The 144179-nt window shown below is 44.3% G+C and overlaps 1 protein-coding gene across 1 annotated transcript; it reads right to left on the bottom strand.

Annotated features, from left to right (window-relative positions):
• Positions 1-41912: 41912 nt before the first annotated feature.
• On the bottom strand, positions 41913-101899 carry LOC132887606 (long-chain fatty acid transport protein 2-like). Its single transcript, XM_060923073.1, has 11 exons — positions 101669-101899; positions 101039-101288; positions 63196-63405; positions 62964-63122; positions 62715-62839; positions 55463-55657; positions 53992-54082; positions 53218-53416; positions 52814-52911; positions 52582-52712; positions 41913-42089 (listed from the first exon to the last, which is right to left on the bottom strand). The coding sequence occupies exons 1-11, from the start codon at positions 101894-101896 to the stop codon at positions 41913-41915; spliced, it is 1863 nt and encodes a 620-aa protein (XP_060779056.1). The 5' UTR covers positions 101897-101899.
• Between the last annotated feature and the right edge of the window lie 42280 nt (positions 101900-144179).

Here is a 144179-nt window from a genome sequence, read left to right as displayed (position 1 = left end):
CAAAACATTAACTTTACCATGCTAACCACTACACCAACGTGCCACCCTATATGTTTTGCACTGAGTGCAAGCAGAGACTCTTTGTTTGATCCATTGTTGGTTCACAAACTTTCAAGCACCACTGTATGTCCCAGGGCTCCCTCATGCCTGTGTTACCTTCTGTCGCTCCCCTTTTAGTTATGCTGTCATAGTTTTGCCAGAGTCTCTGCTTGCACTAGCACAAAATATATTGGGCGGCACGGTGGTGTAGTGGTTAACGCTGTCACCTCACAGCAAGAAAGTTCGGCGTTCGAACCCAGCAGCCGGCGAGGGCTTTTCTGTGTGGAGTTTGCATGTTCTTCCTGTGTCTATGTGGGTTTCCTCTGGGTGCTCCGGTTTCCCCCACACTCCAAATGCAGGTTAGATTAATATGGGATGGCCTTGGGCTGAGGCCCCCTTGGGCAGGGTGCCTAGTTCCCGGCTGCTCCCCAGGTGCTGTTAGCATTGCTGCCCACTGCTCTGGGTGTGTGTGTGTGTGCTCATTGCTTGTGTGTGTGTTCACTGCTTCAGATGGGTTAAATGCAGAGAGGAAATTTCACAAGTGTGTGATGAATAAAGTTGTGATTTCTTTCTTTCTTTTTCTGCTTTCTTTATTCGTCTTTAACCATTCTTTGGTAGAACGACTTGTGTGTTTAGGGTCATTGTCTTCTTTCATGACCCACCTTCTCTTGAGATTCAGTTCATGGACAGATGTCCTGACATTTTCCTTTAGAATTCACTGGCATAATTCAGAATTTATTGTTCCATCAATGATGGCAAGCTGTCCTGGCCCAAAAACAGCAAAACAGGCCCAAATCATGATACTACCACCACCATGTTTCACAGATGGGATAAGGTTCTTATGCTGGAATGCAGTGTTTTCCTTTCTCCAAACATAACGCTTTTCATTGAAACCAGAAAGTTCCATTTTGGTCTCATCCATCCACAAAATTTTTTCCAATAGCCTTCTGGCTTGTCCATGTCATCTTTAGCAAACTGCAGATGAGCAGCAATGTTCTTTTTGGAGAGCACTGGCTTTCTCCTTGCAACCCTGCCATGCACACCAGTGTTGTTCAGTGTTCTCCTGATGATGGACTCATGAACATTAACATTAGCCAATGTGGGAGAGGCCTTCAGTTGCTTAGAAGTTACCCTGGGGTCCTTTGTGATCTCGCTGACTATTACATGCCTTCCTCTTGGAGTGATCTTTGTTGGTCGACCACTCCTGGGGAGAGTCTCCATTTGTACACAATCTGTCTGACTGTGAATTGGTGGAGTCCAAACTCTTTAGAGATGGTTTTGTAACCTTTTCCAGACTGATGAGCATCAGCAACATTTTTTCTGAGGTCCTCAGAAATCTCCTTTGTTTCTGCCATGAATAACTTCCAAAAACATGTGCTGTGAAGATCAGACTTTGATAGATCCCTGTTCTTTAAATAAAACAGGGTGCCCACTCACACCTGATTGTCCTCCCATTGATTGAAAACACCTGACTCTAATTTCACCTTCAAATTAACTGCTAATCCTAGATGTTCACATACTTTTGCCACTCACAGATATGTGATATTGGATCATTTTCCTCAATAAATAAATGCCCAAGTATAATATTTTTGTCTCATTTGTTCAACTGGGTTCTCTTTATCTACTTTTAGGACTTGTGTGAAAATCTGATGATGTTTAGGTCATATTTATGCAAAAATATAGAAATTTCGAAAGGGTTCAATAACTTTCAAGCACCACTGTAAAGCAGCCAGTCACTACATTGTCAACAAATTCGAGTAAGCAAGCGAGTGGGGACTGACAGCATCCATACATCCCAGTTTATCAAAACACTCTATGTCTGAGGACCCTCCAGATCTACACCTTTACCTCATAAAATTAACAAAAGGCTTGACTAAACAGATATGTTTTCAGCCTAGACTTAAACACTAAGACTGTGTATGAGTCCCAAACACTACTTGGAAGGCTGTTCCATAACTGTGGGGCTTTGTAAGAAAAGACTCCACCCCCTGATGTAGCCTTCACTATATGAGGTACCAGCAGATAGCCTGCACCTTTTGACTTAAGTAGGCGTGGCAGGTCTTAAAATACCAGAAGCTCCTTCAGGTGCTGTGGTGTGAGACCTTTCAGTGCTTTAAAGATCAATAATAGTATTTAAAAACAATATGAAATTTGATTGGGAGCCAATGCAGTGTGGATAAGACAGGTGTGATGTGGTCATATTTTCTAGTTCTAGTAAGGACTCTTGCTGCTGCATTTTGAACTAACTGGAGCTTGTTTATGCACTTATTGGAACATCCAGACAGTAATGCATTACAATAATCCAACCTGGAGGTAACAAAAGCATGAACTAGTTTTTCTGTGTCATGTAGTGACATTAAATTTCTTATCATAGCAATATTTCTAAGATGAAAGAAAGCTATCTGGGTAATGTTATCGATATGACTTCAAATGAAAGACTGGGGTTAATGATCACCCCAAGGTCTTTTACTGCTGCACATGAAGAAACAGAAAGGCCATCCAGAGTTACTGTGGAATCGGAAAACCTACTTCTAGCTGCATGTGATCCGAGTACAAGTACTTCAGTCTTGTCAGAGTTCAGTAGAAGGAAGTTCATAAGCATGCAGTGTCTAATGTCCTTTACACATTCCTCAATTCTATTAAGCTGGTGTCTCTCATCTGGTTTTGCAGAAACATAGAGTGGTGCTTGAAAGTTTGTGAACCCTTTAGAATTTTCTATATTTCTGCATAAATATGACCTAAAACATCATCAGATTTTCACACAATTCCTAAAAGTAGATAAAGAGAACCCAGTTAAACAAATGAGACAAAAAATATTATACTTGGTCACTTATTTATTGAAGAAAATGATCCAACATTACATATATGTGAGTGGCAAAAGTATGTGAACCTCTAGGATTAGCAGTTAATTTGAAGGTGAAATTAGAGTCAGGTGTTTTCAATCAATGGGATGACAATCAGGTGTGAGTGGGCACCCTGTTTTATTTAAAGAACAGGGATCTTTCAAAGTCTGATCTTCACAGCACATGTTTGTGGAAGTGTACAGTGCCTTGCAAAAGTATTCATACCCCTTGAACTTTTTCACATTTTTCCACCTTACAACCACAAACTTAAAAGTTTTTTTATTGAGATTTTATATGATAGACCAACACAGAGTAGCACATAATTATGAAGTGAAACAAAAACGATAACTCTCATCTCATTATCTCTAGCCGCTTTATCCTCTTCTACAGGGTCGCAGGCAAGCTGGAGCCTATCCCAGCTGACTACGGGCAAAAGGCAGGGTACACCCTGGACAAGTCGCCAGGTCATCACAGGGCTGACACATAGACACAGACAACCATTCACACCTACGGTCAATTTAGAGTCACCAGTTAACCTAACCTGCATGTCTTTGGGGGAAACTGGAGCACCCAGAGGAAACCCACACGGACACAGGGAGAACATGCAAACTCCACACAGAAAGGCCCTCGCCAGCCCCGGGGCTCGAACCCAGGACCTTCTTGCTGTGAGGTGACAGCGCTAACCACTACACCACCATGCCGCCCCGAAAATGATAAATGGTCTTCAAAATTTTAAACAAATAAAAATCTGAAAAATGTGGTGTGCATTAGTATTCAGCCCCCTGTACTCTGATACCTCTAAATACAATCCAGTGCAATCAATTGCCTTCATCTCATCTCATTATCTCTAGCCGCTTTATCCTTCTACAGGGTCGCAGGCAAGCTGGAGCCTATCTCAGCTGACTACGGGCGAAAGGCGGGCTACACCCTGGACAAGTCGCCAGGTCATCACAGGGCTGACACATAGACACAGACAACCATTCACACTCACACCTACGGTCAATTTAGAGTCACCAGTTAACCTAACCTGCATGTCTTTGGACTGTGGGGGAAACCGGAGCACCCGGAGGAAACCCACGCGGACACAGGGAGAACATGCAAACTCCGCACAGAAAGGCCCTCGCTGGCCACAGGGCTCGAACTGGCCTTCTCCCCAGTTGGCTGCTTTGGGTATGTTGTATGTCACTCTGGATAACAGCGTCTGCTAAATGCCTGTACTATAATTACCTCGCCCGGGACAGAGTCCACCAGGGGGTGAGGTATTGTTTCTTTGTTGGACATTCAGCTGGACCATTCTGCATGAAACTTTCAGGATATATTGGTCATTGGGCATTGGTCTCAAATAGAAGCTCCAAAATTTTGGGGGTAATCCAGCCAAAGTCAAGGTCACGGTGACCAAAATGGTAAATAAAAAAAAAAGCTCTGAGCTCAGACTGCAGGAGTGCTGCCTCGGAAAGACTCTGTCCACAAACACGCTGATTGGATTACTACCTGACTCACTTGCATACACTGCTGTCATTGGATGGTTTTGGTTAATTTGCGTATGCAAATGAGTTTTGACCATGCCCACTTTTAAACCCCATTGATAAAAACTTGATTTCATTTCATTATCTCTAGCCGCTTTATCCTGTTCTACAGGGTCGCAGGCAAGCTGGAGCCTATCCCAGCTGACTACGGGTGAAAGGCGGGGTACACCCTGGACAAGTCGCCAGGTCATCACAGGGCTGACACATAGACACAGACAACCATTCACACTCACATTCACGGTCAATTTAGAGTCACCAGTTAACCTACCCTGCATGTCTTTGGACTGTGGGGGAAACCGAAGCACCTGGAGGAAACCCACGTGGACACAGGGAGAACATGCAAACTCCGCACAGAAAGGCCCTCGCCGGCCCCGGGGCTCGAACCCAGGACCTTCTTGCTGTGAGGCGACAGCGCTAACCACTACACCACCGTGCCGCCCCTCAATTGCCTTCAGAAGTCATCTAATTAGGTAATAGAGTCCTACTGTGTGCAATTTACTCTCAGCATAAATACACTTGTTCTGTGAAGGCCTCAGAGCTAGAGCCAGGAACCAGACCAGAGCCAGAGCTAGGACCAACACAAGAGTTTGTGCCATAACCAGCATCAGAGTCAGAGCCAATGCATAAGTCAGTGCCAGCACCAGAGTCAGTGCCAGCTCCAGCTCCAGAGCAAGAGACAGTGCCAGAACCAGCGCCAGAGTGAGTACCAGAGCCAATGCCAGCTCCAGTACAAGAGCCAGTGCCAGAACCAATGTTAGAGCCAAATGCCAGAGTTGGAGCCAGTGCCAGCTCCAGTGCCAGTTCCAGACCTGGTGCCAGAGGACAACGGAACGGCTTCTGCCTCAGCCAGCTATGAAGACATTGTCGTCCCGCTGCTGCCTAGCTATGAAGATGTCGTCGTTCCACCACAGCCCGGCTATGAAGACGTCGTCATCCTACCACCACCCAGCTAAAAAGATGTCATCATCCTGCTGCCAGGCTATGAAGATGTCATCGTTCCACCTTTGTCTGGCCATGAAGATGTCATTGTCTCACTGCTGGGTCCTAACCAGGACCAGAACAATGCACAGACAGAACTTGAGCCCATGCCTGAGTCTAGTCCAGAGTCCAAGTCAAGTCCAGAGCTTGAGCCTGTATCCAGTGCAGAGTCCAACTCAAGTTCAGCGCTCGAGCCCACATCCAGCCCACAGACCAAGTCCTGTCCTGAACCCAAGCCCCCATCTGAGCCAAGTATCCAATGCTCCATCGACTCAGAGCAACATGCTGGTGGCATGGCATCCAGCATCAGGCCCTCATCCCCAGGGTCAGGAAGGATGGATTGAGCTCTTTGGGGGGGCGTGTCAGGCCTGCGCGCTTTGGCACATGCACCAGAAGGACTCTTGGGCGTGCTCCAGACTGTGTACATGCCATTAACAAGGCCCACCTGCACAGGATCAAGATGCATCTTCTTCTTCTTCTTCGCTGCCACTCGTAAACGAGTATGGCAGCTTAAAGTTTATATTACGGGATTGTTCAGTTGTTTCATTGTGCGTCTATGATGCCTCATTGCTTCTTCAGCGAGTCTATTCTGTTCAAAATGGTTCATGCTGTTCCTTATAACTTTCTTCCAAATATGGCGATCAGATGCAAGGTTAGTCCATTCAGACGAATTAATGTTGGACTTAACAAGCGAGTATTTTAGTAGGTCTTTATGTCTTTTCTTCGGAGCACCAACATGACGAGTACCCTGGGCAAGTTGACAGAAATAAAGTTGTTTAGGCAGGCGGTAATTCGACATTCTGCAGATGTGTCCAACCCATCTAAGTCTGTGATAAAGCATGATAGACTCCAGACTAGTTGTAGAAGCTTTCTTAAGTACATCTGCATTTGTGACCTTGTCTTGCCACTTGATGTTGAGGATTCTTCTTAAACAGTGTTGATGGTAAGTTTCTAGTTGTTTCATCTGCTTTCAGTAGATGACCTAAGTCTCACAGCCATATATTAGAGGAGGAATTATGATGGCGTTATATACTGACAACTTTGTACTGATTTTGAAATCTTTGTGACAGAAGATTCTTTTACCCAGTTTTTGATAGGCAGCTGCAGCGGTGCTTATACGATTCTGGAGTTCTGCGTCAAGTGAGACGTTATCAGAGATGGTGCTTCCAAGGTATTTAAAGTTGCTACTAACTGTCTTAAGCTGTACACTGTCGATCTTGATGGAGAGTTTGGGGGAAAGCAGTGATGGGTAACCTTGCTTGTGCTGAAATAAGATTTCGGTTTTAGTGGTGTTTAGAGTGAAGCCAAGTCTACTGTATGCAAAAGCGAATGCATCCACAGTTCTTTGCATATCAGCTTCAGAGCAAGCACAAATAGCTGAATCATCAGTGTATTGGAGCTCAATTGTCACTGTTGAGGATACTTTTGTTCTTGCTTGAAAGCGCCTGAGGTTGAAGAAATCGCCATCAAAGCGGTAGTGAATAGACACTCCATCAGTAAGTGAGGGGCCAGCAATCTGTAGAACAGCAGCCATAAACAGGGAAAAGAGAGTAGGAACAATAACACAGCCTTGTTTGACACCAGTGTTAACTGGGAATGGCTCACTTTCAACACCTTCATACAAGACTGATGCAGTCATCTCATCGTGTAGAAGTCGGATTAGGTTAATTTTTTCTGGATAGCTATATTTTAGTAATATTTGCCATAGGGTAGGGCAGTGAATGGAGTCGAAGGCTTTAGTAAGATCAACAAAAGTAATGTAGAGTGGAGATTGTTGCTCACGGCATGGTGCCTATATAAGGACTGTCTCAATGCATATTTAGTGTGAAGTATTGTGCTATGTTTCATACACATCATCATCATCATCACATCGAGCTTGCTCGGATTCTTTTGACAATTTCACACCAAGCATTTCTGTGCATCATCACAATAGGTAATTCATCAAGGTTGAGTCCAGAATCACAGATGAGTTGGTCTATGTAAGTCTTGAAGGCCTTCCAGTACTTCTATGACCATGAGATGGATTCCAGAGAATTAGGTCACTGATCAGCTCATCTTTACTTCAGAAACTATGCCCAGCAAATCTGAGTCTTCTTTCTTGTATAACTTCTGAGATGGGGGCAAGATTGCCATAAAGTTAGGTTTTTGTAGGATGTTCCTTTCATGAGATATTGAGAATGGCTCTGAGCATCCGAGTATAGTTGCTATTTAGTGTGTTCTCCAATTTTTTTTGTGAGGGTCCAGGTTGAGGAACCATAGAGCAAGACAGATTCAACTACAGTTTCCACTGAGTTAATTGGAATACCTGATAATGATTTGATGATTCCGTGACAGTTGATGTTTATATATTCAGTCTTCTTTGTATTTACATACAGTCCTACACTAGATGCTGCTTGCTCAATAAGGCTCGGTACACATTACCGAGCCTTATTACTTCGCCCAGGATGGAGTCCACTGGGGGCGAGGTATTGTTTTTGGTGGGGTTTCTTTGTTTGTTTCTTTTTTTTATTAATTATATTATGGGAAAATGGCTGGACCAATCTTCATGAAACTTTCAGGATAAATGGGCATTGGTCTCAAATAGAACCTCCAACATTTTGAGGGTCCTCTGGTCAAGGTCACTAAAAAGGTCAAAGTTGTTTTTTTGCGATATCTTCCTTCATATTCATTCAGATATGTTCTGATTGGCTGAGAGCAGGACAGTGCGTTCTGATTGACTGAGAGCAGTACGGTGAGCGAATGAGAATCAGAACCATGTTTATTGGCCGAGTATGTTCATACACAAGGTCAAAATCAAGGTCAAGGTCACCAAAAAGGTCAAAATTGTTTTTTTGTGATATCTTCCTTCATATTCATCATAAGTGCTACCGGGTGAGGTTTGTTTTGCCTGGCAATGCTTGATTTCCTGTGTTGATTTCCTGGTTTCCTGTTCCTTGTTTCCATGTTTGTCTGTGCCTTTGATACTCTGTGCCTCGCCTGACCCATTGCTTGTGTAACATTCATGATTCTCTGCTCACTGTATTGGATTGTTGGCCTGTTGTCATTTTTATAATAAAAACACTTCTGCACTTAAATCTGTCTACAGCCCATCCCTGACAAGCAGAACGTGAGCAGAGGATCATTTGTTTCAAAACGCCGTCCTGTACAGAGCTAAACTTCTGCTCCCTGTTCCAATTATTAGAGCGCTTATCTTTGCACGACTGTTTTTGTTTCCCCCAAGAGTAATTCCATTTAACTTTTTTACTTGAACATAAGTCAGTGTAAATGTTTGTCTTGCAACAACAGACAACGAAGATCTTGACACAATCATCCCAAACTTCCAGGAGCAGCATGTGACATCATACACACTGTTACTAAAAGACTACAAAGAAAGTACCTCACTGCGTGAAGGCGTATTGAACATACACAAAAGGTTACAGGTGCAGAAGGCAAAATACTCAAATGTTTACATGACTAATATCCCATCAAAAGGATTATCAGAGGTTTACACTACCACCTCTTTCGATCCAATTAAATTCTCAATCGGAATGGGGAATTGCATTCCAATCAATCTTGAATCTGATTATTAATGGATCATCAGGGTCCATGTAAACATGTAAACAGTGATGCAGTTTGCTACTCTGGTTGTCATTGTATTGTTAGCTCATGCTAACGTGATGCTAGCATGAAGCTGAGCTGTAGGACACACTGCACAGTGAGTGTGACAAGGTTGTGTTAGATTTCACCCCACAGATATTTTAGGTGCTGCACTTTGAACCTCTTGAAGCTCTGCAGATAAAAACAGCTCCACGTCTCATTGAGAGCATGTGCGCACTTCATCAGCACGTTAATTTAGCTAGCAATTGGTAACAGTTAATAATTTAGTCTTAGCTTTTTGTACAACTCTGTGTTATGCTAGTATATCTAGGAAAAAATTGAAAATAGTTTTGGAAATATTCTCATTTTAGTTTTATAATTCATCACTTTCTGGAATAGGATTATATTTTTGATGACTCATTATGAGCATCATGGTGGTGCAGTGCTTATCACTGTCACCTCACAGCAAGAATGTTCTGGGTTCAAATCTTCTTTCGCTGTGGAGTTTGCATGTTCTCTCCTTGTGCCTGTGTGGGTTTCTTCCAGGTGTTCTGGTTTCCTTCTGCATTTCAAAGACATGTGAATGTGATTAACTGGCTCCTCTAAATCCCCCATAGGTGCAAATGATTGATAGTTTCTTTGGCTTCAGTTTCCCCTGTGACCCTGGAGGATAAGCAGTATAGATCATGGATAGCTGGATTGATCTTCCTGCACACTGTTCCATTTTCCAGCTGAGAGAATGTTTAGAGTTTATTCATTTGGAAGGGTCAGGGTTGTGCGACTTTACAGTTTTGTGACATTTACTGACTTGTAGTTGTTTAATCCTGGAATGTTACTACCTCAGACTAATGGCGTATTCCGTGTTTAAACACCGTCTCCATCAGCATGAGTCAGTAATATCATTTTATCTACCACTCCAACATGTCAGCTGCCTCCTGGTGATGACCCTGTAGCTGTCCCTCACCATCAGCACCACCAAAGCTTGACCTCGACTCAAGCACAGATACCGTAACTCCAAACACACAGTCACTACGTTTACATGCACATAGAGAGAATCGAATTTCTGCCGTTGCTCGACTGAAATCGAAGTTCAAAATGCCATGTATACACCTTAATTCGGCTGAAATTGAACCGAACTTGATTTCTCTGAATCGAGCTACACGACCTAGTTTATGCGATTTCTGCCGAGCTACTTTGTGCATGTATACCCTATCGAGCTAGTTGTCGAGCTACTTCCAGAAGTGACGAGTGACGAGACCACAAGCGGGAAACACAACAGCCTCGGTCAGCATGACAACGAATCATGACAACGGCATGAATCTTTTCTTTTTGTGGCATTGTTTGCACTGTTAAAATTTAGCTCACTTACTGTATCACCAAATACATCTGTACAGCTGTTGCATAGCTGTGAATTGTGTACATAAACAAGTCATTGTATTTGTGTGTGTGTGTATATATATATATATATATATATATATATATATATATATATATATATATATGTCCAACATCTGAAGAATGTCAATAAAAACAAAACAATTGAACTTTTTGTGTGTTTATTAAGACATAAGTTAAATTGTAAGCAAAAAAAAAAATTTTTTTTGTAAGCAAAAAATGGACTTTAGAAAAATATTATTGTGCAAAATAAGTTGTCTTACAAAACAGTTGTCTGCGCCGGACAGTTTGTAGCCATAGTCTGTTAGAGCAAGCCTAACAGCTTGAACACGGAACTGCTAGTGTTGCCAGATTGGGGGTTTTAAGTGCATTTTAGCGGATTTGAACATGTTTTGGGCTGGAAAACGTCAGCAGTATCTGGCACCACTATAGCTCTTCTTCATGACGACAACCGGAAGTGTACCAACACGATGGGGCGTATAGCGCCACGTGTGGCTCGGGTGCACAATGCACCTTGCACAATAGCCCGATTTCACTTGTGCATGTAGGGTTGGATTTCTCTGGCACCCCTGCTGGGACCCTTTGCTCGATTACCAACAGCAGCTCGATTTGGACGTGCATGTAAACGTAGTCAGTGTCTCGTCATGTAGGATTTCATTCTGGTTAAAGTGGACAGGTGAAAGTGGTGATGGTGAGAAATACACCACAGCTGAAAAAAGCCTCTCATTATAAAATCTTCACTGTTCTGCTTATTTAGCTCATTCACTAAGATACTGTCAGGTTTGTTTAGATTGGGTGGGGGTGTGACATGACATATCTCTAATGCTATTGGCTGTTGTGTAAATTAGTCAGGCACTTCAACACTTCATCGCTCTGACTTCCTGTTTCAAAAGGAAATACATCAACATACAGAATCAAATCACGGCTCTCAAGCCATGTGTACATTAAAAGAGCTCTAACTCTCAACCGAGTTCACTTGGGGTTAAGGGGACATTATTTCATGCTCTATTTAGTGCACTACATAAGAAATGGAACCCCCCCCCCCTTTTTTTAATCTAGTTAGTGACTTATATAGGAAACATGGAGACATTTTGGACTTTTGGTCATGACACTGGTGCGTGTGTGTTTGTCCATGTCACCAGAGGTGCAGAGTTCACTTGCTTACACACACTCTGTGTTGAATTTATCATCAGCCTTTGGTTTGTTTGCTGGGGGACAATTCAATATTTCCGTCTCTGTGCTGAATCAGCACTAACATGTGCCTACTAACACACACTAAAGCACGTAAATACTGTATGTGCTCATGTTATAATGTTGTGTTATTTTCACACATGATTCCTCCCTCCCCCACTACAGAAATCTGTGTGTGACATGTTATCAAATTAAAGTATCATTGACTTGGCTAATATCATTACATTACATTAACAAGTGTTCTTAGGCAAAACAAACCTTGCCAGGTAGCATTTATTGGAGATAATGAGAATGAGATAAAGGAAGATGTCGCAAAAAAAACCAACAACGATTTTTACCTTTTTGGTGACCTTGACCTTGATTTTGACCTTGTGTGTGAACATACTTGGCCAATAAACATGGTTCTGATTCTGTCTACCCCCTGCAACAGTGTGTGTGTGTGTGTGTGTGTGTGTGTGTGTGTGTGTGTTTGTCAGCCTCGGTTTGGCAGTTTCAGTTTTGAAAACTGAGTAGAATAATATAAAGTATAGACAGTGGAAGCTCAGTGGAACACACTGTTCCTCTGTAATAAGCATAAACACGTCTGAAAGTGATTTCTTTAGTTGAGCCCATTTATTTATAATTTATAATAATAAATCAACAGATTGGGCAGCACAGTGGTGTAGTGGTTAGCGCTGTTGCCTTACAGCAAGAAGGCCCAGGTTCGAGCCCTGTGGCCAGCGAGGGCCTTTCTGTGCGGAGTTTGCATGTTCTCCCTGTGTCCACGTGGGTTTCCTCCAGGTGCTTCGGTTTCCCCCACAGTCCAAAGACATGCAGGGTAGGTTAACTGGTGACTCTAAATTGACCGTAGCTGTGAATGTGAGTGTGAATGGTTGTCTGTGTCTATGTGTCAGCCCTGTGATGACCTGGCGACTTGTCCAGGGTGTACCCCGCCTTTCACCCGTAGTCAGCTGGGATAGGCTCCAGCTTGCCTGCGACCCTGTAGAACAGGATAAAGCGGCTAGAGATAATGAAATGAAATCAAGTTTTTATCAATGGGGTTTAAAAGTGGGCATGGTCAAAACTCATTTGCATACGCAAATTAACCAAAACCATCCAATGACAGCAGTGTATGCAAGTGAGTCAGGTAGTAATCCAATCAGCGTGTTTGTGGACAGAGTCTTTCCGAGGCAGCACTCCTGCAGTCTGAGCTCAGAGCTTTTTTTTTTATTTACCATTTTGGTCACCGTGACCTTGACTTTGGCTGGATTACCCCCCAAATTTTGGAGCTTCTATTTGAGACCAATGCCCAATGACCAATATATCCTGAAAGTTTCATGCAGAATGGTCCAGCTGAATGTCCAACAAAGAAACAATACCTCACCCCCTGGTGGACTCTGTCCCGGGCGAGGTAATTATAGTACAGGCATTTAGCAGACGCTGTTATCCAGAGTGACATACAACATACCCAAAGCAGCCAACTGGGGAGCAGTTGGGGGTTAGGTGCCTTGCTCAAGGGCACTTTAGCCATTCCTGCTGGTCCAGGGAATCAAACCAGCAACCTTTTGGTCCCAAAGCTGCATCTCTAACCATTAGGCCATGGCTTCTAACATCAGCTCACAGTAGTGTTGTAGTCAAGTCACTAAACCTCGACTCCAAGTCCAGTCTTAAGTCCCCAGTGTTCAAGTCCATGTCAAGTCCAAGTCATTAAAGAAAATTTCGTGCTGAGTCCACTGTTGATCCAAGTCAAGTCTGACACAAATGACACACCTGTCACATACACACACTCCCTAAAACACATTGATAGCTTGAAGTTCAAGCTGCAATTGAACACAATTCTTTTGAAGTTTGAGGCACAATTGAAGTTTGAGGTTGTTCCCATCATCTCACATATATGTAAATAAGAAGAAACCTTTATTTGTCACATGCACGCTTCAAGCACAGTGAAATTTATCCTCTGAATTTAACCCATCTGAAGCAGTGAACACACACACACACACACACTCAAAGCAGTGGGCAGCCACACCAGAGTGCCTGGGGAACAGTCAGGGGTCAGGTACTTTGCTCAAGGGCACCTCAGCCTAAGGCCACCCCATGTCAACCTACCGGTAACTGCATGTCTTTGGATTGTGGGGGAAACCAGAGCACCCAGAGGGAACCCACGCAGACAACATGCAAACTCCACACATAAAGGCCCTCCGCAGCCGCTGGGTTCGAACCCGGAACCTTCTTGCTGTGAGGCGACCATGCTAACCACTACACCACCATGCCACCCAGTATTATTAAGGATAGGTTATACCGAGTGATGCAGGACACTCAGACTGGTGAACAGATAATGCAGTTATTAGTCCCAAAGAGCTGTAGGAACTCATATTCCTTGTGGCTCACTTTGATCCCATGGCCGGACACTGAGGGCAGGATAAAACACTAGCCCAAATAATGGCCCAGTTCTATTGGCCAGGGATTTGTGGGGATGTCTGCCAGTGGTGTGCGGCGTGCCGCAAATGGCAATTAGTAAATCCCATGGCCACTCCAAAAGCACCTTTGCGCCCTCTCCCTCTAATGGAGACCCCTTTTGAAAGAATTGGGATGGATCTCGTCGGGCCATTAAATCAGTCATCATGGGGATATTGCTTTATTTTAGTTCTGGTGGACTATGCAACGCGATATCCAGAAGTGGTGCCTCTCCGCAATATGTCAGCATGCAGTATTGCGGAAACACTCTTCCATATTATCTCCTGGGTCGGGATTCCGAAAGAAATCCTGACAGACCAAGGCACTACATTTATGTCATGCACACTGCGTGAACTGTATGGGTTATTGGGAATTCAGCCTATCCACACCATTGTCTATCATCCACAAACAGATGGCTTAGTGGAGCAGTTTAATCAAACACTCAAAAACTTAATTCGGAAATTCGTAAGTGAGGATGCACATAATTGGGATAAATGGCTCGAGCCCCTGTTATTTGCAGTTAGAGAGGTCCCGCAACCCTCCAAGGATTTTTCACCATTTGAGTTATTATATGGACATAAGCTGCGTGGCATTTTGGACATGCTATGTGAAAATTGGGAGGCGGGACCTTCGCATAGTAAGAGTGACATTCAATACGTTCTTGACTTGCGCGCAAACTCCACACCCTCACTTACTTAACTCAGGAGAATTTGCAGCAGGCACAAGAATGTCAAGTCCGACTGTATGACAGGGGCATGCACCTTAAAGAGTTCACACTGGGAGACAAAGTGCTCATATTATTGCCCACGTTAAGCTCCAAATTAATTGCCAAGTGGCAAGGGCCCTTCAAGGGCACACAATGAGTCAGGGATGTCGACTCTGAGGTGAGGCGAATGGACAGGGGTGGGGCATTGCAAATTTACCACCTCAATCTGTTAAAACTTTGGAATGAGGAGACCCCCATGGCATTGGTGTCAGTAGTCCCAGAGAAGGCGGAGCTGGGGCTGGAGGTACAAAAAAAAACCTTACATCTCTAGCCACTCTGGTTCCTTGTGGAGACCACCTCTCACCAGTTCAATTCATGGAGGTGGCCCAGTTGCAGAGGGAATTTTCCAACGTGTTCTCGACCCTGCCCGGCCGCACCCACTTCATAGAACACCACATTGAGATGCCCCTAGGGATAGTGGTGTAGAGCCGCCCTTACCGCCTGCCCAAACACAAAAAAAAGGTGGTCCAGGATGAACTCAAGCCCATGCTCAAAATGGGCATAATCAAGGAGTCCCACAGTGACTGGAGCAGTCCGGTGGTCCTGGTTCCCAAGACCAATGGGTCAGTCCGGTTCTGTGTGGACTATAGAAAGGTCAATGCGGTGTCTAAATTGGACGCATACCCAATGCCTCGCACTGACAAGCTCGATTAGGCACTGCTCATTTTTAATCGACACTGGATTTAACGAAGGGATATTGGCAGATCCCCTTGACTCTTCTATCCCAAGAGAAAATGGCCTTTTCCACACCGTTTTGGTTACACCAATTCATCACGCTTCCTTTTGGGTTATTTGGGGCTCCCACAATGTTCCAGAGGCTCATGGATGGGGTTCTCCGCCCTCAAGCCACCTACACGTCCACGTACCGCAACAATATCATTATCTATAGCAGTGATTGGACGCAGCACCTAGAACACCTTAGGGCCATCCTAAAGTCGCTGAGGCATGCGGGTCTCACAACTAACCCAAAAAAGTGTGCAATTGGGCAGGTGGAAGTACAGTATCTGGGTTTTCACTTGGGTCATGGGCAGGTGCGTCCCCAAATTAACAAGACTGCAGTGATTGAGGCCTGCCCAAGGCCAGGACCAAAAAGGGGGTGAGACAGTTCCTGGGGCTGGCTGGCTATTATTGGAGGTTCATACCTAATTATTTGGATGTCACCAGCCCGCTGACTGATCTCACTAATAAGGGAGCACCAGATCCGGTCCAGTGGACGGAGCAATGCCAACAGGCTTTCTTTAGGGTAAAGGCTGCACTGTGTGGGGGACCACTTTTACACTCCCCTGACTTTTCTTTCCCCTTTTTTTTATTTAGCCTTTATTTAACCAGGAGAAATGGTCCCACTGAGTTACAGTAACTCTTCCACCGGGGAGTCCTGGCCAAGACGGACGGCAAAATAGTTACACATACACAAAAGACAGGACAAACCACAACTACACTACAGATAACATACTACACTCACTACATAACATGCTACACACACTTCATAACATATTACACACACCAGCTCACTAGTAATGACAGACTATGATTAAACAAAGTAACACAGACAGCTAAAAGCAGACAAGAAACCATAGGTTTAAAAACAGTTGCATAGCTCAGTTAAAGCTGATTTCAAACGTTTTTTAAAAATGTTAATAGAGGGAAGAGTTTCAAGATTTAGGATGGCCTACGATTCATTCCAGACATTTGGTGCAAATGATGAAAAAGCTATTTTACCCAGTTCTGTTCTTGTAAAAGGTGTGCGTAGTAATATTTTTTCTGATGACCTAGTCCTGTAAGCACTATTTTGATAAAGTAAACTGGAAATATAATGGGGTAGTTTACCCATACCGTAAGTGCTTTCGCAATAAAAATCAAAGCATGGACTTTTCACCGGAGAGAAAGAGATGACCATTGCACTTACTTTACAGTATGATTGCATTTATTTTACAGACAGATGCATTGGACAGTGGGCTGGGGGCCGTTCTGTCCCAGAAGGTGGAGGGTGAGGAATGTCCTGTGCTGTACATTAGCCATAAGCTGTCGATGCGTGAAAGCAAGTACAGCATGATAGAAAAGGAGTGCCTGGCTCAAGTGGGCAGTCCTCGCCCTCCAGTACTACCTGCTGGGACACCCTTTCACCATCTGTTCAGACCACGTACCCCTCCAGTGGCTCCACTGTATGAAGGATGCCAATGTGCAGATCACCCCTTGGTGTCTCGCCCTCCAGCCGTTCAAATTTGAGGTGGTCCAAAGGCCAGGGGCACAGATGGTGGTGGTGGACTTCCTGTCCCATCAGGGGGGAGTCCACTGCAGGCCGGATGGCTCCCCAGCCTGAGTTGGGCAGTGGGGGTATGTTGCAGCAGGGGGCGTGGCCGAGCATCGGTTTGTGAATGGAGGGCAGAGTCAGGGAGGGTGAGAGGCCAAATTGTTACACCTGTCATCAATTAACGTGTGTTTGTCTGTGTGTGTCTCTTGCAGTGATGATGATGTACTGTATAAAAAGAGTAGGAGAACAGAGGAATGTGGCTGGGACCAGAACACGACTGAATGTGTCTGTGTGTGCGACTATCCCTGCCTTGAACGTACCATGTTTTGCTGAAAAGCAATAATAAACGTGTGTCTGAGTACTAACAACCGCCTGCCGTACTTCTGTACTCCACCCACATCAGAGCAGCTTCCACAGTATGATTTCAATGTCTTCAGACTTAGTACAGTCTAGAACGTAATCGTTTGTGATGTAGTCATCCCATTTAACCTTGAGAAGGGATCTAAGATGTCTTTGCTGGATAGTTCTTAGATTTTGATATGGTGGTGGTATAGAGCCCAAGTCTCGCTTCCATACAACATCACTGGTATAACACGTTGATTATACACTTTAAGTTTAATTTCTGTTGTTATTTCTCTACAGTTAAAGACCCTTTCTCTGAGCCTACCAGTGGCACATGAGGCAGCTTGGATGTGCACAGTGATCTCTTTGTCTAACTTGCAGTCATTGCTGACATAGCTTCCAAGATATTTGAAGTGATCTACTTTGGTCAACTTCTGTCCATTGATGTAAAAATCAGCTTGTTCTCCTACACTCACAGTTTCTGCTTTTGTGGTATTGATCCCAAGAACCATATTCTGTGACAATCTGTTGTAAGCAGACAGAAGGAGTTAAAGTGAAGAGGCATCATTGCAGAAGATTGCGATATCATCAGCATACTGGGCTTCTCTTATATAACTTGAAAGTACTTTGGTTTTGGATTTCAAACACCAAAGGTCAAATATATCACCATCATATCTGAAGCAAACCTTGATGCTGTGTATTGGACTGATGTTCGTGAAAGCAAGGAATAATAGTATAGTGGCATATATTCCAAAGAGGGTGCACTGCAAAAAACTGAAAACTGAATTTGAGGAGAAAATTCCTTAATACTTGTGAAATTATCTTGCTGCATGGACAGATAATTTTACTTGACAAGACATCTTGGAATAAGTTGGTTACAGTCTAGAATGAGTTTTAATAATCTCAGAGTTGGTGTCTTGTATTATTCTACACTGCAAAAATGATAAGTTAGAATATCTTGAATATAGTTAAAATGATCTGGTATTTCCTATTAGAAGAATACAAGAGACCAACTCTGAGATTATTAAAAGTAGTTCTAGATTGTAACCAACTTATTCCAAGATGTCTTGTCAAGTAAAATTATCTGTCCATGCAGCAAGATAATTTCACTAGTATTAAGGAATTTTCTCCTCAAAATCAGTTTTCAGTTTTTTGCAGTGTAGGAGCAAGCTTGCAGCCTTGCTTTACTCCACTGTTGCACTCAATGGGCTCAGTCAGCTCACCATCAGTTATCAATCTTGTGTGTACATCTGTATGTACAACCCCCGATTCCAAAAAAGTTGGGACAAAGTACAAATTGTAAATAAAAACGGAATGCAATGATGTGGAAGTTTCAAAATTCCATATTTTATTCAGAATAGAACATAGATGATATATCAAATGTTTAAACTGAGAAAATGTATCATTTAAAGAGAAAAATTAGGTGATTTTAAATTTCATGACAACAACACATCTCAAAAAAGTTGGGACAAGGCCATGTTTACCACTGTGAGAGATCCCCTTTTCTCTTTACAACAGTCTGTAAACGTCTGGGGACTGAGGAGACAAGTTGCTCAAGTTTAGGGATAGGAATGTTAACCCATTCTTGTCTAATGTAGGATTCTAGTTGCTCAACTGTCTTAGGTCTTTTTTGTCGTATCTTCCGTTTTATGATGCGCCAAATGTTTTCTATGGGTGAAAGATCTGGACTGCAGGCTGGTCAGTTCAGTACCCGGACCCTTCTTCTACGCAGCCATGATGCTGTAATTGATGCAGTATGTGGTTTGGCATTGTCATGTTGGAAAATGCAAGGTCTTCTCTGAAAGAGACGTCGTCTGGATGTGAGCATATGTTGCTCTAGAACCTGGATATACCTTTCAGCATTGATGGTGTCTTTCCAGATGTGTAAGCTGCCCATGCCACACGCACTAATGCAACCCCATACCACACGCACTAATGCAACCCCATACCATCAGAGATGCAGGCTTCTGAACTGAGCGCTGATAACAACTTGGGTCGTCCTTCTCCTCTTTAGTCCGAATGACACGACATCCCAGATTTCCATAAATAACTTCAAATTTTGATTCGTCTGACCACAGAACAGTTTTCCACTTTGCCACAGTCCATTTTAAATGAGCCTTGGCCTAGAGAAGACGTCTGCGCTTCTGGATCGTGTTTAGATACGGCTTCTTCTTTGAACTATAGAGTTTTAGCTGGCAACGGCGGATGGCATGGTGAATTGTGTTCACAGATAATGTTCTCTGGAAATATTCCTGAGCCCATTTTGTGATTTCCAATACAGAAGCATGCCTGTATGTGATGCAGTGCCATCTAAGGGCCCGAAGATCACGGTCACCCAGTATGGTTTTCCAGCCTTGACCCTTACGCACAGAGATTCTTCCAGATTCTCTGAATCTTTTGATGATATTATGCACTGTAGATGATGATATGTTCAAACTCTTTGCAATTTTACACTGTCGAACTCCTTTCTGATATTGCTCCACTATTTGTCAGCGCAGAATTAGGGGGATTGGTGATCCTCTTCCCATCTTTACTTCTGAGAGCCGCTGCCACTCCAAGATGCTCTTTTTATACCCAGTCATGTTAATGACCTATTGCCAATTGATGTAATGAGTTGCAATTTGGTCCTCCAGCTGTTCCTTTTTTGTACCTTTAACTTTTCCAGCCTCTTATTGCCCCTGTCCCAACTTTTTTGAGATATGTGTTGCTGTCATGAAATTTCAAATGAGCCAATATTTGGCATGAAATTTCAAAATGTCTCACTTTTGACATTTGATATGTTGTCTATGTTCTATTGTGAATACAATATCAGTTTTTGAGATTTGTAAATTATTGCATTCCGTTTTTATTTACAATTTGTACTTTGTCCAAACTTTTTTGGAATCGGGGTTGTAGTTTCTTGATGATGAGGACAGACCAACTTTCCCAAAATCTTGAGAAGGAGCTCATGATTTACACAGTCAAAAGTCTTGGTAAATTCAATAAAGACAATGTGTAAATTTTGTTGCTGCTCTCGGCACTTCTCCATTATCTGATGCAAAGTGAAGATGCTGTTGATGGTGCTTCTATTTCTTCTGTACCCTAATTGAGAATCAGAGTAAACCAACTCGGCCAGATGCTGTAGCCACTGGAAGAGGATGTCAACAAAGACTTTTCCTATGACGCTGAGCAGAGAAATACCACAGTAGTCTCCACATTGACTGTGATCACCTTTTTTGAATAGAATACAGATATTGGCATCAACCCAGTCAATCAAAGTGTTCTTGAGGTAATTCTTGAGTTGGAACATCGTTCCCATAATTGAGAGATCAAAGTGAGTGCAGAATTCAAATAGCATTAAACCATTCGAGTTCATCTTGTCTTTTCCGTATTTTCCAATGACTGATGGCCACAACTGCCACTCCTTCCCAACACGAGCACCGTACCTGAGTGAACTTCTGGTCCTTTATGACCCCCCACACCTACTTAGATCAAAAAGTTCAGGCTGTGTGCTGGTTCCTCATATAGTGAAGGTTCCTGCAGGGGGTGGAGCCTTTCCTTACAAAGCCCCACAGTTACCGTATGGAACAGCTTTCACTGCAAAAAATTGAAAACTGAATTTGAGGAGAAAATTACTTAATACTAGTGAAATTATCTTGCTGCATGGACAAATATTTTTACTTGATAAGACATCTTAGAATAAGTTGGTTGCAATCTAGAACTAGGCTTAATAATCTCAGAATTGGTGTCTTGCATTCTTCTAATAGGCAATGCTAGACCGTTCCAACTCTCCAAGATATTTTCACTTGCTAAGATATTTTTTGCAGTGTAGTGTTCAGGACTCAGACACAGGCTCAGTGTTTTAAGTCTTGGCTGAAAACATATTTGTTGAGTCAAGCCTTTTGTTAATAGTTTTATGAGGTAAAGGTGTAGATCTGGAGGGTCCTCAGGCATAGAGTGTTTTGGTAAACTGGGATGTATGGATGCTGTCGATCCCCCACTCTCACTCGGGTTTGTTGACGGTGGAGTGGCTGCTGCTTTATGTCCCGGGGCGCCCTCATGCCTGTGTTACCTTCTGGCTCTCCCCTTTTAGTTATGCTGTCATAGTTAGTCTTGCTGGAGTCCCTGCTTGCACTCAGCGCAAAATGTACACTGTTCTTAATGAATAGGTGACAACGGGCATACCTAACAACCTGCATTTCTCTCTCTTTCTCTCTCTCTCACTCTCTCCCACTGTCTCTTCCCTCTGTCTGTCTCTCTCTGTTGCGTGACGTCGATCCTGAGACACCAGTGGTGCTGGCTTCTTCCGCTTTCATTTTTATTTGCATTTTATAGACTGTACTGATTTTTTCTGAATTGGGGTTGGAAATAATATATGTTACTAATAATAAATGTTACTCAAATCACAGCTCCCTGTTACACATGTGCATAGAAAATAAAGGATTACCTGTTGCTCTGTTTATTTCTCGTGTGAACGTGGGGTTCTGTAACTGACAAGTAGGAAGTGTCCATACTCTCAAACCTTATTTTGAACTAATTTTATTCACACCTTTGAGTTCACATTTTTATTCTAACAATATGCATATAGCTAATTATGTTCTTAGTTATTTTTAGCCTGCTATTACTATGCTAATTAATCTGGCTCGCTCTTATTTATGTTGTTGTTAAGAGATCCACTTACACAATTAAAATTCAGTCACACATCAATTTCAAATATCCTTTTAATATTTTCAAACATCCTTTTAATATTTTTCACATCATGCATCAGGTCTTAAGCCACACACATTTATTTTAATTCTTTTTTCTTATTCACTACTTTTATATTAACCCAGCTCACATTCACACACTTCTCTCACTTCGAAAGGTTCAGAGCAGTTAAAAATGTTCCCCCAAAAACTGAATATAATAATTTTTGGTGAACCCAAAAGAGCAGCGATGCGGTACAGAGTCAGCTCTGCTATTGAAGATGACAACACAGGCAGCAGGAGATCAAACCATCATTCACCTCTTTAGAAATACAGAAATGATGGGAAACAAGCAAGAATAGATGCTGGAAAATAACTAAGAAAAAAATCTGTTTTTAGCAATTTAATGTATACAAGGGGCAGATGGCACTGGGGACGGGGGGACATGTCCCCCCCAGATTTATAGTGACCCCTATCTGTCCCCCCCACCCACTGTCCCTATGTAAGGCGCCAAACATAGGTAGAAAAAGTGAGGATTAATGTTCCATTAGTTAGGCTAATTTACACTGCAGCACAAAGTTGACGTGGCAGCAGCAGTAGCCTTGTCAGTGATCAATCCACATTACACCGATTCAAGAAGGGGAAAGGCTGGAGCAGATCCTTGCAGAGTTGGGAAAGCAAGGTGTTCAATTTTCCACATAATTCTTGGTTAATAACACTGCACAGCTGATCCATTTGATAGCAACGGTGTTTCTGCTACGACTAATGGTGCGTTCAGTTGTACTCGTAAGTTGGAAGTTTGAAGCCATGTTCCATGATGTCCCAGTTTTTAAACTGGGAAGCGCTCAGTTCTGAGGTTATGTTGTTCGGAGCTCCAAGTTCCGACTTCCAATGTAAATGTAACGCACCATCTCGACCCCGGGGTCCTAAGGGGAGCTGGGGACTTTGCCTGTCGCGGTAACCATAGTGATCATAAACAACTGTCTAATGACTGAGCTGGTGATCTTTCTGCCACATTAAGCCAGAGAAGAGGGGAAAAAAAAAATCACAGCGTTTGTTTCAAGAACCAAAAGATGTAAATATCCTCTGCCTGTTGCCTGTTGACTTTCCCAGATGTGACAAATACTTGTTTTGGAATGTTGAGTAGCTAGTCTGATGATAATAAGAAGGAATTTGGCCTTACCTGAAGTAGGCTAAATGTAAAATAACAGCATTCTAGGCTGTCGGTGAATATCTTTTAATGTTGTTATTTTTATGTATAATGTTATTTTAGTAAGCGGCAACTGTTAACTGAAATTATGAGATTTAAGATGTTAACATTCTCCTCCTGGCCTGCAGGCAATCCCTGGTGGGGTCAACAATGAAAAACAAAAAACAATTACAGCGTTTTTTTCAAAAACCAAGCAATGTAAGTATCATATTGCCTGTTAACTTTCCCAGATGTGGCAGATATTCTTTTTATAATGTTGAGTAGCTAGTCTGACAATAATAAGAAGGCATTTGCACTTACCTGAAGTAGGCTAAATGTTAAATAACAAGCTTTTTAGGCTGTTATTCATAGTTCGAATTACGGGGGGTACCAGGGGGTACTATACCCCCCAATGAAGACCCAGTATCCTCCAAAGAGACAAAAATATAAGTTTTGGGGGGGGGTCCGATATTTTTTCTGATATTGTGAAAAGGAATATATAATTCAAACCAACTCCCATTCAACATTCTTATTGTAGGAACGTTTTAATGTAAATCGATTTCAGACATACACCCCTATTGTGGACTGCAGGGCCGTCGACAGGGGGGGACAACCGGGTATTTTGTCCCGGGCCCAGGCATGAGGGGGGGCCCAGAACTGGTCCCTCATGAAGATGCCATTAATCATTCTGTTTCATTTCAAAATGTGTTGATTTGGGGGAGAAAAATGTGCTATATTTGCATTCAATGAATGATTTCTGGTTCTTTTGCCTTTATTGTCTTCGAAAATAGATTCAAGAACCCACGTACCACCCCTAATGCAGAAATGGTTTGGTCTTTGATTAAGGCGCCAAATAACACGGCACTATAGAGATCTTGCAGTCACGTGACCGGAAAGTACACAACCGCCATCTTGTCGGTCAAAAACACCGCTGAATACTGCTGCACTCGTGTACAGAATGGATCAATTTCAACCGACGGGCTACACCGCTCATTTTTCTAATGAACAGATAACTAGATACATGTCTAAAATAAACCATCTACAGATTTGTGACCCTTATGGCTTACCGGACGGAGTTTTCACGACCGGATTTTGAACTGCCAGCGGAATACCCGGACGTGTATAATTACCTCATTAACTTTCCCTCGCTGTTCAGTGGTGAAGCACTGCGTGCTTATAAATCTCTGCACAGTTATCTTTACAGAAATTCAGGATTTGTCAGCGACTCAGATGTGGCATCTTGTAAACAAAATGATCCTCACTGGATGGGTAAGTCACCTTAAGTATTGAGTATAGCACTGACCAGCCGATTATAGAATAGAATAAGGTAATTCCAAATCGTCCGTGTTGTTTACATGGATCTGGCGTTGGAGAGGTAGAGGCTTGGCAGTGGAGGTTTGAGTGGCTGTTTGTATGTGTATATGTATGTGGCAATCATATCCAAATGTTTTAGGCACGCTTGCTGAGCTGCGCTGAGCTGGACTCCGGTTAGCTGAAAGCCCGTGGAACGCTGCCTCTTGTTAATTAAACTTTATTTTGTTGGAAATCATCCCGTGTAGATACGACGGCATGTGAAATTGCGAGCTAGATAGAGTTTAATGTAACGAATGGGCTATAAATGGGGTGTTTTGAGGTTAGTCTGTTGCAAAACATTAAACTTTCGCTTAGACTGGATACTCTTCAAACAATTCCCTTGCTCAAGTGAAAAATGATAGGCCTGTATGAAAAGCGCAATTAATGAAAGTAGCCTAATAAGCCCTAAATGAATAAAACAACCTCTGTTTTATTGTTGTTGCTTACACGTTAAGATTTTGAAATCTTCTCGGTCCAGTTCTATATCCAGGGAACGTTGTAATCCTTTTGGTTTATCCGTAATAAACGTGTCAGCCCCCAGGTCAGATAGGCTAATGTTACGTGGTTGGGAGGGTGTCAATTTTTTTTGTAACATTCTAAATCGAGTACGGAAAGGACGTTTATGAAAAACAAGACAAAAAAATACACTGAAAAACTCACTGTACACATCACTAGTGGTGATGCTTCTATGTTCAGATTTTGGGAAAGCCATAACTCCGTTCTCATTGAGGCCCAGTTCCATCCCGTAAACAATCATTTTGGTTTATCAACTACCTGCGCTCAAACATGTCACAGGAGAGGCTCAATGGGCTGGCTATGCTCTCTATAGAGCGCGAACTTGCAAAGAAGCTGGACTTCAATGACCTTATTGACGACTTTGCCACAGCAAAAGTCCGGCGCATTGCATTTCGCACCTGAATAGTTGCAGACTAAGGAAATGTTCAAACTGTAAATATGTTGAAATGTTGAAATAAAATGGTTGACTGTTATAATGGGCTTGGAATACCTGTTATTTAAGGGTTGGAGTGAATGGAGACTGTGAAAAGAGGGGTTGGGTGTGGGTGGTTGCTGTGTGGCGATGTGCGTGCGCACGTATGTGTGTGGGGGGGCACTCAGATTATTTGGGGGGGGCCCACTCAGATTATTTTGTCCCGGGCCCAGCCAAAGCTGTCAACGGCCCTGGTGGACTGTACCATTTTTAGTCACCGCAGCGCTAGAACGCGCTAGAGCAGGGGTTCTCAAAGTGTGGGAGAGTCCGCCCCTCCACAGAGAGCAAATAAACAACAGCGCCCCCCCCCTTACAATTTTTGTTGTTGCTATACCTAATGTTCCATTCGTATTTTAAAAAATGGGTGTTGTACACATTTTTATTTTTTTCTTTTACACATTTTAAACATCTGTGCTTTTTGAAAGCATTTTTTTTACACATTTAAAACATATGAGCTTTATTAAAGCATCTTGTTTTACACATTTTAAACATCAGAAAATCCAACTCAGAAATTAGTTGCCTTAACTCAAATAACTAATTAACAAAGAAACTTATATGTCATGGAAGTTGCCGTAACTCACAAATGTGTTTTGCATGTCTGTTTTAAGTCAATGTTGAGAAAAATTGAGCTTGAAAGTCTGGAAAAATAAAATATGTACGTAAATTGCAGCAACGTCTTGGCCAAATTGACGCAACTTTTTTGAAATATGACTGCGCATGCTCAGTAGGAGGCAACGTCCAAGAGGTCAGAAGAGCAATGAATCCACCGCAGCGCCATTGCAATCCACACCCCTTGTAAGTTCGTTGGTGAGTGGAAGTGTCTGTTCAAGAATTTTTGCTCTGTTGTCTGATATGGTTGAAGTACTTTAAGTGTCTCTACCCAAGACAATATACCAACGAAAGCAGTTGTTTTTGTAAAGACCAATGGGAGGTTTTGTGAGAAGCAGTCGATTTAATTAAGCTGCACGCTAGCTTCGCCCATGCATTCAACTGTATTTGCTGTGGGCGGTCGAGCACGTTTGCTAGTTTAACCAACTGTTAGCCCTTATATTGTGCGTTCAGCTTTGTCTAACTATTTAGCGCACGTTCGCCAGCTAAAACACGCCACAAAAGTGTTGTCTCTCCACATGTTACCCAATGTTCGCTTGGAGTAACTGGTTTGTCCTTAACATTTTACCGAGAGATTTCAGTGCACATAGGAGGTGATAGAAACACGTGTCACATGTTGGCTGGTTAGTCCAAGAAAGTTACACCAGAGCTAAAACACCATTTTGTCAGTGAGCCCAATTTAAATGTGTTGCATGGATGTGATTTGGACTAATTGCGCCTTTTGCTTTTGTAATACATTTTATACATTGTAAATAGACTTTGTGGTTGCCCTATATGCATGTTAAGTTACGTTCATCAGTTTAGATGTTTCATGGTACCTAACATTACTTGTAATGGGTGAGCACACCAGCTTGCTCTTCTGCTGGTGTCACGTGATAGCCTGCTTTTGCCCGCGAGGTGAATCGAAGTATTAGAAACACATGGCACATGTTGGCTGATTAGTCAAAGAAATTTAAATCAAAACACCAATTTGTCATCGAGCCCGAGTAGTTGTACAGTTTAAATTGAATATGGTCTTGTATGCATGTGATTCAGACTAATTGTGCCTTTTTGCTGTTGTAATACATTTCATAAATTGTAAATAGACTCTGTAGTTCCCCTATACAGTATGCATGCATGTACAGTATGCATGTTTAGTTAAGCTTGTCAGTTTAGAGGTTTATTCATGGTGTTACCCTACATTACTTGTAATGGGTGAGCACAACAGCTTACCCCTCTGCTGGTGTTAGCATGTGATAGGCTGCTTGCTATTTTTTCATGTAGGTTATTCATGGCATTTTCCTTATCAGAAGTGTTTATTCTGTTTATCTCTCTCTTCATCTTAGTGAATGGTGATGCAGTGCAAATTCTGTACATTTTCACACCACAGCACAGAGACTCTTCTGAGACACCACAGGATTCACCACGGTCATGTAGGTGCCCGCTGGTCATGTTTTTTCAATGATTGTGTCTGTTCTTTTAAAACATCTGGTTCATTAAGGTGTCATCTGTCTAACTTCCACTCACAATCACAAACACATGTACAGAACACAACATTTACATGTGAACTATGTGATTTCAAGGATGTGTGTGATGAAAAGCAGATTTTCAGGCCCTGTCCACACGGCAACGGATTCAGGTGACTCCGATACAATTGCTTATCGTTTAGGCCTGGCGTCCACACGGCACCGGCGTTTTGGGTGCCCAAAACGCAATCTTTTTGAGAACGGGTTCCAGAGTGGAAAGATCTGGCAACGTTGCCGTTGTGAAGTCATCTGGATGAGTAGAACGGATTTGTTTACGATGACGTCACAACCACATGTGCTTCACGCCGGGTAGAAGTGTAATGAACTCGATGCGAGTTGTCAACAAATCCTATAACTTGGTTCATGAAACGCGCTTACAAAATATTTTCACTGTGAATATTTGTGTAATGGTGCAAAGTGAGAGAGAGAGAGAGAGAGAGAGAGAGAGTCAATCCCGCCAGCAAAAATAGGGAAAAAAAGGAGTGATCTCACCTCTTCAGATGTTGGTTTAAGTCCGACAATACATTCCTCAAAAAGGGCGTAGAGGAGCAAATTAATCCATCAACGTGTAGCATTCAATTTATTCCGGACCATTAAAGACACCGCCTTCCGCGTAGAATCATACGTCATCCTCGCCGCCATATTGGATAGGTCAAAGCGGAGAATAAAGATTCATGTGCTGCGTTTAACTGTACCAACAGGTTTACTGTCCAAACGAGATCACATGGGATTACCTTTCACAGGTGAGAAACAACAAATTAATCCATCAACGTGTATCATTCAATTTATTCCGGATCATTAAAGATACCGCCTTCCGCGTAGAATCATATGTCATCCTCGCCGCCATATTGGAAAGGTCAAAGCGGAGAATAAAGAGATCAGGCAGGAGATCAAACCATCATTCACCTCTTTAGAAATACAGAAATGATGGGAAACAAGCAAGAATAGATGCTGGAAAATAACTAAGAAAAAAAATCTGTTTTTAGCAATTTAACGTATATAATATATATTTATATTTTGGTCTTGTGAGGATTTGGGTTAGTGCCTGTGATAACCAGCAGGGGGAGACATAGACTCACTTTGATCGTCATCTGGCCCTCACTAACTCGTGTCTCCTCCTGATGACCGCCAGAGTCACTGACTGGAATTTTACAACATCTTATTAAAAAAAAAAAAAAAAAATTCTAAGAAAATTGTGTGTGTAAAGACCGACTACAAAAAAGGGACAAAATTCATATCAGAATTACCTGTTTAAGAAAGGTGTGTTTCTGAATCATAAAAAAGAGGTAGTAACTTTGGCATATATATATATTTTTTAAATTTCCTGGCCATGTTTGTTGTCTTGGTGACACTGTCAATAATGAATTGATAACATGGGGGAAAAGGTTGTGTATTTTCCGGACTATACGTCGCTCCGGAGTTTAAGTCGCATCAGCCAAAAAATGCATTATGAAGACGAAAAAAACATATATACGTCGCACCGGACTACAAGTCGCACTTTTTTGAAGGGTTATTCTATCCATAGAATCTGTGATTGTATCTGATAAGCGGCGCGTGGTTACTGCGCGACTGCATTGTTTATTTAATAAACGAACAGCTGAGCAGTGATAACGCGCCCTTTGCCCTGTAAGTAGCCTAGTCTGATTATTTTAAATATCTACTACTATCTTTAATACTATCACTATCGTTATTACTAATAGCCTATATTATTATTATAACTAATATTAGTAGCCTATTACTGATGCATTAATCAGTTTGCTTTTAGAATATTTTTACCGGTAGGGCTTATTATCGCCCCATGGCTCTTTCATCTGTGTTATTAAAGCTGTAATCATCATCGAGGAGTGTCATTCTTCATTTTTGTCCAATTTTATTTCATCAAATCAGAGGCCAAGTAGGCTATAGGTATATCATCTCCAAAGACAGGTACGGTAGTAAAAACAACCGTCTAGTGAAAAAAAACCCAACAACAACCGCTCAGAGAAAAAAACGGGCAGAAAGTGCGCCTGCCAGTTAACGTCATATCAGATAAAAACATTAAACGTTATTCAGACCACTAACACCATAACATCAGAGACGAAGAATAAAGTTAATCTTGGAAGGAGAGTTATTTTTAAAAATGCAAAACAAAATCATTTATAATAGCCCAGAGAAAAACTGGCTGAATATGTACCGTAACATCAAGTTATTCAATAGCTTATAGGCCTAAAATTATTACATAACTTATTTAAATAACTTTAGGCCTATCATTAATAATAAAACACAGGTCAATCAAGTTTATCAAGCTGACGATTTCACTCCAAATCAGCAAATCCATTGAATTCCTCATCCTCGGTGTCGCTTCTGAACAACTCTGCCAACTCCAGTGGCAGACGAAGTGCCGTTTCCTCTTCTTCTGCGTGGCTGTCGTCAGACTCGGCAAAGTCCCCTGCAAAGTCCGCTATATCCATTGCCTTGGCAATTACCTGAGCATGGAGCCGTAACTGCACAGTTGACAGGCCTCTCCCGGCAGCGTGTTGTTCGAGGACCCATTTGTATACCTCCTTTTCTAAACGTGGCCATCTAGTCTTTAGCCCTCGGTTAGCTTTTTTTGTTTTCTTCATTCCCTTCAAATTATCCTCCACTTTTCTCCAGTCCCTAACAAGTTTTTCACTGCATCCAAACTTTCGTTCAGCTACCCTATTACCATTTTCGGCTGCATATTTAATTACTTGCAGCTTGAATTCAGCAGTATATGATTTTTTTTTTGTGGCATATTTCTGTTCAGTCGTTGTTGTTGTAATGCTAATTTGTTTTGTTGTCAATTGTAACAGTATTTTTTTCTTTCAGTGGTATTAATAGAGTACACGGCACATACTTGCATGCAAAGCTACATAGCGCCCTCTCGCAGTGAAAAAAAAAACCATATATACGTCGCACCGGAGTATAAGTCGCATGGCCAGCCGAACTATGAAAAAAAGTGCGACTTATAGTCCGAAAAATACGGTAATTATTAGCACACTCAGAATTTAGGACCTGACTGCATACAGATTATTAATCGTTATTGCTGTGTGAATGTGAACTCAGTAATAGCTGCATAGTTTTTTGGCAAGTTTAGTGGAAGTATGACTGTAGTGCTCCTCTGTGCCAGATGTCTGTAGTCCAGCAGTGGAAACCTCCGCCCAGGGAGTTAGCGTAACGAACGCTCACCTTAATCATCTTAATACCGTTTAGAAAAAGCACACAAATTTAACCCCTTCAGACATAAGGAAAAATGTTATGGAACTTCATGCTATGGAACTTCATGTGTACAGTTGTACACATTATGTCTGAAGGGGATAAACTAGTACAACATCTACAAATGGCCTCCTTAAAGCTCCCAGTGGTTTACATAAGTATTCACCCCCTTTCCCTTGAACATCTCCACATTTTGTGGAACTGAAATGGCCTTAATCTGGAATTTTACGTTTTGATTTGCACAATGTATCTAACATGTATTATTGTGATGCAAAAGTTGATGAAACAAACATACGTTTGTTGGTTGCACAAGTATTCAACTCTATGGGCTCAATACCTGGTAGTAGCACCTTAATTGCAATGTGCCAACCACAATGGAAATCTCACCTTTCATGGCCGGATCTGGACAGACAAGCACAAGTGTTTCTATGGTCTCAGCTACTCCAACTACATCACCCTTGAACTCAAGTTTCAAGCACAGATAACCATCATATGCATATTGGTCCACACTGAGGTCCCAAATCTCCAGGCACTCAATAGAAGTCAAAGGCAGGTGCTTCAGATACTTGTCACAGAAGGAGCAATAAAGTAGTGTAACTTGGGACCCACTATCAAGTCAAGCTTGGGCACAAACACCTTCAATTTGTACAGAGACAACAGAGTTAGGTCCGACTAAACCCTCTGGTAGATTAACCTCTTTTTCTTTTTGCATGTCACACTTTGTGGAACGTGTTTTCTCCAAAGTGTCAGGCCATTTCTCTTCTGAGCCCCTGGGAAGTTTCCCGCTGGCTGCTTTGTTTTCAGTATGCTTGTTAACTTTTCTGAGATTTACTGGGTTTCCACACTCTTGCTGAAAATGACCATCTTCACCACATCTACAGCAAAAGACATCAGCATGATGCTGTGGTTTCGGAGCTCTTCCCTTTCCATGTGCATATGAATTTCCAGCAGCTTTCTGATTGTGGTTCTGGGCTACTTGCTGCAGCACACTTTCTAGTGCAGCTACAGAGGCAGAAAGCAGGCATGCAACAGCCTTCTTAAGCCCTTGAAATTCTTTCTTGAGACTCTCTATTTCAGGATCATTCTCTACTACAGCAGGTAGTGGTGCAGGCTCTGGCTATACTGACACTGCAGAAGCTGTAGCACACCTAAACATGGCTGAATAAACAACCTTCTTTACACTTTGTCTTTCCAGAATCATTCCCTCCTCTTCTTTTACATCATGAAGCAAGCTCAGTGAATCTTGGAGGAAGCTTGAGTTTGTAAGTCATTCTTTTGCGAAGGGCTACAATGTCATGGGACAGAACGCCTCTTGCACCTTGTTCAGTGTGTGCTCAGTTCATGTCAGCCACTTCAATTCCACCTTTATGATGGACTGCATGTGATTTGCTTGTCTAGCCTGAGTAAGTATGATGACAGCTTCTCACCTTCTTGTTGGAATGTGTTACAGAACCTCACCATGAGATCAGCTGCACTGTCTGTGGTTCTAAAAGCTGTTTCCAGGGCTTTAAGATACTCACTGGCTGTAACATGGGGATTAGTGGCTCTCAAACATTGGACAATTTCTGCTGCTGGCCCTTTAAGACTCTCAGCTATTCTCTGTTTCTTTACAATGTTTGAACACTGCCACTCATCCAGCATGTGGGTGGTCTGTTCTGCCCAGGCATCATACTCCTCCCTGTGCAGTTGGTTTGATATCTAAGAACAAGCAAAGTTTATGATAGCCTAGCCCATCAGCAGGTGTGGCTTGACATTTCTCAAGAAGCGAGGAGATGGCGTTCACACGCTCTGTGTTCAAGTCTGGAGTGGTGGGTGGGGCAGGAGTAGGGCTAATCAAGCCTGTAACATCAGCTAAAGTCTTCCCCTCATTCGCTAGGAATGACAGTAGCTTGGACTGGAAACCTCCCTCTTCACTCGGTACGTGGCAACTTTGGGTCTCACTGACATTAATTACCCAAGGTCCCAACTCATCTCCAGCTACTAACTGTTCAGGTGTGTTAACCTTAGTCATGTCATTTGTGGTTTCAACTAAAACAAATTGGGTTTTACCAGTGGGGTCCAAACACCGTCCTCTTATTTTACAGTGGCCAAATATTTTAGCGCCATCCAGTACTTTATAAATCGTCTCATCAGTAACTTCAAGAGAAACCCCACCGAGTACTATTGCTTTCCTAACATCAGTACCTTTCTCTTCACACTATTTAAGTATCTGTTCTGACTCCATGTTATATTATATTAATATATTATATTATATTAGCTTCACACACATTAAATGACAAAAAAAGCCTTCTTCTTTGTTCACATGATCAGCTGTAAACTTTAGTCGAGCTTGAAGGTGTAGATTTTGGGGCAAGGGCTTCTTTCTTGGACCACAGCCTCTCAGTCCAGGGTGATGTAAAACTCTCTTGCCTATAGACGGTGTTCCAGAAGCTTCCAGTTCATTGCAGGGCTGTGCCTTGGTGGTTCCTGAGATGTTCCTGACCATCCAAACCAACTTCCTCTCAGCTGAGGGGGATAGTTTGGGTCTTCATCCAGCAAAGTGGCTTCACCTCCCAATAACTTTTACTGACATACAAGTGTCTGACCTGATGATCTTAGGATCTTGAGTTGTTTAGAAATGGCTCCAAGAGATGTTCCTGAGTGTAACTGTATGATCCTCTTTCTCAGATCTGCACTTAGCTCCTTGGACTTTCCCATTGTACTGTGTGTTAGTCAATTCAGTGAGTGTCAATCAAACCCTTTTTATGTTGTGCACAGAGAAGCTACCAGCTTTTGTCAATCATCATCACTAACAGGAAGTTAAGAAGCCTTGGACTTGGCAAGTTGAGACATTTTGGAACTTTTAGCACCACTGAACTTATAACCTAAGTGAGTGTATGTATCTTTTTGACCCTGTGTTAAATTCATGTGCGTACATGCAGGCTTTTAAAGCTGAAGCTGGATCTGCATTTGACATCTGCCCTTACAGAATCATGTGATTACACAGAAACTGAGAGCCAATGAGCAGTAAGCTAAATATATCCATCAAGGTTGCAGTCATGGTCAGGTTTAGTCCGCACTAAAATGACTTCAAGTCTCAGGTTTTTTTTTTAAAATATTTATTATAGCAGACATCAGAATCATGAATGCCTAAACAAGCAGATGTGAGTGTTTCAATCTTTAATGTCTCTTGCTGTAGGTACAAGTTCTTGATGTTAGAATAATAAAGACAAAATATTGGGGAAACAAGTTTAAGTTTATAACAATTATCAGTCATAGGAATATATAGCATTATTCTGTTAATATTTGGATTAGTATACATTACACAAACATTGCTCTTTGTGTTACAGTAATCCAATAAATATATTGACACATCCTGTTTTGTATAATGTAACAAATTTAGAGTAATACTGTGAATTGTGCGGCAGAGATGTGTGATTTCTTTTTTTTCCCCACATTTTTGTAGGGTTCCTCTGACAGGCTGAAGTTCCTTCATTCATACTTCAGCCATGTGACCTGTGGAAAACGAACCCCCAGCTCCAGGCTTGATTTGTTCAGTACAACTGTATGGTGAATGTGTTTATTTATAAACTCAGACACTCATTAGAAATCCATCTATAGAGGGCTTTCACTGACGTCACAGATTTTTGTTTATCATGTAGTGTCCACCATATTGCCGGGCAAACAAAAAAACAGCTGTGACCATTAATAATGCAAATCAAGATGACTGTAGTCAGTACAATCTCTCTGAAACTAATAAATTTATTTTATACTAGCAGATTACATTGCATCACATCACATCCAAAAGCTGAAACATGCAGCAATCACAGATCCATATAATTTACCCATTTATTTATTATTTTATTATTTATTCTGCATGCTGCTCTCTCTCTCTCTCTCTCTCTCTCTCTCTCTCTCTTTCTGCGCATGTGCGGTGCGAGTGGGTGGAGTGGAGCGTGTGTGAGTGAGTGCGTGCTGAAAGTTTGGCCGCCATGCCATAAACTTTTGTCCCTTTTCTATCTTTTTTCTATCTTTCTATTTCTTTTTTTTTGTATACGGTTGTTAGTTTATTGTTGTTTGAATTTTGTTAAAAGTGCACGCGCCAGGCGTCTGCTTCCTTTTGGAAGTATGGCGGCGCGAAGTGCACCTGAGCAGCGTTTTGGCTTTCTAACAAGGAAGCATGGTATTAAAATAGATTCACCTCTTTCAGTGGAGGAGATCAGTTTGGCTGTGGGAGCTTTAATTGGTCATGACAATGTTTTGTCTGCGTCTCGCATGAACAGGGCAGTGGTTTTATTCCTTGCTTCTGTTGATTTGGTAAACGAAATGGTGGAAACGGGGGTAGTGGTTGAAGAGGTCTTTCTCCCCGTTTTACCTTTGTCGAGCCCCTCAAGAAAAGTAATGCTTTCTAATGTGCCCCCCTTTATTAGCAACGATGTGCTTACAGAGGTCTTATCTCGTTACGGAAAAGTAGTATCTCCCCCAAAAATGATACTGATGGCAACCAAATCTCCGCTTTTAAAGCATGTTGTCTCGTTTAGAAGGTTTGCTTATATAATTTTGAAAGACAAGGGAGAACTTGAAGTCTCTCTGAATATTAAGGTGGATGATTTTAATTACACGATTTATGTGACCACAAATACGATGAAATGTTTTGGATGTGGACAGCTGGGGCACCTGGCGCGAAATTGTCCAGATAAGGTGAGATCGAATAATGTGAATTTAAAAGAGGGTATCCCCAGTGATGAAAGATCTCAGGAAACACCCAACACTGAGAATGATGAGGCACCTACGGGTGAGGAGGGTGAAGGTGCGGGTGATGGGAATGGTGAAGGAGAGGTAGCCCCTCCGGCTGAGACACCAGAAGATGGTGACTCAATGGATCTCGTTTCGGAATCTGAAATGCCCGCTGCTTCGCAGGGTAGTTACACAGATCTAGTGGAACAAATCGTTAATGAAGTTATTAACGAACATAACCCTCCTATAGAAACTGAAAATGTTTTTAAAATGCCGTCCAAGAAAAGGGGTCATCCAGGCTCTAGAGGCAAAGCAAAGAAGAAGAGTCTGACCGTTGATGTGCCTGATAGTGAGAGCGATTATGCGTCTGACTGTAGTGTTACCTGCAGTCTACGCACAAGCGGCTTTTCTCAACAGAATTACAGTGTTGAAGATATCAAAGCGTTTTTAATCAAAACCAAACATGCAAGGAATGTAAGGATTGATGATCACTTTGCAGATGTTGATCAGTTTATTGCAAAGACCAAACTGTTTGTCAGAAGGGGGATTTACCGATCAAGAGGGCTTCCGTTTAAAAAAGATATTGGGCAAGTTAAATGATAGTGATGTTAAAAATCAATTGTAATTTTTCTTTATGATCATTATGTATCTTAAGTTCTATATTTTATATTTCCTTATGTGTGAATTTCAAATTGCTTTGTTGAATTTAAATGGAGCAAGGGAACGAAATAAGAGAGCTATTGTGTTTGAAACTTTTAAACAAAAGAAGATTGATGTTGCGTTTGTTCAAGAAACTCACACCGATATAAGGAATAGTGATGACTGGGCGAGTGAATTTGCAGGTGTATCAGTTTTGAGTCATAACACCTCAAATAGTGGGGGTGTTGGTATTCTTTTTAGCCACAATTTTATTCCATGCTCCTATGAAATTAATGAAATTATTAAAGGTAGGCTTTTAAAAGTAAGAGCCAAATATGATGGTAAAACCTTTGTTTGTTTGTGTTTATGCACCTACCGATGCGTTAGAGCGCATACTTTTTCTACAAACACTGGATGATGTTCTAAAAACTTGTGATTGTGAAGACATCTTGCTTGTTGGGGGAGATTTTAATTGCACGGAGAATGGCATAGATCGCAATCATATAGAGCCTCACATGCCATCTCGTAAAAAGTTAGTTGAAATTGTGAAGGTTCACAATCTTGTAGATGTTTGGAGAAGTTTCCATTTAAATCAGAGGCAGTATACATGGGTCCACGCATATAACAACATGCTGTCCTTGGCAAGGCTAGATAGATTTTATGGGTTCAAACACCAGTCTAATTTCATTAGGAGTTGTAACATTGTACCAGTTGGGTTTTCTGATCACTGCATGGTAACATGCAACATATTTATTAGTACTTTTAAACCAAAGAGTGCTTACTGGCATTTTAATTCCAGTTTATTGCAAGACAAGCATTTTAGGGATGTTTTTAATTTTTTTTGGGATCAGTGTAAGAGTACAAAGCCTGTTTTTAGGTCAATACAGCAGTGGTGGGATTTTGCTAAGGTCCAGATAAAAATATTGTCCCAACAGTATAGCTTCAATGTCACGAGGGACATCTCCAATCGTATGACTGCCTTAGAGATTGAGATTTTGAATCTTCAAGGGGACACAACGGGCAATGTAACGGAAAAATTGAAAATTAAAAAGAACTTACTGGCCGAGTTATTAGGGGTTAAGGCTCAAGGAGCTCTGGTCAGGTCACGGTTTCAGTCTATTGAACTCATGGATGCGCCTACCAAATTCTTTTTTAATTTGGAAAAGAAAAACGGTCAAAAAAAACTAATGCAATCTTTGTCGTCAGAAGATGGCACTATTCTGTATGCTCACACTGACATTCGTAAAAGAGCACGGGCTTTTTTTGAAAACCTTTACAAGAGTGAGATCTCCTATGAGCAGGCTCCAGAGAATGTCTTTTTGAACAATTTACCCCAGATGTCCAGCTCGGCAAATGCAATCCTCGGAGGGGTGATAACCCTGGAGGAAGTGTTTACAGCCCTCCAAAGTATGGAGAGTGGAAAGGCTCCGGGGATTGATGGTCTACCGGTTGTATTTTACAAAGCTTTCTGGCCTGAAGTAGGCACAGATTTGCTGGAGGTGCTTAGTGACAGTTTAACCAATGGGTGGCTGCCACAAAGTTGCCGAAGAGCTGTGGTGATGCTGTTGCCAAAAAAAGGGGATCTAAATGACATAAGGTCATGGAGGCCTGTCTCTGTCCTATGTGTGGAATATAAAGTGCTCTCAAAGGTTCTGGCCAATAGGCTTAGGAAAGTGGTAGGAGAGGTCATCCATCCTGACCAGACTTACTGTGTGCCTGGAAGGTTGATTTATGACAACATTTGGTTCATTAGGGATATTGTGGATGTTGGAAGGCGTCTAAATTTAGATTTTGGACTTATCTCAATAGACAATCAGAAAGCATTTGATAGAATTGAGCATAACTATTTATGGAATGTCTTGGCCGCATTTGGTTTTAATTCTGATTTTATTAAATATATAAAAGTCTTATATCGTGACATTGAAAGCATACTAAAGGTTAATGGTGACTTGTGTGCTCCTTTTAAAGTGTTTAGAGGTATTAGACAAGGCTGTCCCTTGTCTGGGATGTTATATTCCTTGGCGATAGAGCCACTTTTGATTAAACTGAGAAATGAGGTTGAAGGTGTAATGCTTCCAAATTGCACTTTTAAGTTTAAATTATCAGCTTATGCTGACGATGTGGCTATTCTTGTTAAGAGCCAGAGGGATGTGAATGCCATGTTGGGATTACTTAATAATTTTAAATTGCTATCCTCTACTAAAGTAAATTGGGGAAAGAGTGTGGCTTTGTTGATGGGGGACTGGAAGAATGGTCCACCCAGTTTACCTGAGGACCTACATTGGTGCAGAGAAGGTTTTAAATACCTGGGGGTGTTTATCGGGAATAATGATTTTATGCTGAAAAACTTTGAAGGTGTTTTAGAGAAAGTGAAAGGCCGTCTTGGTAGATGGGACTTTTTAATTAATAAATTGTCTTATAGAGGCAGAACGCTTATAATAAACAACCTGGTTGCTTCATCCCTCTGGCACCGGCTGGCCTGTATAGACCCTCCTGTCATTGTGCTGTCAAAAATTCAATCTGTTTTGGTTAATTTTTTCTGGGACAACCTACACTGGGTGCCACAAAGTGTTTTGTTTTTACCCAGAGAAGAAGGGGGACACGGGTTGGTTCATTTACAGAGCAGGACGGCTGCTTTTCGTCTACAGTTCATACAGAGACTGCTTAGTGGGACTGCGAAGAGCAGCTGGGAAGCTGTGACTTGTGTCATTCTGTGCACTTTTGAGGGGCTGGGGCTCGATAAGACGCTTTTCTGGATGGACCCTAAACGTTTGAACTTGAAGAAATTTCCTATTTTTTATCGGAACCTTTTTAAAGTATGGAGTCTTTTCAAGATTGGGAGGACTATGAGCTCTACATCTCTTTTTTGGTTACTGCAAGAACCTTTGATCAATGGCTCCATATTAGACCCCTCACATGATCAGTCTTTTCCTGCCCTCAATGGAGTTCTCTGTGAGGCTAAAGTTCTCACCCTGAATGACTTGATCAATTTAGCAGGTCCTTTGTTTCAAAATGCGAATCCAGTGGCTAACCAATTAGGAGTAAGGTCATTACGAATGATAAAGCATCTTCTTGGAAAGTGGAAGGGATTCTTTACAGAAGACGAAAATAAGTTGTTGACCGATTTTTCTGTGGGCTTGTTGTCTCCAAATGACTCTGATGTATTTCCTAACTTTACTGTAACTGCAAATTGGGATGACTCCTCAGGTGTTTTACTTAAATACGAGCCCATATTTTTTCTTGGTTGTAACCTTGCCTCTGGTAAGGTATTGTATAAACTATGTGTTCTGGCTATGAACAAAAAACACCTAGATAAAAGATTTGACACTCCGTGGCGTGCTGTTTTACAAATCACTGAGGAGGTTAAACCACAATGGAGGGTCTTTCACAAGTCACCATTACCTAAGAAATGCGGGGACTTACAATGGAGGATTTTACATGGGGCAGTGGCGGTTAATGCTTTTATTTCAATTTTAAATCCTAGTGTAAGTGAACAGTGTCCCTTTTGCACAATGAAGGAAACCATTTTTCATGCTTTCATGCAATGTGTGAGACTGAAACCTCTTTTTACCCTTTTAGAAAGGTTATTTGGTGGTTTTAATGAAAACTTTTTAATGGAAACTTTTATTTTAGGGTTTAAATATTGCCAGAAGCGCAGGTTTAAATGTCAATTATTAAACTTTTTAATTGGACAATCCAAAATGGCTATTTATGTGAGTAGGCAAAATAAAATAGAGTTTGACTCAGGTTACAATATTTTAATGGTTTTTATGATGTTGGTGAAATCAAGAATTTTAATTGATTTTCGTTTTTACAGTGAAATGAATGATCTTGGGGCTTTGGAGAGGATATGGCGCTATAAAGATGCTATGTGTTATCTGGAGGATGATGTGCTTAATTTTAACAGCCTGTTAGAGGACTTGCAGCCTGATTAACTGTGTTAATTTTATCAGAGTTGTGCATTTATTTATTTATTTATTTATTTTAGGCTGCATTTTTACTCTTTTATTTTTTAATGACTTTTAAACACTGGTAAAGACTTTGTTTTAAGGACATGGTATGCATGTATAAGCAATTTGTATTAAATGAAGTTTGAAAGTCAAGTCAAGTCTCTCTCTATGCACATGAGCATGTTCACAGCTTCAGATGGATTAAACGTGGATGAGGAAATTTGCTGTGCTTGAGGGTACATGTGACAAAAATAAAGGCTTCTTCTTCTTAATTTACCCACAATTGTATTTATTCCACTTGAAAAGTGTACAGTGAACCAGCTACCAGATTTAGGACACTACAACATCCTGAACTTGGGCCTTCTAAATACACCAGAGATGCTAAAGGCAGACAAAAGTACAGACATCTACCAATATTTCAAGGCAGGTTTCATGCCGGAATGTTATGGGAAATTCCTGATAAAGAAAAATACTTTATTATGACAAAGGTAAGCTCAAACATGGACTTCTAATAGTAATAAACAAGCCAGGGCTGTGATCTAGCATATTTTATGGTATTTAGCAAAGTCTAAATTATCAGCATATAACTAACATGCTGCTAGTTGAGCCAAGCATTAGGTCAAATATATCACAGCCATGCAACCTATTAAAATCTTTACTATCTAGATCAAAATTCTGTCCATGTTACACCAACCTACAGACCTGTTGAATGTTAACATGAGTATGCCGAGGCTAAATGCAAATTAGATCTATAGGATTTTTATAACTGAATGGACTTGAGCTAGAAAAAGTGTTATGAGAAATAACAGGTGTACAAAGCTTTCACACTAACCTGATATAAAATGTTCCCCACATGCATAGGACTGTTTTTATCATCCAATCTTTCCATTTAACTGCAGCTCACCATTTTTCTTGTCTTTCTGGGTTCACTGGGAAGTGGTGAAGAGTTAAACCAGGCTTATCTCCACGTCTGTTATTACATCCAAAAGCACTACAGGTCTTTGGCATTGATCTTTTTGATGGAATTTTACAAAGATATTTGCTTACAATTGCTCATGTACACTTGTGCCAGTCGTTATCAAACACAAAGCCTGCCCGGTAACATAGCCATGTAAACAAATCTGCAGTTGCAATGATGTCATGTGAAAGTCCTCTATTATAGTTGTGTAAATCCTCACAGCTCCCCCTGCTGGATGATTTATTGTTTGGCTCAAATGTTGTGTCTTTGTGATGTAACAATTTTAGTGACTAAAATATTTTCTCACAGTCACCAAAGTCCATTTCTGCTCCAAGAACATCAATATCATCACCTTCATTATCATTTATACAGAAAACCTGTTTCCATCTTCCTTCTTTACATAATGTTTTATCTGTAGACCAACTTTTCTACCTCGGCCATGAAACACCTTTTTTGTGATGATTTTAAGCATTTGTGAAATCTTGGGCTTTTCCATTCACTTAATTTAATTGATTAATTGGAATCAAAGAGTTGGATGGAAATCAAGAAAGAATGAAAACTGCAATTATTAAAAATTGTATTCATTCTTAATTCATTCAGTTATTAATTATATTTTTTATTAAAAAGCTTCATTTATTTAATTTATTGAATCAATTCCCTTTTTGCAATCTTACACATGTTCTGTCTGGCTCTTATGGCACTGTACATTTTTAGGTGTTTTTCATAACATGCCAAGTGCATCTGAGACCATGAACATGATTTAGGAATTGAGAGAGAGAGAGTGTTCAGATTCTGATCTCCCCTGATATGATAGCGTTGTAGTGCATGTGTGTGAGGGCGACGTAGCTCTTGCTGCTCTCCTGCAGAAAGTAGATGGGCAGACTCATTTTCCCAGGATCAAATCCATCCTTCATTAGAGACATTTTCACCTGTTTAAATGTCCCAGTCAGCTCCATGCTCCTCTGGAACAACAACAACAGTAATAGTAATAATAATACAGCCCTAAATCAGAAAACGTCAGGACGGTGAGGAAAATGCAAATAAAAAAGACAGCAATGATTTGTAAATGTACTTTGATTTATATTTCATTGTAGACAGAATTAACCTGAAATATTTCATGTTTTGTTGGTCAACTTCATTTCATTTGTTAATTGACATCCATTCCTGCATTTCAGTCCTGCAACACATTCCAAAAAAAGTTGGGACGGGGAAATTTAGGGCAAGTAATGAGGTAAAAAACTTAAATAATGATGTGAAACAGGTGATGTCAACAGGTGACTGTAATCATGATTTGGTACAAAATCAGTCTCCAGGAAAGGCCAAGTCTTTGAGGAGCAAAGATGGGCCGAGGATCTCCAGTTTATCAACAAATGCATGAGAAAATTATTGAAGTGTTTAAAAACAATGTTCCTCAGAGAAAGATAGGAAGGGATTTGGATATTTCACCCTCTACGGTGCATAATATCATTAAACCATTCAAGGAATCTGGAGGAATTTCGGTCTGTAAAGGGCACAAGCCTAATCTGACCCCTGTGATCTCCAATCCCTCAGATGGCACTGCCTCAAGAACCATCATTCATCTACAGCTGATAGAACCACATGGGCTCAGGATTACTTTGGAAAACTTTTATCAAGTTACAATACAGAGTTACATCCACAAACACCAGTTAAAACTTTACTGTGCAAAAAGGAAGCCTTATGTTAATTATGTCCAGAAGCGCCATCGACTTCTCTGGGCTCGGAGGCATCTGGGATGGACCATCACACAGTGGGAACATGTATTGTGATCAGAGGAATCAGTATTCCAGGTCTTTTTTGGAAGAAATGGACGCTGTGTGCTCCAGACCAAAGAGGAAAAGGACTATCCAGACTGTTACCAGGAACAAGTCCAAAAGTCAGGGTGTGTCATGGTATGGGGTTGGGTCAGTGCCCTTGGCAAAGGTAACTTGCACTTCTGTGATGGAGCATTAATGCAGAAAAGTACACTGAGATTTTGGAGCAACATCTGCTGCCTTCAAAACGATGTCTTTTCCAGGGAGTTTTCAACAGGACAATGCAAAAGGAATGGAAACATTATAAAGTAGTAAATGCTTTACTGTCTCAACTTTTTTTGAAATGAAATAATAATAATAATATTCAAAGTGTTTATTGTCATATGCACAGTAAGGAACATGTCTTCCTGCACAATGAAGTTCTTAGTTTGTCATCCCCCATGAATGGCAAATTACAACAATAGATAGGTGGAAGAAATAATACAAAGTAAAAGCAATATAGTGCAAAATAAAACACGGTATAATACAAAATAAAATTAATGTAGTATAAAATAAGGGTAATATAGTGCAAAATAGGCAGTATAATACAAAAATAAGAATGATAGAATGTAGCAGTGAAAAAGGGCAGTAGTGTGCAAACAAATGTAAACAGATGTAAACAGTCAAGGACAGTTTACAGGGAGGTAGTCCATGGTTATAGACTCCTGTCAGCTGTTCAGGAGTCTGATGGCGGTGGGAAAGAAAGAGTTCTTTAATCTGACAGTCCTGCATTTCACACTTCTGTACCTCTGGCCTGAGGGCAGAAGTGTGAACCATCCATGCTGGGGGTGGGTGGCGTCTTTGAGGATGGAGGCAACTCTCCCGTGGACTCTGCAGTGGTAGATGCTCTGGAGAGAGGGCAGTTGAGTTCTGGTGATCCTTACAGCAGTCTTCACCACTCTCTGTAGGCATTTGTGGTCCATAGCCATAGTGCTGCCATACCACACAGTGATGCAGCTGGTCAGGATGCTCTCAATCGCACAACTGTAGAAGTTGCTGAGGATCTTGGGTGACATACCAAACTCCCTCAGCCTCCACAGAAAGTACAGCCACTGTTGAGCCTTCCTAACCAGCTGTGTGGTTTTAGGTGTCCACATGAGGTCCTCACTGATGTGAACACCCAGATATTTGGAGCTGCTCACCCTCTCCACCTCAAGCTCCTGGATGAACAGTGGCCGATGAGGTCTCTTCTCCTTCCTCATGTCCATTATCATCTCCTTCGTCTTGTCCATTTTGAGGGTGAGGTGGTTGTCCTCACGCCATGACATCAGACTGGCCACCTCCCGCCTGTAGGCCACTTCATCTCCGCCAGTGATGCGTCCTATCACTGCGGTGTCGTCCACGAACTTCAGGATGATGTTGTCTTTGTGGGAGGTGACACAGTCATGGGTGAACAGGGTGTACAGGATGGGGCTGAGGATGCATCCCTGCGGGGTGCCAATGTTTGTGATAATGCTGGCTGAAGTCTTATTACCAATCCTGACAGTCTGGGGCCTACCAGTCAGGAAGTCGAGGAGCCAGTCATAGAGGGTGGGGTGCAAACCAAGTGTGGACAGTTTATGGGTGAGTTTGTGGGGGATGACCATGTTGACGGCGGAGCTGTAGTCAACAAAAAGCATTCTGATGTAGGAGTCTTTGTTTTCCAAGTGGGACAGGGAATAATGGAGGGCAGCAGCAATAGCGTCTGAGGTGGACCTGTTGGACCTGTAGGCATACTGCAGGGGGTTCAGGGTGTCTGGTATAATGCTCTGGATGTGGGCCAGTACCACTCTCTCGAAGCACTTTGAGATTATTGGAATGAGTGCTATCGGCCTGTAGTCATTCAGGCAGGTAGGTGGGCTCTTCTTGGGAAGGGGGATGATGGCTGTGGTCTTCAAGCAGGAGGGAACGGTGCTCTGGCTGAGGGAAAGGTTGAAGATAGCGGTGAAAACATCAGCCAGCTCATTGGCACATGCACTGTGTGTTAGGACTTGGACTGTTTTGGCCTCTAGAGGCCGCTGTTATTTCCTTTTCGTGTCATGTTTATTTTGGCCTCTAGAGGCCACCACTGTTCCTGTGTTTTGTGTTTTTGTTAATTGCCTGTTTAGTCCTAATTATCTTCACCTGTGTCCTTAATTAGTTTGTGTATTTATACCCCTGAGTTCAGTCCTCTTGTCACGGAGTCTTTATGCTGTTATGTTTATCTCCAGTTTCCTCTGTACCGTGTTCTTTGTTTTGCACTTTGCTTTTCTGGTTTTTTGGCTTTTGTTTTGTACCTTTTGGATATTTTTATTTTTGTGATCTTCTGAGCTTTTGCATTTTTGCCTTTTCCTTTTTGGACTTTGAACTTTTGATATTTTATTTTTCCCTTTGTCTTCCCAGTATTGGATTATACTCTTTGTTTTTGTTTTTTTGTTTTGCCCTGTATATAGTGTATATAGTATAAATAAACCTTTTGATACTTTTTCTACTTCCGCCTCACGCCTCTGCATTTGAGTCATCCCCCTGGTGGCCTAGTGGGGGTTTGCTGGATTATCACACCAACGAACCAGGTTCGAATCCCAGCAAAACCCTAACAGAAAGACTCCGTCATGACCGACTCAGCAGAGGCTGCTTCAACTGTCTACCCGGCCAACCTTCAGGGAATTACGGCAGCTTTGACACGCTTCGGAGCAACCATGGACGCTCATGGACGTACGCTCACCAGCCAACGTGAGGCCCTTGCTCACCACGAGGAACTGCTTCAGCAAATCGGGAAAACCCTGGCACAGCTGACATCTCTGCCTGCATCTCCTGATCCAGCTCCCGCTCCTGTGCCTCCTGCCATGCTGCCTTCTTCACCTTGCGAACGCAGCCTTCCTGCACCACAGAGGTACGACGGCAAGCACAGTGAGTGCCGAGAGTTCCTTACCCAGTGTCAACTCACCTTTGAGCTTCAGCCTACCACCTACACTACGGATCGCCGCAAGATTGCCTTTGTGATCACCTTATTAGCTGGTAAGGCGCGAGCCTGGGCTACTGCTATCTGGCAAAGACAGGGACCTGAGTGCCTTGATTTCCAGCTGTTCTCTGAAGAGATGCTTCGGGTCTTCGATCAGGCGGACATCAGTACCGACGCAGCCCGAAAGCTCATGTCCATCCGGCAAGGAGGAAGCGTCGCAGATTACGCCATCTCGTTCCAAACGCTCGCAGCAGTAAGTGGATGGAACGAGACTGCCCTGGTGTCAGCCTTCCATCATGGTCTGGCCTCTATTGGATGCCCAAGTGACCTTGAAAACCTCATCTCACATGCTATTCGTCTGGACAACAGGATGAGAGAACGCCACCAAGCCTTGAGCCCCCCCAGCCTCCCTACCTCTACCTGGAGACCATCTACCTCCTTCAGTGACTGTCCAGAACCCATGCAAGTGGGTCGTACTTGCCTCTCCGCATCTGAGAGGGAGCGCAGAAGGAGGGACAAGTGCTGCATCTACTGTGGCAAGCCTGGTCACTTCTGAGCATCATGTCCCGAACTCTTGGGAAAAGGACCGCCCCGTCCAGCCGAGGGAGGGTTGTGACGGGGCCTACCCTCTCTCCCGGACTCCCTGGCCAAGGAATCTACATCCCGGTCTCCATCTCCTGGGGTGAGTCTGTCCACTCTTGTCAAGCTTTGTTAGACTCAGGGGCGGCTGGGAACTTTATGGATATTCACTTCGCCCAAAGCATCAATATTCCGACTGCACCTCTTGATGTCCCACTGTCTGTGTCTGCCCTCGATGGCCAAGCGTTAGGTGATGGAAGAGTCACCCAAGTTACTTCTCCAGTCTTCCTCCAGTCTCAAGGTCACAAGGAAGAAATATCCCTGCACCTGATTCCTTCACCTGAGTTCCCAGTTATTCTAGGTCTTCCTTGGCTTACTCGCCATAACCCTCGCATAGACTGGGTAACAAGCCAGGTTGTGGAATGGGGCCCTGCATGCCATGCCTCTTGTCTGCTCTCTAGCTCTCCTGTGTCTCCTGCCGAGCCCCCTGATCTCACCGAGTTATCTCAAGTTCCCACAGAGTACTGGGATCTCAAGGAGGTATTCAGCAAGAGCAGGGCCGCCGTTCTTCCTCCGCACCGGGCTTACGACTGTGCCATCGACTTGCTCCCTGGGACTACCCCTCCTCATGGCAGACTGTTTTCCCTCTCTCAGCCAGAACGCAAGGCCATGGAAGAATACCTCAAAGACGCCCTGGTCTCTGGGTTCATTCGACCCTCCACCTCACCTGCTGGTGCTGGCTTCTTCTTTGTCGGCAAGAAGGATGGGGGGCTCCGACCATGTATTGACTACAGGGGCCTGAACAAGATCACTGTGCGCAACCGATATCCCCTTCCGCTGATGTCCACTGCTTTCGACCTGCTCCAAGGCGCCACCGTCTTCACCAAGTTGGACCTACGGAACGCATACCACCTCATCTGTATCCGACAGGGAGACGAGTGGAAGACTGCCTTTAACACCCCGTCTGGGCACTACGAATACCAGGTGATGCCCTTCGGACTCACCAACGCACCAGGTGTTTTTCAGGCCCTAATCAACGACGTCTTAAGGGACATGATTAACCTGTACGTTTTTGTCTACCTCGACGACATCCTTATCTTCTCCAAGACCGTGCAGGAGCACCGCCACCATGTCCGCCAGGTTCTCCAGAGGCTGCTACAGAACAATCTGTTCGCCAAGGCCCAGAAATGCGAATTTCATGTTCCCGAGGTCTCCTTTCTGGGATTTATTGTACGGACAGGCCAACTCCAAATGGACCCTGCCAAGACCCTGGCCGTCCGGGATTGGCCTACTCCCAAGTCCGTTAAGGAGGTTCAGCGGTTCTTAGGATTCGCTAACTTCTACCGCAAGTTCATCAGGAACTTCAGTTCTGTGGCAGCACCCATGTCAGACCTCACCAAAGGGACAGGTGGATCTTATGGCTGGTCTCCTCAGGCGGAAAAGGCGTTCAGAGACCTCAAGGACCGCTTCTGCACGGCACCCATTCTGGTCCTTCCGGACACCTCCCAACCATTCATCGTGGAGGTGGACGCCTCGGACAGTGGTGTCGGCGCGGTGCTCTCTCAACGTTCGGAAGGAAAGCTGCACCCCTGCGCTTACTTCTCCCACCGCCTGAGTCCTGCGGAGTCCCGGTACGATGTGGGGGATCGAGAACTGCTAGCGGTCAAACTGGCCCTTGAGGAGTGGAGGCACTGGCTGGAGGGAGTGCAACATCCATTCCTGGTTTGGACTGACCACAAGAACCTGTAGTACCTCCAGCAAGCCAAGAGACTTAACCCTCGACAGGCTAGGTGGGCCCTGTTTTTCAGTCGGTTTGACTTCACCCTCTCGTACCACCCCGGCTCCAAGAACACCAAACCTGACGCACTGTCCAGGCTGTTCTCTGCCACTAACAGGGAGAATGAAGTCGGGCCTATTATCCCTGTGTCCCGGATTGTGGCCCCTGTCCGCTGGGGTATTGAGGAGGCTGTCCGACGAGCCCAACGCCAGGACCCCGGTCCTGGGACGGGGCCACCGGGCCTCTTGTACGACCCACATCAAGCCCGGGCCAAGGTTCTCCAGTGGGGTCACTCTTCCCCTCTCACCGCCCACCCGGGAGCTCGGAGGACCCTGGACTTCCTGAAAAGACGCTTCTGGTGGCCTAACATGGAGCAGGAAGTAAGGTCATTTGTCCTGTCCTGTGAGGTTTGCACCAGAACCAAGAACCCACGACAGCGTCCCCAGGGTCTCCTGCATCCTCTGACCATTCCCCGGCGTCCCTGGTCCCACGTGGCAGTCGACTTCATCACGGGTCTCCCTGAGTCACAAGGTAACACGGTCATTTTGGTCATTGTTGACAGATTCTCCAAGGCCTGCCGCTTCATACCACTGTGCAAACTCCCCTCTGCTCTTGAAACAGCGAAACTTTTGTTTAATCATGTCTTCCAAGTCTTTGGTCTTCCACAGGACATCGTCTCAGACCGAGGGCCCCAGTTCTCCTCCCGAGTGTGGCACAGGTTCTGCAAGGTCATCGGAGCCACTGCCAGCCTCTCCTCTGGGTTTCACCCACAGTCCAATTGTCAGACGGAGAGGCTCAACCAGGACCTGGAAACCACCCTGCGAGGCCTGGCTATGGATAACCCGACATCGTGGAGCACCTGGCTGCCATGGGCAGAGTACGCCCACAACACCCTGCAGTCATCGGCCACCAAGCTGTCGCCATTCCAGTGCCAATTCGGGTTCCAGCCACCTCTGTTCCCGGACCAGGAGGAGGACGCGGGGGTGCCCTTGGTCAACCAATATGTGAGACGGTGTCGCAAGACCTGGAGTAAGGTCAGGAAGACCCTCATACAGACCTCCAGAACCAACCAGACTCAGGCCAACCGCCATAGAAGACCTGCACACACTTTCCGCCCTGGGCAGCGGGTTTGGCTGTCCACTAAGGACCTTCCGATGCGGGTGGAGAACCGCAAGCTTGCTCCTCGCTACATTGGCCCCTTCAAGGTGGTGCGCAGGGTGAACCCTGTCTCCTACCGGCTCCAGTTGCCCCGGACTCTGAGGATCAACCCCACTTTCCATGTTTCCCTGTTGCGGCCCGTACTGACGTCTACGTATGCCCCTGCCCCTAGGAACCCCCCACCCCCCTGCATCTTCCAGGGGCAGACTGTGTTCACTGTGCATCGCCTGCTTGACTCCCGCCGGGTCCGCGGCGGCTTGCAATATCTGGTGGACTGGGAGGGCTATGGTCCTGAGGAGCACTGCTGGGTTCCTGCTCGGGATGTCCTTGATAAAGAACTATGTCGGGACTTCCATTCGGCCCATCCGGATCGCCCTGGGAACGTCAGGAGACGCTCCTAGAGGGGGGGGTCCTGTTAGGACTTGGACTGTTTTGGCCTCTAGAGGCCGCTGTTATTTCCTTTTCGTGTCATGTTTATTTTGGCCTCTAGAGGACGCCACTGTTCCTGTGTTTTGTGTTTTTGTTAATTGCCTGTTTAGTCCTAATTATCTTCACCTGTGTCCTTAATTAGTTTGTGTATTTATACCCGAGTTCAGTCCTCTTGTCACGGAGTCTTTATGCTGTTATGTTTATCTCCAGTTTCCTCTGTACCGTGTTCTTTGTTTTGCACTTTGCTTTTCTGGTTTTTTGGCTTTTGTTTTGTACCTTTAGATATTTTTATTTTTGTGATCTTCTGAGCTTTTGCATTTTTGCCTTTTCCTTTTTGGACTTTGAACTTTTGATATTTTATTTTTCCCTTTGTCTTCCCAGTATTGGATTATATTCTTTGTTTTTGTTTTTTTGTTTTGCCCTGTATATAGTGTATATAGTATAAATAAACCTTTTGATACTTTTTCTACTTCCGCCTCACGCCTCTGCATTTGAGTCATCCCCCTGGTGGCCTAGTGGGGGTTTGCTGGATTATCACACCAACGAACCAGGTTCGAATCCCAGCAAAACCCTAACACTGTGGCCCCACCCAGGGATGTTGTCTGGTCCTGCTGCCTTCCTGGGGTTGAGCTTCCTCAGAGCTTTGTGTACCTGGCCTAATGAGACTGTTGGTGGAGGGGAGGGGGGTTGGGTGCTTCAGGTGTGTGTGTGTGCCTCCTCTCTATGTTGTAGCTGGAGGCCTCAAAGTGAGCGTAAAAAGTGTTGTCATCCAGCAGGCTGTCTGTGGAGCTGATGGTGCTAGTGGTGGTCCTGTAGTCTGTGATGTGCTGCAGGCCTTGCCATATCCGCCTGGGGTCAGCAGTAGAATAGAAGCCGTCCAGCTTCTCTCTGTACTGTCTCTTGACCACTGTCATAGCTTTCCTCAGTCCATACTTCGGTGCTTTGTACTCCATCTCATTGCCTGGTCTAAATGCAAGAGAGCGAGCACACAGCATGTGTCATACCTGACTGTGTACCCAGGGCTTTTGGTTGGGGAACTTCCTGATCTGTATGGTGGGCATGATGTTGCAGACACGTGCTGATATACCCAGTCACATACTCAGCATAGTCCTGTCTGCTGACAGAAGAGTCTTCCAAAGTGGCTGCAGCTTTAAACACATCCCAGTCTGTCCAAGCAAAACAGTCCTGCAGGGTGCTCTCAGTCTCTGGACTCCAGAGTTTGACTTGTTTGTTGACAGGGTTTGTTTGTTTTAGTCTTTGTCTGTAGGCCGGTTAGAGGAACAAAGAGATGTGGTCCGAGTGTCCGAAGTGGGGGTGGGGTGCAGCCCTGTATGCACAGTGCATGTTGCTGTAAACATGGTCCAGTGTGTTCTTATCACGGGTGGGGATGTCCACATGTTGATAATATTTAGGGAATACAGTCCATAAATTGCACTGATTAAAGTTGCCGGCGATGATAAAAACGGCGTCAGGATGAGCCGTCTCTAACACGCTGATGTTGTCGTGGAGTTTGCTGAGTGATGCTGTGTAGTTAACTCATGGGGGGATGTAAACAATGGCCAAAAACACAGCAGTGAATTCCCTTGGTAGATAATAGGGACGGCATTTCAGCAGTGACAGCTCCACATCTGGCGAACAGTGCTTATAGACAGACGGTCTGTATATCTCCACACCAAGAGTTGTTAATAAACACACACACACACACCTCCCCCTTTAGCCTTACCAGAGGCTGCAGCCTGGTTTCCTCGGTGTACAGAGTGAGTCTGTAGCTGAATGGCACATTCTGGGACTTTGTCTGAGAGCCAGGTCTCAGTGAAAATTAGAGCACAGCACTCTCTTATTTCCCGCTGTGCTGTGATTCTGGCTCTTAGTTCATCCAGTTTGTTTTCTAGAGACCACATGTTGGCTAGCAGGAGGCTAGGTAGTGGTGGTCAGCTAGCATGAGCTTTTAGCCTAGCATGGAGCCCCACCCTTGCCTTACTTGCGTCGCCATCTCCAGAGCACTCTCCTGGGGTCAGCATGCTCACTCGGGCTTGGTGCTTCAGGGCCTTCCTGGGGCTGGTGGTGGCTGCGGGAGCGAACAAAGAGTTGGAGCTCCGGTGGTATAAAACCAGTAAATTCCAAATGGCTGTGTGTGTTGGCAATATCCAGCAGTGCCTGTCTGTTATATGTTAGCAGTGCATGACATTTGTGCACTGCAGAAAAAACAGAAAATACATAAAGAAGAAAAAGCTGGCATTCGAGAGCGAAGCGAGCAAACACGTCTGCCTCGAGGGGCGCCGTGCTGAAGGCATGCTGAAGTCACTTTTCTGAATTTATGTGCCTGTTATTTATTTATAATTAATTCACTAATGGCTGGATTGTTTCCAGTAAAGCATTAAATCAGTGTCCTGTACTCGCTAATAACAGCTCGCATGCTAGTTCACTAACTAGCCACATTGATGTTGCACGAGTAGACATGAATTGTGCAGTTAGCTTCTTTAAACATCTGGGCCTGATTAAACCTCAGCACTCCTGACTTTGGACATGTTTTTAGCCCTTTGTTAGGACCGGAGAGGACTAAATGTCCTCCTAATGACTGAGTTAGTGTCAAATGGCCTATCAAATTTTAAAATCACAGCATTTGTTGGATTAAAAACAAAAGAGCGAAAGATTTCCTTTTATTTACTGAGGTTAAGGTTGGGGTTCAGTCTGGAATCTTGCATTAATTAGCTACAATGCTCATCATGTCAATAAAAGGTCCTTACAATGATAGAAAATGTTTGTGTGTGTGTGTGTACCAGGATGCGTATGAAGCGTGGCTGGGCGTATGCAGGCAGGAAGTTGGTGACATGATTGAAAGCTTTTTTGCAATCAAACTCTTGCTGCTCCTTTATTGTCAATGCTGCCATGCCGACACGCCCCTCATGACCTTTAATACAAACACACACACTGTTGGAAACACAGTCAACATGGCTGAATATTAACAATAAGATGAAATATGATTTTATGATTGTAATGTTTTTTTTTTACCTGGAACCTCAACACCGTACACAGTCACATCTTCAACAAAATCCAGCACTGAAATAATGTCAGCCACTTCAGTCGTGGCCACGTTCTCTCCTTTCCATCTGCACCATCAACAGTGACACGTCACAACCTCAAAACCCAGAGAGCCCGAGTTCCCTCTCTGATCTTTGTTCTGATGTAATATTGTGGGAGGGGCTTTGGTTATAATATAATATTTTGGGAAGGGCTTTGGATATGATATAATATTTTGAGAATAGTTAATGGATTGGGAGGGGGCTTTGGTTATGATGTAATATTCTGCGAGGGGTTTTGGTTGGGATCTTTGGTCCTAAAGTATGTCTGTTCCTTTTTTTCTATTGAACAGCACCTCAGTTTCACCTCTCTCTCTCTCTCTCTCACACACACACCTGAAAGTGTCTCCAACCCGGTCCTGGAAGTACACAAAGCCATGGTGGTCCATCCTCATCAAGTCTCCACTGTTCAGATAAACGTCCCCATCCTCAAACACGTTACGCAGCTTCTTCTTCTCTGTTTGTTCTGGATTTCCTGCATATCCTGCAAATGGAGTGATCTCAGTGATCTTACAGACCAGGAGCCCTGTTTCACCTGCACGCACGCGCACACACACACACACACACACACACACACATTTTTATTTAAATTGCTGTTGTAACAACAAAACCATGAAAGCTATTAATTATAATTTACAAAATATGTCTCTCCTAGTTTCTCAAATTGTTATGGTCTAGTCTCTCTTGGTTCCCCTAGTTTCTTGGTTCTAGACTCTCCTAGTCCCCTAAATTCTTAAGGTCTGTTAGGTCTGTCCTAATTCCCCTATTATCATAATCTCTCCTAATTCCATTTAAACTGGAGGAAAATTAATTACTCTCAGAGCTCCTTATGTTTGATGTTTTCTACTTTGCTGTTCCACGTTCTCCTGGTTGCCCAAGATTCACACCTGTACGCTGAGTTGCTATAGTTTCTTAACATAGACAATATTGTGAAACTACAGGAGCACCATGTCTCGACTTGCAGTCTCTCCTGCTTCCCCTTGATTCTCTGGACAATAAGAATTACTCATAATCATTCGAGCATATTCTCCTGCTGTCTCTATTTTAAAGCTTATTAATATTCATCACACAGTCATGATTGATGAACAAGGTGTTATCTATCAGTCTCACCTGTAGGGACAGGGACACAGCGCCCTCTGCTGTCCCGCACCGGCCCCTGTACCTCAGGATCATACTGAATCAGTGAATGAGGAGACAATTTCTGCACGGAGACAGTTGGTACAGCATTTACTACAAAGTTATAATCCATGTAGATTGTCCCTGAAACTGAAGACCCTGTTGACCCTTTTATTTATATTAACAGGAAAGGAGGAATTTTATTTAATCATATTATTTCCTATAATCTTATTTCTTATTTTGTTTATTTTGGGGATCAACATTTTTAGCTAGCTACTGCCAATTTCCCATTATCACTCCTTATGAAACATCTTTACAAACAGTTTTATTAATCAGGTGAGTGATTAGCAGGCTAGTTTACAAGGCATCTTTCTTAGAGGTAAGATACAGAAGACCAGGGATCGACATTAACGGCAGTCCGACTGTTGAGGACAACCAAATGTTTGGTCCAGATGAATCAAATCCACATCAGCCTGTTCGAAGGGACGAGCTGAATATTTGCTGAAAATCACCATTTTTATAGTAATTTTTTGAGTTACAGCAGTAAAGTTCCAACAAAACGAGTTCAGTCCCCTAAGTGATCCAGCTGTGTTATTGTTTATGGAATTCTGGGGAAGCCGAGTACAGCAGGTGTGTGTAAAAATAACCATGGCATAATATCTAATTACAGATTATTAGACTTCATCGAAATCAGAGAAATGGTGATCAAATACCTCAATAAAATAAATATCCGTGGTGAATCTTCATTTCATTCAGACATTCATTGTATTCGTCTTTTGTATGGTTCACATTAACCATCACAAATGTGGTAAAATATTTCGGGGGAATTTTACGACACTGCTGAGCTCACTGATGGTTTGTTTTCATTCACAGTATGATTCTGTCCGCCTTGTCATGTCCAACTCGTCTTCTTTAAATTAATTTATACTTCAGGTTTTACTAATCAGGATTAATCAGGATTTAACTTTATTTCCTCCAGAAGCTTTGAATTTGGGTGAGTCTAACTCTTAAAACTGCAGATCAGGTAATGGGTTAGAACACACACACCATAATGGGGCACTGGATAGTTTCTGTTTATTGGTACAGTTAAAGTTTAAGTTTTATTGAAAAGTTATAAATCATTAAAGCATAATGATTATCATAACTATACCTGCTTTTTGATAAACTTTGTTAATCACTTTATTTTCAGTAAACTAGTACACAGGAATAAAAAGGTTATGGTCAGGATGAGTGAAAAATGTTGCTGTTTATCTGACTGGATGAGTGGATTAAAGAGTTAATGTTGAGCTCTGAAGACCAAATTTTTCAAATAATTTTGGCCATTTTTTATGTCCTCCATCAAAGCATTTTGAACCTCACTACTATATGACTTCAAACCCACACTAGAATAGTGTGTCATCGAACTAACCACCATGACACTGAGGCACTTGTGATGGTGTTTGTAAAGATCCATTGGCACACTCACCTTTTGGAGAAAGTTCACTTTGCCCACAGCGCTTACTTTCCCCACGTAGTTAAAGAAGCCCATGTTCCCATCAGACGCAGCGTAGAACTCTTTAATGTTTTTCACACCAAACCTGTGCTGAAATTCTTGCCACACATCAGCACGAAGTCCGTTTCCAATGGCCATTCGCACCTTACGCTGCCAGTCTGTCTCTTTCTGGGGAAACAGACAGTGTTACTCTGTGCAACAGTCGAGAAGAAATAAGTAGATCAGTGATGTCAAAATGAAATTGTCCCTGGGCCACGTCAGCATCTTTTGAGACCCAGAAGAAGCTGTAATCAACATTTGTAATTTTTTTTTTACTTATTTTGTTCCTTTTTAAAAATCTTATTATGTGCTACCAGTAATCTAGTCTCTGAAATTAGAATATGATGTTTCTAGGAAGAAGAGCTAACAGAAACTATTATTACCAGATTCTATAACTGCATTAAAGTGAATGCAGTATTGGGTAATAATATTTATTATACTGATTAGCCTATAAAAATGTTAATAATAATAATAATAATAATAATAAGGCATTCCTTTGTTTTGTCACATTTTATTAGATATCAGCTGCTGTGATGAGAAACCAGATCAGCCTGTTGTAGTGATGCACTTTTTCTGTTTCTGTCTGAAAGCTATGAGCCCGATAGCTGCATTATAAACACAGAGATATCGAGGTGAGAGAGGATGAAGTATTTATTTGAATCTTTGTCAGTGAAACTGCCATAAAGACATTTTATGGCAATGTTATTAATATGGAAAGATTGTTTGGTGATAGATTGTGCCTTAAATGATTAAATAAGAAATGAGCATCATCATTCAGTCATACTGCTGTCTGACATCCAAGTCATGGGCGTGTCACTGTCACCAGTTTAACTGTAGAGATCAAGAAAACAATCATGATTTTGTTGAGTAGCGTACATCACCTCATTCCACTGAAATTATTTCCTGGTTACACCACTGCCAGCACAACACATGATGTGCCTCTGAGTTTGAGTTTTGAGTTTCTTTGAGTTTATTGAGACCCTTTAGTCCCTTAATTATGAGGCTAATCTTCCATGGTTTAAACATAAATACATGTACACAAAACATACCTATACAGACACAACATTTACATTATGTCAATTAAAAGGTATCTGAGGTCAGAATTGTTTAAAATGTCTCATACAATCGATGGATCGATGGACTCTGAATTGTTTTTAGATGTGAGTGTCAAACCAGCTGAGGTAGAAACCAGAATACACGTGTATATGGCTGTTTACGGTAACAACTCTTCGGATGTGCAAAAAAAGGCTGTTGTTCGTCGAGTGTTAGTTCAGTACAGTGAGCTTGTGCATGCTGTATATACTGTATATAACAGTTATTCCATTAAATCGAGTCGTACATGAACTGATAGGCGACGAGGCACATAGCACCAAGTTATCTATAATCCATGTACAATGAGACTGAGTGGAATAACTGTTTTATTCTATTTGACATTTTATTCAAAATGTCCGACAGAATAATTTCTGCTTAGAATGTAAACAAACCAGCAAAATGACAGGAGCAACTTGTGAAAAATGTGATAATAATTCTTGAAAAATAAAAAAGGTACATTCTTACTATCAAATACTTTTTATTCCATATTTTGTTGCTTTTTTTTGTATTTCTGGGAGATTTCTTCTTTTTTAGGTTTTTTTTGGTGGTTGGCAAACCAACTTAAAAGGTGCATTACTGCCACCGACTGGGCTGGAGTGTGGAACAGGAGATATTGGGTGGAACTAGATTATTTTAGCTATTTCTGTTTCTTTTAAATACTTGATCATTTTTGTGATTTTGTTTTTGAGTGAAGTTTTTATTTCATCCCTGGTTGGTTCAGCAACACACACCACCATTTTGTTTTTCTCTACTCACAGTATATGAACTGATAGCCTAGTAGTAGAGTAGCCAATCAGAGCATGTGATTGATCATATCCAGTGAATGTGGATAGTGTGTGTGTAGTAGTAGTAGTAGTAGTAGTAGGCACCCATTCATCTTAGAGGATGATGTCATAGCACTAAGAGCTGTTGCACTTTCTTGAGTGGCTGAATAGGCCAACTCTGCAGTGGCAGTCTCTCGCGCATCTGGCACAAACAAATTTAGATGGAGCTCTTGAGGATGTTGCTCTCACTTTACGATCATCTCTTTTCACTTCAAGATGCTCGTTCCTGTCCCTTTCAGCTTTCTGCAAGCCATTTCTCACACAAGCCCTCCAAGACTCCCGTGAGGCCTCGATGTTTTCCCAGGTGTTAGGATTGATACCTACCAATTTCAGGTCCCTTTTGCACACATCCTTGAAGTGGAGGTGAGGTTTTCCAACAGGATGAGTCCCTTCATGCAATTCCCCATACAAGATATCCTTGGGAATGTGCCCTGAGTCCATATGGTGCACGTGTCCTAGCCACCTGAGATACCTTTGGATCAGCAGAGTGTGGATGCTTGGAATGCCAGCATGTTTGAGGACCTCCATGTTGGTCATGTGCTGCCAAGAGATGTCTTGGATGTGCCTGAGGCAGCGGAGTTGGAAGCTGTTAAGCCGTTTTTCTTTTCTGGCATATGGTGCCCAAGACTTGTTGCCATACAGTAGAGTGGAAAGAACACAGGCTTGGTACATGCGAAGTTTGGTGTTCGAAGATAACTGGCAGTTGGACCAAACTCTGTTGTTCAGTCTTGACGTAACACCTGCAGCTTTACCGATTCTTGCAGCGATTTTGGCATCCAAGGAGAGGGAACTAGTGATTGTTGAACCCAGATTCGTAAAGCTCTCGACTGCCTCTACATAGCTGTCATCAATGACAATGGCTGGAGGGGAGTCAGCACCCTGCGCAAGAATGTTAGTCTTCTTGATGCTAATCATTAGCCTGAACTCTCTACAGGTGTAGGAGAAGCGATCCACTAATTGCTGGAGGCCAGCCACAGTGTGAGACAACAGTGCTGCATTGTCAGCAAACAACAGCTCACGAAAAAAGACCTCTATAACTTTCATCTTAGCATGGAGCCTGGTAAGGTTAATGAGCCTACCATGTGTTCTGGTGTGGAAATAGACACCTTCGTGACAGTCACCAAACGCAAAATTGAGGAGCATGGAGAAGAATATCCTGAAGTGAGTTGGTGCCACAATGCAGCCCTGCTTTACTCCGCTGCTCACTGGGAATTAATCATAAGTTGCTCCACTGATGCAGACTGTGCTTCGCGTGCCATCATGGAAAGATGTAACCATGTGGTAAAGTTTCGGGGGACAGCCAATTTTCTTGAGGATTGCAAAAAGACCACTTCTGACTAGATCAAAGGCCTTCGTAGGGTTGATGAAGGCGATGTAGAGAGGCTGCTGCTGTTCCTGGCACTTCTCCTGAAGCTGGCATAGTGAGAAGATCATATCCGCTGTAGATCTACCACCTCTAAATCCGTAATGTGATTCTGGATAGACACACATAACAAGAGGTTGCAGGCATCCCAAGACGACATGAGCAAATACTTTCCCGATGATGACAAGGAGTGAGGTTCCGTGGAAGTTGTTGCAGTCACTGCAATCACCTTTGTTCTTGAAGAGGCTGACAAGAAGTGAATCACGTATGTCTTATGGGACTCAGCCCTCCTCCCAGCAGAGACATAGCAGCTTGTAGAGGTATGGCAATAGGATTGGCATACCAGAATTCAGTACTTCAGGTGGAATGCCATCGTTCCCTGCAGCCTTCCCGCAAGTGAGATGGTTGATAGCTTTACTGAGCTCATCCATAGTTGGCAGTTGGCCAAGTTCCTCCATGACAGTGAAGTTTGGTAGGGAAGATAGGGCAGTATCAGTGACTATGTTATGTGTGCTGTACAGCTCAAGGTAGAGCTCAACCCAATGTTGAAGTTGTTTGCATGGGTCTTTGATGATGTTCCCTGCTTTAGACTTAAGGGGGATGGTTTTAGTGGGTGTAGGACCCATCGCTGCTTTGATGCCCTCGTACATTCCCCTTGCATTCCTGTTTGCAGCTGCTGTCTCAATTTTACAACACAACCTAAGCCAGTAGTCATTTGCTCAGCAGCGTGCAGTCTGCTGTTCAACACTCCGTGCAGCCCTGAGAGCATCACGTGTGGTGGGGAAGGGGTTTTGTTTGTAGGCCAGCAATGATTTCCTTTTCACTTCACTTACTGGTTGCATAATTTGCCAAGAAGTTGCATACCAGTCTGCATTTCTGTGCTCCTTTTTCCCATATGCTGTAAGAGCTGAGCCATAGATGGTATTATGGAGCTTGGACCACTTAGAATCAACAGCAACATTGCTGACCGTGGTGTTCTCCATAGTTGCATTGAAATAATCGACGAACTTCTGCTTTTTCATGGGATCATCGATGCAGAAGGTGTTGATGTGAGCTAGACCCTTGATTTTGACATGATGGATCTTCTTTGGGGGTGGCACGGTGGTGTAGTGGTTGGCACTGTCGCCTCACAGCAAGAAGGTCCTGGGTTCGAGCCCAGCGGCCGGCGAGGGCCTTTCTGTGTGGAGTTTGCATGTTCTCCCTGTGTCTGTGTGGGTTTCCTCTGGGTGTTCCGGTTTCCCCCACAGTCTAAAGACATGCAGGTTAGGTTAACTGGTGGCTCTAAATTGACCATAGGTGTGAATGTGAGAGTGAATGGTTATTTGTCTCTATGTGTCAGCCCTGCGATGACCTGGCAACTTGTCCAGGGTGTACCCTGTCTCACGCCCATAGTCAGCTGGGATGGGCTCCAGCTTGCCTGCGACCCTGTAGAAGAGGATAAGTGGCTACAGATAACGGATGGATGGATGGATGGATGGATGGATGGATGGATCTTCTTTGGCCTCAACTTCACTTTGTTGGCAACATGGGAATGGTCTGTGTTGCAATCGGTGCTATGATAAGCACAGGTGATGAAGACATTGCATTGGTCTCGCTGCCTAGTGATGACAAGGTCTAGCTGGTGCCAATGGCAGGATCGGGGATGGCACCAGGAAGCCTTGTGGATCTCCTTGTACTTGAAATATGTTTTGGTGACACATAGGCTACAGAAGAAGCACAGTTCGAGTAATCACTGCCCATTTTCATTCATCTTGCCAATTCCATGGACACCTAAGCAAGCAGGCCAAGATTGACTGTCAGCTCCCTCCCAGCCATTGAAGTCGCCTAGGGGAAACAGGCTTTCAGCAGTGGGTATCCTGGATATGGCAGCATCTAGTGCTTCATAAAATTGATCTCTGGCCTCTGGAGTTGAGTAGAGGGTCAGAGCATAAGCAGGGCCTGACGATGTGGACATGTGAAGTGTGAGGATTCTCTCTGTACTGCCGGATGAATTTTCAATAGAGGCAGTAAGTGGGTTCTTCACAGTGAAGCCAACACCATGATGCCTTGGCTGATCAGTGTCTAGTGGTAGACATTGCCAAAAGAAGGAGTAGCTGAACTCTCTGATGGAACTGCAATCAGGGAGGTGGATTTCTTGCAGGCACACGATGTCAATGTTCAGTCATGCCAGCTCCCTGTCGATGACTGCAGTCTTGTGTGCATCGCTTATGTGCTGAAGGTCTTCGGTCAGCTCCTGGGACATAGCATGAACATTACAGCTTGCGAAGCAAAGAGCTGGAGTTTTCTTATATCTTTCATTGTTGCCTGGTGTGGATTTACAGCCTGCTTGTCAAGGGTTGCTCTAAGTAAGCCCCACACACCCAGTGAAGCAGGCAGGCTGTGGCGGAACAGCACCTTACTGGCTGGGGGCTGCCCATCTTGAGGTGGGCAGTAGCTGTTCAATGAGATGCAATGGCCTCTCCCACTGTCGGAAGTGACCCCTGACGCTTCGTTCCTATGCCAATTGGATAGAAGCTTATCACCTGCCACTGCTACATCCTGTGTTTTGCTGATATCTTGTGACATCGATGGAATGTCCTCTCCATGTGTGCTACATTGCCTGGGCAAGGTTATGGTAATCTTGGGCTGCCTACACATCAAAATTCCCCTCTTGGCATTGCTGATATAATCCAAAGGAAAGGGAGAACCAATACAGTTTGCTACCAGCTCGGCTGCAGGAGTTGTCAGAAGGGGATACGTCCAACCACCTTAGGGGCTCCACTCAAGATTTTTTCAGGTTTACTCCTTAGCCTTTACTATGACAAGGCAGCTGGGAGGAGATCACTTTTTGTGTGGTCCCTACCCTTCGACCAATACAGCATGGCTGGCCAAATCAGGAGCATGGAGCTCCAGCCGACATACTATAGCTCTAGGGGTCATTGGGATACGCAAACTGCCCCACCATGTTAAGGTGGTGATCCCAAGCAAGGCAGGGGAGGGGTGTGTGTGTGTGTGCACTAAGTAAAAGTGGGGCAGCACGGTGGTGTATTGGTGAGCACTGTCACCTCACAGCAAGAAGGTCCTGGGTTCAAGCCCAGCAGCGGGTAAGGGCCTTTCTGTGTGGAGTTTGCATGTTCTCCCCGTGTCTGTGTGGGTTTCCTCCAGGTGCTCCGGTTTCCCCCACAGTCCAAAGACATGCAGGATAGGATAACTGGTGGCTCTAAATTGACCATAGTTGTGAATGCAAGTGTGAATGGTTGTTTGTCAATGTGTCAGCCCTGCAATGACCTGGCAACTTGTCCAGAGTGTACCCCACCTCTCGCCCATAGTCAGCTGGTATAGGCTCTGGCTTGCCCACGACCCTGCACAGGAAAAACGGTTGCACATAATGGATGGATAGATGAGTAATAGTGGAGTCCCAATGAGCATAAAATGTGTTCGTAAATAATCCTATGTTATTTCTTAAAAAGCAAATTAAGTGTTGGATTAAAAACTCATCTACCTTATGTCAATAAAGATACAAATGTCATTGTCTGGTGGTCAAGTGTTTATGAGATACATTGCCTTGCACTTATGATCAGGTTCCCTGTGGTGGTACACACTCATTGTTCATACATACGGACGTCATACGGTCGCGAAAGCTGTCAAAAATCAGGCCAATGCTTCACCATATTCTCTTAATATTAGCTTTGCTCCGCTACAATAGTGGTCACTATGCAATCAATCTGCTGTGAATTCTGTATCCGTTTGTGAAAGTTTTGAGCAGTGTTATAGGCCTATAGCTGTTTGCTAAGTGGCTAGAGTGCTAAGCACCTGCTTTGCTAACTAAATTCTTGGCTTGCCAAAAGGCAAATGTGCTAAGTATCTGGTTTGTAACTAGCTAGCATGAGTGTGATTGTGTACATTATGTTGCATTGTGTTGTGTTACCTTGGGTGTGTTACAGAGGTAGCGCATGACCTCGCCAATATACTGGATCACCGTCACATTGTATTTCCTGCAGTCATCCCAGAACTGAGACACAGAGAACTTCCTCTTTAACACCACTGTGATTCCTGTTCTCACGCGCACACACACACACACACACACACAGAGGCAATATTTAGAATGAAATCTACAGAACATTTGGGAAACATCAACAATGTATAAAAGAGGTGTTTGTAAGAGTTGGAGTCTTACCCCTCTCTATTGCCCCGTTCAAGCCAATGATCAGTCCTGAAGCATGGTAAAGGGGGAGGGGTATGTAGATGACATCATCATGCTTGACGCCAAACAGAGACAGGAAGAAAGTGCCAGCCCATATTCGATCGTGAAGTATAACCCCTGCTTTAGGGAGACCTACATACACACACCAACACATGGTTTAGATGTTGCTATGTGTGGTTGTGAATATCAGTGTGTAGTTGTGTACCTGTAGTTCCTGATGTATAGATGTACATGGCAGGACTTCTCATTGTGACATTCGCTCTCAGTGTGTGACTCACGGGCCCGTCATCACTGTTGTCTATCTTGTCTTTCAGAGAATGGAGTCCATCCATGTCACAATTATCGCACAACAGGAAAACACACACACCACGTTCATGCAACTCCGGCAGCACCTCACAAACAGCACTGCGATACTCTGAAACAACACACCAATACACCATAAACCTCAGACATCTTACTACAATAGTCTGAAACAACACGCTGGAACACTGCTTGACAACACCATACGAGACACACTTTCTGCTTTTGGGACAGATGCACAGTATAGCGAGATGTCTGTGATGATTCTCAGTCATCCAGGTCATAGTAAACTGTGGGTGGTAAAAGAGAGCAACTGGACTTGCTTGAAGATTCTTGAAGACGTTTCACCTCTCATCCGAAAGGCTTCTTCAGTTCTGTCTGACTAATAGGGAGTATCAGGTATTTATTCTCTCATGGATGAAAAGCAATCCTAAGGTGTTGTTGAGTCATCCTGTTGGTGTGGGTCACTGGGGGCTGGGTGTGAACAGCCTAGAGAGTCATTGGGGTGATCAATGGATTGTTGGTTCTCTCTGTCCTCCTGTGAGTGTGGGTTTGTGTGCGTGTGTGGGTTTGTGTGTGTGGGTTTCTGGTAAACGTCAATGCTAAGGCTTCTGTTTTGTCTAATGTGTACATCACAAACCAAGAAGGCTAGATTATTCCCACTGACATCCTCCCAGGTGAAACTGATGTTGATATCCACTGCATTGATGTGCTTAGAGAAGGCTTCCACCTCATGGGTTTTGATTTTAACCCAGGTGTCATCCACATATCTGAACCAGTGGCTGGGATCAACTCTTGAAAGTAAGTTGATGTTAATATCCACTCCTGACCTTGCAACACAGGGCTCAGAACATTCCTACAACAATAGAGGGAAAAGAGAAGGAGCAGAATCACATCAAGAAAGCACTTCAGAACTGTGGGTATCCCAACTGGGCTTTCTTCAAGAGCAGAAAAAGGAATATAACAGACAAGGAGGATAACAGGAACAAACACAAGAATGTTGTCATTCCCTACATTTCAGGTCTATCTGAGAAACTCAGGAGGATCTTCTACAAACACAACATTCTGGTACATTTCAGACCCAGTAACACCCTGAAGCAGAAACTGGTCCACCCTAAGGACAGAATAGCCAGACACAAACAGAACAACATAGTGTATGCAATTCAGTGCAGTGAGGAATGCACGGACTCGTATATTGGTGAAACAAAACAACCGCTTCACAGGCACATGGCTCAACACAGGAGAGCCAGTTCCTCAGGCCAGGACTATGCTGTCTATCTTCATCTTAACAACAAAGGACACTCATTTCAGGATTGCAACATATGTATTTTAGCCAGAGAGGATCGTTGGTATGAGCGAGGAGTTAAAGAAGCCATTTTGGTCAACCTGGAACGGCCATCACTGAACAGAGGTGGGGGTCTAAGACATCATTTATCAGCCACCTACAATGCAGTCCTTGGCACACTTCCCAGACAACCGAATGCACACCAAAACCCAGCTGTTTTCAGTGACTCGCAGGAGGACAGAGAGAACCAGCAATCCATTGATCACGCCAATGACTCTCGAGGCCGTTCACACCCAGCCCCCAGTGACCCACACCAACAGGATGACTCAATGACACTTTAGGATTGCTTTTCATCCATGAGAGGATAAATATCTGAAACTCCCTATTAGTCAGACAGAACTGAAGAAGCCTTTCGGATGAGAGGTGAAACGTCTTCAAGAATCTTCAAGCAAGTCCAGTTTCTCTCTTTTACCACCCACAGTATAGAGAGATAAATTTGATGAGTGCTTTAAATCTGATGCAGTAGTCAAATCTTAAGATGACAAGTGACTGACCAAGTGTCCTCCATGGAAAGCAAAACCTGGATCATCATCCTGATGTTGTAAAGAAGAAAGCTGCATGAGCAAATCATGTTAGTAGTGTGATGTAAGAAGGGTAGTTGGTTGTCCAAGATGATACCAATGTTACATGTGTTGTGGTGTGATTTGACAGTGCTTCCGGGAGATCATGACATAAGGTTGAACTGTCTTCCTTGACAAGATGTGCACCAGACATGCTGATATCTGTGGAGAAACATGAGTGTCTGAGTGGATATAGAGAATATGACCTCGCTATGAGAACAGAAGAGGACCCAGCACTGAGCTTTGTGGGATATCTCTGGAGAGTCTGCATAGACAGGTGAAGATCTCCCTGTTATGTGAAATGACTGTCCCTTCAGGTAAGAAAGGGTGAGCCACCACCATGCGAATCACATACTTTGATTGATACTTCTCATGAGGAACGGACAAGATAGTCTTGCACTTGATGATGTTGAACCCTTTATAGAGATCAGTATGAACCAGGACCAATGACTGTATGGCTGCTCTAGCGACATGAAGCTTCTTATCAACATTCACAAGGGCAGTCTCTGTAGAGTGTGCCTCTCTTAAGCTACACAGGTTAGGATCTTGGCGCATGTTCTGGGTAAGAAAGAGAAACCATTTAGCTGTATAGAAGCTGATCAAGAATGTTTGATAGGAAGGAAAGAATTGATATTGATCACAGACACACAGGGACATCCCTACATCCATTATCTCTACCGCTTATCCATCATGGTCGTGGGAGAAAGTGGAACCAATTCCAGCTGACTTTGGGGGAGAGGCAGGGCTCACCCTGTGCAGGTCACCAATCTACATTTATTCAGCCAAATGCCATGCAAAAGTGCACAGTAGTTTGTCCATACTCTAAAGAACCAGTCCAAAAACAGAGAGAAATGACATAAATATGTCAATTGAACCATTGAAAGCAAAATGAGGCCCTGAAATCAAACAGGAGGTAAAGCAAAACAACATTAAGTTTAGAATTGCACAGAGATTGGGCAAGACTTTGGCAGGAACGATGATGATGTTAAGTCGATGGTTCATACATACAGTGTATGTTGGTAAAAGTGAACATCAGAGATTTGGCTCAAAGGAAGGTGTAGACTGGGATGTAACCACTCCCACCTCTGATGGTCAGTGCCTCCAGAAGTACTGTGATGATAAACCAGAGGAATAGCATGAGGAGCGAGTCAATTTCTCAAGCTTCTCAAGGCTGGACCCCTGCCAATCCACCAGGTACTGCAGACAAACCATCCTGAGAGGTTGATAGCCTTCTTGGTGTGAGGAAAAAATATAGATCAAGAAGAAATGGGGTGCCTGTAGTTTACCAGGGCCATCTTAAGTCTTCTGGAAGCTTCTATTTTTCTTCTCAAGATATCAAAATGTTGTTTGCTACAGAGATGTACATGGTCAAATGAAAACCTGACAGAGTGTGTCCTGGATGTCATCCTACACAGAGCATGTGAGAGGAGCATTGTGCCAGAAAGAAGCTCAACAGCTGGTGTCCATATTCTTACTTAAAACCTCCTTCGTGTCAGTATCAGTATAGCATGTTGGGGTGGAGGTTAATTGCTGCACTTTTTAAAGACATTGATGTGGGGTGACACCACTGAAGCCACAAAGCCAATGCTATTTTGAATTGGAGGTTCAAAAGGGGGGATGGTCACAGAAGTAACAAAGAGATGGTTCACAAAGGGTTTTTCAAATTATGCTGCGAAATTTTGCAAGCAATGCTTGATATGTGCACAACATAATGCAGGTCAAGGTATCAAACTAACTCAAGCAGCACACCCAATACCAGACAAACCATTTGATCATCTCCAAATGGACTTCATTGAACTGACACTTAGAGAGGGAAAATGGGTCCCTTAAAAAATAAACTAAGCAAAGCTTGTGCAGAAACAGGGCGAGGATGGACAAAAGGTCCTCCCTGTAGTACTCACACAAATGAGGATGCAAACTAGGCCTAAACATGGGTTAAGCCCATTCAAAATTCTATTTGGACGAGTACCCAACACGGGGATAGGGCCAGCTCAAGGAACACTGCTGGACACCACACTGTGTGATGATGCAATGTTGAATTACTGTGCAGCGTTGTCCTCTGCTTTGAAATCTATCCACAAACAGGTAAAAGAAGCACTTCCCAAACCTGCTGAGGGACCTCTGCACGATCTACAACCAGGGGATTGGATCGTGGTGAAGGACTTCCGACAAACCAAGTGGAACAAGCCACAATGGAATGGCCCATTCCAGGTCTTGTTCATGACCCCAACAGCAGTGAAGGTCACAGGCAGAGTGACATGGATCCACGCTAGCCACTGCAGGAGGGTTCCTGAACTGGCTGAGCAGGAGGAAGAGGAAGGCCTAAGTGACCAGACGCTGACTAAAGCTCGTGAGGAAGAAAGGTATCACTACATGGAACAGTGCGAGTATCACATCAATCATGCACACACCCTCAATAGGGAAGAGTATTTCAGTGTCTAGCCGCTGATAGATAAGTCTTAGGGTTTCGAGTTTCCTCCAAGTCCCGGTGAGGTGGGACGAGGGCTGATAGGGCGTGCCCGCCCTCTGAGCACCAATACATGTCAAGAAGGGCAAGGGTTAACTCAGAGACATAGTTAACATAAAATGAAGGGGGTAAATCATTATAAGCTAGGTCCAGTTGTGGGCCTGAGCATCCTGATCCTGCTGGGGCTCACAGGAGGATCCGTGTGGTGGTTGATACAAGGAACCCAGGCTGACACAGAGTCAAAGACAGTTGGTTTAGTGGATAGAAGACTCTGATTCCATCCACCATACCGGTCCTGGGTTTAGTGATTGTGATGCTATGTTTGCTCCCTGTTTTCTGTCAATGTTGTATGTCTGTGTTTCAGAGGCAGCTGACAAATATTGGTTAACAGATGGGAAAATAGACTCAGACGACTTACCTAACTGGCCTCCAAACCCACATGAAGACTATAACCCACCGTTTGATGACATCAGCACAGTTGACATGAAACTAGTCTTGACTTAAAACACTTTCATTATGATTGTTTCCTGTTCTATTATTCCTGATCTATGTACATGGCTTGCTAGCATTAACTTAAGACCTCTATGTCTTATAAAAAACAGCCTTAGCATTATCCCTGTACACTCAATGACGTGTTAAGTCGAATCTCTCTGAGAACTCTTATCACTGAAACTGTGTACAGTTTTTTTCTTTCTTTAGCAATTATTATCCTGTAGGATAAAAAGGGGGGAGAACATGAGGGAAATTTAGTGGATGAACATTCCTATTCTCTGTGTTTCTGTGTGTTGAGCTCAAGTGGCCTAATATACTGAGAAAGATGTTTTTTCCAATGTTGTAATCACTTTTCTGTGGCCTTGGTGGTAATGAGCAGGGTGCTTGAGTTTGTCCTAACGATGCATCTTCTCATGATGTAACCACCTTTCCTGACTTCAGTGGTGATAAGCAGGGAGCTTGAGCTCTCCCTAACTTGCATCTGCCTGCACGTACCAAAGCATGCCAGGTGCACTCATTAGCAAAACTTCTTAGAAAATCTTGAGCCAATCACATGAAGATGCAAGCAGTAAGCGAATGCCTTTAGAGTATAATACATAACAGCCACTAAAACACAACTCAGAGTGCACGTACTCTCGGCATCACTGAAGTGGTGTCTTCTACTCTTCTTCTATTCTCTTTCCTTTCCTATTTTATATATCTTTATATGATCTACTATAATAAATAACTGAAAAGACAACTGCTAAGTGTTCTGAAGTGTTTATTAGAAATTTTCATTACAATGGGAAAGCCCTGAACATAATGGGTGAAATGATCCATGACCACTAACACATTGCTAATTCCTGCAGAATCTGGCTCCATGGACAGAAAATCGATATATACGAGCTCCATTGGTCCACTGCTTGAAATATGATGTAAAGGCGCTGCCCTATGGCAGGGGCTCTTCCAAGTGACACACTCTCCACAGTTCTTTATGTACTGCTCAACATTGCATGCCAGTTTTGGCCAAAAGAATCTGCTCCTCAACAAGTCTGTAGTTCTTTCAATATCAAGGTGTCCTAGATCATCATGCGTGACCTTCAGCACAACTTCTCTGAACCCACTTGGTAAGACAAGTTGAGTGAGTTCTCCGGAGGGCCGCTTGCTTAAGCGATGGAGTAGCCCAGTATCATTAGTTTCCCCATCTCTTTTTTTAGACGAGAGCGCTCTGGACAGGATCCATTCTCTTCCAGCCATTTGCCATGTTTAATGGCTTCTATGGCAGATCAGATGGCTGCATCATCCTCCTGAGCTTCAATCAGCTCCTGCTTTGACATCTGCCCCAATGATTTCAACTCCAGTTGAGTTGGGAATGCATAAATGGCGGGCACACAATCAGGAGAAGCTCCCAACTGATCCACATACCTCAGTGGACTGCCTGCAGACCCAGGGATGCAGATTTGTTGGCAGCTGGATCTCACACCAGATTGTGGTATGGTCACCCATTTCTCTGAACTCTCACCAGGCATATTCCTTGAGAGCAGGTCAGTGTCTATATTGTGTCTGCCTGGTCGGTACTGGATATCGAAGTCATAGGTGGATAAAGCAGAGAGTCATCTGTGCCCCACAGCACTGAGCTTGGCAGTCGATAGCACATATGTAAGCGGGTTATTGTCCGTACGTATGGTGAATCTGACCCCATACAAATAGTCATGGAATTTATCCACAACTGCCCACTTAAAGGCCAAAAACTCCAGCTGGTGAATGGGGTAGTTCCTCTCAGATGTCTTTAAATTCCTGCTGGTGAAGGCAACTGGTCTCAGACCCTCACTGTGCCCCTGATAGAGGATGGCATCAAGCCCTTTCAAGCTGGCATCCACATGCAGGATGTATGGCTTGTTGGGATCAGCAAAAGCCAACAGAGGTGCATGGGTAAGGCAGTGGATAATCTTGTGGAATGCCTCAGTGCAGGACTGGTCCCATCTCTCACCAAAGGGCTCGGAATCTTTGAGGTAAGTCTTTGTGTTGTCTTTCTCAGGCTTCTTGCCCCTCTGGGTTGGAGTGTAGCCTTTGGTGAGCTCAGATAATGGCCTGACAATGGCTGCATAGTTGGCTATGAAACAGCGGTAATATCTGCAAAATCCCAAGAAAGATTGAAGCGCCTTCAGGTGCGTAGGCTGTGGCCAACTTGTAACTGCCTCTATTTTGGCTGGGTCAGGTGATACTCCATCGGCCGACACAATATGTCCAAGGTATTTTACTTTTGGGAGGCAGAATTGACATTTATCAAATGAGATTTTCAATCCAACCTCTGCTAGATGATCAAGGACGTTAAGAAGTCTCTCTTCTTGCTCTTCTAATGTTCGGCCAAATACAATCAGGTCATCGAGGTAGACAAGGAGTTTGAGCAGGTTCATGTCACCCACAGCCTTCTCCATTAATCTTTGGAAGGTGGCTGGGGCTCCAGTTATCCCCTGTGGCATCCTCTCAAACTGGAAGAACCCCAGTGGGCAGATGAATGCTGTTTTTTCCTTATCTTCCTCGGCCATAGTGATTTGGTAATAACCACTTCGCAGATCAAAAATGGAGAATCACTTGCTTCTGGTCATTGAATCCAACACATCATCAGTACAAGGTGTTGTGTACTGATCTGGGATTGTTCGGCTGTTTAACAATCGGTAGTCAATGCACATTCTCACGGTTCCATTCTTTTTGCGAACAATCACGATTGGGGATGCATAGGGGCTATGAGACTCCTTGATGACCCCTGCATGCAACAGTTCTTGGAGGTGCTTTCTTATGTCTTCCAGGTCAGCTGGAGCCAGGCGATGAGAGTGCTCCCTGAACAGCCGTGGATCTGACATCCGGATCGTGTGCTCTACTCCCTTTGTCAATCCAATGTCCCATTCATGTAGAGAGAACACCTGGGACCTTGTGGATAGCTTTTGACAGAGTCTCTCTTTCCACTCCTCCGAGACAGGTGAGTCTCCAAAGATGATCAGGTTTGCACCGAACTCGGTGGCAGCTGTCTTGGACGGAGAGAGCAGAGTGACTGCATCTGTCATATATGCCCAATTACTGTTCCCACTGGTAAGACTGTCTCTGTTATGGACTCATTCTGGACCTATATTCTGAAATAGCTGACGTTCACTTCTTCGTTGGGCACCACCATGGGCTGAAGTAGTACACCAGCTGGGAGTGGAGCTACAGGAGATGAGTCAACCATCAGGGTTTCTTTGTAGACGTGGAGCTTGTACTCAACTTTGCAGACTGCACTACAGTCACCACCAGGGGACAGAGTCAGTGGGCCAGGGCCTTGCCATAACACATAGCCAATATCATCTTCCTCTTCCAGGGCTGTGGCTGTGTTAGGCAATGTTAGGTTGTTATCTCTAACATACTTGTATCCCCAGTGTCTGGGTGATGTCAATGCCATTGTCCTTACATTGCTGCCCAAGACACAGGATGTGACTGGCATTGGTCCCTACAATAACGGGAGTCTGGTCTGTAGTTCGAGGCTGGGAGCAGATAAGAGCGAGGACTGTCACAGTCTGGTCAATGCCTGCAACCTTCGCTGGATATTCAAAATCGACCACTACATACCCACGGTAGGGGTAACTGATCTCAGATTCACTTAGCCCCCACAGGGCTAAACCAGACACTGGGTGTATTGAAACATCAGATAGGCGAGTTTGATACCAAGACTCAAAGATAATGGTGAGCTGAGATCCATTATCAAACAAGGCATCACAGCAATGTCCATTTATTTTTACAGGTACGATGCTGGGTGGACCAATCAAGCCTTCAGGGATGCCAGCTGACTCAGGTGAGGCAACAGCACTTTTCTTGACCCCACAATTAACTTCACTGGTGGTGGCATCACCAGACTGCTGTTTGTCTTTTGTCACCTTCAAAGCATGAATTAGTTTTCTGATAACCTTGGCTTCATTCTCAGGGTTGCAGCACTTTGTGGCAAAATGTCCGCTCTCACCACACCTATAGCAGAAATTCTCTTCTGACCTTTTTGGTGCTCCTTTGGGAGAGTTGGAGACCTGTTTAGAAACCTCCATTGTCGAAACAGCAACTGTAGCATCTTGCTCAGACATCTTGTTGCTAGTTTTCTGTTTTAGTCTTTTCAGTTGTTTTGTCAAGGCAGCCAGCTCAGCATCTTGCTGATTTTCAGGGTCGGGCGGTGCATTGATGGGTGTAGCTTCCCGGTAACCCTCTGACTTGAGTGGATTTGATTACTACTGATGCAACCATTGACTTCAGTTCTTTTATTTCCACCTTTTAAGCTCTGGATCTCAGCTTGCCTTGTATCCACTTCTGGATTTACATGTACTGAGGCACTGAGCTTCTTCCAAGAAGCTTCGTACTCTTCCTCAGCATGAATCTCCATCAGAAGCTGCAGAAAGTTTGGGGGTGCAGCCTTCCTTTCTCTCAAGTGCAGCTGGATCAGCATCAGGTCTGAAGCGATAGCACCCCTTAGCAGTTGCTCCAGTCGGGCTCGATCCGTGTAGCTAGCAGGGAGGCCACCTCATTGAATCACCTTGGCTAGAGACTGCTCAAGGCGTCTGAGGAAATCTGATAGTTTTTCTCCTTTTTGCTGTTGCATCAATCAAAAAGCAAAGTAGAGATCATCACTGGACTCAGCACTTCCAAAAGCACTTTCAAGGGCTTCCAAGCACTCTTTTGAGCTGGCGTCAAGATTGGCATGCCGCACTGCTTTCACAATTTCTAGTGCTGGCCCCTTTAAACTTCCAATAAGTCTACGTCTCATTTCCCTGTCAGAGCATTCAGTCTCCTCCACCATAAGCCATGCTTGCTCTAGCCAATGGTCAAATGGTTCCTCACCTGGCGGCATTGGTAGGGCTCCCGAGAACATGTGTAGTCAATCATAACTCCCACCAACAGTTGGTTTTGTTGTCTTGTCCAACAAATCTCCGACAGCACAAATGATGGATTCAGTGGAGCTAGTTGGCAGGGATGCACTGGGGAACAATGATTTGAGGTCCTCCATTGTTTTCCATTCAGGCTGCAGCAACCCTTTTAGTTTACTATTAAACTCTTCAGCAGCTGCCTGTGCCTCTCCCATGATGATAACAGGCCATGCCTCTCCACCATCAATAGACAAAACTTCAGGAGGAACATTCTCCTCTTTCACAGTCTCTATACTCTCACACAAAACCATCCATTGGTTTAGTCGTGCACTGAAGTTTCTCCCACGGACACGCACCTGTCCTAAAGACTTATAATAATAATAATAATAATAATAATAATAAGTTCAATTTATATAGGGCCTTTCACAAACCCAAGGACGCTTTACACAGGAGTTACCAAAAAAAACACACTAGGAAGAGTAGTGTGAGGTAAAGAGGAAAGTTTTCAAGTTAGCTTTGAAGGAAGAGAGAGTGGAACAGTCATGATGCGATTGTGGTAATGAGTTCCCAAGTTTAGGAGCAGCAACACTAAATGATCTGCTACCCACAGATGCCAGTTTAAAACGTGGAACAGTCAGAAGTCCACAGACAGAAGATCTGAGGGAGCGGGCGGGACAGTACAAATGAATTAGCTCACAGAGATAGGAAGGGGTGAAACCATGAAGTGCTTTATAGGTTAAAAGCAAGATTTTGTATTTGACCCGAGAAATAATTGGCAACCAATGCAGTTGCTGTAAAACAGGAGTGATGTGAGCAGTGCACTTGGTGAGCATGAGGACTCTTGCTGCTGAGTTTTGGATGTACTGCAGGCGATTGAGCAATGTGGCAGGGAGACCATAAAAGAGAGAATTGCAGTAGTCAAGTCGAGAAAAAATAAACACATTGACCAACATTTTGGCATCAGTTTCCAAGAGAAAAGGGTGGAGACGTGCAATATTGTGGAGGTGAAAGAAAGCATTCTTAGTAATTAGTTTAAGATGAGGTTCAAACGTTAGGGTGGAGTCAAAGAGAACGCCAAGGTTTTTTATAACTTGGGAAGGACTAATAGACACACCATCAACATCAATAGTAAAACTGGAGAAGTTCAGAACCTGTCTTTTGGTATCTACTAATAGAACCTCCGTTTTGCTAGCATTAAGTTTAAGGCAGTTCTTATGCAGCCATTGCTTAAGGTCAGTGATGCAAGTCCTTAGCAGCTGAACAGAGGCTATGGAAGGGGTGATAGTGATGTAGATTTGAATGTCATCAGCATAACAATGAAAGTTAAGGCCATGGTTACAAATAATCTGGCCTATAGGAGAAACATCTCATCTCATCTCATTATCTCTAGCCGCTCCATCCTTCTACAGGGTCGCAGGCAAGCTGGAGCCCATCCCAGCTGACTACGGGCGAAAGGCGAGGCACACCCTGGACAAGTCGCCAGATCATCACAGGGCTGACACATAGACACAGACAACCATTCACACTCACATTCACACCTACGGTCAATTTAGAGTCACCAGTTAACCTAACCTGCATGTCTTTGGACTGTGGGGGAAACCGGAGCACCCGGAGGAAACCCACGCGGACAACGTGCAAACTCCACACAGAAAGGCCCTCGCCGGCCCCGGGGCTCGAACCCAGGACCTTCTTGCTGTGAGGCGACAGCGCTAACCACTACACCACCGTGCCGCCCTAGGAGAAACATATAATATAAAAAGAAGGGGACCAAGGACAGAACCCTGAGGCACACCTTGAGCAACAGTAGCAGTGGATGATTTATGAACACCAATAGAAATAAACTGTTGCCTGTTTGCTAGATATGACTGAAACCAGGCTAAAAACATATCAAGGTACAAACTCTCACAAGCAGAATGCAGTATATTAGCAAAAGGACTCAACTATGCTGTCACACCGAACAACATACCACACAATGAATTAATTCTGGCAACTGAATTAGCATGTGAGAAAATACAGGATCAGGGACAAAAAGCAGCACTAAGAAATGCAATAGCTGGTATATTGAAAACGGCCAAACCACCACCCAGTAACATCACAAAACAGGAATCCAAAGCTATGAAAACATTAGCAAAAAATAAAGACATCACAATCCTCCCAGCAGATAAAGGCAGGACAACAGTTATTATGGACATTGATGAATATGAACGGAAAATGATTGAATTACTCATTGACAACGCATTTGAAATATTAAGAAAAGACCCAACAGAAGACAAGAAAAAGACACTTAAAGCACTACTCAAACCACTACTCGATGAAAATAAAATAGATAAGCAGGCATACAATCATTTAGTACCCACAGCCAACGTCATCCCCAGGATTTACAACACACCAAAAATACACAAACCAGGAACACCATTACGCCCCATAGTAGATAGCATTGGTTCAGTGACATGCAACTTATCAAAAGCACTCACCGAAATAATTAAACCATTACTAGGACTCACAGACCAACACTGCAAAAACTCAAAACAACTGGCAGAAGAACTAAAAAACATCAAAATGCAGCATGATGAAGTTTTCATATCACACGACGTCATATCTCTTTTCACCAGAACACCCACGGAAGCCACCATACAGATAGTACAAGAAAAATTAAAAACAGACAGGACGCTCAAGAAACGCACAAACCTCACTGTACAAGACATCACTCGGCTACTTCAATTCATTGCCACATCCACATATTTTCAGTTCAGGAATACAATTTACAGACAGAAGGAAGGTTTTGCCATGGGAGACCCATTATCAGCCATCATGTGTGGCTTTTTCATGGAAGATCTGGAGCAGAAAGCACTCACTACAATACCAGCAGAATACAGGCCAACACTCTGGAAACGTTACGTGGATGACATACTAGAAAAAGTGAAGAGGGGACACACTCAACAACTCACCGACCATCTCAACACCATAGACAATACCGGTAATATAAAATTCACACATGAAGAAGAAACGGAGCAGTCAATAGCATTTTTGGACTTAAAAATACATCACACAGAAGATGGGGACATCAAAATAAAAGTACACAGAAAACCCCCACACACCGACCAATATTTAAATTGGACTTCCGAACACTCCATAATGCACAAAATATCAGTAGTCAGAACATTACATGAATGCACAGCAATAATTACAGATCCACAGGACAAAGAACAGGAGGAACAACATATACAACACGCACTGAAGGCATGTCAATATCCACAATGGGCAATATCCAAAGGGGTGGAACAGGTTAAGAACAACAAAACACAGAAGAAAGAGAAAAAACAAACCAACAAACAAGAACACAGGGGAGTAGTTACATTACCATACATTAGGGGAATAACTGAACGCATTCAAAGAGCAATGAGGAAACACAACATTAACACACCTGTCAAACCACACACAACACTCCGTCAGATCCTGGTTCATCCCAAAGACAGAATACATCCAGACAACAGATGCAACACCATATATGAGATTCCATGTCAATTATGCAATAAAACTTACATCGGGGAGACAGGAAGGAGTTTCAACACAAGAAAAACTGAACATAAGAAAGAGTGCGAAAAGGAGACAGCTACAAGACAAACCCGAACAATAAAAGAAAAGGCACAACAGGAAAATTATAAGTCAGCCATAACAGATCACTGCAAAAGGGAAAATCATATTATGGACTGGGGGAATGCCAGAGTCATCCGCACAGAAGATAACAAACATCAGCGCTGGATCAGGGAGGCCATGGAGATCCGTAAGCGAAGCCCAAGGACCATCAACCGGAATGAGGGAGCATACATGCTCTCCCATACCTGGAGTGCCATCTTGCAGGGGACGAACAGACAGTAGAAGGCATGACCGACCTGTCAAACCAGACAGGAAGGCCACGCCTTCGGAAATATCAGCTGATAAAAGATGCGTCACCAATAACATCCGGTGACACTCTGAGGAAGACGACAGTCGTATTTCGAAACATGTCAGGTAAACAAACCTAAAAACTAGATGTCTGATAAAAAAGAAAAAAAACCTAATTATATTTAATATAAGACATAATTAACGTAATCGAAAGATTAAGAGAGCATATTCAGTGCTGTGCAGATCGCGAAAGCCTGACTGAAAGGGTTCATAGAGATCATTACGAGCAAGGAAAGTATGAAGCTGAGAGGCTACAACTCTCTCCATTACTTTAGCTAGGAAAGGGAGATTTGAAATGGGTCTGTAATTGGACAGTGAAAAAGAATCTAGACCAGGTTTCTTTAGTATTGGTGTAACAGAAGCAATTTTGAGGGAGATGAGAACAGTGCCTAAAGCAAAACACTGATTAATTATATGAGCAATATAAGGGGAGATAGTGGATACACAGGATTTAAGAAGTGCAGTGGGTGCAGGGTCCAGCAGACATGAGGAGGAGGAGGACTTAGTCATAATTTCTGATCCTTTAGAAGAATCAACAGGAGAGAAAGCAGAGAGACAACAGTCATCTTTATGAGAAAGAGCTACTTGCGAGACAGAAGAATGAATTTCAGAATGAAAGTGTTGGTAAATACTGTCAATTTTATCCTCGAAAAAATCCAAAAAAGCCTGACACTGAGCAGGGGAACTGGGAGTGGTTGAGGAAGGAGGCTGAAGAGGTTTAATACTTGATTGTTTCCAGTGTTTCTTCCACTTCACTGATCTCTACATCTTCTGGGACGATGGTCAGAAGTGCATGAGTCTCATCCAAACCCTCACCACGGCACCAACTTTTTAACTCTGACACTAGTTCTGTTTTTTCCATTTTAATACTGTTTGTAAATTAGCTTAGTAACTTTAGTTCATCACTTTAACTCTTTTTTTAAACTGAAAAAAGAAAAGAAAGAAAGCACAACTTTATTCATCACACATTTGTGAAATTTCCTCTCTGCATTTAACCCATCTGAAACAGTGAACACACACATACCCAGAGCAGTGGGCAGCCATGCTAACAGTGCCCAGGGAGCAGTTGGGAGTTAGGTGCCTCACTCAAGGGCACCGAAGCCCAAGGCAATCCCATATTAACTTAACCGCATGTCTTTGGTCTGTGGGGGAAACCGGAGCACCCAGATGAAACCCATGCAGACACGGGGAGAACATGCAAACTCCACACAGAAAGGCCCCCATCGGCTGCTGGGTTCGAACACAGAACCTTCTTGCTGTGAGGCGACCGTGTTAACCACTACACCATCGTGCTGTCCCCAAAAAATCCAAGACAATCCCAGCGATGCCTCCATTTTATGTAGCGCTCCCTTCAGTAGTCATATTGATGAGGGCAGGGCTTTTGGGTTCTTTTAATGTATTTACCAAATGTTTTTTAGCCCTGATTAACTCAGTTTTAAATCTTATCTTGGATTTCTCTTTAAAGCACACACATGAAATGTTTTTTAACCTACCTATTAACTCATGTATGATGGCGGCGCACGTGGTTGCAGCGGCTTACGGCTCTCCTTTTCAGTGCTCTTTTTTGTTTGTTTTTGTATTTCTTTCTTGCTTGTTTGTGCAACATCAGTTCTGCAAACATCCAGTACACCCGCCAGACATTTTTAGCCATCGGTGACCAACATCAGGCATCTGTTTCGAGTGACTTTCTCTTCATGCATAACATCCCAGATGACATAGCGAGATCGCCGGGCTCTCCGTGGATTGTTGTCGGGTCTAGGAGGCGGCGCAGACGGAGGAGGGAGAGGAAGCAGAAGCAGGGCTGCAGGTCCGGTGCTATGCTAAGGCTAAGAAAACAACCACACAAGCCACCTCTACCGAGCCTGTATCTCTCCAATGCTAGATCCCTGGTGCATAAAACGGATGATCTGGAATTACAACTTGCTGGAAATCGCTATGTTCGGGACTGCTGTGTTTTAATCATCACAGAAACCTGGCTTCATCCGGAAATACCCAATGCTAACTTGCAGCTAGCAGGCCGCACTCTGCTCCGCTGGGACAGAAATGAGGACTCCGGTAAGAGCAGAGGCGGAGGGCTCTGTATTTACGTGCATGATAATTGGTGTAACAACGGAACAATTATAGATAAACATTGTTCCCCGGACCTCGAGTACATTTCTGTAAGATGCCGGCCTTTTTTTCTACCGAGAGAGCTAACTGTGGTGATTGTCACAGCTGTGTATATTCCACCTGACGCCAGTGTAAACACAGCGCTCTCTCTCCTGCTGAACACCATAAACAAACAGCAGCGAGCCCACCCTGACGGTGTTCACATAATCACAGGAGACTTTAATAAGGCCAACTTGAAGACTGTACTGCCAAAGTTTTACCAACATGTTAAGTGTTCTACTAGAGGGGAGAACACTCTGGATCATGTTTACTCCAACATCAAGCATGCGTACAGAGCCATACCCCTCCCCCACCTTGGCCAGTCAGACTATCTTTCCCTCCTGCTCTCCCCAGCTTACACCCCCCTCAGACGCAGAGCCAGGCCCACCACAAGGACCATCACAACCTGGCCTGACAACGCACTCTCCGAACTACAGGACTGCTTTAAACAGACAGATTGGGACTTATTTGAACACCAGGAGCTGGAGACATTCACAGGAACGGTGCTGGACTATATCTCGTTCTGCATCGGGAATGTGACGGTGGATAAAAACATCTGGGTCTTCCCAAACCAGAAACCCTGGATGACCAGCCAGGTCCGCTCACTCCTCAGGGCTCGCGATGCTGCCTTCAGGTCAGGTGATAGAGCTCTGTACAGAGCTGCTCGAGCTGATCTGAAAAGAGGAATAAATAAAGCCAAGGTGGACCACAGACTGCGCATAGAGTCCCACCTGTCCAGCAACAACACACGGGAGGTGTGGCAGGGCATCCAGGACATCACAAACTTTAGAGACTGTGATGTGCCAACAGGAGACTGGAGTGTGCCGCTAGCAGAGGAGCTAAATCGCTTCTTTGCTCGCTTTGAAACATCTCAGCAGCACTCATCTGCTCCTGCCCTGCCCCCACCACCACACGGTTCCTACACCACTCCTTTCACTGTACAGGAGCACGGTGTCAGACGGGTGCTCCTGGCAGTGAACCCCAAGAAAGCTGCCGGCCCAGATGGTGTACCTGGTAAGGTGCTTAGAGCGTGCACCCACCAGCTCGCCCCTACCTTCACCAGGATCTTTAACCTCTCCCTGGCTCAGGCAGTCATCCCGCCCTGCCTAAAATCTGCAACAATAATCCCAGTGGTGAAGAAGTCTCCCGTCACAGCCTGAATGATTACCGTCCTGTGGCCCTCACCCCGGTAATCATGAAGTGCTTCGAGAGACTAGTTCTTCAGCACATCAAGGAACACCTCCCCCCAGACTTCGACCCCTACCAGTTCGCATATCGCACAAACAGATCCACAGAGGACGCCATTGCCATAGCTTTCCACTCTGCGCTAAATCACCTGAAGCAGCAGCAGAGCTACATCCGCATAGTCTTTGTGGATTACAGTTCAGCTTTTAATACAATAATCCCGGACATCCTTATTAGAAAACTGGACACTCTCGGCCTCCCCCCTCTCACATGTGCCTGGTTAAAGGACTTTCTTACTAACCGGCCCCAGACTGTGAGACTTGGCCCCCATTTCTCCTCCACCCGCACGTTGAGGGGCTGTGTGCTGAGCCCCCTCCTGTACTGCCTCTACACCCATGACTGTAGTCCGACCCACAACAACAACAACCTTATTGTCAAGTTTGCTGACGACACCACAGTAGTCAGACTCATCTCAAAGGGAGACAAGGCAGCCTACAGAGACAAGGTCCTGAAGTTGGCAGCCTGGTGTTCAGAAAATAACCTCTCTCTGAACACCAAGAAAACCAAAGAGCTCATTGTTGACTTCAGGAAGCACAGCACCGACCTAGCCCCCCTCTACATCAACAACGTGTATGTGGAGAGGGTCCACACCTTCCGGTTTCTCGGTGTCCTCATCTCCGCTGATATCTCCTGGTCAGCAAACATTACAGCAGTCATTAAGAAGGCTCAGCAGTGGCTACACTTCCTGAGAGTCCTCAGGAAGTACAACTTAAGCTCCAACCTGCTGCTGACTTTCTACCGCTCATCCATCGAGAGCCTACTGACGTACTGTATTACAGTATGGTACAGCAGCTGCACTGCTGTAGACAGGGAGAGGCTCCAGAGGGTAATTAAGGCAGCACAGAAGATCATTGGCTGCCCTCTCCCCTCCCTGATGGACATTTACACCTCCCGCTGCCTTAGCAGAGCTAAGAACATTATCAAGGACAGCTCCCACCCTGGCTTTGATCTGTTCGACCTGTTGCCCTCAGGGAGGCTCTACAGGTGCATCAGGACAAAAACAAATTGATTAAAAAACAGCTTCTTTCCAAAAGCCATAACCGCCCTGAACTCGGATATGCTCTGACTTTATAGTCTATTTATTTTACTATTTTACTATTTTATGAATTTATAATGTGCAGTACTTTGTAAGGTGACTCTCTATGCAATACTTTAATAATGTGCAATACCTCACTCCATAGTGTGAAACGCAACACATTCACCTCAGGACTGTGCACCTTACACACAACACATACACCTCAGGACTGTGCACCTTACACACAACACATTCACCTCAGGACTGTGCACCTTACACACATTCACCTCAGGACTGTGCACCTTACACACAACACATACACCTCAAGTCTGTGCACCTTACCTTACCTTGCAATACTTCATAATGTGTAATATTTTTATCTTATAATGTCACTCTCTCATGCAATAATTTATAATGTGACTGTCTCTGTGCAATACTTTATATGTGCAATACCTCACTCCATAATGTGTAACACAACACATACACCTCAGACTGTGCACCTTACCCCCCTTTTTTTTCCTCTCTCCCCCCTTCCTCTCTCTCTCTCTCTCTCTCTCTCTCTCTACACGCTGTTTGCACAGTTATTGGAGATGCTTTAAATCTCATTGTACATGCATATAGTGACAATAAAGGCATTCTATTCTATTCTATGAAATCACCTTTCTTCAGTTATAGTTTTAATAAAGATTTTTAACCAAATGTGTCTGTATATGTCTCTCTCAGAATGAACTCATTCCCTCTTTCCAGGTAAGTAATAAAGTAACACAACACAGGGTTTTAGAAAAATACGTCTCAATTATTTACTTAATAAAGAAATGATTATTTCTAATGAAATAAGAAAATGAAATAAAAATATGAATGTTCTTTTAAACCTTCAAAATAAAAAAATCCCTCTTTTTAAGGAAAATACCGTAAGTATATATAAATGCAGAAACAACAATATAAACACTTTTAACCTGTGACACCTGCGAGTGTTTTGGGGGCGGTGCCTCTGTTGACAGTGCGGAGCTGGAAGTTGATTGTGCTGAATGTCGCCAGCTGCGAAGCCTTCACCTGGGCCTATTAATAGGACTTTGTTTGTGTGTGATGTGAGCCGTGAGTGTTAGGCTTCACGTTGGCCATGGGTTTGGGTTTGGTAATTTGTATTTGTTAAAATTGTATGAATTCCAGTAAAGAGCATGATTTTCTGTTTTGAGTGCCTTATTTTGGGTTTGGGGTTATTTGTTTGAGTCAGAATGTAAAATAATGGGGGCTCATCCAGGAGAGCACTGGGTTTAGCCCAAATGACTTGGTTTTTGGACACAAAGTGCGGGGACTTTTGTCAGTTTTGGGGGACGTGGGTAGATCGGTTGTTCCGCCCTCCAATGTTGAAGGTTATGTACTCGGTTTTAAAGACAGGCTGGCGAGGGCACGGGATGTAGCAAGAACAAATTTGGAGGGTTCTCAAAAGAAAATGAAATGCCTGTATGATCGATCCATAAAGCGTAGATCCTTTGAAGTCGGTGACCAAGTGCTTGTGCTTTGTCCGTTAGGTGGGTCACCATTAGAGTCCAAATTTGAGGGTCCCTATTCCGTTATCTGCCGGATCTCCGATGAAAATTATTTAGTGGCAACTCCATCCCGTCGAAAAAAATCTACACTGTATCACGCCAATTCAATGAAGCCCTATTATGAATCTTCGTGCCCCCACCCAGTTTTAGCCTCTGCTCCGGATTTGACTGGGGAAAGTGGGCATGAAATTCTTGACCCAAATGATGGCGTTCTTCGGGGGCGTTTGAAAAATTCAGAGTGTTTGTCAAAATTGGATGGGATACTGGCGTATTTGACAGAGTCTAAACGAGAGGATTTAATTCGCCTCGTACGTGCATTTCCTGCTTTGTTTGGGGATACTCCATCTCGAACCACTTGGATCGAGCATGATATTGATGTTAGTGATTCGGCCCCGGTGCGGCAACGCTTTTATCGTGTGTCACCAGAAAAACATCGAGTGCTGGAGTCGGAAGTGCGATATTTGCTGGATAATAATCTGGCAGTCCCGTCGTTTTCAGAATGGGCATCCCCGTGCATTTTGGTAGAGAAGCCAGACAAAACGGTTAGGTTTTGCACAGATTTTTGAAAGGTGAACAGTGTCACTAAAGGGGACAGTTTCCCGTTACCTCGAATCGAGGATTGTGTCAACTCTGTGGGGTCTGCCAAATATGTAACGAAACTTGATCTCTTAAAGGGATATTGGCAGGTGCCGTTAACTTCAAGGGCTATGGAAGTCTCCTCCTTTATTACCCCATTCGGTCTGTACTCTTATACCGTCATGAGTTTTTGGGCTTAGTGGGTTTTTACAGATGTTTATGTAGGAATTTTGCCACCGTGGTAGCCCCATTGACAAATCTTGTGAGGGATGGGGAGAAATATGTGTGGGGTGCTGACTGCCAAACGGCGTTCGAAAATGTTAAGTCACTACTTTGTTCTGCGCCTGTTCTGTCTGCTCCATGCTTTGATAAGCCCTTTGTATTACAGGTTGATGCCAGCAACGTCGGAGCGGGTGCTGTTCTGATGCAGGCTGATACGCACAATATTTACCATCCTGTGTATTTCTTTTCAAAAAAATTTTGTTCGTACCAACGCCACTATTCTGTGGTGGAGAAAGAGACATTGGCCTTAATATGGGCTTTGCAGTACTTTTCGGTCTACATCAGTTCTGCTGTGTCCTTGACTGTTTTTTCTGACCACAACCCTTTAGTTTTCTTAAATTCGCTGAAGTGTCCAAACCAGCGCTTAGTGCATTGGTCTTTATATTTGCAGTCATACTGTTTGGACATTAGGCACATAAAAGGGTCAGAAAACATTGTGGCCGATGCATTATCCCATGTCTGATCATTTGCTGTTTTTGTATTTCTTGTTCCCCTGTCTCTCTTTTGCTCTCTCTATAGGAATCTGTGGAGGACTGCGATTTTAGGCTCTGTGTTTTCCAAAAAAAAAAGGGGGGGCGTGTGACGCCTGCGAGTGTTTCAGGGGCGGTGCCTCTGTTGACAGCGTGGAGCTGGAAGTTGATTGTGCTGAATGTCGCCAGCTGCGAAGCCTTCACCTGGGCCTATTAATAGGACTTTGTTTGTGTGTGATGTGCGCCGTGAGCGTTAGGCTTCACGTTGGCCATGGGTTTGGGTTTGGTAATTTGTATTTGTTAAAATTGTATGAATTCCAGTAAAGAGCATGATTTTCTGTTTTGAGTGCCTTATTTTGGGTTTGGGGTTATTTGTTTGAGTCAGAATGTAACAAACCCTCCAAATGATTAACTCAAAGTTCAATTTACCAACTTCAAGGTTACTTAAACAAACATAATTTGTGGGCCCACACACCTTAATGCACTGTCTACTAAAGCCAGCAACTAAAATTATTATAAAACTAAAATGTACAGTAGCAGGCCTGATGCGGTGCTCACGTTCGTTGTGGCCCAAAACTCAATGGCCGCTTCACTCGTCAGCGAGCAAAACAAAATGGCTGATGCCGGAGTGAACGTTCCAGTCCTGTCCTTCCTCCCACAGCCACAGGTGCAGCTCAGCATCAGATCCGCATCTCACCACAGACTCCATTGGGTTCTCTGTTCTCCTCCCACATTGCCAGAAGAACTCACGAGTGAAGTCCTGGTTGCTCTAAGCTCTGTCTGGGTCTCTTCTCTGTCTCCAGGTTGAAAGCAGCAGATAAGCCCCTCAAACAGTTTACAGTGGTGCTTGAAAGTTTGTGAACCCTTTAGAATTTTCTATACTTCTGCATAAATATGACCTAAAACATCATCAGATTTTCACACAAGTCCTAAAAGTAGATAAAGAGAACCCAGTTAAACAAATGAGACAAAAATATTATACTTGGTCATTTATTTATTGAGGAAAATGATCCAATATTACATATCTGTGAGTGGCAAAAGTATGTGAACCTTTGCTTTCAGTATCTGGTGTGACCCCCTTGTGCAGCAATAACTGCAACTAAATGTTTCTGGTAACTGTTGATCAGTCCTGCACACCGGCTTGGAGGAATTTTAGCCCATTCCTCCATACAGAACAGCTTCAACTCTGGGATGTTGGTGGGTTTCCTCACATGAACTGTTCGCTTCAGGTCCTTCCACAACATTTCGATTGGATTAAGGTCAGGACTTTGACTTGGCCATTCCAAAACATTCACTTTATTCTTCTTTAACCATTCTTTGGTAGAATGACTTGTGTGCTTAGGGTCGTTGTCTTGCTGCATGACCCACCTTCTCTTGAGATTCAGTTCATGGACAGATGTCCTGACATTTTCCTTTAGAATTTGCTGGTATAATTCAGAATTCATTGTTCCATGAATGATGGCAAGCTGTCCTGGCCCAGATGCAGCAAAACAGGCCCAAACCATGATACTACCACCATTATGTTTCACAGATGGGATAAGGTTCTTATGCTGGAATGCAGTGTTTTCCTTTCTCCAAACATAATGCTTCTCATTTAAACCAAAAAGTTCTATTTTGGTCTCATCTGTCCACAAAACATCTTTCCAATAGCCTTCTGGCTTGTCCACGTGATCTTTAGCAAACTGCAGACGAGCAGCAATGTTCTTTTTGGACAGCAGTGGCTTTCTCCTTGCAACCCTGCCATGCACACCATTTTTGTTCAGTGTTATCCTGATCATGGACTCATGAACATTAACATTAGCCAATGTGAGAGAGGCCTTCAGTTGCTGAGAAGTTACCCTGGGGTCCTTTGTGACCTTGCCGACTATTACACGCCTTGCTCTTGAAGTGATCTTTATTGGTTGACCACTCCTGGGGAGGGTAACAATGGTCTTGAATTTCCTCCATTTGTACACAATCTGTCTGACTGTGGATTGGTGGAGTCCAAACTCTTTAGAGATGGTTTTATAACCTTTTCCAGCCTGATGAGAATCAACAATGCTTTTTCTGAGGTCCTCAGAAATCTCCTTTGTTCATGCCACGATACACTTCCACAAACATGTGTTGTGAAGCTCAGACTTTAATAGATCCCTGTTCTTTAAATAAAACAGGGTGCCCACTCACACCTGATTGTCATCCCATTGATTGAAAACATCTGACTCTAATTTCACCTTCAAATTCACTGCTAATCCTAGAGGTTCACATACTTTTGCCACTCACAGATATGTAATATTGGATCATTTTCCTCAATAAATAAATGACCAAGTATAATATTTTTGTCTCATTTGTTTAACTGGGTTCTCTTTATCTACTTTTAGGACTTGTGTGAAAATCTGATGATGTTTTAGGTCATATTTATGCAGAAATATAGAAAATTCTAAAGGGTTCACAAACTTTCAACCACCACTGTAAATGATGGAGTCAAACTTTAACGAGAAAACGTCTATTCACTTGCAATGGACTGACTCAAGCTTATACTCCCACGTGGCTAAGCATTAGCATTAGCGGTAGCACAAAATGTAAACAGTCTCTGAACTTCGTGTAGAAATCCCTCCCATTTCTCAACATGCAGCTTGTCACTCTTCTCACTGATTGTCGTGCAAACAATCATAAGACACAAGTTACACACTGGTTTTGCACTCCTATCTTTCAAATTAGCACAGAAAATCTCTGTCATGCTCACTCTTTAGCTTCACTCTAGCCACTCTCTCTCATAGACTGTGTCTCACTCTCTTGTCCCTGCTGAAACACCTGAAACCTGATGCTTCTGCCAATTGTTATTAACTCCATAAATGCTGGTTTAGACAGTTTTCAGTAATACATTGTCTTTTAGATAAACAATAAACATAATAATTTTTAACTGCTTTGAACCTTTTTATCATGACTTTTAAAAATGAGTTTCAGTCTTTTTAATCACATTATTTATATGCTTTGAATACTAAATGATACTATAAGAATCACTTAATACCTCATGTTTTTAACCGGGTTACAAATATATTGCTAAAATTGATGAAATACTGAAAAACCTCGAAATGTAGGATTCAGTAACAGCTGGAGACGATTCCTTCAAGGCTAGGTTTTTAACCCTTGGTCTTGATTTCAGTTCATCAGCACACAGTCTAACTTCCATCAGAGATAGGCTAAATGAAGGTTCAAATGGAATAGTGTCAACCAGACCAGTAAAGCAGCTTATCACCAAGCTGTATGGTGATGCTGTCTGCTTTACATACCCAAGTAACAAGCGACTACCCCAGATGATACTTTCTAGCAAAAGTTCTCTGGAGGTTTTGGTAGAGTCTCTGAGAGTTTCACTTTTCCAACAGGTTGCAACTGAGCTGGTGCAGGAGATGAAGGAATACAGCTTTGGACTGCAGAGGTGTTTCTGTGAGCCCCAAGACCTCCAACTGTCGAAGGACAAATTCATTAAGAACCGACCACCAAGATCAGATGAGTTTTGCTCCTATATGTTCAAGGGGAAAACCACATCTCAGCAGAAGACTGATGTAGTCTTTCAAATTGTGCAGTATATTCTGACTGCTAGCACTGGGAGATGAGCTCACAAAGTGTCTCCCAGCACTCCATGCACTGACTGGGTGCGATACAACCAACAAGATATCAACTAAACTTGCAGCACTGAACACTGTCCACAAACCAGGAAATTCCTCTCTGATCTTGAATTTTGACTGTCTGCAGCTAACAGATAGTGCAATACAGAAGCATTCTTGGTCAAGTGTCTCAATTATCAACAGACCTGCAGACATTTGATGACCTGCATCTTGCTGCATTTGACTGCAGTATCATCAAGATGGACTTTGAGCGAACCCCTTGCACCTCAACTAATGCAAGGAAACATATCCTTAGCAGCTATTACCAACAGCAGCTCTGGGTCCAAGCCCCAGTTTAGAGATGCCACCTTGATTATGAATGCAGAGTTTTATGGTTTTGTAAGAAGAAGCATTTTATTAGTCCCTGAGATTGTGATCTCAGAACCAGAAGGCCTGCCAGATCCCTGCATGTGTGACAAGTGTGCTTGCAAGAATGGGTGTCCCTGCCGGGTAGCTGGGATCCATTGCTGAAAGTACTGCAAATGCAAGGGAGGTGATCATTGCAAAAACCCTATCACTGCCTGAACAATGCTCATCATCCTCATAATGATACCTGGACACTGTTGTGTTACTCTTCATGTTCCTGACTCTGGAACATAAACAATAATAATGTGATGTTAAAAGTTGTTTTGTTGGCTGTTAAACATTTAGGCTCTCAAGATATTGCTGCCTACTAAAGTAATAAGTTTTGTGTTTTTCTCTTTAACATTCCATTGATCATAATAGCATGATTGAAAATACAATTTTTTTATCTTAATCAAATGCTTGCTTTCTTATACTTCCCTAAATTATGTGCATAGGTCTCCCAATTCCATGATTTCATGTTTGAGGTAGGGTTATTCTGTTTTTCTCATGTTTTCTGTGAAAGTGCAATTTTGGTCATTTTTGGTGAATTTTGACCTTGACCCAAACTTGTTCCCTTGTCCTTCAATCACGAAAATGATGTCACTAATGGATTCCCCACCTCAAAAACCCATAAAATTAAGCATTACACATACTTCTGTGGGGAGTGGCGCAAATATTTATATTTTCAATATGGTTACCAACAGCCATCTTGGATTGGTAATTTTCAGGCTGTTTGCCCCGTATAGTGAGTTTGGCACACATCCCAAGTTATTCCTTGGGGTCAAATTAGCCTATAACAGTTGAGTTATCCTCTCCTAAATTTTGTGCATGCATGTCTATGACAGCGGGGGCATGGCCGAGCATCGGTCTGTAAATGGAGGGTGGAGTCAGGGAAGGTGAGTGGTTGAATTGCTACACCTGTTGTCAATTAACGTGTGTTTGTGTGTCTCTTGTAGTGACCGCGCCTCATAAAAGGAGTGAAAGGAATAGAGGAAGAGAGATTTTGGACCAGAACATGATGGTGTCTGTGTGTATCTGAATGTCCATGTATGTCCTGAATGTAAAGATTTGTGCTGAAAAGTCAATTAAACTGAATTTGAAGCTAATAACAGCCTGCCGTACTTCTGTGCTCCACCCACATCCGGGCAGTTTCTACAGTGGTGCCGAAACACAGCAGTGCAGAAGGGAACAACTCCATGGAGTCCTCGCCATTTAAAGATCTCATCCATGCCCTCGTCTCAGCACAGCAGAACCAGCATCAACACTGATTGCTCTCCAAAAGGAGCAGGAACAATGGTTCGAAGCCTTGATGCTGGCCCAACAAGAAGACTGCCAGGGGTTTCAGCACCTGCTCACATCAGCGGGGTCCACAACTGTCACCAGAGTGGACCCTCCCCACCTCACCCTAACAAAGATGGGTCCGCACGATGATCCAGAAGCATTCCTCGCGCTCCTTGAGCAAGCAGCGGAGCTGTGGGGTTGGCCGGTCAAGCAGTGCGCAGTGGCCTCCTCCCCCTGCTAACCAGTGAGGCACAGCTTGCCACTCTCCAGCTCCCCGCCAACAGCCGGCTCATATACGCAGACCTCAGAAGAGCCATCCTCCAGCATATCGGATGCTCACTGGAGCAACAGCAGCAGCGCTTCTGCTCGCTGTGCTTGGAGGAGGTCGGCCGGCCATTCATGTTCAGCTAACAACTCCGGGACGCCTGCCGGCGGTGGCTGAGGGCAGACGACTGCAACGCCGAGGGAATTATTGACCTGGTGACACTGGAACAATTCATAGTGCAACTTCCGGAAGGAACAGTGGAGTGGGTCCAGTGTCTTCACCTGGCGTCGCTGGATCAAGCCATCGAGCTGGCAGAGGACCACATGGCGGCAGTTCTGACAGCAAGAAGACATGCTTCTCCTTCTCCTCTTGCCTCTCTCTCTCCCTCTCCTTCTGCTCCCTGTCCTCACCCTGTTCCCCCACCATGGAGGCAGGGGCCGGCTCCCCCCCAGTCAGCCTGATGCACCCGTGGTGTCCTCCCATTTTCCCCTTCCTTGTCTGTGTCTTCTCCCCCCCCCCAGGTGAGTGATGTCCATAACACCAGTGCAGAGGGCCGGAGCATATCATATACTGGTAAGTGTCCAAGGGGATACATACCAGGTCTTGGTGGATTCCAGCTGTAACCAGACCTCAGTCCACCAAAGCCTGGTGCAAGGTGAGGCATTGGGGACAGCACAGGTGGTGAAGGTGTTGTGTGTGCATGGGGATGTTCACAGCTACCCTTTAGTGTCCGTCCACATTCTATTTTGGGGAGAAAAGCATAGTGTAAAGGCGGCGGTTAACCCTCATCTCACCCACTCACTGATTTTGGGGACTGATTGGCCAGGATTTAAGGAGTTAATGACACACATAGTAAGAAGTGTGTCTGTCTTGGGAAGACCCTGGACTTGCATTGGCAGGAGAAGCTGTCACAGAGCCGTCTACATCAGCACCACGTCAGGGTGATAAGAGGAGTGAGGAGCACCCCGTGCCTCCTCCCTCTCTTGGGGATTCCCTTGAGGATTTCCCATTAGAGCAGTCATGAGAGGAGACTCTGCAGCATGTCTTTGACCAAGTGAGAGTAATCGATGGTCAAATTCTCCAGCCAAATGCTACGCCGGCTTTCCCCTACTTTTCTGTTATTAAGGATAGGTTATACCAAGTGACGCAGGACACTCAAACTGGCGAAAAGATAATACGGTTATTAATCCCAAAGAGCTGCCGGGAACTCATATTCCAGGAGGCTTACTTTAATCCCATGGCCGGACACTTAGGGCAGGACAAAACACTAGCCCGAATAATGTCCCGGAATTCACAGGGATGTCCATCAGTGGTGTGCGGCGTGCCGCAAATGCCAATTAGTAAATCCCGTGGCCACTCCAAAACCACCTTTGCATCCTCTCCCTTTGATCGAGACCCCTTTGGAAAGACTTGGGATGGATCTCGTCAGGCCATTAGATCAGTCAGCACGGGAATATTGCTTTATTTTAGTTCTGGTGGACTATGCAACACGACATCTGGAAGCAGTGCCTCTCCATCTCAGCACGTAGTATTGCGGAAGCACTCTTCCGCTTTATCTCCTGGGTTGGGATTCCGAAAGAAATCCTGACAGACCAAGGCACTACATTCATGTCACGCACACTGCGCAAACTTTATGGGTTACTGGGGATTAAGCCTATCCACACCAGTGTCTATCACCCAAAAACTGATGGCTTAGTGGAATGTTTTAATCGAGGCCTCAAAAATATAATTCGGAAGTTCGTACTGTAAGTGAGGATGCACATAATTGGGATAAATGGCTCGAGCCCCTGTTATTTGCAGTACAAGAGGTCCCGCAAGCCTCCACAGGTTTTTGACCATTTGAATTATTATATGGGCATAAGCCGCATGGCATTTTGGACATGCTACATGAAAATTGGGAGGAGGGGACCTTCACCTAGTAAGAACGAAATTCAATATATTCTCAACTTGCACGCCAAACTCCACACACTCACGCACTTAACCCAGGAGAATTTGCGGCAGGTGCAAGAACGTCAAGTCCAACTGTATGACAGGGGCACATGCCTTAGATAGTTCACACCGGGAGACAAAGTGCTCATATTATTGCCCACGTTGAGCTCCAAATTAATCACCAAGTGGCAAGGGCCCTTCAAGGTCACATGGTGAGTCAGGGACGTTGACTATGAGGTGAGGCAAATGGACAGGGGTGGGGCATTGCAAATTTACCACCTCAATCTGTTAAAACACTGGAATGAAGAGGTCCCCATGGTGTTGGTGTCAGTAATCCTAGAGAAGGCGGAGCTGGGGCCAGAGACCTCTCCCCAGCCCAACTCGCAGAGGTAGCCCAGTTGCAGAAGGAATTTTCCGACATGTTTTCACCCCTTCCCGGTCATACCCACCTCATAGAACGCCACAATGAGACGCCCCCGGGGGTAGTAGTGTGCAGCTGCCCTTACCGCCTGCCCAAACACAAAAAGGTGGTCCGGGATGAACTCAAGGCCATGCTCGAAATGAACATAATCGAGGAGTCCCACAGTGACAGGAGAAGCCCAGTGGTCCTGGTCCCCAAGACCAATGTGTCAGTCCGGTTCTGTGTGGACTATAGAAAGGTCAATGCAGTGTCTAAATTCGATGCATACCCAATGCCTCTCATTGATGAGCTGCTGATTGATTAGGCACTTCTCATTTTTATTTGACACTGGATTTAACAAAGGAATATTGGCAGATCCCCTTGACTCCTCTATCCCGAGAGAAGGTAAGATAAGATAAGATAATACTTTAAAGTCTGTCTCGTCTTCTTCCACTTTATCCAGGACCGGGTTGCGGAGGCAGCAGTCTAAGCATGGAAGCCCAAACTTCCCTCTCCCCAGACACCTCGGTCAGCTCCTCGGGAAGAACACCGAGGCGTTCCAAGGCCAGCCGAGAGACATAGTCCCTCCAGCATGTCCTGGGTCTTCCCCGGGGCCTCCTCCTGGGGGGACATGCCTGGAACACCTCCCCAGGGAGGCGTCCAGGAGGCATCCGAAAAAGATGCCCGAGCCACCTCAGCTGGTTCCTCTCGATGTGGAGGAGCAGCGGCTCTACTCCGAGCTCCTCCCAAGTGACTGTGCTTCTCACCCTATCTCTAAGGGAGCGCCCAGCCACCCTGTGAAGGAAACTCATTTCGGCTGCTTGTATCCGCGATCTTGTTGTTTTGGTCATTACCCAAAGCTCATGACCATAGGTGAGAGTCGTAACATAGATCAACCGGTAAATTGAGAGCTTCGCCTTTTGGCTCAGCTCCTTCTTCACCACGACGGACCGGTAAAGCGACCGCATCACTGCGGAGGCTGCACCGATCCACCTGTCAATCTCACGCTCCATCCTTCCCTCACTCGTGAACAAGATCCTGAGATACTTAAACTCTTCCACTTGAGGCAGGACTTCTCCACCAACCTGGAGAGGGCAAGCCACCCTTTTCCAGTCAAAAACCATGGCCTCAGACTTGGAGGTGCTGATTCTCATCCCAGCCGCTTCACACTCGAATGCAAACCGCCCCAGTGCATGCTGGAGGTCCTGGTTTGAAGAAGCCAACAGAACAACATCATCCGCAAAAAGCAGAGATGAAATCCTGTGGTTCCCAAACAGGATTCCTTCTGGCCCCTGGCTGTGCCTAGAAATTCTGTCCATAAAAATTATGAACAGAACCGGTGACAAAGGGCAGCCCTGCCGGAGTCCAACATGCACTGGGAACAGGTCTGACTTACTGCCGGCAATGCGAACCAGACTCCTGCTCCGTTCGTACAGGGACCGGACAGCCCTTAGCAAAGAGCCCCGAACCCCATACTCCCGAAGCACCCCCCACAGAATACCACAGGGGACACGGTCGAATGCCTTCTCCAGATCCACAAAGCACATGTGGACTGGTTGGGCAAACTCCCATGAACCCTCGAGCACCCTATGAAGATATAGAGCTGGTCCAGTGTTCCGCAACCAGGACGAAAACCGCATTGTTCCTCCTGGATCCGAGGTTCGACTATTGGTCGAATTCTCCTCTCCAGTACCCTAGAGTAAACTTTCCCCGGGAGGCTGAGAAGTGTGATTCCCCTATAATTGGAGCATACTCTCCAGTCCCCTTTCTTAAAAAGAGGGACCACCACCCCAGTCTGCCACTTCAGAGGCACTGTCCCCGACCGCCACGTGATGTTGCAGAGGTGTGTCAACCAAGACAGCCCCACAACATCCAGAGACTTGAGATACTCAGGGCGGATCTCATCCACCCCCAGTGCCTTGCCACCGAGGAGCTTGCAAACCACCTCAGTGACTTCGGCTTGGGTAATGGACGAGTCCACCTCTGAGTCATCAGCCTCAGTCTCCTCAATGGAAGACATGATGGTGGGATTGAGGAGATCCTCAAAGTAGTCCTTCCACCTCCCGACAATGTCCCCAGTCGAGGTCAACAGCTCCCCACCTGCACTGTAAACAGTGTTGGCAGAGTACTGCTTCCCCCTCCTGAGGCACCAGACGGTTTGCCAGAATTTCTTCGAGGCCGACCGATAGTCCTTCTCCATGGCTTCCCCGAACTCCTCCCAGTTCCGAGTTTTTGCCTCCACAACTGCCCGAGCTGCAGCACGCCTGGCCTGCCGATACCCGTCAGCTGCCTCAGGGGTCCCGGAGGTCAACATGGCCCAATAGGACTCCTTCTTCAGCTTGACAGCATCCCTTACTTCCGCTGTCCACCACCGGGTTCGGGGATTGCCACCACTACAGGCACTGGAGACCTTGCGGCCACAGCTCCAAACAGCTGCGTCCACAATGGAGGTAGAGAACATGGTCCACTCAGACTCAATGTCCCCCGCCTCCCTTGGAAGCTGGGAAAAGCTCTCCCGGAGGTGGGAGTTAAAGACCTCCCCAACAGAGTGCTCGGCCAGATGTTCCCAGCAGACCCTCACCATACGTTTAGGCCTGCCAGGTCTGTCCAGCTTCCTCCTCCGCCAGCGGATCCAACTCACCACCAGGTGGTGATCAGTTGACAGCTCGGCCCCTCTCTTCACCCAAGTGTCCAAGACATAGGGCTGGAGATCAGATGAAACGACAACAAAGTCTATCATTGACCTCCGACCTAAGGTGTCCTGGTGCCACGTGCACTTATGGACACCCCTATGCTCGAACATAGTGTTCATTATGGACAAACCATGACTAGCACAGAAGTCCAATAACAAAACACCACTCGGGTTCAGATCGGGGAGGCCGTTCCTCCCAACCACGCCCCTCCAGGTGTCACTGTCATCGCCCACGTGAGCATTGAAGTCCCCCAGTAACACAATGGAGTCCCCAGTCTGAGCACCCCTCAGTACCTCTCCCAGGGACTCCAAGAAGGCCGGATACTCTATACTGCTATTCGGCCCGTAGGCACAAACAACAGCAAGAGCCCTCTCCCCAATCCGAAGGCGCAGAGAGGCAACCCTCTCGTTCACTGGGGTAAACTCCAACACATGGCAGCTGAGCTGGGGAGCTATAAGCAAGCCCACACCAGCCCGCCGCTGCTCACCGTGGGTGACTCCAGAGAAGTGGAGAGTCCAGCCCCTCTCGAGGAGCTGGGTTCCAGAGCCCAAGCTGTGCATGGAGGTGAGCCTGACTATCTCTAGCCAGTACCTCTCAACCTCCCACACAAGCTCAGGCTCTTTCCCCCCCAGTGAAGTGACATTCCATGTCCCAACAGCTAGCCGCTGTGTCCGGGGATCAGGTCATCGAGGCCCCTGCCTTCGACTGCCACCCAATCCACACTGTACCAGTCCCCTACTGCTACCTCTGTGAGTGGTGAACCCACAGGAGGTCGGGCCCACGTCACCTCTTCGGGCTGAGCCCGGCCGGGCCCCATGTGCAAAGGCCCGGCTACCAAGCGCTTGCATACGAGCCCCAACCCCAGGCCTGGCTCCAGGGTGGGGCCCCGGCTGTGCCATACCAGGCGACGTCACGGTCCTTGATGGTTTCTCCATAAGGGTTTTGGTGAACTGCTCTTGGTCTGGCCTGTCACCTAGGACCTGTCTGCCTTGGGAAACCCTGACAGGGGCATAATGCCCCCGACAACATAGCTCCTAGGATCATTCAAGCACACAAACCCCTCCACCACAATAAGGTGGCAGTTCTAGGAGGGGTACTTTAATGTCTGTTTGCACAGAAATTTGTCTTGCATTACACTTCTCCACAATCCACAATCCACGCACAATAAAAGACACATAAAAACACAGTATGGCCTACAGAGTCCGGTCATGCATCTAGGTCCATAAGCTATTAGGGCAGCACAGTCCAATAAATTAAAAACCTTAAATGTTCCTGGGGTGTGTAATATAATATTGAATGAAATATGTATTCCATGTAAATGTGTATGAGGGCTATTTTGTTCTCCTTTGGTTGAGCAGTGATATAGAATGAGGGAGAAAAGAGTGTTTATATTTGTTTCTTTGGCAGCTAGGCATTCTGAAATGTCTTCCAGAAGGGAGGAGCTCGTACTCCTGATTCAGCACATGGGAAGGGTCCAGAGCAATCTGCTCTGCCATCCTGAGTGTGTGTTTAGTGCAACTGTCCAAAAAAATTCCCTCCAAAGTGTGGCCTACTAGTTTTGAGCAAATATTCAGAAGTCTGAGTATCCTGTTTTTTAGTTGGATTGAGAGGCCACAGAACCAGACTGCCCCCCCCCCATATTGTAAAATGCTTTGTATTGTGGATGTGAAGAATTGATATAAGATCGCCTTGCTGGTGCCAAAGGATCTCAGTCTTCTTAGAAAGTATATTCTCTGCTGAACTTTGTTGCAAATGAAGTCCACATGCTGTGACCAGGAGAAGACACTGTCCACATATACTCCTAGATATTTAAAAAATGCTGACTGTGTTATGGGTTTGTCCTGAATTATGACTGGGGCTGGTGTATGTTGAACTGCGCCAAAAATGACCTCCTCCATTTTGATGGGATTCAAAGTGAGGGCATTCTGCTCACCCCATTGGACCACTCTTCTCACACTCTCATAGTTGAGGTCAGGCTGCATCTCCTCTGTCATCAACGCCAGCAGTACCATATCATCAGAGAATTTGATGAGATACTGGTCGGGGGTATTGATGGTACAATCATTGGTATAAATTGTGAAGAGCAGAGGAGAGCTCACGCATCCTTGTGGTGCTCCACTGCTCGTTGTGACCACAGGGGAAAGCGTGTTGTTGATTCTGACCAGCTGTTGCCTATGGATTAGAAAAGAGTGGTACCAATGAATAAGATAAGGATTAATGTCTAGCTGCTGCATTTTTGAGAGAAGTAAGTCCGGTCTGATGGTATTGAAAGCAGAGGAATAATCAGTAAACAGTGCTCTGGCATATGGTTTATGATTTGGTGAGTCCAAGTGTTTTAAAACAATGTGTGTAAGAGTAGCAACGGCATCTTCAGTATTGCGGCCACACTTGTAGGCAAACTGATATTGGTCCAATTTGCTCTGCACTGACCTGGAGAGCAAGGGGCAAATGATTCGTTCCAGTGACTTCATCAGAATGGACGTCAGAGCCACAGGTCTGAAATCGTTGCACTCCTTTGGGCACTTTTTTTGGAAGTGGGATCACATGTGACATTTTCCAAGCAGTGGGGACAGTGTGTGTATCCAGTGATTGTTGGAAGATGGGCTGCCACGCAGGGGCCAGCTCTTTGCTGTACGTCTTCAGAACAGAGGCTGTGATGTTATCTGGGCCCTTAGACTTCCGTGCGTTAAGATGTCGGAACGCCTGGGCCACCTACTGTACTGATATGTGTACTCTGTCATCTGGGTGTACAGTGACTGACTTAAGGATGTCTGTGCAACTTTCCTCAGTCCCGGGCACTTCAAATCTAGTGAAAAAAGAGTTCAACTCCACAGCAGACACCAGCTCATCAGTTGTTGTAAAGGGCTTGCGGTGTTTGCTTGGCATCCCTGCCATGTTTTTCATGACACTCCACATTTTCCTTGAATCATTGGTCTTAAACAGTTCCTCCAGATGTTTTCTGTGCGTGTCCTTTGTCTTCCTTATCCTCCCCCTAAGTTCCTTGTCTTTCCTCCTCAGCTCCTGGGTATCATTTTGTTTGAAAGCCAATTTCCTTTCATTCATTATTTGTTTAATGTCCTTTGTTATATATGTTTTATTGTTGGGGTACACCTTGACAGTTTTTGTTGGGATTATGGATTCAACACAGAAGTTTATGTAATCTGTTGTAACAATGCAAGCTAAGTCCAGAGTGTTTTCCCTTAGCACCTCCCAGTCAGTGCAATCAAAACAAGCACCCAGTGTCTTTGTTGTCTTTAGTCCACACTGGTATCAATTTTTTCTGAGGCTTACAGCTTTTCAATTTAGTCCGATAAGTTGGGATAAGGTGTATCACATTGTGATCAGAGTTTGCCACTGGTGGTTTACTTCTAGATGTATATGCATTGCTTATGTTTGTGCAACATTTGTCCAATAAATTTTCTTTCCTTGTTTTGCACTTAATAACCTGATGAAACCCTGGCAGAGCTTTCTTTAGGCTGCAAGTGTTCAGATCACCTAAGATAATGGCAGGGGCTTCAGGAAACTGTTGCTGCAGATTGCATACACTATCTGCTATTGCAGCTGCAGCACGGTGCATTTTGCTGCTGGGTGGGACATAAACCACAAATAGCAAGATGCAGCCAAATTCTCATGGGAGGTAAAAAGGTCTTAGCCCCATAGCCAACAGTTCAAAGTCACTGTTACAAGTTGTCTGTTTTACTGAATACTGACGGCACCACCGTTCATTGATGTATGCACAGACACCGCCCCCTCTAGCTTTCCCCGAGTTTTTATTTCTGTCTGCGCGAACGAGTGAAAACCCTTCAATATTATAGAGGGAGTCTGGTACACCAGCGTGCAGCCAAGTTTCAGTAAAGTAAAGCAAAGCTGCTTCGCGGAATTCAACAGAGTACCTGGCGTATGTTCTTATTTCGTCAATCTTGTTTTGTATGGACCGTAGGTTCACTAGAATCATGGGGGATAATGCTGGTCTAAATTTCCTCTGCCGCAGTTTCCTCCTAATGCCGCCCCGTCTCCCTCGCTTCCTCCTCGGGGTTGGTTGACCTTTGCCGAGGGTCGGAAGAAGCAATCTGGCCTGTTTACTCCACAGGCGATGTGACTTTCTTTCCAATTCTTTTGGTACATCAGCCAATAGTGCCGGGGATATGTGAGCGGAATTTCTTGATGTAGTCTGGAGGGCTAGGAGAGTTTTGTGATCATAGACAACAGGTGTGTTGTAACATCATGCTAGCCGCATGTCCATTGTTCGCACAAACAAACACAGTCCAATAAAAAGTGAAAACTTTGTCAAGTAGGTACCGGGAAATGTACTACTGCAAGCCCCTTTTGGCCAGGACTCAGCTGCTTTTGTTTCTTTTATCCACATAACATCAAATGACAAACAAACAAACAAAAAAAAAAAACGCTGAGGATTATCAGAGCAGATATGCGTGTCGCCAGCAGAGCAGCGCCAGAAAATGGCCTTTTCCACACCGTTTGGGTTACACCAATTCATCACACTTCCTTTTAGGTTGTTTGGGGCTCCTGCGACGTTCCAGCGGCTCATGGACAGGGTTCTCTACCCCCACGCCACCTATACAGCCGTGTATCTCGATGATATTATCATCCATAGCAATGACTGGCCATGGCACCTCGAACACCTTAGGGCCATCCTAAAGTCGCTGAGGCATGCAGGTCTCACAGCTAACCCAAAAAAGTGTGCAATTGGGCGGGTGGAATTACAGTATCTGGGTTTCCACTTGGGTCATGGGCAGGTGCATCCCCAAATTAACAAGACTGCAGTGATTGTGGCCTGCCCAAGGCCCAAGACCAAAAAGGGGGTGAGACAGTTCCTGGGGCTGGCTGGCTATTATCGGAGGTTCATACCTAATTATTCGGATGTCACCAGCCCACTGACTGATTTCACTAAAAAGGGAGCACCAGATCCAGTCCAGTGGATGGAGCAATGCCAACAGGGTTTTTCTAGGGTAAAGGCTGCACTGTGTGGTGGGTCACTTTTGCACTCCCCTGACTTCTCTCTCCCCTTTATTTTGCAGACTGACGCATCAGACAGAGGGCTGGGGGCCATTCTGTCCCAGAAGTTGGAGGGGGAGGAACGTCCAGTGCTGTACATTAGCCTGAAGCTGTCAATGTGTGAAGCAAGGTACAGCATGATAGAGAAAGAGTGCCTAGCCATCAAGTGGTGATCCTCGCTCTCTGGTACTACCTACTGGGATGCCCTGTCACCCTCTGTTCAGACCACGTGCCTCTCTAGTGGCTCCACCACATGAAGGATGCCAACACACGGATCACCTGTTGGTATCTCACCCTCTAGCCATTCAAATTTGAGGGGGTCGACAGGCCAGGGACACAGATGGTGGTGGCGGTGGACTTCCTGTCCCGTCAAGGGGAGAGGGGGAGTCCGCTGCAGGCTGGATGGCTCCCCGGCCTGAGTCAGGCAGTGGGGGTATGTGGCAGTGGGGGCATGGCCGAGCGTCAGTCTGTGAATGGAGGGCAGAGTCAGGGAAGGTAAGTGGTTGAATCGTTACACCTGTTGTCAATTAACATGTGTTTGTGTGTCTCTTATAGTGATGGCGCCCCATAAAAGTAGTGAGACGAATAGAGGAAGGGAGATTTTGGACCAGAATACCACGGTGTCTATGTGTGTGTGTATCTGAATGTCCATGTATGTCCCAAACATAAAGATTTTGCTGAAAAGCCAATTAAACTTAATTTGAAGCTAATAACAGTCTGCTGTGCTTCTGTGCTCCACCCACATCTGGGCAGTTTCTACAATGTCTAAGCCAGGTCCTCGACTAAGTTTCCTGACATCATGCAATCAGAGTTTTTACTCTGTTGTACCAACTTCAACCTGCTGTTACTCCCAAAGTACTGAACAGATGTTAACCAGATACATTTCTTTGGAACGCAGAGATTATAAGCTTTTTAATGATTGAAAATATGCAAGAGTTAAACAATGACAGATTTGGAAACTCAGATGAGCCTATGCATGCACAATGTTCCCAGCACGGCCAGTGAGCATCTGATATGCCAAATACCAATCTGTGTATCTGAAAATAGAAGTGTTTTAATAAAAATTCATTTTAAGACTCGAACAGACTAAGAAGAGTGGCTAACCCCCCCCCCCCCCCCCCCCCATAAATGCTAGCTAATCAACTGATCAAGATGTCTTATTAGAATGGATGTTGTTTTTGTAGGAACATAACATTACATTTCACATAAAACCTTGTGTATTACCTGCCCCTGCTATCAGCACTTTCGCCTCACAACACGTGAAGCAGTGCATGAGTGATTTGCCCCGAATGTTGGTGTTGAGAAGCGATGTAGAACATCCGATCTTCATCAGCCCGAGCCAGAGGAAAATGAAGTTTGGTTCATTGTCAATGAGCAGTGTGGCTATATCGCCCTCTCGCAGGTTGGCGTGTTTACGCAGTGCGTGTGCTGCCCTGTTGCTCCAGTGGTCCACCTGCAGATACGTGTAGACATTCTCTCATCTCTCTCATTATCTCTAGCCGCTTTATCCTTCTACAGGGTCGCAGGCAAGCTGGAGCCTATCCCAGCTGACTACGGGCGAAAGGCGGGGTACACCCTGGACAAGTCGCCAGGTCATCACAGGGCTGACACAGACAACCATTCACACTCACATTCACACCTACGGTCAATTTAGAGTCACCAGTTAACCTAACATGCATGTCTTTGGACTGTGGGGGAAACCGGAGCACCCGGAGGAAACCCACGCGGACACGGGGAGAACATGCAAACTCCACACAGAAAGGCCCTCGCCGGACCCGGGGTTCGAACCCAGGACCTTCTTGCTGTGAGGCGACAGCGCTAACCACTACACCACCGTGCCGCCCACGTGTAGACATCATCCTCAAAAATAATAAAGGGTTTGTGTGGGTGTCTGTGTACTGCATCCAGAAAGCAGTCGAGCACTGTGTAGAACGGAACTCTCTTCCGGAACTTCATGCGCTTGGACCTGATCCTGAGAGTTTTCATTACGAACATGCAGTCATGCAGGAAATAAGGAAATTTTCGAAAAAACAACATGAAAATCAAGCTCAAAATTGCAAGCGCAGCGTACAGAATCTCCATATTTGGCAGTTTGTTCACAATCAGCAAACTTCCAACGTTGTGTAATATCAAGAGCAAAGTTCACCACACTATCATTAAAAGCACTCTATGTTTGTGTGGATACTGGATCAAGAATGAGTGTCAATAGTGGATCTGACTATCCCAGACCCTGAGGCAAAAAATTCCTGTATGTTCAAGACCTGAGAACAAAAATGGCAGAACCTGCATTTGCTCAATTTGCAGATTACCAAACACTCTCTCTTTCCCTCTCTTTCTCTCCTCCCTCTCTCTCTTGCTTCCCCTCCCTCTCTCTCTTGCTCCCTCCCTCTCTCTCTCTCTCTCTCTCTCTGTCTATAGTCAGAACTACTGGTTAGTAGGTGAAACAGGTTAACTAAAGGTGGTTAGCAGGCGAAAGATTTTATCAAGAAGAGCTGCTTTGATGCTGACACCTGCAGTGGTAAATAGGGTCAAGCTGCTGTTAAAGGATAAGCCTGACTATATCGGGCTCAAGATTGGTGTCCAGACCAGAGGATGCAATGGCCTCACTTACACACTCGACAAAACCAAGGAAAAGGAGAAGTCAGATGAAGAGGTGGTCCAGGACGGTGTGAGAATTTTCATTGAGAAGAGGGCTCAGCTGACGTTGTTGGGTACAGACATGGATTTTGTTCAGACAAAACTCCAGTGAGTTTGTGTTCAACAACCCCAGCACAGGCCCGGCACCGTGGGGGGGCGAAAGGGGGCGTTGCCCCCTCGTGGCTACAGCCCCGCCCCCTCAATGGAGACTCAGATCACTTAATTGTTTTCTTATGAAAATATAATGTATTATAGACGTATTAATAATTTGCATTTTCAAATACGAAATATTAAGTGGTTGCGCTTTGCACAAAAAGACATTTCACATAAATCATTACTAAAACTGGCATGGTAGAACAAATCTGATTGGTTGTTATGATTCTTACGTTGCACATTGTTACTCTTTCATTGCTGACGCTGTACACGCAGGCAAAGGGTTTTGAGAGTGTTGGTGGTTAGCTCGCAGTTTGCTGCTGACCGTGTGTTAGATGGCATCAGAATGGATATAAGAAAATGGATTGTGTCAAAACACGTCACCCCCATGCAGCAGGGGTGAAAATTCATCACTTCAGAGTGTTTTGTCCCCTACACGCCTAAACTGGGTTCGCGGATTAAGTGGTTAGCGTTGACTCGGTGCGAGTCAGGAAGGCTATTACTGGTGCAGCCGCGGGGTCTGTTGATTTTTTTAAATTATGATTTTGGCCACCGAGCCAAGTACCTTAGACTTGCATTGACGTTTTGTTTTCATGCCGCAGAGCTATTTGTTTGTATTTTAAATTTAAAGGACTTGCCTGTAGGTTTGTGTGTGTTGTGTTATGTTTGGCATCTTTCCAGTTGTAATGTGTGTCTGTGAGAAAATTGGAGGGGAGGGGTAACAGGTGGGCACGGGTGTTGATAAAACTGCCCTGGTAATATGTTACATGATTTTCCCGGACTAAAGCAACCTTCGGGGCCGTGGTTTTGTGGTTGGCGCAGTTAAGTGTTTGAAACACGTTGTCAGACCACCATCACTACTACACACTATATGAAAAATATTTGCCCCCTTGCGATTTCTAATTGCCCCCTTAGTAAACTGTTCCTGGCGCCGGGCCTGCCCCAGCATCAAGGGTACATGTGATTGTGAGGAGAGCTTCAATGTTTAAACAACTTTCAGTCATGTGTACTTTTTACAGTATACATCACACGCCCATTCCCCAGTCAAAGAACCACCTTGTGGAAGTAAAGACTCAGACATGAGAGATTAGCATTGGAGCTCAGAGTCCTGTGCTACAATCAACTGAAAATTATCTTCACCACCACTGTTTAGTGACTAGCATTCAACTCAGTTTGTGTCTTCTTTTATTTTGAATATAATGTAAATGATTAATGATGTAAAATATGGGTCAGTATTTATTTTACAGAAAATGAGGAGTGTTTCTTGGATATTAGACTGGTACCAAAATTCAAAAAAGTGCTTATTTAAGGAGTTAAAGGCAATTTTGAGACAAAGTCGGCAAACAGTCTTATTTTGTCAATTTGGGTGTGCCGAATTCAAATCTGCAATATGTCAAGCTCTATCTGACCTCTGTTGACCTCTAGAGGTCATTGAACTTTGGGCCTGTAAACATCTCAGCTGAACCCAGTTTCTCAGCTTTCTAAGGAATGAAATGTACTAAAATGATTAATGAAGTTAGCAAATGGCCTTGTTTGTTAAATGTTTGGGTGCTGAATTCATTTTTCATTTGTAAAACGACATATGACCTCTGATAACCTCAAGGTCATTAAACTTGGCCTATAGAGATCTTGCAGTCACGTGACCGGAAAGTACACAACCGCCATCTTGTCGGTCAAAAACACTGCTGAATACTGCTGCACTCGTGTACAGAATGGATCAATTTCAACCGACGGACTACACGGCTCATTTTTCTAATGAACAGATAACTAGATATATGTCTAAAATAAACGATCTACAGATTAGTGACCCTTATGGCTTACCGGACGGAGTTTTCACGACCGGATTTTGAACTGCCAGCGGAATACCCGGATGTGTATAATTACCTCATTAACTTTCCCTCGCTGTTCAGTGGTGAAGCACTGCGTGCCTATAAATCTCTGGACAGTTATCTTTACAGAAATTCAGGATTTGTCAGCGACTCAGATGTGGCATTTTGTAAACAAGAATCCTCATTGGATGGGTAAGTCACTTAAGTATTGAGTATAGCACTGACCAGCCAATTATAGAATAGAATAAGGTAATTCCAGCTGTAATTCCAACTCATCCGTCTTGTTTACATGGATCTGGCGTTGGAGAGGTAGAGGCTTGGCAGTGGAGGTTTGAGTGGCTGTTTTCATAAAAAACATAAAAAACGTGCACAGGTAGGGACAGCTTGTAGCCGCAGCCGTTGAGGTAGAATTGTATATAGTAGGGTTTTCCAGAAGAAAAGGTAGAAGTAAAAGCAGAAGTAGAACCAGAAGTAGAAGTAGAAGGCGGACTATGGTGTTTGACCGACAAGATAGCGTCTGTCACAATCTGGATCGGCTGTGACGTCACATGCAAGTGCTCCATAGGCCTATGCATTTAACGGCATTTTTAAACTGACTTTACTCCCCCAAAAAGAATATGAACAGACAAAAAACAAATAGAAAGGAACAAATACAACATTAAATGCCAGTCCATGTACATGTGACTTACTTTTCACAATGAGAATGCCTAGGCGATCACCTTACATAACATTGCATTACATTTAGCGGTTATTGTTTATACAAAGCTACTGAAAAAAGGACAGATTCAGCAGCATACAAAATGTGGGGCCATACAGGGTATACAGGTTAATCAGGGTTAGTATATAGGAGAGTTTTTTTCTTTGTTGTTTGTTTTTTGTTTTGTTTTAAATGGGGTAAAGCCTTTACAAAAAACAAACAAGAAAAAAACTCTCATATATATACTAACCCTGATTAACCTGTATACCCTGTATGGCCCCACATTTTGTATGCTGCTGAATCTGTCCTTTTTTCAGTAGCTTTGTATAAACAATAACCGCTAAATGTAATGCAATGTTATGTAAGGTGATCGCCTAGGCATTCTCATTGTGAAAAGTAAGTCACATGTACATGGACTGGCATTTAATGTTGTATTTGTTCCTTTCTATTTGTTTTTTGTCTGTTCATATTCTTTTTGGGGGAGTAAAGTCAGTTTTAAAATGCCGTTAAATGCATAGGCCTATAGGCCAAGTTTAATGACCTTGAGGTTATCAGAGGTCATATGTCGTTTTACGAATGAAAAATGAATTCAGCACCCAAACATTTAACAAACAAGACCATTTGCTAACTTCATTAATCATTTTAGTACATTTCATTCCTTAGAAAGCTGAGAAACTGGGTTCAGCTGAGACGTTTACAGGCCCAAAGTTCAATGACCTCTAGAGGTCAACAGAGGTCAGATAGAGCTCGGCATATTGCAGATTTGAATTCGGCACACCCAAATTGACAAAATAAGACTGTTTGCCGACTTTGTCTCAAAAATGCCTTTGGGTGTCACAATTCTGGATTTTGGTACCAGTCTATATTCATTAATCAGTATGAGAAATGCTTCTTGGTGTGTGATGCCAGTATGCTCATTTGCTCATTATTAAATAGAGCACAGGGTGTGCGTGAGTGTTACTGAGAATGAGTGAGAACTCTTCCACTAAAGTTAGGCCATATTTCTTTATTTTTTTGCATTTATTTATATTTTATAATCCAGTCAATGTATTTCACTGAACGTTGATGCTATGAAATAGAACTTGACAAATCAAACTGCATACTCTTTAAAACTGCTCAGAGATGCAACATAACATCTGAACCATCCCTGCATCCAGAGAGGAAGGTGTACATTTATTAGAACCAGATGTGTGAGAAATCACAGGCTTATTAATTATACAGTGGAAGACTCAGGTGCTGAGTAGTACTGATAACTTTGCATTTTAAAGAAGTGTCCTTGATACAGATTATTCTATAACAAGTGTGTGTGTGTGTGTGTGTGTGTGTGTGTGTGTGTGTGTGTGTGTGTGTGTGTGTGTATGTGTGTGTGAATGAGAGAGAGAGAGGAACAAAAAGTAAACAACCTGTCTTTTAACACAATAAAGCTCATATACACATCTCTCTCTCTCTCTCTCTCTGCACTGGAATGCTGGGAGATTGGTGGTGGAGGGTGGAGTCTAGAACCTGGCTTAGACATGTAGGCACATAATTTAGGAGAGGATAACTCAACTATTATAGGCTAACTTGACCCCAAGGAATAACTTGGGATGTGTGCCAAACTCGCTATACGGGGCAAACAGCCTGAAAATTGCCAATACAAGATGGCTGTCGGTAGCCATATTGAAAATATACATTTTTGAGCCACTCACCACAGAAGTATGTGTAATACTTAATTTTATGGGTTTTTGAGGTGGGGAATCCATTAGTGACATCACTTTCATGATTGAAGGACAACGGAACAAGTTTGGGTCAAGGTCAAAATTCACCAAAAATGACCAAAATTGCACTTTCACAGAAAACATGAGAAAAACAGAATAACCCTACCTCAAGCATGAAATCATGTAATTGGGAGACCTATGCAGATAATTTAGGAAAGTATGAGAAAGCAAGCATTTGATTAAGATAAAGAAATTGTATTTTCAATCATGCTATTATGATCAATGGAATGTTAAAGAGAAAAACACAAAACTTAGTACTTTAGTAGGCGGCAATATCTTGAGAGTCTAAATGTTTAACAGCCAACAAAACAACTTTTAACATCACATTATTATTGTTTATGTGTCACATAAACCAGAGTTCGGGGCGGCACGGTGGTGTAGTGGTTAGCGCTGTCGCCTCACGGCAAGAAGGTCTGGGTTCGAGCCCCGTGGCCGGCGAGGGCCTTTCTGTGCGGAGTTTGCATGTTCTCCCCGTGTCCGCGTGGGTTTCCTCCGGGTGCTCCGGTTTCTCCCACAGTCCAAAGACATGCAGGTTAGGTTAACTGGTGACTCTAAATTGACCGTAGGTGTGAGTGTGAATGGTTGTCTGTGTCTATGTGTCAGCCCTGCGATGACCTGGCGACTTGTCCAGGGTGTACCCCGCCTTTCGCCCGTAGTCAGCTGGGATAGGCTCCAGCTCGCCTGCGACCCTGTAGAACAGGATAAAGCGGCTAGAGATAATGAGATGAGATGAGATAAACCAGAGTCAGGAACATGAAGAGTAACACAACAGTGTCCAGGTATCATTATGAGGATGATGAGCATTGTTCAGGCAGTGATAGGGTTTTTGCAATGATCACTTCCCTTGCATTTGCAGTACTTGCAGCAATGGATCCCAGCTACCCGGCAGGGACACCCATTCTTGTGCACACACTTGCCACACATGCACGGATCTGAAACGCCTTCTGGTTTTGAGATCACAATCTCAGGGACTAATAAACTGCTTCTTCTTACAAAACCATAAAACTCTACATTCATAATCAAGGTGGCATCTCTAACTGGGACTTGGACCTAGAGCTGCTGTTGGTAATAGCTTCTAAGGATATGTTTCAAGTCAAGTCAACTTTATTGTCAAATATGCTATACATGCTTGACATACTGTACAGCACAGATGAAATTACAGTCCTCTCTGACCCACGGTGCAAACAGGCAATGCAATAAATAAGAAATAGAATAATTGAATAAACAATACAAACAGTATAACCACTCTAGATAAGAACTGGACATAGAGTAAACACTCATAAATAAGAAAATAGAATAATTGAAATAAACAACACAAACAGTATAAACACTAGATAAGAACTAGACATAAACTAAACACTCAGATAAAAACAGAATAATTGAAATAAACAATACAAACAGTATAAACACTAGATAACAACTAGACATAGGCTAAACACTCATATGTACACACACACACACACACACACACACACACACAAAGTGAAGCAAATAAACAGTCAAGGGCACTTGAGGTATAGCAGGTAAACATGTGATGAGCAGAATAAACAAACTAATAGCTGTTTAGGTGAGGTAGTGCGGAATAGTGCAAATAAGTGAGGTAAAGTGAAATGTGCAGTCCCTGAGTTCAGTGTGTTAATGAACATTGAGATTGTGTGCGTGTGTGTGTGTTGGGGTCGGGGGGGGGAACTGTGAGGGTGACATGTCAGATGCTGACATGTGGGTGTGCGGGTAGAATCTGTGGGAGGGGGCAGAGGGGGGGAGGAGGGACAGAACTGGGAGGGAGTTGAGCTTCCTGACCACCTGGTGAAAGAAACTGTTCTTGAGCCTGCTGGTTTTGGCCATCTGTATTGTACTTTCTGTTAGCTGCAGACAGTCAAAATTCAGGATCAGAGAGGAATTTCCTGGCTTGCGGACAGTGTTCAGTGCTGCAAGTTTAGTTGATACACTACCGTTCAAAAATTTGGGGTCACTTTGAAATGTCCTTATTTTTGAAAGAAAAGCACTGTTCTTTTCAATGCAGATCACTTTAAACTAATCAGAAATACACTCTATATATTGCTAATGTGGTAAATGACTATTCTAGCTGCAAATGTCTGGTTTTTGGTGCAATATCTACAGAGGTGTATAGAGGCCCATTTCCAGCAACTATCACTCCAGTGTTCTAATGGTACAATGCAGGGGCGTGTTTAGCCTATTTTTGTGGGTGCTCAAGCACCTCCAAAAACGAGCTCAGCACCCCCTAGCTCAGCACCCTCAAAAACACTGTTTTTGGACGTAATTTTCAGAAATAAGTGCCCTTGCGCACTGCGCAATGAATGTGTGCGCGGGCGTGTGTGTGTTCTTGAATTCACCTGTTACGTGATAGTTCTATGACCAGAAAAATACCTCTCTTCCTTGCGTCCACTCTGATTGGGTTGCCTGTCCGCGCGAGTGCTTGCTACGACATGGTGGTTTTTTTAACTGGATTCCACGCCGATGAGGAACTTGAAGTAGCACCTGAGTATTACTGGCATAGCGAGATGTGAAGGTACGGACTGGAGTTACAATTGTTAAACACAACACAATAATATGCATAATGCAATATTGATGTTCCCTGGTCTATGAACAGAATGATAAAAACGACATTTATCATCCATATTGAGATACTTTTGTGCAGAGCTGTACAAGTGCTACGGTGCTAGACAATTAAACAAATGACTATCAAAAGAAAACCCTTGTACAATCATGTTAGCACAGCTGAAAACAGTTTAGCTCTTTAGAGAAGCTATAAAACTGACCTTCCTTTGAGCAGATTGAGTTTCTGGAGCATCACATTTGTGGGGTCGATTAAATGCTCAAAATGGCCAGAAAAATGTCTTGACTATATTTTCTATTCATTTTACAACTTATGGTGGTAAATAAAAGTGTGACTTTTCATGGAAAACACAAAATTGTCTGGGTGACCCCAAACTTTTGAATGGTAGTGTATCTTGTTGGTTGTATCGCACCCAGTCAGTGCATGGAGTGCTGGGAGACACTTTGTGAGCTCATCTCACAGTGCCAGCAGTCAGGATATACTGCAGAATTTGAAAGACTACATCAGTCTTCTGCTGAGATGTGGTTTTCCCCTTGAACATATAGGAGCAAAATTCATCCCATCTTGGTGGTCGGTTCTTAATGAATTTGTCCATGGACAGTTGGAGATCTTGGGGCTCACAGAAGCACCACTGCAGTCCAAAGCTGTATTCCTTCATCTCCTGCACCAGCTCAGTTGCAACCTGTTGGAAAAGTGAAACTCTCAGGGACTCTACCAAAACCTCCGGAGAACTGTTGGTAGAAAATACCATCTGGGGTAGTCACTTGTTACTTGGGTATGTAAAGCAGACAGCATCACCATACAGCTTGGTGATAAGTTGCTTTACTGGTCTGGTTGACACTATTCCAGTTGAACCTTCATTTAGCCTGTCTCTGATGGAAGTTAGACTGTGTGCTGATGAACTGAAATCAAGACCAACTAGCCTTGAAGGAATCGTCTCCAGCTGTTACTGAATCCTACATTTCAAGGTTTTTCAGTATTTAATCAATTTTAGCATTATACTTATTGAAATAGCTTCTACAACAGTGGTCATGATTTTGGATATCAGCTGCAAAAACGTCATCTACTTCCTGCATTGCTGCTGTTTCAGTGTATACATGGTCCTTGAACAACATGGCTGCATTTAGTAGTTTTTGGGCCACTGGTTTTTCACAGATTCTGAACAATGTGTGTATTTTCTTCTGTTTAACTGTCTTGCGATCTGCACCACAAAAGACACAGACATTTTTACTTACACTAAACTTTAATCTCTTGCGGCATCTTTCAGATGTATCATTAACAGGCCCCTGCTGATATAGTTCTGATTGTTCTAATGGTTAAGTTATGCTGTCAGTCTTAGCCATATCCCTTTGAAAACTTCTGTAGCAAGGTGAGGTGTGGTATGTCATGATACCCTGCTCTTGCACTGTCAGTTGAAGAATAGCTTGAATGTCATTACTGTCTGTTTGGCAAGTGAAACAATAACACTGCAGCTGATTTCACCACTCGAGAGGTACTCAGATCACTTCTTCTTCTGGCATAGGATGCACTCCTCTAGCTTGATTGGCTTAGGCTTACAGTTAGGTCCATAAATATTTGGACAGAGACAACATTTTTCTAATTGTGGTTCTGTACATTACCACAATGAATTTTGAACAAAACAATTCAGATGCAGTTGAAGTTCAGACTTTCCGCTTTAATTCAGTGGGTTGAACAAAATGATTGCATAAAAATGTGAGGAACTAAAGCATTTTTTAAACACAATCCCTTCATTTCAGGGGCTCAAAAGTAATTGGACAAATTAAATAATTGTAAATAAAATGTTCATTTCTAATACTTGGTTGAAAACCCTTTGTTGGCAATGACTGCCTGAAGTCTTGAACTCATGGACATCACCAGACGCTGTTTCTCCTCCTTTTTAATGCTCTGCCAGGCCTTTACTGCAGCGGTTTTCAGTTGCTGTTTGTTTGTGGGCCTTTCTGTCTGAAGTTTAGTCTTTAACAAGTGAAATGCATGCTCAATTGGGTTGCGATCAGGTGACTGACTTGGCCATTCAAGAATATTCCACTTCTTTGCTTTAATAAACTCCTGGGTTGCTTTGGCTTTATGTTTTGGGTTATTGTCCATCTGTATTATGAAACGCCGACCAATCAGTTTGGCTGCATTTGGCTGGATTTGAGCACACAGTATGTCTCTGAATACCTCAGAATTCATCCGGCTGCTTCTGTCCTGTGTCACATCATCAGTAAACACTAGTGACCCAGTGCCACTGGCAGCCATGCATGCCCAAGCCATCACACTGCCTCCGCCGTGTTTTACAGATGATGTGGTATGCTTTGGATCATGAGCTGTACCACGCCTTCGCCATACTTTTTTCTTTCCATCATTCTGGTAGAGGTTGATCTTGGTTTCATCTGTCCAAAGAATGTTCTTCCAGAACTGTGCTGGCTTTTTTTAGATGGTTTTTAGCAAAGTCCAATCTAGCCTTTTTATTCTTGAGGCTTATGAGTGGCTTGCACCGTGCAGTGAACCCTCTGTATTTACTTTCATACAGTCTTCTCTTTATGGTAGATTTGGATATTGATACGCCTACCTCCTGGAGAGTGTTGTTCACTTGGTTGGCTGTTGTGAAGGGGTTTCTCTTCACCATGGAAATTATTCTGTGATCATCCACCACTGTTGTCTTCTGTGAGTGTCCAGGTCTTTTTGCATTGATGAGTTCACCAGTGCTTTCTTTCTTTCTCAGGATGTACCAAACTGTAGATTTTGCCACTCCTAATATTGTAGCAATTTCTCGGATGTTTTTTTTTCTGTTTTCGCAGCTTAAGGATGGCTTGTTTCACCTGCATGGAGAGCTCCTTTGACCGCATGTTTTCTTCACAGCAAAATCTTCCAAATGCAAGCACCACACCTCAAATCAACTCCAGGCCTTTTATCTGCTTAATTGAGAATGACATAACGAAGGAATTGCCCACACCTGCCCATGAAATAGCCTTGGAGTCAATTGTCCAATTACTTTTGGTCCCTTTAAAAACAGGGTGGCACATGTTAAGGAGCTTAAACTCCTAAACCCTTCATCCAATTTTAATGTGGATACACTCAAATGAAAGCTGAAAGTCTGGACTTTATGTCCATGTCCATTATATAACTATAACTTGAATATGTTTCAGTAAACAGGTAAAAAAAACAAAATTTGTGTCAGTGTCCAAATATATATGGACCTAACTGTATGTGTAGCAGAAGGAGCAGTGAGAGGTACCTCATCCTGAAAAGAAACAACTATACTACTGTTAGATTGCTACACAAATCTAAGACTAAAATTCATCTGAAAAGAAACAGCTATACTACTATTAGATTGCTAAACAAAGCTAAGACTAATGTTTGTCTGAAAAATAAATAACTATTAGATTGTTAGACAAATCTAAGACTAAAGTTCATCTGAAAAGAAACAACTATACTAATTAAATTGCGGGACAAAACTAAGACTAACGTTTGCTCTGTCAGCAAATAATTTCCACCTTAAACAAAATTCAGTAAACTTGTCTTGCCATTATCTTGCTGTACTTCAGTGACATTTTATCCTGGTGACGCTGGATAGATAAATCATCTTCTCACTCTCTTCAGCTCTTGTAGCAGTGGTTGGTGCTAGAAATAAATATCAAGAAAGAAAGAAAGAAAGAAAGCACAACTTTATTCATCACACACTTGTGAAATTCTTCTCTGCATTTAACCCATCTGAAGCACTGAACACAATTGCACACCCACGTGAGCAATGAGCATACACACATACCCAGTATCACTCCCTCCATGAAATAAGCGACGCTGGTTCTTTATACAGATGGATTTATTTTTCTCTTCATTCCAGTGTTGTTTTTGGCAGCCATTTTTGATTTAGTTTTAGTCTTAGTCTTTTGGACGAAATGCTTATTAGTTTTAGTCACATTTTAGTCAATTCCATCCTTGATAGTTTTGGTCTAGTTTTAGTCGACGAAAACTGAAAGGGTTTTAGTCCAGTTTTAGTCATTCATTTTATTCGAAAAAATAATTACTTTAAAACATTAAATTAGGCCAAAACAGAGATAGGAAATTGTAATCGAGTTTGATAGGTTGTGCATAACCTACTCTCAAAACAGTGTCTCAAAACAAACTTGTTTCACTTGAACGTAAAAAGTATGTCAAATATTTGGGTTTAATAATTGATGACAATCTTTCTTGGAAGCCTCATATTGATTTTATTTGCAACAAAATAAGCAAGGTTGTCGGCCTTTTGGCCAAGCTTAAACATTTTATTCCACTACATACCCTTATGACATTATATCGCTCTCTGATTCAACCTTATTTAACATATGGTCTTAGTTCTTGGGGACAGGCTTGTAAAACTCATTTAAATAAAGTATTAATCCTACAAAAACGAGCTTTAAGATTAATCCATTTTGTTGATAATAGAGAAAGTGCCCTTCCATTGTTTTCCAAAACCAATATTTTGCCAGTAAATCTTCTTTTCTATGAATGTCTTTCTAAATTAATGTATGATGTTGTTAAAGTGCACCCTCAAACATTTGTAAATTATTTTCTTCTATTTCTAGTATCCATTCTTATAACACTAGGTCATCTTACTCCAAGAACTTATATACTCAGTATTCTCGTACAAATCTACAAAAGAACTCATTTTCCCGTGTTGGTGTTAGGGTATGGAACCAGATTCCAACTTCTATAAGATCTTCATTTAAATTGTCGTTCAAGAAAAAAAAAAGTCAGACACCACCTTTTTTCTGATTTAAGTAGATATGGATATGATGTTGACATCTCCAAACTCTTTCTTTCTACATAACTTTATTTCTATATATAATTAAGAGCTATATATATTTATTTATCTTAGTTTTAACTTTAAATATTATTTAATACCATACATGAATTATTATCAGTATGACAAGTATACCGCTCTCTCTATATATATTTTTTCAATGTTATTGAATGATATATTACTGTACCTTTATATCGAATAACAAGTATTGTCTCCTTTTTTTGTTACCAAATAGTTGTTAATTTGTCAAGTATGTTTTATTATCTTTTTCATACATATTTAAGTATTATATTCATTCATATAATTTTTTTTCTTTGTAAACATGAGTCTGCCTTGATTAGCCGTGCGCTATTTGCAGACTCGTGTAGTCTATTACATGTTTATATGTAATTGAAATAAAAGATTGATTGAAGTGCGCATGCTCTCTACATAAACACTGTCTAGTGCAGACATCCCAAGTCTCCTGGAAGTTCCGGGAGTCTCCCGCATATTGATAGTGGCTCCCTGATGCCCGCAAATTGGAGAATATCTCCCGGAATCTAGAGCAAGCGAGCAAGAGCAGGCACGCAAAATATTAATGTCTGCATCGCGCATATGACGGAGTGCGCGAGGGAGCGCGAGAGAGACTGTTCATGTAGCGCATGCTAGACAAAGAGCATCCTGATTGGTTTACAGACATCCAAACTCATTTCAGGGAGGTGTCGTGACACCCTCCCTTGCTGATGGGAAAAAAGTCATGCGTCACAACACCTCCCTGAAATGAGTTTCTGCAGGCTGGGATGTCTGCTAGTGCACATGCTTCATTGTTCACAGACTCGTGTTTCTGCCTCCGTTTAACATGTCGCAATATATTAAGGCACAGCAACAGGTCTGAAAAGCTACATTTCCCCCTGTACGTTTCACGTTAACTCAAATATGGGTCAATATATGACAAAGCATTCAGTTGCTGTCCCACCAATAATCCCTGCAGGACAAGTTTTACTCATGACATGTTAATTGAATTTAAGTTAGCTTAACCAAGCCAACTTTAGCATGAAGCTAGCGGTCCCATTCATTTTCGCCAGGTCACGGTGTTTTGGAAAACTTCATAGGAAATTCATCACAGACCGATTGTTGAGTGACATTAACCAAAGCTAGCAAACGTATACATGATCTGTTAAGGACTTCTTGTAACATTAACTTACCATCGCAGAAATAGCAGCATGGTGAGCCTTTAGATACCTCTTGAGGTCAGTTGTATTCTTGCCACGTAGTTTATAGCCACAGCGTGTACCTCTATCTCCCACTACAAGGCATTCCGTTTTATTTCTGCTGGATTATGTGTAAAGTATGTCCATAAATCATCATGTCTTTTCTGCCCACCAAGCCCTTGTGCTGGCGTTGCAGCCGCCATGGTCCATGCACTGTGCCTGGTGGGCGTGGCCAAACAAGGACAGGATGCAGGTGCATTGCTGATGTTTTCAGCATTTGGCAGACGGGTTGTACATGCCGTTGGAGGAAACGCCATGCATTTTGACAGTCCTATAGTCAACCCACTAACATTTTTGTCTCGTCTCGTCAATGAAAACAACGGATACATCTCATCATATTTTCGTGATCAAAGAGTTATGTTTAGCTCGTCACTGTCTCATTTTAGTCATGAAAAAGGTGCATTAACGAAATCATTTCGTTATCGTCATCGTTAACGAAAACAACATTGCTTCATTCCAATTCACCGTCAACAATCCACCGTTGAACTGTTATAAGACAAGATACAAAAAAAACATGCATTCATTTAACATAAAATTGACACGCCAAAGACTAATTAATGCGACAAGCAACGTAAATAAACATACCTCGCTGGCTGCATACAACACAGGGGGAATGAGTCTTGAACAAAAAAAACCCCTCAAAATCAAAATAGGAAATACTAGGATCACCTTGAAAACAGAGGATAAACAACTTCTTCTTTAAACTTTCTTGGTGGATTCCCGCAATTAATTACGTCCTGTGATCCCACCAGATATGGTGCTTTCCAGCAGAAATGAGCACTGTCTGTCCTCACATGGTTCTCCCTCAGCACCTGTTACTCACTACACTGCTGCCCCTTTTCCACCAAAGCAGTTCCAGGGCTGGTTCGGGGCCAGTGCTTAGTTTGTAACCGGGTTTTCTGTTTCCACTGACAAAGAACTGGCTCTGAGGCCAGAAAAACCAATTCCAGGCTAGCACCAACTCTTTGCTGGGCCAGAGGAAAGAACCGCTTATGTCAGCGGGGGGGGCGGGGGGCGGAGTTGTTAAAACAAACAACAATAGCAAGATTGCGAAAGGTCACCATTTTTAAGCGGCAAGAAATGGGCCCCCCATTTCTCCCCATTTCTCCCCATCAATGGGGAGTTTACCCCATTGATAGGATGAATAAGAACACCTCTCCTTCTTGTTAGCACAGGAATAGAAAAGTACGTCGTGGGTCCCAGCTTATTTTCAAAACTACCATCTGGACCCAGATTATATCAGTTCGTTCCAACATGAAGGTCTTCACTGCTGCTGGTGAACTGTAGCTGTGCACATGGTCCTTGAGTCTTATCTGTAATCACAGGGGGAGGTGGTGCCCTCTGTTTCTTGGGTGCTGTGGCAGTTGGATATATCATTAGAGATTTTGGGGTACACAAGGCCTGACCATGAGACAGCTCTGTGTACGGTACTTGATTTGAGTGTCCTCTTGGGCTTGCCAAAGACACTCAGCTTAAAGACAATAGTCTCTCCATTTTCTCAGGAAAACGCAGTCTGGGGGGTGAAGGAGATACAGAGGGGCTTGGGGTTACATCCACTGCTGTTGTTGGTGATTGCCTATTGCCAGTCTCAGGAGGTTGTGGTGATGCTTGTTTATCTGATTGTCTTTCTGATAGTTCTGCCAGCTTACCCGTTAGCTCAGATATCTTGTTGCTAGCCTTGGAAAGTGACGGGAATGTGTGTGGTGATAGATCCACTCTCTGATCATTTTCCTGAACTGTATTGGGGGCAGATGAGTCAGCATGATCCTCTGTAGTTGCTGGGGGCTTAGTTGCCTTCGTTGGTGACAAGGAGTTTTGCTTGAATCCATCAGAGTGAGCGTTAGTCCCGCTTCTTTCTGCCTGCAGATTCACTGCTTGAGTTTGAACCTCAACAGTGTGTTTCCGTACTGTTTTTGAGCCTTTGTTGATGTTCCTGGGAGGTTCAGTTTGTACCCAAACAGAGTTTGTATCAGTGTTGTTAGCTCCTTTCAGTGCAGCTACAGAGTGCTTATCAGAGAGTGTACCCAAAGTCGGCATGGAATGGTGGACAGAGTGTTGATAATGGTCTGCCAAGACTTTGGCACCAGTCCAGCTGAGTTCTGTGCTATATGGGCTGAAAAAGGCTTTGCGTTTCCAGAAAAGGTTAAAGTTGTCAATAAAATTAATGCCAGAGGAAAAACATGTCTTTGCAAGCCAGGTGTTGAGACTGAGCAGTCGGGAAAACCCGTAATTGCTGATCACAGATCCTGGTAATGGACCACTGATAAAAAAAAGGCATTCCAAGTCCGTTTAGGGCAGAAAAAAGGTCTTTGAAAGATTTCCTCACAGTGAGCTGTTCCCTGAAAACATCATTTGCTCCAACATGCACAATGCGTTTAATTGATTTGTAGTTTGACAGCATTTTTGAAATGTTGTCTGTAGTCTCTGAGATGGAAGCGTAAGGAAAACAACACACAACCATGGACTCTCTTCCAATATTTTCCACAGTGAAATCACCCACAACAAGGGTTGTAGGATTAACAAGTGTTGGCGGCTGCTTTCTGCCTCTACTGCGAGCTTTATTTTTGTTATTCAAATTCTGCCACTTTCTAGGAACTACTGGTTCCATGTCTGTAAGGAACTGAAATCTGTTCTGGAGTGTAATGGGCTGTGTATATCTGTAGTTTTCAGCCCGATGGTATTCATAGACTGTAGGTTTGACGGCATCAGACCGCAATGGAGTTGAAGTTAATGCCCTTTTGTTTTTGGGTCTAGCACCTTGTCTTTTCCAGCAATCAGTACTCACATTTTGCTTTGTGAAGTCAACCGATTCATCCAAGTTCCCATCATTCAGATGCTGAACATTCCCCGCATTCCCTTTAGCGGTATCGGCTGCTGGACTCCCTTCAATCCTTAATAGACGGGCATTAATCATAGATTCCAGGCTAGAAATTATTTTTTCAAGCTCAGTCCATTTGTTACTAGACCAGTCCATTTGTTACATTTGTTACCATTGGTTTCCCCATTTTGCTATAATCCAGTCTTCTGTGTCAGTTGCTTTGTCTAACTTCTAGGTTATCTTGTTGAATGTAAGTAAAAAGAAAGCAAATAAGAAAAAATAGAGAAATAGTGAAAAAAGCAGAAAAGAGAAGTTGAAGCAGGAGCAAAGCAAAAAGCATCCTACTCGCTTGAGTAGGAGGAGCAAGCCAGTGAAAGAATGAAATGCGAGCAAAGCATCGCTAGTGGAAGGACCAAGAGCAGCAACCACCTTGTGGATGCCAATATAGCAGAAAGTGCTACCAGTTCCAAAGGCTATCCACATTTCTTCAAGGTCAACTTTCTGAAATACAGCTACTGCCAAGACGACCACATCTGAATCCACTGTTCTAACTAACACATTCTTAAGTCCCTTTTTAGCAGCATCTGCCACATGAAGGAATAGCCTTGTGTCTGCCTCCTCTTGAGTGCATGGAACCAAATTACTTACATCACAGTCAACAGGAGAGCTGAGGACATTTTTTTCATTTGTGGCATATACTTCTTTGCCAGGAGCTAATGCCATGGCAGCAATTTGAACAGAAAGAAAGTGGAACAATTCTGTTTTGTTTTCACTAACAGATAAGAAATCCTTCCAGTTTAATGATTAAATTTATGTAGTTTACCTGGGTATCTATCAGTTACAGTTCATCTGCCATTTCCCAATTTTACGTTATCATCATTACATTTTTTGTTTATTTCATTCATTTACCTCTATGGTTGTATATCTATTTATGTTTATTTACTTGATTATGCATTAATACATGCATATTTATACTTACTGTACATTTTTAGCAAAATTGCTCCCCAAAACACACCCATTTCAGCTCTCATGCATAGAAATGTCCTATTGATGACCTCAATGACCTCTAATTGACCTCCAAGGTCAAACTGAGAGCGCCTCCAGATCTTAAATTAATTGTTATGCCCACAAGAACAAACCCTGAAAGTTTCATGCTTTTATCATCTTGTGCACGATTCATCTGCTTATCTGCTCTACTATGTCAAGTCTCCTGGCTGATTGATCAAGGATTGTAGTTAGAATGCTTCTTATCGTCCTTATTTGTCTCTCCCATACACCTCCCATGTGGCTTGAAGACGGGATGTTAATTACAAACTCACATCCATGTTCCTTCAGCTGTTCATGATTCAGGTCTTTCATTGCATTCATGAACTCTCTCTTTGCACCTACAAAATTGGTACCTTGGTCGCATCTGAGCTGTCTCACATTTCTACGTATTGCAATGAACGCATGCAGTGCATTTATGAAAGCATCTGTGGTGAGATCGTCAAGCATTTCAATATGTATGGCTCAAGAACACATACAGGTGAAAAGAAGACCATACTTCTTCAGCTGGGCGGCACGGTGGTGTAGTGGGTTTCAGCAAGAAGGTCCGGGTTCGAGCCCCGTGGCCGGCGAGGGCCTTTCTGTGCGGAGTTTGGATGTTCTCCCCGTGTCCGCGTGGGTTTCCTCCGGGTGCTCCGGTTTCCCCCACAGTCCAAAGACATGCAGGTTAGGTTAACTGGTGACTCTAAATTGACCGTAGGTGTGAATGTGAGTGTGAATGGTTGTCTGTGTCTATGTGTCAGCCCTGTGATGACCTGGCGACTTGTCCAGGGTGTACCCCGCCTTTCACCCGTAGTCAGCTGGGATAGGCTCCAGCTTGCCTGCGACCCTGTAGAAGGATAAAGCTGCTAGAGATAATGAGATGAGATTCGACTTCTTCAGCTCCTTTCTCACTTCCTTCACATAGAATGGTCCGAAGCAATCCATGCCACAATATGTGAACGGAGGTGTCATTTCCATTCTTTCTTCTGGCAAATCTGACATCTTTGGATCTTGTGCATATCTTCTATACTTTCTGCATGCAGTACACTTGTAAATGTGAGAAGCAACTGCGCTGCTGCATCCTTTGATCCATATTCCATTGGATCTCAATTCATTTACAGTTATTCCTCTTCCTTGATGATGCACCTTCTCATGGTAGTGCTTGATAAGTAGTGATGACACATGGCTTGCTTTTGGCATTATGGCAGGATGCTTCACATGTTGATGAAGGCCTGATCTTGTCAAACACCCTCCAACCCTGAGTACACCATACTCATCAATGAACAGACTTAGTTTGTGTAGCTTGTTTGATTTGTCTTTCAGCTCTACATCTTTGTTTTGCTTTAGACCTTTGATTTCACTGCCAAATGCTTCTATTTGGACCAGTTTAATTATGAAACCCTCTGCTTCCTGTCTTTCTTCAACACTTGTGGCTTCACTGCTTTTAGGTTTGAGCCCTTTAATTTGCTTAGTTCTGTGCTTGAGACGAACAATAGCTTTGACAGCTTTCTTCCAGTCAGAGAACTTTGTCAGGCGATCTAACAATGTCCTGTCTTCCTTTGCTCTGGTATTGAGCACCTGGGCCTTGCAAAGTTCTGGATCATTGTCAGTGACCTCTCCCACACTTACATCACCTATGGGTAGCTCCTTTTTCCATAGAAAGCCTGGACCAGTGAACCAATTTGAAGCACCAAGTTAATCTGCCATGAGTCCTCTCAAAGCATGATCTGCAGGATTATCTTCAGAATGTACAAATTGCCATGGCTTGGGGTCTGTAGTGGACTTAATCCTTTGGATTCTGTTTGCCACAAACATGTGGAAGCATCTGGCATCATTATTTATATATCCCAGGACGACCTTTGAGTCAGTGCAAAAATATTATTGAAGGCCATCTATTTCAAGCTCATTTTTGAACATTGCACTTGTCTTTACTGCTACCACTGCTGCTGATAGCTCAAGCCGTGGTACTGTAGTTACCTTGGTGGGGGCAACACGTGCTTTCCCCATGACGAGTGAGCAATGGACGTCACCCCTGGTGTTGATTGCTCTCAGATAGGTACATGAGCCATATCCTGTGACGCTGGCGTCCGAGAAGTGATGAAGCTCATACTGCTTGACATCTGTGAAGGTTGTTGGGATGTAGCACCTACTGATCTTTACTTTAGACAGGTTTTGAAGATCTTGTAGCCATGCTTCCCACTGTATTCTGAGCTCTTCTGGGAGTGGCTCATCCCAACCAACCTTGTCTCGACACAACTGTTGTAAGATCTGCTTACCTTGAAGAATGAAAGGTGCTACGAGCCCCAACGGGTCGTAGATGGATGCTACTGTAGATAGCACTCCTCTTCTGGTCAGTGGGTGTGACTTAACAATAACTCTGAACTGGAAATCATCAGAGGAAACACACCATTGAACACTGAGAGCTCTTTCTGTGAGCGGCTCACCCAAAGCCATATCCATGTCTTTGACACTTTCAGCACACTCTTCCTTTGGTATTGATTTCAATACGTTCTTGCTGTTTGAAATGAACTTATGTAGCCTTAGTTTGCCTGTGCTACAAAGACATCTTGCTTCCTTGATGAGCTGAATCACCTCAATCGCAGATGGTACACTCACCAGTCCATCATCAACATAAAAATTCCTCTGGATGAATTTGACAGCATCTTGGTTAAATTGATTCTGCCCCTCAGTGGCTAGATGCTTGAGACCAAAATTGGCACAACCGGGTGAGGAGGCTGCCCCAAACAGATGGACTTTCATCCGAAAGACTGATGGTGGAGACTCTAGATCACCGTTCTCCCACCGTAAGAACCTCAGGTAGTCTTGGTCTTCGGGCCTTACATGAAACTGATTGAACATTTTTCCACATCACACATAATAGCAATCGGGCCCTTACGAAACCTACAAACAACTCCCACCAAGGTGTTTGTGAGCTCTGGCCCAGTAAGAAGGTGGTCGTTCAATGATGTATTTTTGAACCTTGCTGAACAATCAAAGACAAATACATCTTTCCAGGCTTGTGAGGGTGGTATACGCTGTGGTGGGGAATATACCAAACTGGTTGATTTCCAAGTTCCTCTTCTGGGACCCTCTCTGCATCACCACGATCGATAATTTCCTTCATGAAGTTCATGTAGTCTAAGCAATATTTTTGGTCTTTCTTGAGCTTTCATTCCAAACACATTAGACGCTGAATAGCATGTGACTTATCATTAGGGAGATTTGGTCTGTCTTGTCTGAAAGGTAAGGGCATTTCATAATGACCATCTTGTTTGTGTTTGATACCATTTTTCAGCTTTGTCAAGAAGTGAAGATCTTCCTGTGAGACAGCTGTTTCTTCTCCACATCTTTCACTGAAGTCAGATTCTGACACCTTGAGTACATCGTCTGGAGTGATGATTTCCTTGATCTGAGTCTTGCAAACATAGTGAACTGCACTTTTGAGCCTTACTGTCTGTATGGGTTCATGAATCACTTGTCTTACAATGATATGAGGACTTACTCCAATTGCATCACTGCAATGCTCACTTGGATCACCATAACTCACTATGCTCCAACCTAGGTCGTTTTTTTGGGCAAAGGGTTGATTTTCCTCTCCACATACAACCTCTCTAGGCATCAGAGCCTGTGGACAGTTGTAACCAATCAGCAGACCGATTTGACAATCATTTTGTGGAGCAATATGTTCTGTAAGAGGCTCCAAATGAGGCCATGCCTTGGCAGTCTCAGGAGTTGGGATGTGCGTTTGATTAGCAGGAATGAATTCACGAGTGTAGACTGTTGGCACTGTGATCTTCTTGGAAGAGAATATCCCTCTTATTTGTAGGCTTCTGATTCTTTTACAGGGCACAATTGTCTTTTTGGATGACATTGTAGATAGTTTCAGCTTCACTCATTCAGTGTTAGTATCTAGAACATCTGCAACTTCCTCAAGAATGAATGAAGAGTCACTTTGTGAGTCTAGCAGGGCATAGATGAGAACTTCCTTGCTTGAGTTGCTAGGCGTTGACACATAGACAGGCACTATCGCTGAAGTCTGGGTACTGTTGCCATCTTGCACAACTCTGTTGGATGTGGTTTCCTTAATGGCATCTTGTAGCTGTGTTGACTGTAACTTTCTTTCCTTACTGTAGCTCACCTCCTTAGACTGTTCATTTTTTGTTTCTTGTTTTGAGCGGTCTTCATGTAGGCATGTAGGGTGATGTTTTGAGCAAGTTTCACAGACCATCCGGTTACTGCAGCTCTTGGATTGATGGCCAGGACTTAAACAGCCAAAGCACAGTCTCTCACTCTGAGTAAATTTGACTCTGTTGGCAACTGACCTTTCCATGAACTTGCAACACTTCTGTAAGCTGTGTCCTATTTTCTTACAAAACACATACGTGACTATGTTTCTTTCACTGGTATTGGTTGTGAAGATCTTGGTACCAACTGTTTGATTCTTGGAGGCCACTGTGTTTTGCTTCCTAATCTTTGCCTTATCAGGTTCACTTTGCCGTAAAGCATGGAAAGATGTTATAGGGTTGCAAGCAATACTAGCTTCCATTGATAGGAATGTCACAAAATAACTGAAGTTTAGGAACCTTCTGTGTTCTAGTTGGTATTGTGTGGCCTTTCGATTCCATCTGGTACTTAACCAGTCATGTAGTTTGGCAGTAAGTTTCTGGTTCTCAATTCCATCATTAAGAACATTTAAAATCTCATTGTGGGCAATGGCAGATTCACAACTGCATGCTATTTTTGGCCAGGCATATAACTTGTCTTGGAAGGCTTTGGCAATTACAAAGGACTCACCATGTCGTTCATTTAGCAGGTCCCATGCTGCATAATACGAGTCTTCTGAATCAAGCAGAAAATAACCTTCTATGGCCTCTTTAGCTGCTCCTCCAGCATATTTCTGAAGGAAGAAGATTTTCTCTGAAGTTGGAATATTTTTCCTCTCAATCAGTGCCTGAAAGGATGACTTCCAATGATTAAACTTAAGTGGATCTCCACTAAAGATTGTTGGCTCAGGAATGGGTAGCCTGTTTGCTGATATAGCCTCAGCCAAGACTTTTACAAGCTCTCCTGAGTCATCTTGAAGCATTTTCCTTGGAGCCATGTCTCCCAGTGGTTGTGGATACAAAGGCACAGAATTCACCTGATTACCTTCTGGTGCAGCTGTAGGTAGTACAGAGTTCTGTGGTGCACGTTCTTGGTCTGGATAGAATTCAGCTCCATCATAAACCTTAAGCTTTGCCTTGGCAGCATTCAGCTTTTTCAGCTCCTCCAGACACTGAAGCTCTCTTTTCAAGTCTTCTACAGACCTTTTTCTTGCAGCACTCTCTTCTTGAAGTTTCTTTAAGAGAGCAGCCTCTTGTCTTTCCTTTTCTATCCTACATTCAGTCTCTTCTTTTTCTCCTTGAAGACGGTGAGTTAATGCAGCTGCTTCTTGATCTGCGACTATCTGCCATTCCTCAGCTTCAAATTTTAGCAGTTTCTCGTGGTGGCATTCTTGCTCAGCCATAATCTCTAATACAGCTCGAGTGGCTTCATACTCAGCAGCAGCTTCTTGCCTTTTAACTGAAGAGACATTAGAGTGAATGGAATGATCTTTAGAACAATCAGAGGCTGGAGGTGACACACTAGAGATTGAAGATGCAAACACAGAGTTGTCTTCAGGCCAGCACAGCTCCTCCCTTATATCTTGAATTTGTGACTGAGCATTTTTTACAACAATCCTGGTGACTGATATACACGTCCAGCTTGCGGCGCATGTCATGTGATGGGCTGTCAATCCTTCTGTATTCATCATAAACAATATTCAGCTCAGACAATTCTCTTTGAATACTGCTGATGTGCTCTTGTAGGATGTTACTCGGGTCCTGTTTTATTACAGATTTTTTAGCTACCTTAGTTAGAGCCTTCCATTGTTCATAAATACTGTCAAAGTGAAGTAGTAGTCTGCTAGTTTTTTCTTGCTGAAATTCCCTTCCCTTTTCTGTTAATCTGCAGGCTTGCTCACCTCTATGAGGCTCTTCAGACTGTACTGCTGGTTGTACAACTCTAGACTCATCTATCTGCTCTGGCTCTGCTGCTTGTTCTGTAGAAACTGCTACATAATGAGTCTCTTCACTTGTTTGTGACATTTTAGCTTATTTGGAAATGACCTTTACACAATATACTTATCTCAAATAAGTAGAGTAGTTAATAATGAACATTTCCACAAAAATATGTTTCAATTGAAAAGAAAAATCAAATTAGGTTACTGCCTTTAAAGCAACCTTTAAAATAGGCATTGACAAGGCCCTTATGGTGACACCTCAATGAGCTTGCATAGAAATACTCACCGTAAATATGAATAGAAACCCTCTTGCCAAATATGAGCTTAAATATGAACTTAGTTACATGCACACACAAAATTTCCCTCTTCTTCAAAGAAAATCAGTTACCCTTGCTCGTCTCGTCTCGTCTCATCTTCTTCCGCTTATCCGGGACCGGGTCACGGAGGCAGCAGTCTAAGCATGGAAGCCCAAACTTCCCTTTCCCCAGACACCTCGGCCAGCTCCTCGGAAAGAACACCGAGGCGTTCCCAGGCCAGCCGAGAGACATAGTCCCTCCAGCGTGTCCTGGGTCTTCCTCGGGGCCTCCTCCCAGGGGACATGCCTGGAACACCTCCCCAGGAGGTACTGATTTAACGGTTTTACCTAATTAGCATAATTAATACTGATTAAATACTAATTTGCTTTTTTGTTTTGTTTTTTTGCTAATTTTTCAAACTTTGTATTCTGTATACAACCATCTATGTGCTGTCAATTTCCATGTAAATATCTTGAAAAATAGAAAAGTGATTAAGAAAAAACTTTTGATCTCATTCGTTAATGAAGCCCATTTTGGACCATGTGATCCTCATACAGAATATTACAGCAGTTTTCTAAAAATTAAGCCATTTTTTTCAATATTTCATTTGTAACATCTCAATAACTGATAAACACATTTTAATTCTGTAAAAAGTCTGTTTTTCTGCATTCAATTCTGAATTCCATGAGAGCAGTTTCAAGCAATTTGGATTGAATTTTCATCTGAGATGCCTACTGGCGGGTGGCACGGTGGTGTGGTGGTTAGCACTGTCGCCTCACAGCAAGAAGGTCTGGGTTCGAGCCCCGTGGCCGATGAGGGCCTTTCTGTGCGGAGTTTGCATGTTCTCCCCGTGTCTGTGTCCTCCGGGTGCTCCGGTTTCCCCCACAGTCCAAAGACATGCAGGTTAGGTTAACTGGTGACTCTAAATTGACCGTAGGTGTGAATGTGAGTGTGAATGGTTGTCTGTGTCTTTATGTCAGCCCTGTGATGACCTGGCAACTTGTCCAGGGTGTACCCCGCCTTTCACCCGTAGTCAGCTGAGATAGGCTCCAGCTTGCCTGCGACCTGGTAAAACAGGATAAAGCGGCTAGAGATAATGAGATGAGATGAGATGAGATGCCTACTGGTGGGCGGCACGGTGGTGTCATGGTTAGCGCTGTCTCCTCACAGCAAGAAGGTCTGAGTTCGAGCCCCGTGGCCGATGAGGGCCTTTCTGTGCAGAGTTTGCATGTTCTCCCTGTGTCCCCGTGGGTTTCCTCTGGGTGCTTCGGTTTCCCCCACAGTCCAAAGACATGCAGGTTAGATTAACTGGTGACTCTAAATTGACCGTAGGTGTGAATGTGAGTGTGAATGGTTGTTTGTCTCTGTCAGCCCTGCGATGACCTGGCAACTTGTCCAGGGTGTACCCTGCCTCTCACCCGTAGTCAGCTGGGATAGGCTCCAGCTTACCTGCGACCCTGTAGAACAGGATAAAGCGGCTAGAGATAAAGAGATGAGATGAGATTAGTGTGAACTGTCATCCATTTGTCTGTTACTTTGGCACATTGATGCAAGCGGAGAAAGTTCATAATTTCTGTTATCTGTAAAGAAGTGGCCGCATTGTAAGAACCTCCAATTCAAAATAGCTTTGGCTTTGTGGCTTCAGTGGTGTCATCCCACATCAATGTCTTTAAAAAGTGCAGCAATTAACCTCCACCCCAACATGCTATACTGATACTGACATGAAGGAGATTTTAAGTAAGAATATGGATGTTATGTAGGGGATTTTAGGGCCTATATTTTTACCCTACCGGTCTATGTTATTGTGCATTGATAGTCGTGGATAATATATAAGCATGCGCATTTGAATGTAACAGTGTTAAGTGATGAGTTCAGTAAAGAGAGCTATGAGCTCATGAAAAGGAATCGACTGCGTACATGCATCACTGTAGTAGCACTAAAGGTTGAATGTGTGCATGTAATAGTGACATACATAACAATTGGCGATGAGGATTTGCAAGATAACGTTACTGGACACTCGGCAGGGCTCACCTTCTTTACGCGCAAGGGAAGTGGAAAACTTCGCGAGGGAGAAGAACAAGCATCCATACAGATGGGAATCGTGAGTGTTCAAGCTGACTGCTGATGAAGCTAGCTGATAGCTAACGTGAATAAATGACTGAAAGACAAGAAAACGAAATGGAAAACAGATGAACTATGGCAGGAGCAATTGGAAAAATGGACAGTTTTGATAGTGCATCGGAAGATTGGACAACATACATCGAAAGACTGGATCAGTACTGTGTTGCAAATGGCATTCCAGAAGGAAAAAAGGTAGCTGTACTGCTTAGTGTAATGGGAGCTAAGACTTATAACTTGCTACGTAGCCTCCTGTCACCTATCAAACCAGCTGAAAAGGCTTACAAAGACATTGTTGAAGTGTTACAGACTCATCTGAATCCTAAGCCACTCGTAATTGCTGAACGTTTTAGATTTCACAAACGAAACCGGCCTAAGACTGAGTCAATTGCAGAGTTTGTGGCTGAGCTTAGAAGATTGGCTGTGCATTGTGATTTTGGAGCAAATTTGTCAGATTCATTATGAGATAGATTTGTATGTGGGCTGCACAATGAAAATATACAGAAAAGACTGTTAACAGAGCGAGAGCTGACATTCCAACGTGCAATTGCAATACCCACTTCAATGGAAGCTGCTGCTAAAGGTGCTGTGGAACTCCAACAACAGATGGCGCAAGAATGCAGCGTACACAAAATAGACAAGAGACAACAGAGAAATATTTCATGCTTTCAGTGTGGAAAGAAGACCAACAATCAGCTGGAGTGTGGGACTTCTTTCCAAATAGTCGTGGATAATAAGCATGCGCATTTGAATGTAACAGTGGAAGGAGTGACTCTGACTGTGGAATTGGACACTGGATCTGCCTTGTCAGTGATCTCCAACAAAGATTATCAGGCACACTTCTCAAGTCTAAAATTGCAGTCTACTGCTGTAATGCTCAAAACGTACACTGGGGAGCGGATAACACCGATGGGACTGATCTCAGTGACTGTCCAATATGGTGATCAACAGTGTGTGTTGCCCCTGTACGTTATTGAGAGAGGACGTGCGCCCCTGTTTGGACATGAATGGCTTCGTGAAATACAACTGGATTGGCAGTCGAAGAAATGCAAGCTACAACCGTCACTAAAAATCAGAGCAGCCGCTCTACAACAGCAAAGCTGAACAAAATACTCTCAAATGCGGGAAAAGTTTTCCAAGATGGTATTGGCATGTTAAAGCATCTGAAAGCACAGATTGTGTTGGATGATAATGCAGTTCCTAAGTTCCACAAAGCTCATCCAGTTCCATATGCCCTTCACCCTAAAGTGGAGAATGAACTCCAGAGACTTGAAAGTGAGGGCATTTTATCTAAAGTAGACTGGGTTGAGTGGGCGACGCCAATAGTTCCAGTAGTCAAGGGAAATGGCTCAGTACATATCTGTGGAGACTTTAAGGTAACCATCAATCCGGTCCTGAAAGCTGAACAATACCCCTTACCATGCATTGATGACATCTTTGCAGTGCTGGACCAGGGTAAGCGGTTTTCCAAGATTGATCTTGCACAGGCGTACATGGAGATGGAGGAGTCTTCGAAGAAGTACCTGACCATCAACACCTCAAAAGGTCTCTATCAGTACAACCATCTGGTCTTTGGCATCGCTTCAGCACCAGCAATTTGGCAGAAGGCAATGGAACAAGTCCTACAAGGAATACCGAATACACAATGCTATTTGGACGACATAGTAATAACAGGAGCTGATGATGATGCACATCTTGAAAATCTGGAAAAAGTTCTCAAGAGATTGAATGATTTTGGATTACGGGCCAACAAAGCCAAATGTGTTTTTCCAGGATGTTATTGAATACTGTGGTCATATCATTGATAAAAATGTACTACATAAATGTAAAGACAAAACTGATGCTGTTTTAAAGGCACCACCACCACAGAATGTTACTCAACTGCGATCTTTCTTGGGCCTGGTAAATTATTACCGAAAACTCCTGCCCAACCTCTCCTCAGTGCTACACCCAATGAACTGCTTACTTCAAAATGGGAATACATGGCACTGGTCTTAAGAATGTGAAAAGGCCTTCAAACAGGCAAAGCAGTTAGTTGTGTCAGACAATGTGCTAACACACTATGACCCCCAACTGCCCCTCAAACTTGCGTGTAACACTTCCCCATATGGGATTGGAGCAGTGCTATCACACCGGTTTGCTGATGGAACAGAGCGACCAATAGCATTTGCCTCACAATCTCTAAATGCAGCTGAGCGTAACTATGCGCAAATTGATAGAGAAACTCTTAGTTTGGTCTGGGGAGTGAAAAAGTTCAATCAGTATTTGTACGGCAAACACTTTACCCTCCTCACAGATCATAAGCCTCTAGTGTCCATTTTCAATCCAGCTAAGGGTGTACCAGCAATGGCCACTGAATGCCTGCAACAGTGAGCTTTGTTCCTGAGTGCACACATGTACAGCATCGAATACAAGAGCACACACCACCATGGGAATGCTGACGGACTTTCACGGTTGCCACTACAAGCTCCACCACCAGTAAACACCAAGGAACCAGTGGATATGTTCCACATGGCACAAGTGGACCCGTTACCAGTCACATGTGAGGAAATCGCACGGGAGACAGGCCGTGACCTGATCTTGTCCAAAGTCTATAACATGACTCTAACAGGCTGGCCAAGCAAGGGTGACCAATCATTGCCAGGCTATTCCAGTCGCCGTGAACAGCTCACAGTGCATCAAGGATGCATCTTGTGGGGGGCGAGGGTAATCATACCGCTGAAACTGCATTCCAGAGTCCTGACTGTGCTGCATGAGGGACACTTAGGCATGGTGAAAATGAAATGTTTGGCATGAAGCTTTGTATGGTGGCCTGGAATCGATGAACAGCTAGAAGATGTGGCCAAGACATGCAGTGGGTGTCAACAGACCCAAAAGTCACCAGCAATGGCACCATTACATGTGTGGGAATGGCCTACCAAGCCTTGGCAACGGGTGCATATTGACTATGCAGGACCTTTCCTTTACCGCATGTACCTGGTTGTGGTCGATGCGTACTCAAAGTGGCCTGAGGTTTTCTGTACAAAGACTGCAACCTCTGCAAAGACAGTTGACCTCTTAAGGGCCTTGTTCTCACCCACAGGTCTTCCACATCAGATTGTAAGTAATAACGGAACACTTTTCACTTCTGAATAATTCCAGCACTTTGTCAGAAAGAATGGCATATGACACACTACCATTGTGCCATACCTGAAACTGAGTTTGTGTAGAGCAGATCAGTCTACTCTACTAACGGAAGTGTTTCCGTTTTGTTTCCGGTTGAGAGTACGTAGTGCGCGAGTTTGCTGCCTCTTCTCCCCAGTGTTTTTTCTTTCTTCTTTTCTTCTCTTTAATCTGTGCTTCTGATTTTTTGGCAACGTATTATCCATTTTTTTCTCTTTTTGGTTAATTTTGGACTCTTCTTGCTTGGTTTTGACACCATCTTTTTGCAATCACCTGTTGCTAACCCGCCTGCAAGCCCCCGCTTTCTTTCCACCCGCTTGACTTCAGCTGTGGTGAGTGAGTTTCCACCTTTCACCATGCTGTTGTCTGTTTTATGTGCTGGTTAGTCAGATTGCTTCCCTGCACTGTACTCTGGGTGTGGAACCGCTGGTGTTTTGGCTACATTTATGAGCGGTGTTAGGCTAAGGTGGCTTTGCACCTTACATTGGACTGTGTCTGTCCATCTGTTTTTGGATCGTGACTGTGGGTCTGGGTATTGGTTTTGTGGCCCAGCTTTTACCCACATGTTTTACACCTACTCGCCGGAGGAATTAAAAAGCCTTAGTGCGCGGCACCGCTTGGATTCCGCGGCATTTAAACTGTGCCGCTCTATTGGAATCGCGCGCCACCCTCAGTATATTCACCGGTCTCTGCACTCTCCGACTGCTCATTATGCTTCGGAGTCTTCCATACCCATCATATGGACTCACAATCGGATTGCCAAGGTCAACAAGAACGCTCATGGAGTTAATCACGGTGTTCTTCGCTCACTTGGGAAACTGCAAGGTTCTGCTGTCTCTGGATTGTCACCTGTGTTTCCTGCGAAGATTGGCCTTTTAAACTCCCACTCCATCACCAACAAAGCGTCGCTCATTAATGACCTGATTATCCAAAAGACCCTGGACATACTTCTGCTGGTGGAAACATGGCAACAGGCTGAGGACTATTTACATTTAAGTATGTCTTCTCCATCTGGATACACATATTTTTCAAAGCCCCGTCTCACAGGGAAGGGTGGAGGTCTAGCTGCAGTCTTCAGATGTGGTTTGAAACTTAAAGAGATTGTTTTTCATGATGTTACATCTTGTGAATATCTGGCTTTGAAAATCTCCACTCCCACACCGATGTTGCTGCTCTTAATCTATCAACCTCCCAAATCATCACCATCTCTCTTTCTGTCTGAACTGAATGAACTGCTAACTGTAGCCTCATCTGTCTGTACTGCTGTCATTCTTCTGGGTGACTTTAACATTCATGTTGATATTAGTTGCTCCCTTACTGAGGAGCTCTTGACTGTCTTTGAATGTTTTGGTTTAACTCAGCATGTTGACTTTCCAACACATAATCATGGACATATACTTGACTTGCTCTGCTCTACTGGTAGAAAAATTGTATCTGTATCGGGTTCTGATGTAGGTTTTACTGACCACAGGTTGATTGAGTGTTGTCTCATTGTGCCACCTTCTAAACTTCCTCTGCGTTCTACTGTCTCTTTCCGTAATCTTTCTTCTATTGATGTGCATTCTTTCTCTGCCTCTCTCCTTTCTTCTTTTTGTAAATTTGCTGAGGTTTCCTCTCCTGATGATACAGTTGCTATTTACAATAATACGATATCTAACACACTTAACACTTTCGCTCCCCTTAAAACTAGACAGGTCTCTGCAAATCGCGCATCTCCTTGGTTCACCTCTGAGCTTAGGGCCTTGAAGGCCAAGGGAAGGCGGCTAGAGTGCCTTTATAAGAAAACTGGCCTTACTATTCATCTTTCACTCTTCTCTGAACACATCACAAAGTATAAGGATGCTCTTAATGCTGCTCGATTCTCCTACTATGCTAACATCATTAAGAGTGGCAATCATAGACCCAAAACTCTGTTTAATACAATAAATAAACTTCTTCAGCCTCCTTCCTCAACCACTCCCAGTTCTCCTGCTCAGTGTCAGGCTTTTTTCGATTTTTTCAATGATAAAATTGCCAGTATTTACCAACACTTTCATTCTGAAATTCATTCTTCTGTCCCGCTAGTAGCTCTTTCTCATAAAGCTGACTGCTGTCTCTCTGTTTTCTCTCCTGTTGATTCTTTTAAAGTATCAGAAATTATAACTAAGTCCTCCTCCTCCTTATGTTTGTTGGACCCTGCACCCACTGCACTTCTTAAATCTTGTGTATCTGCTATCTCCCCTTATATTGCTCATTTGATTAATCAGTGTTTTGCTTTAGGCACTGTTCCCATCTCCCTCAAAATTGCTTCAGTTAAACCAATACTAAAGAAACCTGGTCTAGATTCTCTTTCACTGTCCAATTACAGACCCATTTCAAATCTCCCTTTTCTAGCTAAAGTAATGGAGCGAGTTGTAGCCTCTCAGCTTCATACTTTCCTTGCTCAAAATGATCTCTATGAACCCTTTCAGTCAGGCTTTTGCAATATGCATAGCACTGAATCTGCTCTCTTGAGAGTTGTTAATGACCTCCTGCTCTCAACTGATGCTGGTCATCTCAATGTCCTTGTTCTCTTGGACCTCACAGCCTCCTTTGACACCGTACATCATGACAGACTCATTTCCAGACTATCTTCTTTTGGTATTACTGGCTTAGCTTTAGCCTGGTTTCAGTCATATCTAGCAAACAGGCAACAGTTTATTTCTATTGGTGTTCATAAATCATCCACTGCTACTGTTGCTCAAGGTGTGCCTCAGGGTTCTGTCCTTGGTCCCCTTCTTTTTATATTATATGTTTCTCCTATAGGCCAGATTATTCGTAACCATGGCCTTAACTTTCATTGTTATGCTGATGATATTCAAATCTACATCACTATCATCCCTTCCATAGCCTCTGTTCAGCTGCTAAGGTCTTGCATCACTGACCTTAAGCAATGGCTGTATAAGAACTGCCTTAAACTTAATGCTGACAAAACGGAGGTTCTATTAGTAGGTACCAAAAGACAGGTTCAGAATTTCTCCAGTTTTACTATTGATGTCGAAGGTGTGTCTATTCATCCTTCCCAAGTTATAAAAAACCTTGGAGTTATCTTTGACTCCATCCTTACGTTTGAACCCCATCTTAAACTAATTACTAAGAATGCTTTCTTTCACCTCCGCAATATTGCTCGTCTCCGCCCTTTTCTTTTGGAAACTGATGCCAATATGTTGGTCAATGCATTTATTTTTTCTCGTCTTGACTATTGCAATTCTCTGTTTTATGGTCTCCCTGCCACATTGCTCAATCGCCTGCAGTACATTCAAAACTCAGCAGCAAGAATCCTCACACTCACCAAGCGCACTGCTCACATCACTCCTGTTTTACAGCAACTGCATTGGTTGCCAGTTATCTCCCGGATCAAATACAAAATTTTGCTGTTAACCTATAAAGCTCTTCATGGTTTCGCTCCTTCCTATCTCTGTGAGCTAATTCATTTGTACTGTCCCTCCCGCTCCCTCAGATCTTCTGTCTGTGGACTTCTGACTGTTCCTCATTTTAAATTGGCATCTATGGGTGGCAGATCATTTAGTGTTGCTGCTCCTAAACTTTGGAATTCATTACCACAATTGCTTCGTGACTGTTCCACACTCTCTTCCTTCAAAGCCAACTTGAAAACTTTTCTCTTTACCTCACACTATTCTTCCTAATTTTTTTTTTGGTGGTAACTCTTTTGTAAAGCGTCCTTGGGTTTGTGAAAGGCGCTATATAAATTGAAATTATTATTATTATTATTATTATTATTATTATTATTATTATTATTATACCACCCAGCTTCAAATAGCCAAGCGGAGCAGTTTATCCAGACATTCAAACAGTCTATTAAGGCCATGGACAAAGACACTGGGTCACAACAGCAAAAGACTGCAAACTTCCTGTTGGCTTATCGTAACAGCACGCATGACATAATAGGACAGACTCCAGCCATGCTCTTCCTAGGACGTCCGCTGAGGTCACGCTTGGACTTATTGAAACCTAATCTACAAAAGCATGTGCAGAGGAAGCAGTCAGGCTCTGTTCTACATTCAAAAATGCGACCTCTGCGCACCTTCTGTGTTGGACAACATGTAATTGCCAGAGACTATCGCAACAATGGTCAGAAGTGGCAGTCTGGCACCATCGCATCCAAGACTGGACCGTTAACCTACACAGTCAACATCGGCAAGACCTAGTGTGGCGTAGACACGTGGATCAACTGCTGGATGCAGCTGGGCCGACGACTGTGGATGCCGAGCCTACAGCTCCCTCCGATGGTCTTGAGTTCAGTGACCAAGCACAGAATGACATCATCCCTGATGATGATGCAGGTGGCATTGCACCTGACTCACCTGTAGCACAAAGTCCTGCTGTCACCCCGACACCTGTGAAACGTTACCCAGACAGGGTTCGGAGACCTCCAGAAAGACTCAGAGACTGAAAGCATGTTATTAGTTAGGATTAGTTAAAGCAAAACTTCCTTAGTTTAACGGGTATATCAATGCTGGAAGGGAGGAGCAGCTGTCCACTCCTGCAGCCATGATGGCGCTGGTCACGCACCTGCTTGTCAAACTGGGGGTGAAGCAGCAACCGCGGGAAGAGGGGGGAGGAATACGAGAGAGTCTAACAGCAGTGTTCTCCAGGGGAATTGTTGTTCCAGCAACAGCCTTGGCCAAGACCAGTGCTGGCTAAGGGAGCCAAAAAGTACATAAGATTGGAATTTGTTTGGTCTTGGCGAGCAGATGCATTCTTTTTGCACGCCTACTCCGTATGTCTATCTTGTCCATTTTGGTCTCCAAAACGATCCAATTTCCATTGCAAAGCAGAAAGCTTCTCCATGATGTTATCCACATTGCGGTTCAAGTTCTGAATGGCCACAGTCTGAGTGCCGACAGCTCTGCCCACTGCTTCAATCATGTCAGGCAGCTTTATGGGGCTTTGAACAGCTGTCACTGTCTTCTGATTTCCTCGATAAACCAGGGCAATGCCTAATCCAATCAGCAAAAGCCCTGTAATCATGGTTCCGAATAGGTAGATGTCTTCAGTGTCCTACACAGAAAGAACCACCAGGCACATGACCCGCCACCGCTCCCATGCATCCATCATGTAGCCGGCTGCAAAGGTTCCGGCAGGATAGGCTGGATCCCCTGAACCCAGGCTTCTCATCGAGAAGATTGTGTCAATTGCATGAAGAGACCAGTGTGGCAGCGGGGGTGTGGTCAAGCGCCGGTCTGTGACAGGAGGGCGGAGTCAGGGAAGGTAAGTGGCAGAATCACGACACCTGAGAACAATTAACCTGTGTTTGTGTGTCTTCCCAGTAACTGCGCCCTATATCAGGAGGGAGAGCGAGAGAGGAAGTGTCTCTCATCCCTGAACCAGACGCCGGTTGCGTGTGTCCCAAATACGAGTGATTATTGTTAAACTGAAAAGTGTGGCAATAAAGCCAAATTGTAAACCTGATCTCTGTCCTGCCGTCTTCTGTGCTCCACCCACACTTAGGGAGTCCTACAGTGGTGCCGAAACCCGGGACAGTGGAGCACCAAACCAGCAGCCCCATGGAATACTCCCCGTTCGCCGATCTGGTCCACGCCCTCACCACGGCTCAGCAAAGCCAGCACCAGGCACTCATCACGCTCCGAAAGGAGCAGGAGCGGCGCTTTGAAGCCCTGGTGCTGGCCCAGCAGGAAGATCGCGAGGCGTTCCGGCATCTCCTCACGTCGGCGGGGTCCACCAGCGCTCCGGCTGCGGGCCCGTCTCCCCTCTTTGTCACCAAGATGGGCCCGCAGGACGACCCCGAGGCGTTCATCACGTTGTTTGAACAGGTCGCCGAAGCCTCGGGGTGGCCGATGGAGCAGCGCACGGCGCGCCTCCTCCCCCTGCTCACGGGAGAGGCACAGCTGGCCACGCTACAGCTCCCCGCCGATCGCCGGCTGGCCTATGCGGACCTCCGCCGGGCCGTCCTCCAGCGCGTGGGGCGAACACCGGAGCAACAGCGCCAGCGCTTCCACGCGCTGCGACTGGAGGAAGTCGGCCGGCCGTTCGCGTTCGGCCAGCAGCTCCGGGACGCCTGCTGGCGGTGGCTGAGGGCCAACAATCGCGACGCCGAGGGAATCGTCGACCAGGTGGTACTGGAACAGTTCATCGCCCGCTTACCAGCCGGAATCGCGGAGTGAGTCCAGTGCCACCGCCCGGCATCGCTGGATCAGGCAGTCGAGCTGGCGGAGGATCATCTGGTGGCTGTCCCAGCGGCAGGACAGCAGATGGCATCGTCTCTTCTCTCCTCTTCTCTCTCTCTCTCTCCCTCTCCTCCTGTGTCCTGTCCTCGCCCCATTCCCCCACCGCGGAGGTGGGGGCCGGCACCACCCCAGCCGGCCCGCTGCACCCGCGGTGCCCTCCCATTTCTCCCTTCTGTGTCTGTCTCTCCCCCACCTCAGGTGAGTGAGCCCCAGATCACCGGTGCAGAGGGAAAGCCTGGGCCGGTTTGCTGGCGCTGCGGGGAGCCGGGCCACCTTCAACAGCAGTGCACAGCAATGGAAGTGGGCGCGGTGGTTTGGATCCCCGATGCGCCAGAGGCCGCCCTCGATTGGGCCGGAGCATATCGCATACCGGTGAGTATCCAAGGGGCTACATATCAGGCGTTGGTGGATTCTGGTTGTAATCAGACCTCAATTCGCCAAAGCCTGGTTCAAAAGAAGGCATTGGGGGGAGCACAAGGGGTGAAGGTGTTATGTGTGCATGGGGGTGTTCACAGCTACCCTTTGGTGTCGGTCCACATTATTTTCAGAGGGGAAAAATTTATAGTGAAGGCGGCGGTTAATCCTCGCCTTACCCACTCGTTAATTTTGGGGACTGATTGGCCGGGATTTCGGGGTTTAATGACACGCCTAGTCGAGAGTGGGTCCTGCCATTTGACAGGGGGAGGTCCCGGTGTTGCTTTGGCGGGAGCAGCTGTCACAGAGCCGTCTATGTCATCTCCGCGTCAGAGTGAGGAGCCCCCGGCTCCTCCTCTCTCTATTGGGGAATCCCTCGCGGATTTCCCATTAGAGCAGTTGCGAGATGAGAATCTGCGGCATGCGTTTGACCAAGTGAGAGTAATCGATGGTCAAACGCTCCAGCCGAACGCCACCCCGTCCTTCCCCTACTTCGCGATTATGAAGGATAGATTATACCGAGTGACGCAGGACACTCAAACTAAAGAGCGAGTCACGCAGCTTTTAATTCCGAAAAGCCACTGGGAATTGGTATTCCAGGCGGCTCACTTTAATCCCATGGCTGGACACTTGGGGCAGGATAAAACACTAGCCCGAATAATGGCCCGATTCTATTGGCTGGGGATTCGCGGCGATGTCCGTAGGTGGTGTACGGCATGCCACGAATGCCAGTTAGTAAACCCAGCGGCCATTCCAAAAGCACCTTTGCGCCCTCTACCGTTAATCGAGACCCTGTTTGAGAGAATTGGGATGGATCTCGTCGGGCCATTAGATCGGTCAGCACGAGGGTACCACTTTATATTAGTTCTGGTGGACTATGCAACGCGATACCCGGAAGCAGTGCCTCTGCGCAATATCTCAGCACGCAGTATTGCTGAGGCACTCTTCCGCGTCATCTCCCAAGTTGGAATCCCGAAAGAGATTCTGACTGATCAAGGCACTACGTTTATGTCACGAACACTGCGCGAACTGTATGGGTTATTGGGGATTAAGCCGATCTGCACCAGCGTGTATCACCCACAAACGGACGGTTTAGTGGAACGATTCAACCGCACCCTCAAAAATATTATTAAAAAATTCATAAGTGAGGACGCACGTAACTGGGATAAGTGGCTTGAACCCTTGCTGTTCTCAGTGCGAGAGGTCCCCCAAGCCTCCACGGGGTTCTCCCCGTTCGAATTATTATATGGGCGTAAGCCGCGCGGCATCCTGGACGTGCTGCGGGAAAATTGGGAGGAGGGACCTTCACAAAGTAAGAACGAAATTCAGTACGTTATGGACCTGCGCGCAAAACTCCACACGCTCACCCACCTAACTCAGGAGAATTTGCGGCAGGCCCAGGAACGGCAAGCCCACCTGTACAACAAGGGTACGCGCCTTAGAGAGTTCACACTGGGAGATAAGGTACTCGTACTGTTGCCCACGTCGAGCTCCAAATTGATCGCCAAGTGGCAAGGACCCTTTGAGGTCACACGGCGAGTCGGGGACGTCGACTATGAGGTGAGGCGAATGGACAGAGGTGGGGTGCTACAGATTTACCATCTCAATCTGCTTAAACTCTGGAACGAGGAGGTCCCCGTGGCGTTGGTGTCGGTAGTTCCGGAGAAGGCGGAGCTGGGGCCGGAGGTCCAAAAAGGAACATTGTCATCACGTACCTCTCCAGTCCCCTGTGGAGACCACCTCTCCCCGACCCAACTCACGGAGGTCGCCCAGTTGCAGACCAAGTTTTCGGATGTGTTCTCGCCCCTGCCCGGTCGCACTAACCTCATAGAGCACCACATAGAGACGCCCCCTGGGGTGGTAGTGCATAGCCGCCCTTACAGGCTACCCGAACACAAAAAAAAGGTGGTTCAGGAAGAACTTCAGACCATGCTCAAAATGGGCATCGTCGAGGAGTCCCACAGTGACTGGAGCAGCCCGGTGGTCTTGGTACCCAAGGCCGACGGGTCGGTCCGGTTCTGTGTGGACTATAGAAAAGTCAACGCGGTGTCTAAATTCGACGCGTACCCAATGCCTCGTATTGATGAGTTGCTCGATCGACTCGGCACTGCTCGCTTTTATTCGACACCGGATTTGACGAAGGGATATTGGCAGATCCCCTTGACTCCACTATCCCGAGAAAAAAACGGCCTTTTCCACCCCGTTTGGTTTACACCAATTCATCACCCTTCCGTTTGGGCTGTTTGGGGCGCCCGCGACGTTTCAGCGACTGATGGACAGAGTCCTCCGCCCTCACGCCATGTATGCGGCAGCGTATTTAGATGACATAATCATCTATAGCAATGATTGGCAGCGGCACCTCGAACACCTGAGGGCCGTCCTTAGGTCGCTGAGGCGAGCGGGGCTCACAGACAACCCAAAGAAGTGTGCGATTGGGCGGGTGGAAGTATGGTATCTGGGCTTCCACTTGGGCAACGGGCAGGTGCGTCCCCAAATTAATAAGACGGCAGCAATTGCGGCCTGCCCGAGGCCCAAGACCAAAAAGGGGGTGAGACAGTTCCTGGGGCTGGCTGGCTATTATCGTCGGTTTATACCTAATTATTCGGACGTCACCAGCCCGCTGACTGATCTCACTAAAAAGGGGGCACCAGATCCGGTCCAGTGGACGGAGCAGTGCCAGCGGGCTTTCTCAGAGGTAAAGGCTGCACTGTGTGGGGGGCCACTTCTACACTCCCCTGACTTTTCTCTCCCCTTTATGTTGCAGACCGATGCGTCGGACAGAGGGCTGGGGGCGGTTTTGTCCCAGGAGGTGGAGGGGGAGGACCGCCCTGTCCTGTATATCAGCAGGAAGCTGTCGGTGCGTGAGGGGCGCTACAGCACCATAGAGAAAGAGTGTCTGGCCATCAAGTGGGCGGTTCTCGCCCTCTGGTACTACCTGCTGGGGCGCCCTTTCACCCTCTGTTCAGACCACGCGCCCCTCCAGTGGCTCCACTGCATGAAAGATGCCAACGCGTGGATCACCCATTGGTATCTGGTGCTCCAACCCTTTAATTTCAAGGTGGTCCACAGGCCGGGGGCGCAGATGGTCGTGGCGGACTTCCTCTCCCGTCGGGGGGGGGAGTCGGCTGCAGGCCGGACGGCCGCCCGGCCTGAGTCGGGCGGTGGGGGTATGTGGCAGCGGGGGCGTGGTCAAGCGCCGGTCTGTGACAGGAGGGCGGAGTCAGGGAAGGTAAGTGGCAGAATCACGACACCTGAGAACAATTAACCTGTGTTTGTGTGTCTTCCCAGCGACTGCACCCTATATCAGGAGGGAGAGTGAGAGAGGAAGTGTCTCTCATCCCTGAACCAGACGCCGATTGCGTGTGTCCCAAATACGAGTGATTATTGTTAAACTGAAAAGTGTGGCAATAAAGCCAAATTGTAAACCTGATCTCTGTCCTGCCGTCCTCTGTGCTCCACCCACACTTAGGGAGTCCTACAACCAGTTTATCAATTCCATGGTTTTTAGTTCGGAGAGCAGTGCGAAGAGAGTCTCTCAAGTATAGACACTAGACAGACGAGACAGCAGAAGCAGGAAAGATAAAAGAAGGGAAAAGGAGAGAATGTGACTGCCTTCCGCGAGAGCACGGAGGAAAAAAAAAACAATTGGTGTGTTGTTACAGAGTATTGCAGTGCTGTTTGTGAGGTGCTGCCAGAGTTGCATGACATGGTGTGTGTGTTTTCCTGTTGTGCAATAGTTGTGACATGGATGGACTCCAGTCTCTGAAAGACAACATAGACAACAGTGATGCTAGGCCCGTGAGTCACACACTGAGAGCGAACATCACAATGAGAAGTCCTGCCGTGTACATCTATAAATCAGGAACTACAGGTACACAACTACACACTGATACAACCACACACAGCAACATCTAAACCATGTGTTGGTATGTGTATGTAGGTCTCACTAAAGCAGGGGTTATACTTCATGACCGAATATGGGCTGGCACTTTCTTCCTGTCTCTGGCGGCAAGCATGATGATGTCATCTACATACCCCTCCGCCTTTACCATGCTTCAGGACTGATCATTGGCTTGAACAGGGCAATAGAGAGGGGTAAGACTCCAACTCTTACAAACACCTCTTTTATACATTGTTGATGTTTCCCAAATGTTCTGTAGATTTCACTCTAAATATTGCCTTTCTGTGTGTGTGTGCATGAGATCAGGATTCACAGTGGTGTTAAGGAGGAAGTTCTCTGTGTCGCAGTTCTGGGATGACTGCAGGAAATACAATGTGACGGTGATCCAGTATATTGGCAAGGTCATGTGCTACCTCTGTAACACACCCAAGGTAACACAACACAATGCAACATAATGTACACAATCACACTCATGCTAGCTAGTTACAAACCAGATACTTAGCACATTTGCCTTTTGGCAAGCCAAGAATTTAGTTAGCAAAGCAGGTGCTTAGCACTCTAGCCACTTAGCAAACAGCTATAGGCCTATAACACTGCTCAAAACTTTCACAAACTTATACAGAATTCACAGCAGATCAATAGCATAGTGACCGCTGTTGTAGCGGAGCAAAGCTCCATACTTAAGAGAATATGGTGATGCATTGGCCTGATTTTTGACAGCTTTTGCGACCGTATGACATCCGTACGTATGAACAATGAGCGTGTACCACCACAGGGAACCTGATCATAAGTGCAAGGCAATGTATCTCATAAACACTTGATCACCAGACAATGACAGTTGTATCTTTATTGACATAAGGTAGATGAGTTTTTAATCCAACACCTAATTTGCTTTTTAAGAAATAACATAGGCTTATTTATGAACACATTTTATGCTCATTGGGACTCCACTTTTACTCATCCATCCATCCATTATGTGCAACTGCTTATCCTGTGCAGGGTCGTGGGCAAGCCAGAGCCTATCCCTGCTGACTATGGGCGAGAGGTGGGGTACACCCTGGACAAGTTGCCAGGTCATTGCAGGGCTGACACATAGACAAACAACCATTCACACCTACGGTCAATTTAGAGCCACCAGTTATCCTATCCTGCATGTCTTTGGACTGTGGGGGAAACCGGAGCACTTGGAGGAAACCCACACAGACACGAGGAGAACATGCAAACTCCACACAGAAAGGCCCTCGCTGGCTGCTGGGCTCGAACCCAGGACCTTCTTGCTGTGAGGTGACAGTGCTCAGCAGTACACAACCGTGCCGCCCCACCATGATCCCACCACTAAGGTGGTGGGATCACCACCTTAACATGGTGGGGCAGTTTGCATGTCCCAATGACCCCTAGAGCTATGTCGGCTGGAGCTCCATGCTCCTGATTTGGCCACCCATGCTGTATTGGTCGAAGGGTAGGGACCACACAAAAAGTGATCTCCTCCCAGCTGCCTTGTCATAGTAAAGGCTAAGGAGTAAACCTGAAAAAATCTTGAGTGGAGCCCCTAAGGCAGTTGGACGCATCCCCTTCTGTTAACTCCTGCAGCCGAGCTGGTAGCAAACTGTATTGGTTCACCCTTTCCTTTGGATTATATCAGCAATGCCGAGAGGGGAATCTTGATGTGTAGGCAGCCCAAGATGACCATAACCTTGCCCAGGCAATGTAGCACACGTGGAGAGGGCACTCCATCAATGTCACAAGATATCAGCAAAACACAGGATGTAGCAGTAACAGGTGATAAACTTCTATCCAATTGGCATAGGAATGAAGCGTCAGGGGTCACTTCTGACAGTGGGAGAGGCCATTGCATCTCATTGAACAGCTACTGCCCACCTCAAGATGGGCAGTTCCCAGCCAGTAAGGTGCTGTTCTGCCACGGTCTGGCTGCTCCACTGGGTGTGTGGGGCTTTGAGCAACCCTTGACAAGCAGGCTGTAAATCTGCACTAGGCAACAATGAAAGATATAAGAAGATTCCAGCTCTTTGCTTCGCAAGCTGGACTGTTCATGCTATGTCCCAGGAGCTGACCGAAGACCTTCAGCACATAAGCGATGCACACAAGACTGCAGTCATCGACAGGGAGCTGGCATGACTGAACATCAACATCGTGTGCCTGCAAGAAATCCACCTCCCTGATTGCAGTTCCATCAGAGAGTTCAGCTACTCCTTCTTTTGGCAATGTCTGCCACTAGATCCGCCAAGGCATCATGGTGTTGGCTTCGCTGTGAAGAACCCACTTACTGCCTCTTTTGAAAATCCATCCGGCGGTACAGAGAGAATCCTCACACTTCATATGTCCACATCGTCAGGCCCTGTAACCATCATCAGTGCTTATGCTCTGACCATCTACTCAACTCCAGAGGCCAAAGATCAGTTTTATGAAGCATTAGATGCTGCCATATCCAGGATACCCACTGCTGAAAGACTGTTTCCCCTAGGCGACGTCAATGCCTGGGAAGGAGCCGACAGTCAATCTTGGCCTGCTTACTTAGGTGTCCATGGAATTGGCAAGATGAATGAAAATGGGTAGTGATTACTCGAACTGTGCTTCTTCTGTAGCCTGTGTGTCACCAACACATATTTCAAGTGCAAGGAGATCCACAAGGCTTCCTGGTGCCATCCCCGATCCTGC

This window comes from Neoarius graeffei, chromosome 6 (genome assembly GCF_027579695.1).
Source record: "Neoarius graeffei isolate fNeoGra1 chromosome 6, fNeoGra1.pri, whole genome shotgun sequence".
Classification (NCBI taxonomy): Eukaryota; Metazoa; Chordata; class Actinopteri; order Siluriformes; family Ariidae; genus Neoarius; species Neoarius graeffei.
The sequence above is the reverse complement of the archived record's forward strand: the minus strand, read 5'-3'. Positions and strand labels throughout refer to the sequence as shown.

Excerpts from the sequence above, each read along its gene's own strand:
- LOC132887606 (XM_060923073.1), bottom strand. The coding sequence starts at position 101,896 with ATGGAGATTCTGTACGCTGCGCTTGCAATTTTGAGCTTGATTTTCATG. Across the intron at positions 62,840-62,963 it reads GAACGGGGCAATAGAGAGGG|GAATCACAGTGGTGTTAAAG; the intron begins GTAAGACTCCAA and ends GCGTGAGAACAG. Across the intron at positions 42,090-52,581 it reads CACGCTTCATACGCATCCTG|AGGAGCATGGAGCTGACTGG; the intron begins GTACACACACAC and ends TTGTTGTTCCAG.